The 141,358-nt window shown below is 54.4% G+C and overlaps 1 protein-coding gene and 2 long non-coding RNA genes across 5 annotated transcripts in view; 2 read left to right on the forward strand and 1 right to left on the reverse strand.

Annotated features, from left to right (window-relative positions):
- Nucleotides 1-7,226: 7,226 nt before the first annotated feature.
- Nucleotides 7,227-94,325, reverse strand: LMX1B (LIM homeobox transcription factor 1 beta). 2 transcript variants are annotated; one of them, XM_086323479.1, is made up of 8 exons: nt 93,898-94,184; nt 92,867-93,053; nt 16,105-16,337; nt 13,800-13,981; nt 13,555-13,632; nt 13,355-13,421; nt 11,005-11,148; nt 7,227-10,698 (listed from the first exon to the last, which is right to left on the reverse strand). In XM_086323479.1, exons 1-8 carry the CDS (start codon nt 94,034-94,036, stop codon nt 10,541-10,543), a joined length of 1,188 nt encoding a protein of 395 aa, XP_086179605.1. In that variant the 5' UTR covers nt 94,037-94,184; the 3' UTR covers nt 7,227-10,540. The 2 variants fall into 2 exon arrangements, with proteins under 2 accessions (XP_086179605.1, XP_086179606.1); XM_086323480.1 differs by having other exon boundaries at nt 10,270-10,698; nt 10,984-11,148; nt 93,898-94,325.
- Nucleotides 94,326-95,064: 739 nt separating this feature from the next.
- Nucleotides 95,065-120,305, forward strand: LOC147362522 (uncharacterized). Of its 2 annotated transcripts, XR_015135734.1 has the most exons (3): nt 95,077-95,202; nt 119,633-119,898; nt 120,116-120,305. It is a non-coding gene; the product is annotated as an uncharacterized LOC147362522 (long non-coding RNA). The 2 variants fall into 2 exon arrangements; XR_015135733.1 differs by lacking the exons at nt 119,633-119,898; nt 120,116-120,305 and adding an exon at nt 97,167-100,352 and having other exon boundaries at nt 95,065-95,202.
- Nucleotides 120,306-134,630: 14,325 nt separating this feature from the next.
- LOC147362523 (uncharacterized) overlaps nt 134,631-141,358 on the forward strand; it is an 8,087-nt gene continuing 1,359 nt past the window's right edge. The window contains exon 1 of the long non-coding RNA XR_015135681.1: nt 134,631-135,179. This is a non-coding gene — a long non-coding RNA (uncharacterized LOC147362523). The remainder of the gene's footprint in view (nt 135,180-141,358) is intronic.

Raw genomic sequence — 141,358 nt, forward strand, 5'->3', positions numbered from 1 at the left:
GGGAAAGATAATCATAAACTTTATTGTATCAAGCAACACAGCGGCCAACTAATATAAAGTAAAAACTGCAGGGGAAAAACCTCAGTAGTTTGTCTTAATGGTCTTCCTGCTCAGTGGGAGGAGAGTCCGCCCTGCCATGGTGCTGCCGGCCAGGCCCACTCCTGAGCAGGCGGCTTTGAGGAGTCACCACAGGTGCCCACCTTCCCAAGGGATTTGCAAAGGGTTCAGGGAGTATGGCCAGGCTCCCAGGGATCCCCGTCCAGCCTCCAGCTCAGCTCCTGTATCTGCTTCTCTACTGGCCTCCCCAGTGGATGACCCCTACTTCTTCCTGCTTCTTCTCCTGACCTGCCTGATGTTCATCAACTTTCTAGGTTCCTAGTCTAGACTGGCTGTGTGAATTTAGTAAGTGGCTGCACCACTCTGAGCTCTGCCGTTCCGTTCTGGACAGCATGAGGCAATGATGCACAGGCAGAAGTCCTGTCTGTGATAGACGGGGCCAGCCATGAGAGGGAGGGTGGCTTCTGGCTGGCAGTCTCCCTTTCTCCCTGCTTCTCTTGTTCTGGCCTGTCTGAGCCAACCTGCTGGCCAGCACCTGGGAGGCAGCTTAGGACCGGCCATACCTCACAGCCCTGCTGTTGAGTCCTCACACCTGTTGTCCTGGGATGCAGCTTCCACCGCTGTCTCTCTGGCCATTCCATTGCACTCCTTGGCTTGGAGCCTGGTCTGGTGAAGTCTGCCCCACCCCCCTCAGAAGGCAGAGTTGCATAATCTTTGGGGCTTTTCCTGTCTGTCCTGGTCTTCCTTGTAGGCAGAGTTGCTTGTTTACACTGGTGAGTTGCTCTCAGGATCTGCCACTCACCAGCTTTGTGAGGTTGAACAGGCTCCACCTGTCATAGCCTCAGCATGTTCATCTGTAAAATGGGGATGATAATACTTTGAGTGAAAAGGCAATGAGATCATATCTAGAGGCATTGGCCTATGATAACTACTCAGGACTCAGCAGCTATCATTATTCTGGTTATCATCACTGTTAGCATTATGACTTATTGTTGGCAGAGTATTTTTATAAGCAAAAAAGACCTGACGCAGTAAGTTGCTTTTTTCCAGAGTTGCAGCTTCACTTTGCTTTGCAGAGCAGGTTTCTGCTCATGTCACAGTCACTCTGTTTGTGGACATTTTTCTGATGGGTATAACTTGATTATTTGCTCATTAGTAACTCGGCACCAGTAATTCACTTTTTCAGTTGAACGCTGTTGCTTATGAAGTACCCCCACTGCCTGGCCCTGCGGCACAGCCTCCCAGTTCCAGCTGTGGGTGAACCAGAGAGGATTCCCTTCCGTGTGTGTGGGACCAGAGGGGACCAGGCAGGTACTTGTGGCCAAGACCTCAGATGACATAGCTACCAACATCCCTGTAACTTGTGCCTTGAGGCTCAGGCCTGGCTGACTGGCAGGGACAAGCTCCCACTGACTGTGCCCCAATGCCTCTTCTGGAATGGCCCTGGAGGCCCAGGTGTCTGTTAGTCTCAGAGCATGGGGGAAGGAAGGCTGGTATCACAGGAAGCCCAGCTCCTGGAAGCTTCCCTGTCATGCCAGGCCCCATGCGAGAGCTTTACACTGAAGCTTTAATGGGTAGGTGGGGCCTTGCCAGTGTCAGTGCCAAAGACCACCCCATATCCACCTCTTTCAACGGCTTCCCTGGTGGTTCAGATGGTAAAGAATCTGCCTGCAATGTAGGAGACTGAAGTTTGATCCCTGGGTTGGGAAGATCCCCTGGAGAAGGGAATGGCAACCCACTCCAGTATTCTGGCCTGGAGAATGCCATGGACAGAGGAGCCTGGTGGACAGTCCTTGGGGTCACAAAGAGTTGGGCTTAGCTGAGCAACAAACACTTTGACTTTTCAAGGCCCTTAGGCCCCTCTTGGTTCAGTGTTCTGGGCTGAGTTAGCTTCCGGGCTAGGCAGAGGGAGGGGTATCCATGAATAGTCAGCCCCACTGTTTGAACTCCTGGTTCACTTGCTCATGTGACCCTCACGATGGCTCTGTGCTCATCCTTCGGTTCACAAAGGAACCAAGGCTGGGGGGTGGTTAAGTGACTTGCCCAAGGTCACGTGGCCAGCGAGTGGCAGAGCTAGGACTGGAACTTGACAACATTGCTCTCACTTCCCATTCTCTGAAGCTGGACAGGGTGGGGTCCCCTCAGACACCACAGCCCCAGGCACCCACCAGAACAGTTGCCCCCTCATTGGTAGACCACAGGGACTGAAATGATCAGAATGAGATACTGACCCTCACATCCGGGGCCCCCAACCGTGACCTGCATCCTATGTTCTGGAAGCACACAAGGGTCACTGCACACTGAGGGTGGAGCTGGATCTTGCCCTGGTGAGGGGGTCCCCTTCGTGTGCCTGGAAACGAGGCTTTCCTGGGTCCTGAAGGAGGGGTGCAGGGGAAGGGGCCCAGCGGGGCAGCGGGGTGCTTGCCAGTCCTCCCCTCTCCCCTGTGCGCCTCCCTCTGGGCTCAGGGAGGGCTGATTCCCCAGGAGCCAGGGCGCGGAGGATAGCAGCTCCCTGAGCCTTAGTTTCCTTATCAACAAAATGGGGGTAGTGCCAGAAGGTGCCTCGCAGGTGAGTGTGAAGAGTCAGACAGACAAGGCTGGGAATCTCTGAAGCAAGAAGATGCTGCTCTTCCCCCTCCCTTTCCCCTCATTTTCCTCCTCCTCTGTCTCTGTCACTGCCCCAGCTCTGGTTCAAATCCCAGTTCTGCCATTTCCGAGCTGTGCTGGCCTCAGGAGTGTTCCTTAACATCTCTTAGCCTACTTTCTTGTTCTATAAAATTAGAATGCTGAAGAATGTGTGGTATCGTCCATGTAAAGCTCTCGCATGGGGCTTGGCATGCAGAAACGTCCCAGAAGGAGAGTTCCTTCCCTCCTCCCTTCTCTGGCCATGATCTGAAGCTGCATCATCTCTTGAGCCTAACCCATGTTTCAGCTCTCACCTGCCTGACTCCCGGTCGCCACCTCGTGGCCTGATGGATGACTGCAGGTTCAGAAGAAAAACTCAAATGAGCTTCCAGTATGTTTTGGGGATTTCCTATTCAATAGCAAAGTACCCCTAAGGGACGTAAGAAATGAAAGCAGGGTGCTGCCCACAGAAAGGCGCCTGGATATTCTGTGCAGACAGGAGGGACAGGATCTGCGTGAGGGATTCCTGCCCTTTCTTGCTGTTAATAGATTCTGTGCTAGGAACTTCCTAAGCTTCATTCCATGGTTGATTGGGCTTCGATTGGGATGAGAGTTTTTCAAATGAAGCGATAGGGGTTTCTGGAACCATGGCAGGGCACATCATGGTCTCCAAGGAATTAAAAGTTATATCTTCTTTATCGAAGGAATGGGTCCAGAGGTTTTTCGTTTTTATGATTCCTCTTTAGGCCACAAATAGGCTACTCTGGTGGCTCAGTGGTAAAGAATCTGCCTGCAATGCAGGAGACATGGGTTCGATCCCTGAGTGATGCAGATCCCCTGGAGGAGGGCATGGCAACCCACTCCAATATTCTTACCTGGAAAATCCCACAGACAGAGGAGCCTTGCAGGCTACAGTCCATGGGGTCGCAAAAGAGTCAGACACGACTGAAGTGACTGAGCACACATGCCACATATAGGTACTTCACATATGCCCTCTCTATTATTCAAACATACTCGCTTTATTCTCAGCTAAATCAAGAGCGTGGGATGTGTCAGGCATCCTCCCGCTGCCAAGGGCCTGACTGCCCCTGGCATGCCCAGCGAGGGCATCTCACCTCCTGCCATCTCTGGCCTTAGGACCCTGGGTGTGCCCTGTCTCAGTGGTCCCTCTGCAGTTCCCACCTCTGAGCACTTGTGCTGTCCCCTCCTCCAGGAGGCTTCCCCTGATTCCCCAGGCACAGCCCATGAGCCCCCCTCCCCCAGCTTTGAGGCCTCGATGCTTCTCTCCGAGCTCCTTCTTATCTTCTTCCCAGATGGGCATGGGTCCTGGGAGGGTCTGCCATGCAAAGGATGAAGACCAAAAGGGATGAGCAATCTGGGGGCTGTCTCCAAGCCCCAGGGGCTGCCCTGCAGTCAAAGCCATACATAGAGTTCCCTGTCCATCCATCAGTGCCCAGGGTCAAGGTCTGTCTGGCATGGGGTCTGGAACACTCAGAGGCCAAAGAGAGCATCTGAGGAGAGCAGCGTTGGCCTGGCAGAGTGAGAGGAACTGCAGAGAGCAGAGACTTCACTGTCAAGTGGACATGGCGATTGTTCCCGCCCCATGGGGCTTCGAGGGGAAAGCGGAACAAGACATGTGAGGCTCAGCACAATGTGGGGTTCATGGCGAACACCCCCAGTGGCTGCACCCAGAGCAGTGAGTGGAGCCCCTTGGTCACCTAATTCTCTGCTTCAGTGCCCGTCGAACCTTTTAGCAGGTCAGCCATGGGCAGGCTGGGCAACTGCATTGCCCGAGCCCGGGGGGTGCCCCTCTCATCCTGCTGGGGGACTGCGGCCGCTCTCCTTCAGACCACCCTCCTAATGCCTGTTGGACCATGCGTCTCACCACCACCTGTCCCAGTAGATTCGCATTCCACCTAGCTGTTGCCCAGACCTCACCCACTCTAGTCCAGGCCTCACACCCAAAGGTTTTTCAGGGAAGGCGGCAGTGGTGAGCTCCAGAGGTAGGACCTGGCTGGGCCTCACACCCTTCAGGACCAGCTTTGTAAGGTGGGCTTAGAATCATATTCCTCTCCTGGGACCACCCCTCTCCTCGACTCTAGACCCTCTCCAACCCCAGGTTCCTGGGAAGAATCACCCTGGAGCAAGTTACTGCTCTCCAAGCCTCAGTTTTCTCATCTGTATAATGGGATAAGAGTTGTTCTGGATTGTGAGGGTCGGTAGGCTGAAGTCTATCTCTGGCAGTGGCACGGACTTGGCTAGAATCGGTCCTCTGAAAGAGGGGCCTGGAGAAAGACCTTGTCTCACACGCTCTTGTCTCCAGATCAGGCCTACATTTCCTCCATCTCCCCTGACTTCACGTTCTGGGCTGGGGGGAGAAGACAGGCAGGAGAGAGGGGAGCAGTGGATTAGCACAGCCCACTGTCCACCCCCCACCCAAACATGTTTTAGTGACAGGATTTTAAATGATTGCTGTCGGCGAGAGAGCTGTCAGCTCACTGCTGGGGGGTGGGATGGGGGAGGGGTCTGGGAGGTGCCTCTCGCAGAAGCCCAGGCCTGGGATGTGGATGGAAGACCCAAGTTAGTCCTGCCTCCATGCTGCTGCAGTCTGGACCAAGTGACTCAATTTCTCTGAGCCTCAGTGAGGCCATTCGGAAGGGAAGAGTTTCCTGGGTCCCTGGGCCTGACCTTGGAGGACCAGGTTGCAGGACCAGAGTGCGGGCTTGGGGAGGCAGCCGGGGTGATGTTCAGGCCATGGGTTTGCAGCTGAACCTGGTTTTGAGCCATGCTTTTGCTGCCCCTTTTTAGCTTTGTCATACCAAGCTGGTCATGTCCTCCTTCTGAGCCTTGGGTTTCCCTTCTGAAAGTGGAACCTTGGGGGAGGAAATGAACAAGCCCAGAAGCCCCTGGGGCTGCGAGTCACCCAAGGCTGCAGGAGAAGGTGGGGTGCGGCCTTCCCCAGGGGGTGCTGTGCCCGTGGGCAGAGAAAGAGGGGCTCCAGATGCTCTCAGGTGCTCCTGGCTGTGGGAACGGGGAAAGGGCTGAGAAGGAGCAGCCAGACAAGGTGGGGAGGAGGACTTCAGGTCTGCGGGCTTGGGGCCTCCTGGATACACAGCCAGGCAGAGATGTACAATGATACACCCAGGAGTGGATGCGCAAACGTCTTCACCTATGCACAGACACAAGTCTGAGACTCTGGACTCCATAGGCAGATCTAGACAGCCAGCCGCACACCAGACACTGATCACCTGCAGACACCCAGCTTCCTGCACAACCTACCCAGGCAAACCAACCCACGGAGCCATCATCAACACGTGCTTGCACGTGTACACACACTGGTATTCCCCAAGGTACTCTAGGGAACCTCAAGACCTCAAGGAATATACTTTGAGAACCAAATTCCTTGAGTCTTTGCCATCTCCACACACCACCCGACCCCACCCTAACCACCATCTCCCCTGGATCCCAGGGCCACCATCTCCCCTGGATCCAGCCTCGAGCCATTGTGATTCCTCAGGATTTGGCCTCAGCTTCATTCTCCCTGTCGCAGTCCCCCGAGTGATCTCACCCACCTTGTGTCTCAGTGACCAGCTACTGGTTGTTGAACACCTGGGTACTCAGGTCTGGCCCCTTTGAGGCTCAGCCCTGCCCCTGACAGCTCATGGATGCCCCAGAGACCGTCAGCTCCCTGTGCCCCAGATCAGAGTGCTCCAGGGACCCCCATCCCGGCTATCCAGTAACTTCGATGTTGCCTTCACTCCCCTCTCTCACAGAATCTCCAGGATTTCCTTCCTTCTTTCTCCTGTTACCACCCTAGTCAGAGCCGTCATCATCTGTCGCCTAGGTGACCCATTGACTCCCATCTTTGTCCAGTCCACCTGACCTACTTGGATCCATTCTCCACGCAGCAGCAAGACCATGGACGGTCTGGCTTTGCCTCTGGCCTCATGCTTCTCCCCCAGCCCCAAACTTAGCTATTCTTGCAGTTTAGGAGAGTCACAAGATTCTGCCTGCACCTGAGGTGTTTGCATAAGCTTCAAGAACTTGCAGACACTCCTCCTCCTCCTCACCCAGTCCCCCTGCACCAGCTAACTTCCCATCTCAGCTTAATATGCAGATTCTTCCAGGAAGCCTTCCATGATGCTCCGTCCTTCCAGATGAGGTTGGGTACCCCTGAAACAAGGCTGAGCTCACATCACACTGTCTACCTCCGTGAGGCAGAGACCAATCCCAGTTCTCAGCCTAGTGGCTGGCACTTAAGGGCCCCCTGTAGTGCTTGGTTGAGTGTGTTGGGGAAAGGGATGATTGAAACGGGAGGGAGGCATTTGTTTCAAGGATGGTGATGGGTCGGGGTTGGGACAGGATGAGGATGGGGAGGTGACGATTATAGGATGGAACAAGGGAATGTGTTGGGCAAGACCAGGGACCCCAGGCTCTCCCTTCCTGACCTGCTGACCCTGGCGCCCACTGAGAAATCTGCTGGCATCTCAGGCAGGACTGGCTCAGGCCCTGCACAGCCCCTCCCCCCAAGGAGAGGCACCACAGGCGTGTACAGGTTGGTTTATTTACAAATATACTGATGTCTCGTCTTTTTCTGTTGTTTCCATTTTCTGCTTTCATGGGAAGAGGCAGAAGGTGAGAGTGGAGGGCAGGGTGGGGGTGGTGATGTGGTAAACGCTAATAAATAATTTAACAATGACAAGTTATTAAATAAAATGTGTCTGGGGATGGCGGGTGGACAGTGAGAGTCTGTACAAGAACAGGAATGGCCGGCGGCCGGGGCCCCACACCTGGCTGGGCTGGGCTCCCGTGGGACCCCGGTGGGGCAGCCATGGCAGAGAGGCCCACAGGCAGTGGCGCCGTCCAAGGGCCAAAGGTTCGAGGGTCCCTTCTGCTTCCCCAGCCCCCAGGCGGCGTGTCTGTGAATGTGGGTCTGTGGGCCTTCGTGTGTGTGTGGCTGTGTGTGTGGCTGTGTGCGCGTCTGTGAGCATGGCCCTCCCCCTTGCCCGCAGGGCAGAGTGAGCCCCAGAGCTGCAGGTTCTCAAAGACGGGAGGTGAGAGTCTCACCCCAGGTGGTGCCCAGAGTTCAGGCTTGGGCCGGGCAGAGGTCAGCCAATTCTCCTTCCCCCGAACCTCACTGCCAGGGCCTGCTCATCTGGACATGGTGGACTCCCCACGTCACCGCCTCCAGGAAGCCTCCCGAGACGCCCAGCCCACTGGCACTGGCCACTTCTCTATAGGCTCTGCTGGGCCCGTGGTCTGACCTTTAGAACCAGTGTCCCTCTGTGTGGCCTCCCTGGAGGGCTCCACAGCGGAGGTGGTAACACTCCCTGTGTTACCAGGGGCAGCTCCCTTCCTCCCTCTGAGCCTCAGCTTTCCGAAAGGGAAGCAGAACTCCACTTTCCTCTGACACTTCCCCCCCCCAACCCCTCACTTTCTCCCTCTTCCTCCAGAGAATAGTCTGTCACGTCCCCCTCCCCTGGCTTCCCACCCAGGCACCATGTGATGGTGGTCCCACATCACAGCAGGGGTGGGGGTGGTCCTGGCCACTCACCTCCCCCGCCCCAGGTCAAGGCTCTGCTTTCCTACATGAAGTGGACAGAACCCAGTCATCTCAACTCACCCCAACCCCAGCAAGCCTGACTGGTCCCGTGTGCTTCTGCTGGGCAGCCTTCTCTGAGCCTCAGGTTCCTCATCTGAGAAATGGGTCCCCAACAATGTCTGGAAAGGCTTGGGACAGAATGTGTATGTCTCTCCTCCCAGGAGAGAGGTCCTCAAACGGGGCCCTACATCTTGCTTAGCTGTGTCCCGACACCCAGCCCAGGGTTGGGCAGCGTGGTTATCAGAGCCTGGGGGAAGCCGCAGTAGCACGAAGGAGTTAACCTAAACCAGCTGACGGGGTGTCTCTGGCACAGGGAGCTGAGGACCCTCTGGCTTTGACAACCTGCAGTTCATCAGCATGTGTGCCCTGTACCAGCTCCTGGCAGGGGGCAGTGTCATGGCAGAGGCAGAGCGCAGGTTGGACTTGGGGTTTATGAGGCCCGGGGGGGGGGGCAAGTCTACTAAGAGGAGTCATGTCCCCCAACCCGGAGGCCGTTCACCAGGCACAGAGGATGAGGAGCTGGCGTGGTGCCCCTTTTCTGTGCTCCGGCTCTCTTCCTGACTAGCTGAGAGGCCTGTCCCTGCCCCTCTCCTGGCCCAGTTTTCCAGCCGCGCAATAACGGGCAGACTAGTTGATCCATTCCTGAGGTTTCTTTCAACATAAAGAGTCTGGGAGAGAAGGGCCAGGTCTACTGGGCAGGGAGCATCTACCCCAGACCTGCTCCAAGTGCCCCCAGCGTGACTTGACTATATGGGCCCAAGAGGAGAGAGGGGACCAACCCTCCAAAGGACAGAGTGGCTGCTTTAAGGGACCAGTGGAGACCCAGGACCAAGAGATGGCACAGAACCTGGGCTGGCTGAGGCTGCAGGAGGACGCGGGACGACTGAGACTCTGTGGAAGTTTGTGGAAGAAGAAAAGCCCAGAAGGGCCAGGCTGGCTGATGACAGTGGGCACACTGGGTTATATCTGTTCTACACGTTTAGACGGAAAGCTGGAGCCAGCCTGGGGGGGTGGGGGTGGGGGCGGGGGAGGTCCAATTTTAAAAGGAAGAGCTGGAAAAGGAAGGGCTTTTAAAAGGAAGCTGGAAAAGCCTGGCTTTAAGAAGCGAGGACAAAGGCTGAAAAGGGACAGAGGTGAGATCAGCAGAAAAGGCAGCTGAACTTGGGGCCCCATGAAGTAGTGAGCTCCTCGTCACTGGAGGTGTGCAAGGAGAGGCAGCAGCAGTTTGGGTGAGAGCCCAGCATCAGATGGAGTGCCAAGGGGTGCTTCCGAGACGCCTTCCCACCTGGAGGCTCCGCCATGTGGCCTGATTCTGCCTGGTTCTGGGGCCTCTGACTGCCCAGGCAGCCCCATCCTGGCGGAGGCGAAGCTACATCTGCATCCATGTGCTCTGAGCTCACCTCCTCTGCCCTTCCTCTCGCCCCTCCTATTGCTGTCAGAGGGGCTCCCCTGTCCCCGTCTGGCCTCCTTCCCCTTCCTGACGGGGCAGGGCTGACCCGCAGGGGCCTCTCCGTCTCTCTCAGCGTGTCTAGGTACCCGTGTGCACATCCGCATGGGTGTGCCTTGAAGCGTGTGTGTATGCATGTATGTCTCCATCCCTTTGAGTCCGCCTGGGCTCAACCTTCCCGCCCCTGGCGCCCCCGTGACGCCCCCTTCCCCAGGGGAGAGCTGTGGTGGGCTTGGCCCACCTGCCAGGCTCATCCCCACTCCCGCCCCAGGCTCCAGGTAGAAAGGGTGATCCTAGGCTGGTGGGCCTGCCCCAGAGGTGGGAGGAGGTGGGCACAGTGCAGGGCACAGGGTACACAGGCTTCTCACGCCATCGTCTGGGGCATGCACGGCGGCGGGGGGCCTGCCTTGATCTAGGCCTGCACCATGGAGGTGGCCTGGACACAGAGGGGACGTTTAAAAAAATAGAGAGAATTTAAGCTTCCCATAAAAGAGACTGGGAGGGGGAGGGAGGCGATGGAGGCCAAGGTGGGGCTGGGAGGTGAGTGGCTGTCGAGAGTTCTGGGTCCCTGGGGGTGACACGGTCTCTGGGGGCAGGACACAGTCCCTGCCCAGGCTCCGCCCATCTGCCTGTCTGGCTGTGCCCGGTGGGCACGTTAGCCAGGCCCGGTTGGCCGAGGGGAGGGCACCGTATGGCTGTCTGCAGAGTCTGTGCGGGCGGGGGGGCTGGGGGTGGTGAGGCAGCATCTGTGGCCAGCAGTCCTCCCCTCCAGGACCCTTGCCCAAGCGTCCGTGCCGCCCGGCTGGCTCTCAGGAGGCAAAGTAGGAACTCTGCATGGAGTAGAGCCTGTCGATGGGGTTCCCCACGCGGGCCTGCAGGGAGCCCACGTCCGAGGAGCCGAGGAAGCAGTCGCTGAGGCTGGTTAAGGAGGTATCGCTGTCGATGTCGTGGAAGATGGAGTCGTTGCCTGGAAGTGGGGGAGGGGCGGCAGGCAGAGGGGGTGGGCGTCAGCACCGGGGGTTCCAGGCAGGGGGCTTCTGGGGGCCCCACTGGCCCTACAGGCCGTGTGGCTGGAGGTAAGGGAGGGAAAGGATGACTGCCAGCTGGCGGGGGTTTGGGGGGCTGCGGGTGGGGGTTTCCAGGGTACCCCCTTCCTGACAGGAGGAGGCAGGTGGGCTGATTTGGAAGGGCCTGCCAGGTCAGGCTGGGGGGGCAGGGGCGGTGCTGGGCCATGAGGGGTGGGGCAGCTTACCATAGGGGTTCATGTGGTCACCTGGCATTTGGGGTGGCGTGAGGCCCTGCTGGAAGGGGTCGCTGCTGCCGTAGGGACTCTGCTCCATGGCCACGATCTGCTGCTGTGGCGGGGCCAGCGGCGTGTAGGAGGCCATCATGCCCTCCATGCGACTGGACAGGACCTCTGGGGAGAGACGGCGCCCTCACTAACCGCCCGGGGCTGTCCTGGCCTAGAGGGGACCTCACAGATGTATCCCAGGAGTCCCCCATGGCTTCCCATCCCACACGACCCCCACCCTACTACCCAGTCCAGGCTGCCCGCTGCCGTCCCTTTGACCTCCTCCTTCCCAGCCCCTCCCCCTGCTGAGGTTGCCCATGAGCTTCCAGGGTCGCTGAGCCTCCATATCTGACCTGACTTCACCAACCTGCCCCAGACACACACACTCCAGCGCCTCTAGAAGAACTAGTTTATCCAAAGTCAGAGGCTTCCGGCAACAGCCAGTAATGACTCATGACATGGGGGTGCACTGAGTGCCCTGCACCCGCAGCACCAAGGTGGAGCCTGCACCTGGGCCAGCAAGGCTCAGGGAAGGAGGGCTTCCTGGAGGAAGGGGCCTTCCACCTCCATGTAACTTCAAGAACCAGCAGAGAGTTCAACCAGCCTAGCCAGGGGCAGGATGCCAGGCTGAAGGGTAGCAAAGGCAGAGAAGGGAGAAACTGCCCGGTGGGAGCAGGGAGCCCAGTCCACAGGGCTGGACATGAGGGCAAGAGAAGGTCATGCCTGGGGAGAGAGATGGTTCCCTGGGGACCCGAGCTGAGTGGGGGGCAGGGTGTCCCCTGAGGCTGTAGGAAGCCAGTGGAGGGTCTTGGCTGTGGAGGGACTGTGGAGAAAGGCTGAGAGGGTGGAGGACAGAGGCAGGGCCCATCAAGAGGAGACAGGTGGGGTGAGGGGCTTGGGTCCCCATTAAGGTAAATGCAGGAAAGTCTGAGAGGGGCATGAGGGACCTGGGAGAAGAAATCACCGACTGACTGGGTGACTTAGCAGATGCAGTGCTCGTGGAACAGGACAGGTCAGAGGTGACGCCCAGGTTTCCGGTGTGGGTACTGGGTGGGTGGAGGGGGGCGTTGGGGAGCAGCAGGGGGTGTTGTATGCGTGTGGCCCGGGGACAATGGCATGAAGTACAGTGTGGGCTATGATGAGCTCAAGGGGACCTGGAAAGTTCTTGGGGAGACTGTGTCCAGGGGGCAGCTGGGAACCCCGGAGAGCAAGACAGAGCGTAGGGGCGGGCTGAGATGCCCGTGGCCATGGCAGCAGCCCCAGAAGGCTGGGCTGTCTCAGGAGAGGGGGCAGGGGACAGGACAGGAAGAGCTGGGCTCTGAGGCCACACACAGCCCGAAGCCCCGGGTCCAACCTGGGACACTGGTCTGGCCTCAGAGTCCTGAGCTGCCCATCAGTGCCTTGGCATCTGCCTCAGGGCACTCGTCTCCCATGGGAGCGGACAGCGGCAGCCCCCACCCCAGTCCAGCAGTCTCGGGAAACACTTGGGCCCCCCTCCAAGGCCTAGAAGGCTCCAATGGGGTCCCGCTGGGGTCCGGGAGGCCAGCCCCAGTCCAAGACGTGGAAACAGCATTTGGGCAAAGCTTAGTCCACCCTGGACTCTCAATACCCTGAAGACTTTCTCTGGAAATTTCTCTGGAGACTTCTGCTGAATTCTACATGGGCAAGAGGGTGTGTGGTCGTGTTAAAAGCACAGGTTTAGGAGCCCAACAGGAACTTCCCTGGTGGTCCAGTGGTGAAGAAACTGCCTGCCAATGCAGGGGACAGTAAGAGACTCAGGTTCGATCCCTGGGTTGGGAAGATCCCCTGGAGGAGGGCATGGCAACCCACTCCAGTATTCTTGTCTGGAGAATCCCATGGATAGAGGAGTCTGGAGAGCTACAGTCCATGCAGTTGCTGAGTCAGACACGACTGAGCAACTGAGCACGTACGCAGGAGCCCTACACTCAGGGCCAAAGCCTAGCTTTGCCCCTTACTAGCTGAGTGATCCCCGCAAGTCCCTTAGTCTTCTGAGCCTCAGTCTCCTCATCTGTGAGATGGGCGATAACAATGCCCCTCCTCTTAGGGATCTGTGAGTTAAGTGAGACGGAAGCTGTTGAATGGTGAGGACCGTGCCTGGCACAGAGAGAGGGTGAATGTGGAAATTCTGTCCCCGCTCCGGGCTGCCTCCCCTGCCATTTCTCCTCCTCCTGTGTCCCGTGGTCCCCACTGCCTGTCCGTGGATCTCAGCAGGTTCCCAGGCACTGGCTCCCTGAGATCTGACCCCCGGGGCGGGAGAAATTTCCTGGGAGTCTCGTGACAGACTGAGCCCCGCGCTGGGCCCTTGGCTCACCTTGGCCCAGCCGCTGGGAGTTCTGCTGCTCCTGTTGCTGCTGATGCCGCCGTGCCAACTTCTTCATCTGCAGGAGATACGGTGCATGCCAGCCCCGCCTCGGCCCCCAGGCACTCCTGCCCCACCCTCATCAGGCCCCCAGTCTCCCGCCTGCCCACCCTCTCCCTTGCCCAGCAGGGTGGCTGGTGGCCGGTGCTCACCTTTGCTCTTTGGTTCTGAAACCAGACCTGGACCACACGCACGCTGAGGCCCGTCTCCGCCGCCAGCGTCTCTCGGACCTGCCCAGAGAGGGAGAAGGGTCAGGCCCGGGGGTGGGCAGGCGCCGAAGGTGGCAGGTCCAGGGGGTTGGGCGGGGAGGTGCAGGGATGCCCAGGTCCCCGCAGGAGTCTGGAAAGGCAGCGGGTGTGGGGGTGTCAGCCCCCGCCCCACCCCGGCCGCCCCTCACCTTCCGGCAGGGCTTGGAGGAGACCTCGAAGGAGGCCTTGAAGGCTCTGCGCTGCTGCGTCGTGAGGATGGTCCGGGGCCGCTTAGGCCTCCGCGGGTCCTTCCCGTCGTCCCCACTGCCCTTGCTCTGGCTGCCCTGTCCCTTGGCCGGCTTCATGTCCCCATCCTCATCCTCGCTCTTCACTGTGGGGGACGCGATGCAGCGGATCAGCCCGTATCCTCAGGAACCCGCTGCTGCTGGGGTCCCGTCACCTCCTGCCATCACCCAGCACGACTCCCCAGGGCCCTCAGGGTAGAGACTGCCCCCTTCCCTGGGCCACAGGCCCCGCCTCGTCTCACCTCTCACCTCCTGTCCACCCACTGCCCCACCCAGCCCGGTGTGTTCCCTTCCTCAGCAAACGGTCCTCGCGCCCTTATCTCAGCCCCCTGGGGAGACCTGAACCGAAGCCACCAGACCTGCCCTGCTGACCAGACAGGCAGAGGAGGGCACCCTGGTGAGCAGGCACGGACACACGCTGCCCACTCAGATGCACTCGCGTTCAGAAGGGCAGAGAGACAGGCCCACATGGGGACAGGTTCGGGCACTGCAGAAATGTGCAGGTGCACACGTATGGCACACACATGTGTGGCTGGCACACGGAAGGGAGCACAGCTACGCTGACGCTCACAGGCAGCCGATCTGCCATCAGGCCCACAGCCCTCCTGATGAGAGGAGCTGGCAGCTGTGCTCAGTCTGGCCCTGGGGTTCCCCTGACCCAACCTGCCTGGGCCCCACCTTGGCCTGTGGCCTCCGGGCCCTGGGGGACCCCAGCCCAAAATGCTGGCTTTCAGGAAAACCAGTTCCCATGGCACTAGCCCAGCATCAGCCGGGCATCAGGGCCCAGAGAGGAGGCTCTAAGGAGCTTCCAGGGACTAAGGATTGACAAGCAAAACATGCACTCACACACACGTACACACAGGTGCATGCTCTGAAGCAGGGACATACAGGCATGCACACGTCTGGACACACACACACACACACCCTTGAATGCAGAAGCATGCGTCTTCACCCAGCAACCCCACACCCACTTGCATGCCCGAGTTATGGGTCTCAGAGATGCGGGCCCCAAACAGACAGCAGAGCCTCCCCCACCCCCATGCCTCCTGCTGCCCCCAGCCCATCTTCCTCCGAGCATGAGTCCCTGCGGAGGAGGGCCTCCCTCTGAGACCCCCTTCCTAGGCCTGGCAGGAATGTGCCAATGGCATCTGGCTGGCCCCTGCTCTCCCTCAGGAGCCCAGGCAGCCTGGCCACCATGGTGCCCTGCCCAGGGGTGGGCAGAGGGACAGATGCATGGGCAGCTCATGCCCCCCTTCAAGGGCTCTGGCAGGGACACGGCTCCTTTGTGTGGGCAGGTCCTCTGACCATGGGCTCCAGGTTCCCCACAAGGGCCTGGCAGACCAGGGCACCTCTTCCCCACGCCCCCTGCTCCAGGCTGTCTGTGCCGCCCCCAGGAATGACCAGGTGCCAGCCTGCTTCCTGACTTTCTCCTCCTTAAGAACTTGTCCCTGGTTGGCCCTGCCCCTCCTGCCAGGAGCGCTCCAAACTGGCAGTCTTTGGGAGGCTGGAGCAGGGTGGAGAGGAGCCTTCACCCCAGGAAATGGAGGCTTTCCCTCCACTACCGAGGACCCCAGTCCGCCCACTGCTGAAGACTTGGGGGGGCGTGATGGAGACAGGATGCGTCATATAAGATGCCTGTAGACTCGATGCTGGGAGAGACCCCTGTGAGGTGGGGCTGCGGTGGGGTCACAGCAAGGGAAAGGGGGACTGCTGGGCCAGAGAGCAGGGGGCATGCATTCATGTGTGTGCCAAGTACAGTACCTGTGAGCACATGGATAAACGTGTAGCCAGACTTACTGCACGAGTGTGCTAGGGCATGTGTACACATGTGTGTTTACATGGGTGTGGGCTTTGGCGTGCTTGGGCATGTGAGCACATGTCTAGTGGACACGTGTCCATGTTTTTACATTCCTGGGCATAGGTATCCACACACACATCTTATGTGCTTGTGTGTGTGCACGTACAACCACATGCACCTATCCCTGTGCGTGATCGTGTCCAGGTGCGTTTGTGGGCCTGTGGGGCCATGCACACGTGTCTGTGTGCACCCCGCATGTGAACACCTCCGTGCATGTGTGCACTGGCTGTGGGTGTGGGTGCAGTGTCTGTGTGGGGTACGGGTCCCAGGGTCAGAAGCGGGTTTCTCCTGCAGGGCGACCCTCTGCGGCATGGGTGCCAAGCCCCACACCCGGCTCCAGCCGCAGCTCACCGGAGTCGGATTCGTCGGGGCTCACGGAGCTGAGCAGATCCTTCTCCTTCTCGTAGTCACCCTTGCACAGCAGCTGGCCCTCCTTGAGCACAAACTCGTCGCCCTTGCGTAGCTGCCGTTCACACACGCAGCAGCAGAAACAGCCCAGGTGGTACACGCACTCCAGCGCCCGCATCACGAACTCAGTGGGGGCGATCTTCTCCATGCAGCCGCTGCACTTGGCCGCAAAGAGCCTGTGGGTGCACAGAGGCGGGGCATATTGGCTGGGCTCAGGGGTCCCTCCCAGAGGCACTGCCCACAGAGCACCTCTTCCTCCTGCCACCCGGAGCCACCCGGCCCAAGTGGGAGAGGCCCTCCCTGGGCACAGAGCCAGACAGTGGGAGCCCTACCCCTTGGCTGGCAGGGCCCCTGACGACCCCAAGATGGGCACTGGGCATGCTGCCCAGAGATGTCAGCTCAAGAGCCTGCCTGCTCAGAGGCACAGCGACCACTAGAGGGCAGAGTGCAGGGCCAGTCTCCACCTTCCCTGAGAGCCAGGTGGGCCCTGCCCTGAGCGGAAGGACTGGCACCCCATAGGTCCCATCCCCCGGCCCTCCAGCATCTGTGCTCCTCCTCCCTGGCCCTGCCTCTCCCCCACATCCAAGTGATCCCCATCCTTGCCCAACCCATCACCCAGCCTGGCTCCCTCCCCTCCTGCCGGAGGGGCTGCCCCAGCGTCCTCGCTGGTTTACTGCCTCTCCAACCCTTGATTCACCCTCCAGGATGAGAAACAGAGGGGTCTGTCCAAAGCACACACGTGATCACGCTGCCTCCCTGCCCCAGACTCATCCACGGCTCCCTCGTGCCCTCAGGAGAACCTCCAAGTTTCTGAGTTTGGCCTTCAGGCCCTTCACAGTCCTGCCTCCCCTCTTACCCCTCTACTCCCGGAGGCTGCTGCCTGAAGCCCTCCAGGGCACCATCACCATGGCCCTCTGGCATGCTCTTCCTCTGGCCCTTGCCTCGGCCACACCTGTTTATTTCTCATTTTAGCCTAGGAATCTCCCCCGTGAACACATAGTCACAGAACACGTGTGCAGTATCAGCCGCTCTTCCAAGCACTCTGTGTACAGAAGTGCATTTCATCCTTGCAACAACCCTACGAGGCAGGAAATATTAATCCCATTTTAGAGATAAGAAAACTGAGGTGCTGGGAGGCAGGCATGTGCTCAGGGTCACGTGGGGAGTAAATGTCCGGGGTCTGATACTGTCCCTCCGTGACAAAGAGGATCCATCTTTCATCTCGGGAGACAATGCTTGGGGTGGGGTGGGTGGGTCTTCGCAACTCTGGTGAGTGAGCACAAGGGTCTGAGCAGGGCCCTGCCCTGGCCTGCACCTACTGACCGCTCCTCTCGGCTCCCCATCCCTGTCACGTGCCCTGCTCTGTGGGAACTCAGCCTCAACAACACTTTGATGGAAAAATTTATGAAGAATCAAATTATTGCTGCTGGGAGGGAATTAAAACCATTTTTCATTCCCCGCGTCCCCGGGCCACGTCTGCGGGTGCCACCTTGGGAGCACTGCGCGCATCCCATCCCTCTTTATGGCCCGCCATCACAGGCACAGATTACAGCTGCAATTCTCTACTAATCTGTTCTGGAACAGAAACGGCCATAAACGCAAGGCTCTCGGCCTGCCTCCCTTCCCGGGGCTGCCATCCACACCACCCACGGTGAGCGGGTGGGACACAGTGGGCAAGGCCAATCCCAGCTCTGCCTGCTGCCCTGGCACTGGCCAGGGCACTCAAACTGGGGAGGCCCCAGCAACCCCTGCCAGCCACCTCTAGTCTATCCAGCAGGCTCCTACTCATCCTGCAATGCCCAACTCCAACACCACCTCCTCTGGGAAGCCTTCTTTGATGCCCCAGTCTGGGGGAGGTGGCCTCCTCTATGCTCACCTCAGGCCTTAGTTCCCTCTACTGTGCAACAGGGATGTCAACAGGACTTTCCTCAAAGGCTGCTGTTGTCAGGACTCAAGGGGACTGAGCATTTAACTCAATGAATGAGTCCCGCATCAGAGTGATGGCACGTGACCCTGTCAGCTCCTAGTTCCACGGAGGTCCACCTGATCCACCAGGAGGCCTCAGTGTCTGCAAAGTCTGAAAGTAAAGGCTTGGCTCAGGCAGGCAGGACCCTACTGGCCCACACAGCACAGGGCTTCACCAGGGGAGTGTGAGCCGAAGTCAGCTCCAATTTGGCCCTCTGGCTGGAGACCTTTGTTCAGGGTGCAACCCACCCAACTGCCCATGGCGCCCTAAGCAGAGGCCCCTAGGAACCGGGCTGGCCCTCCAGTTCTGCCAAGGGGCTAGGGAAGAAGCCAGGTTCGCAGAACCTGCTGCTGACATGGGGGACACTTCTGCCTTGCCCCTCTCACTGCCTGTCTGTCCTCCTCCCCACGCTCCACCTCCTGACCTAGAGGCCCCATGAAGGGCTGCAGCCTGGTCCCTGTGGCCCATGGGCAGATAAGTGCTGGGGCATCTCTGGGTCCACCTGGCAGGGCTGGGGCCCCGGGCCAGGTTGGCACGCCTTTGGTGGTTCCCAGAGAAGAAGCCCTCTGAGTCTAGGGGAGGGGGTGGCGGCGGTGGTGGGGGGTGACCTGCATTTGCAGGCGCTGCCACCATGCAGGCTTCGTTCAGAACAGCCGCGCTAATGCCTTGGCAGCAGGGGGTCGATTGCTACTTTCTCCAAACTCATCAACACAATCTATTATTAATACTTCTCCAAAGGCTCGGTGCCGCCATTACGGAGGCAGCGCCAGCCACTCGGGGCATCATCTGTTATCTAGATTGCAAAAACTCGGGAAATAAAACAAACCGTGCACACTTTATAAACAGAATGGGCCATCCGTTTGGTCTCCAAGCATCTTTCCACCCAATAAAACATCGGGGGGGATGCATGAAATACTTGCTCCCAATTATGGGGCTGCCTTTGTCTACCACGCCAGGGTGAGAGCTACAAACAGCGTGTGTGGAAGGGGCTCAGGCTCCAGTGGGAGCCCCTCCTTTCTGTGAGCCCCTACTCCCTCCCTGAATCCCTCCCACCACACAGGACCGGTGGAACCAGCCATTGAGAAGCAGCCCCAAGCAGAGGCGGGTGGCAATGGAATCAGATGGACTCAGGTTCAATGCCTGTTTCTGCCGCTTGCTGGCTTGTAAGTAATTTCTTCCCTCTAAGCTCGCTTATCTGTATAATGGGCTCAACAATGCTGCTGGGTTCTCAGTGTGAAAATGCACTGAGTTGTCAGGTTAAAGCTGTGAGCACAAAGGGAGTGAAGCGGGGGCTGGGGAAGCCTCTCTGTGAACACTGCCTGGAAGTTGCAAATATTGACTGGAGATGCAGAATGGCTAGGGCTGAAAAGCTTGGTGCCTCCCCGCCTCCCTTCCCCTCCCGCCCCAAAGCCTGGCATGAGGGCCCGGGAAAGCAACAAGGGCCCTGGGTTTGGAGCCCTGGACTCGCTCTCCGTCCCTCCCAGCTCTGGGACCTTGGGCGAGTCTGAACCTCACTCACTTCCCTCCTCTGTAAGAGCACTGGGCTGGGGGCTCCAGATGGGTGTGCTTCTGCTTCTCACACTGGGGCTGGGAAACCTGGATGCAGCAGGTCCTGGGGTCAGGGATGGAGGGCGCTGTGGGGTGGCTCCGAAGCTCTGGCCAAGGCAGAGTTACCTGTGGCTTCCCCTCTAACGGTTGTGCCCTCTTGGTGCCAATCTGCCTGCCCTGGCCCCTTCCCCAATCCAGAAGCTCCAAAGCTAGACAAAGACTCGTGAAAAACTTGTGGCCACATCACTTGCTACCAACCCACACAACCCTCTTCCCCGTTTTCCACATAAAGCACCTATCCTTTCCACACGCTGTCCCCACAACCGAGAAGGCCATTCCCCCCACTCCCAACCTTTGCCTGGCAAACACCTGCTAATTTGGAAGGATTTAGCTTGGGCATCCCTTCCTCCCAAAGCCCCCTCCTCCTTTCCAGTTGCAGACACACTTTATGTATTTCCAGGTACACCTTCCCAGGGCCACCTGTGTCTTAAGCACTGAGCCCAAGTCCCCACACACACTAAAGGTGAGTAGTGAATGTTTGCTGAATGACTGCTGAACCAGCCAATAGAGTGCCGTTTAGCCTGTGAGGCAGGGCAAGCTGGTCTGTGGGAGCCCCACCCACCTGCCCTGTAGAGACAGGGTCCCCTGGGAGGGGACCTGTGTGGGGAGGTGCGGGTGCTGAACCGGGCAGCTTGGTGTTCCCTCCTGTCTCCATAACTTTTCCCTGTGTGACTTTAGTCAAGACACTTTAACCTCTTTGAGCCTCAGTTTCTTCATCTGTAAAATGGGAATGATGGTACCCACCCATGGGGTTGCTGGGAGGGCTAAACCCATGTAAAGTTCTCAGCCCTCTGCTGGCATTAAAAGGCATTTCACAACTGCTGGTGTCTGCCTTTCTCCTGTTCTGTGCGAGTCCAACATGCTCTCCTGGATTATCCTTGCTGGGATCTCCCAGGAGTTCCTGGGCACAGGCTTCCTGACACAGATGCTAACCATGCTCCCTCTCATCTCCATCCTGGGCTCTGGATCCATCCTTCCAGCTTCTGTCTGGAGGCTGGAGAGAGCGCTCCTGGCTCATTCTCTGGCTGTCTCATTAGTATCATTGATCTGAATTAACATCTAGCTGCATCACCCCGTTAAGTCTTCACAGAACCCTAAAAGGAAGACACTGTTTCCATCTCTGTTTCACAGATGAGCACAGGAAGGTGCAGAGGGCAGGTTCAAAGTCACATGGCAGCATTGCCATATACTCCCTCTTTGCTCTGTGTATCCAAATGTTTCCGTTCATCAATTACCCTGGCCCTTTGCCATGCCCATGTCTGTCTGCCCTCAAGGCTCGGAACACTCCAAGTTTTTATCACTTGACATAAGCCCAGCACCTAGTAGGTGTGGCTGGGTGTGTGCACGTGTGTATGCTAAGTCGCTTCAGTTGTGTCTGACCCTGTGCTACCATATAGACTGTAGCCCTCCAGGCTTTTCTGTCCATGAGATTGTCCAGGCAAGGTGGCTGGGTGGGTTTTCCTTGAACCAAACTGAATATCTCCCCCTGCAGCAAATACACCCCCTTCCCCCAGGATCATCTGTAATTGCAGAGTAAGAAATTCCTCTTTTCAGGATATCCTTCCCTTAAAGTGTCCCAGGCTAGGACAACACATCTCCATCTCCTCTGAGCTTTCATGGGTTTATTTGTTTAATTTTCAATGTATTAAAGTCATAAAGCTAATAAACAAAACTCAAAAAACCATTTTTTTTCGGGAGCATGTGAACACAGGTTACAAATCTGATTTGTTAATTTCTCTTAAACCATTGAGATGGCTTAGACGGTAAAGAATCTGCCTGCAATGCAGGAGACTGGGGTTTGATCCCTGGGTCAGGAAGATCCCCTGGAGAAGGGAACGACAACCCACTTCAATATTCTTGCCTAGAGAATCTCATGGACAGAGGAGCCTGACAGGCTATGGTCCCTAGAGTCACAAAGAATCAGACACAACTGAGCGACGAACACTTTCAAACCACTGATACCTGCAGAGATGCATGCAACACAGGTGATTCTTTTACCTCTCATAAAACTGGTTTCCTAATGTCCCAGGGCCCCTCCAGCCTCTCCTCATGGGTCTTCATCCCCAGCTCTTGGAGGCCACACAGCATGTACTAGGCTAGGAATCCTGGTTCTGTCATTTCCTCACACTGGAATCCCACACAAGTCCCTTCTCCTCTCTGAGCCTCAGTGACCCCATTTGTCCAGTGGGGTCACAGCTGGGCAGAGAAAGGCTTGAAGAGTGCAGATCACGATCACTGTCATCGTCTATCCAAGCCTTTCCAGCACAGTTCACTCTCCTCTGCCTCCTCACCGTGTGGCCATTCCCGGACTTGTGTCACTGCACTTTACAGTTTATGTAGCTCTTCACTGGGTTCTCAGTCCAAGAGCTCCCAACACAGTTTTAGGAGAAGTGCAAAGATCTAACCATGGCATTCAAGGCCCCACTCTACCCTGCCACACCTGGCCTTCGGCGCTCTGCTCTAGCTGCCACGCTTCTCATTGTTCCCTGAACCCAAGTCCCTTCTGGCCTCCTTAGCACCTAAAATTCCATCTGACTCTACGACCTGTTTTCTCAAACCCTTCCCTTTTTTTCTTGTTGAACTTATCTTCAGCCTTCAAGACACAATTCAAAGCATCACCTCCTCTCTGAAGCCTTCCCTGATGCCTCCAGATCCAGATATCTGTGTGTCTGAACTCCCCACTGTCTTAGAAAGAAGGAATTAATTCAATCCCCTACCCTTTGCTCTGGCATTGAGTTGGTGGTTAGTGACTATTTATCGAATGAATGAATAACCCTGGGAGAAATGAAATGGGCAGTCATTTCAAGGGAATAACAGAAGGACAAGAGAATATTGGACACTCTGCTTTTGGGGGAGTCTGAGAACACTACCAGCTAACAAGAGAAGTTGAACTTGCCCTCGTGTGCCCCCTTCACAACCACACACCGTGGAGTTCAGTGTCCCAATTTTTTATTAACAAAGTTCTCCACGTGCCTCCCGTTAGGCTGGGAGTCTTGCAGTAACACCTCCTACGCTGCATGGCACCTTCACGCATGGTACACAGGGAGAGCCCTATTGGTATAAAATGACTTCTCTGACCTTCAAGTGACTGGGCCAGGCCTGGACACCTGACTCAAGCTGGGCCAACTGGACCCTCTGTCCTGTGTCTCATCCTTCTCCTGCTCATTCAAGGGTCCTTTTAACCCCTCACCCCCAATCCTCAGCCTTGTCCTCAGAGGTGTGGATTCCCATGACTCCAACACCAGTTATGTGGCCTTGAGTCATTTACGTTCCATCTTTGAGCCTCAGTTTCCTCTTCTGTAAAATGGGGGTGTTAATCCCTCCATTACCTGGTGATGTGAGAGGGCTAAGCCTAGGGGGTGTCTCAGGAGGTGTGTGCCCCCTCTCTCTCCCCAGTCTATGTCTCATGTGGTGCCCAAGGCAGCTCTGGAACCTCTTCTGCCCTTCAACTTCAGTCTGAAGCCCCTATCACATGGTTGGGTCTGAGTTCTCCTTGAGGTATGTGCTTCTATGAGATCCTCACCCAGGGTCACACTGGGGATCAGGCAGCTTTTGAACCTGGTTTCCCTTACAGCAGGGGTCCCCAGCCTCCGGGATCTAGTGCCTGATGATCTCAGGTGGAGCTGATGTAGTAATACTACAAATAAAGCACACAATACATGTAGAGCACTTTAGTCATCCTGAGACCTCCCCCCGCCAACCCCTGCCTCAATCTGCGGAAGATCTGTCTTCCATGAAACCGGTTTCTGCTGCCAAAAAGGTCAGAGACCACTGCCTTAGGGCCTCTTCAGGCCCAAGTCCTACAGTCCCTGGAAGCAGTCCCTCCCCAGGGACCACAAGGCTTGGCGCTTGGAACTGAAGCCCCTCTGTCCCCACCTTCACGGATTCACCCAGCACACACCCAAGCAGGCTGACTGTGCCAGGCTTGTGCAAGACGCTTGGGGAACAGAGTCAGACCAAATCTCCATCAGTGGGAGCTGGTAGGATGCGACATGTGCTTTGATGAGGTACACTCAGCAGGCTGGGAGCAGGGCATAGAAAGGCACGCTAGCCAAGCCGGAGGAGAGCTGGGGACTTCCGGGAAAAGGTGAAATGACAGTTAAAAGAACCCGGTCCTACAGGCAGAAGGAACCGTCTGAAGAGTCTCAGTCCCAGTTCTGCCTGACCTTGGGGCTCGTCACCTCTCCTGTCTCAACCTGTTTTCCAGTTTGAAAACTGGGATCACAGCCCCTGCCTCACAGGTCATCATGACCCCGTGTTGACTTCTCTGTGCCACACCTCTACAGGCTGGTGGAGGACCCCAGGTTGGACCCGCCACAGAGCACCAGGACAGGCCCCAGGTGCTGAGTGCTCAGTAGGTGACTCCTGTCAGAATGGCTCCTGGGACTGTGGTGTCCGTCAGGGGTGAGCTGGTGTTCATAGGAGCAGAGGGGACAAGACCCTGGACACTCTCGGGGGCCGGGCTGCAGCTGCTGGCGGCTGCCTGGCCCTCGGAGGAGCTGATGGGGTGAGAGCAGGCAGAAGGAGTTGCCTGACCGCCTCCCTCCCCGACTTGTTGACATCTCCCCCACGTGCCTGCTGCGTCCTTATCATTCCGGGCGTAGCTGTTTTTTATTTTGAGACAAAAAGGGGCCTGTTGATGGGGATCCAACTCAAACCAGCTGCAAACATCTGCTTTGATGCGGCGGCGGCGGCGGCGGGCCAGGCGGGCGGCGGCGGGAGCCGCAGGCGGGGGCCCCGGTGCGCGCGTCAATCACGCGGCTGGAATGCTTGGCGGGGCCGGGAGCTGGGACCGGCGGCGGCGGCGGCGGCGGCGGCGCGCGGGCCTCTCCGCAGCCTCGCCGTGCCGGGGCCGGGCCTGCCGAGAGGGCTGCCCCGGCGCTTCCTGCGGGCGCACAGACCCAGCTGTGCGGGGCCGCCGGCTCCACGGCCCTTTGATCCCGGCCCGGGGCGCTGTTGGGAGCCCGCAGCCCGGGGCTGGGGGTCAGGGGCCAGGGGCAGGGAGGGATGGGTCCAGCTGGGAGCCTGGGGTACCATCTGAGGGCCAGCCAGGCCGGGCCGGCACACATTCGGTGGCTCCACACACATTCGTTTGGCACCTACTACGTGCCAGGCACTGTCTGGAGGCTGGGGTAGTGCAGTGAGTCAAAGTGATGGTCTCTCCCAACCATCCACCTCCCCCACCCCGCCCCCAGCTTCCAATTTAAAGAGTGAGCGGACAGACAGGAGATACATCTCTAGCACAGTATAACAAATAGTGACAATGATGAATCACGATGAAGCAAAGAAAAGCGAAAGCAGTGGCCAGCGGGGTTAGCAAGAACAGTCTCAGGCCTTCCTGACATATCTGGGGGAATTCCCAGCAGAGGGAACAGCAAGTGCAAAGGTCCTGAGGCCTGAGTGTTATACCTGTACCTGAGGTGTTGGAGAGAAGGCAAGGAGATGATGTGGCTGGACAGGTGATCAACAGGGCAAGAGTTAGGAGGTGCAGAAGCACTGGCGGGGTTGGGGGGGGGCGGGGAGGGCAAGTCACCTGGTGTTTTGGAGAGAGGGTCTTGAGCAGAGAGGGGTTGTGATCTGATTTGCATTTTAACCAGGTTCCTCAGACAGCTGTGTGGGGGCCCAGAGATGCTTTGGGAGTTCATCGCAATAATCCAGGCAAAAGATGGTGTTGGCTGAGACCAGGGAAGTTTCTGAGAAATTGCCCTTGCTGGGATGCATTTTGAAGGGAGACAGGGACACGAGAGGATGTGAGAGAAAGGATAGAGGTGTCGGTGAGTCCAAGATCAGGGGGCCTGAGCAACCAGAAGGATTGAGTTGCCACTAAATGAAATGGAGACTGAGGCAGGGTAGGGGAGGGCAGCATCAGGAGTGCGGTTCTGGACCTGTTACCCCCGAGCTGCCTTCTGATCGTCATGTGGACGTGTCCAGAGGGCAGCAGCCCATATGAATCTAGACTTCAGACAGAGATCCGGGCTGGAGGTGCCATGTGGGAGCTCCCAGTAGAGACACACACATACACTCTCAGCACCTGATGACTAGTTTCTCACTTCTGGGGCTCTGACCCCTGGGGGACTAGGGGCAAGCCCCAGGAATTGTTTTCCATTTGGGGACACTGGGGCTTCTCTGGGGACCAGACCTGTCGATGGTACAGGGCAGGTGGAAGGTGAAGCATCGTGTCCTTCTGACCATGCCCCTCCACCCCCCACGTGCTTGCCCTCCAGCCAGCGCCTAGTGAGCCAGAGGTCTGCGCGCTCCAGGCCAGGCCTTTGGCTTGATGCTCTTTCCTCCCTTGTCTGCCCTTCACTGGCAAGTCCCATTCATCTGATGGCTCATTTATTTACCCATCCACCTAACATTCACTGAGTACCTACTATGAACCAGGCCAAATGGCTTACCCTCCACCTGCTCATCAACCCCTCTGAACTGATCCCATATTGCCTTACCCCATTCTCACTGAGTCACCAGCTCCTGGCTGTCAAATCCAGCAGCCATTATTGTTATTATTTCTTGCTAAGATTTATTAAGTGTTTTCCTACATCCTAGGCCCTGGGCCTTATTTGCACGCAGACTCCTCCCCCATAAGACCCCTTAGACACAGGCTCTGCCACTCTTTTCACAAGAGAGGAAAGTGGTGCTTGGAGAGGGTACCACCACCTCTCAGAACTGGCAGAACTGGGTTCAAAGCTGGGACAATGGGCTCCCTGCTTGATGCCTGGACCTCCCTGTGCTCAAGGCCCTCTCTTGCCTCAGCCTCATCCTCCCTGCCCGCCACTGCACTTGCTCCATCAGCTCAGAGCTGTGGGCCTGTGACCTAGGCTGGGCCTGGGGGAGCCGAAGGTCCAGAGGGCCACCAACACAGGTGCAAGATGAGAAAGCCCACCCCATGGGATGGAGAGGCCTTTGGATTTCTCTCCAGGGTCCCGTGTGGCCAGAACAGGCCGGGCTCAAGGCTGCGTGCCTGGGAAGGGCTGAGTGATCCAGGACAGGGCCTGAGGAGGTGTAAGGTCAGCGGGGTGGGGGACAGGACCGGGGGGGTTGTCTTCCTGGAAAAGGGCGTTACAAAGAGTGCAAAAGACTGAATGGGGCAAGTGCAGGCTGGGATGGCAACAGGACTGTGTCTAATTCCAGAGTCTGGGCTCTGTGTAGGCAGTGGCAGAGGAGCAGAGAGGCCATTCTGAGATGGAGCGGTTGAATATAAGCAAAGGCAAGAAGAACATGGAGACCGTTTTCAAGGTTAGGGAGACAGTGGGTCAGAAAGGTTGCAGCGTAGGTGAAAAAGGAGAAGGCTCAAACCAGAGGCCTTAAATGCTGGGCTAAAGAAGAGAGAGGTCAGGTTTCTTTTGTTTCCATCTACTCGTCCTTGTATCTAGCCATCCACCCACCCACTCACATAGCCTCTCAGCCAGTTATCCATCTATCCACCCATCCCCGACCCAACCACCCTCTCAACCATCCATCCATCCATCCATCCGTCTGTCCACCCACACACATCCGTGCACCCATGCGTACATGCACCCATCCATCCACCTGCTGGGCTATCTGCCCATTTCCCATCCATCCAACTATACACACACATCCATCCATCCAACACATACTCAGGCACTCACTCTGTGCCAAATCCTATGTCACGATTCCTCCTCTTGAAAGCAGAAACTGCCTTTTAAGGCTTTACTGTAAAGCTTGTTGATTCTGTAGTTAAAGTCTCTCAATTGTGTCTGACTCTTTGCAACCCCATGGACTATACAGTCCATGGAATTCTCCAGGCCAGAATACTGGAGTGGGTAGCCGTTCCCTTCTCCAGGGGATCTTCCCAACCCAGGGATTGAACCCAGGCCTCCCACATTGCAGGCGGATTCTTTACCAGCTGAGCCACAAGGGAAGCCAGTTGATTCTGTAAGCATTTACCAAATACCCACCACGACCAAGCACCATGCTAGGGGATGAGAAATCCATGGGGATTTCACTTCCTCTCAGTGAGCTCCTGGTGTAATGGGGGACAGGGTATTCCAGGGGAAAAGAGGTCTCGGAAGGAGAAATCCCGGATACCAGTGGAGAGCCTCACAGCTGGCCGCGCTGACAGTCTGGCCCCATCGTTCGGACCCCAAGGATTTGGACTCTCTATACACAGACCACAGCATTTTAATTAGGGTTATAACAACATTGATAAACTTCCTTTGAGCAAGTGTTTTCTGGAACAAACTCCATTAAGGCAATTTAATTTTTTGAACAATTTTCTTTCTAGTGCAGTTAAATAATTTACAACTTTTTCCATTTCCATTTTTATTTTACTAAAATTATTTTCATTGAGATAAATTATTTCCCATGAAAAAATTTCAATAATGGTTTGCTCCATTGTCAGCTTTGTGCTTGTATAATACCCTACTGAGTATCAGGGTTAGACTCTTCAGTTAATTTGTAGCCAGTGACATATTTTTAGCACGGGTTGTTTCACTGCCGTCAGTTGTATTTTGTACTGCTTAATTTACCAAGTTAAATTTCCCCCCAGGCTCAGGTAGGATGGTTTTTAATGTTAGCAACAAAATTTACAAAGTTTATGACCACAGATTTTACCAGGCGGCCAATGAAAACCCGCTCAGGGTCAAAACCATGGGTCAAGACAGCCTTGTGTTGTCCTACGAGGGGGTGCGAATGTCCAGCTTCAGCTGAGATCCCACGGTTCTCCTTCTCTCTCAAAGACTATGACCCCTCCCCTGACACCTCCCTCTCCCACTTAAACTCCCAGGCTCTGATGGCACTTTCTATACTCTGGACATAAGTCTGAGTTTATCAAAACAGCCCTTAATCAAGCTGGTACCCAGTAGCCCAATCCTCAGCACAGGCCTCCAGGGGCAAGAAGAGCCATCTCCTCCCCTTTTCCCTACCCTATACTCCTCTTGATGCAGCCAGAGAGAACACTGTTGTTAGTTCAGTCACGGAGAGCCTCACTGCCCAGTCTCCTGAGGTCTGGGCCGAGTCCCCTCCTACTCCTCTCTGTCTCACACACACACCTGTGCGCTCCTGCTGTCGTTTCCGAACCACACCCTGGCATCTGTTCCCACTGTCGCTTTCAGGAACCAGGGCACCCTGTGCTCAGAGCTGCTTGCGTAGGGGCCTCCCAGTGCCTCCGGACCCCCCTCGGGGCGGGAGTCCCTTTCTTAGGTTGACCCAGCTGGTTGTGTAGAGCGAGGGCTCCATGCCAGGTGAGCCTGGCTAGTAACCACCCCTGCCCTCCTGGGAGCTAAGGCCTCAGCGTTTGGGAGCCAGAGACCTGCTCTCAGCCAACGGCCCGGCTGGACTCTGCAGGGCCTGGACACGGCCACAGGGCGTGGGCAGAACCGGTCCGGGGCTGAAGGGTTTGAGTGACCTGAGAAGTGGGTGGAAGGAGCGACCGGGAAGGGGGCATCGGAAGGAGGTCGGAGGGGATTTTTACTGGGGGAGGCGGCCCTCGGGGGTGTGGGTGGCGTTCATCCCCTCCGCTCAGCCCGGGCCTCTCGCTAGGGAGGAAGAAGAGGCTCCGGGAGGCCGCCTCCGCTCCCGGGGCTCCGCGCTCGCTCGGGCGCCGCGGGCTGGTCAGGGCCCCGGTCCCCGCCGCGCACCGCGCACCGCGCTCCGGCTCCGCCGCCCGGCCGCCCGTTTAGCGGGTAACTGATCGCCCCGCGCCCCGCCCCGGCCGCGCGCCGCCCGCCCCAGCCGCTTAATCACCGCCTGCCCGGCCGCATTAGCATAGTAATGGCCTTTAAATTGAACCTCTTTGTTTTTTAATTAAGCTCCCAGCAGGTACAGAGAAGAGCGATTATTGAGGAAGCTGCCAGCGCTAATCGCCCGCAGTCATTTGACAATTAAAAAGCACCGGGCTTTAACCCTTTCCCCGCGCCCTCAGCCGTTCCCTCGGCAATTATCGAGCGCCGACTGTGTGCACGCCTTCCCCTTGGGGGTCCGCAGGCCCCGCCCCTAGAACTGCAGACGGACCCCCGCCCGCGTCTGGATGTAGCTAAGGGCTAGTAAACTGAGGCGCAGAGAGGGCAGGTTATCTGGGCCAACACACACAGCTCAGCCTGGGAACTGGCAAATCGGGTGCGGGAGAGAGAAATTCGGCTGCCTGGGCTTTGCGCCCAGCAATGAATGCCCTCTGCTTGGTGCACAGGCACCTTGTCAGTCGGGCGGAAATCCTCCTGCTTTAAGGCCCAGGTGGGGCACCTACCAACTCCATGGCAACAGCCCTCGCTTTGGCAATTTATTTTTCTGTTGGAGTATACTTGCTTTACAATGTTGTGTTAGTTTCTGCTGTACAAGGAAGGAAATCAGCTATGTGTTAGTTGCTCAGTCGCGTCCGACTCTTCGCGACCCCAGGGACTGCCAGGGCTCCTCTGTCCATGGGATTCTCCAGGCAAGAATACTGGAGTGGGTGGCCATTCCCTTCTCCAGGGAATCTTCCTGATCCAGGGATCGAATCTAGGTCTCCCGCATTGCAGGCAGATTCTTTACTGTCTGAGCTATCAGGGAAGCCCAAATCAGCTAACCCTATACTTATACCCTCTCCCTCCTAGATCTCCCTCTCACCCACCCACCCACCTACCTCTCTGGAATTCCGAGAACACCCTCTCCCCCTGCTATTTCACCCATTCCCCAAATACCGATGTGGTGCCTACTGGTGTAAGATGCAGTGGTGGGTGCTGTGGTCAGCTGTGGACAAGCCAGAAGTGGGTTCTGCCCCACACGGACCTACAAGCCAAGAAGCGAGGCAAGTGAATAGGAAGACTGCACGATGGTCCAAGAGCCAGCCCAGGCTGGGGGCGCGTCAGAGAAGGCCACTCTCTGGAAGACAGAGGTGTGAGCCAGGGAGGAAGGAGACTCGGCCAGGTGAGGACGGGAAGTGATGAACAATCCTGGCGGCAGAGGAAACTGCATGCAAAGGCCCAGAGACAGACCAGCATCAACCAGAAATAAAAGTCGCGGAGATGCAGACGGGGCAGGAGGCTTCAGAGTAGCAGGAGCCAGTGAACAGGGTCTTGGAGCCCATCGACTTTTAAAATTGGGGCTATTTTTTAAATAGTTGGATGTATTTTCGAATAGGTAGTGCAGTGCCTGTTTCACGTTCAAATGTAAAAAGAGTGTTCACTGCAGTCTCCGCCACTCTGTCCCTAGTCCCTAGCAGTGCAGGTCCCCTCCCCAGAGACCAGCCCAGTCTTCTAGTCAAGCCCCCTTCCCAAGACATCCCACACAAGGAATACACGCGCCCCTGTAGGCCCATCATTCCCCTCCTTCCATTTTTTTTTAAAGGAGGACTTTTCCTTTTTTTTTAAAGGAGTTTGGTTCAAATTTGTATTTTTTACACAAACACTACACACTGTACTCCTGATATCCGTGCCCCCCCCCCCCCCCCCGCCATCTGCTGGAGAGAACGTCCAAGTCTTGGCCCGGAGTACCTCCTTTTACAGCTGCTGGATACTCTATTGTACGAGCAAACCCTGATTTATTTAACCCATGCCCCGTTGATGGCCTTGTGGGCCATTTAAAGGATTTTTGTCTTAATCTCAAGAGCCACGGGAAGCCATTGAAATGTGCTAAGTGGGGAGTGGCTGGAGCGATCTACATTTTTAAAAGATCATTTTGGCCCCTGAGCAGGGACCCAGGGTCGGGGGAGTTGTGGGGGGGAGCACAGAGCGGGAGCAGGGAGACCAGCTAAGAGGATCATTGTGGGTCCCTGCCAGTGAGAGGCGCAGGGGGTCTCGGCCAGGGGGCGCAGGAGTGTGAGAAGGGAGCGGATTATTCTGAGAGAGTGATGTAGGGCAGGAGACCGACTGGGCTCTGGGCTGGTGGGAGGGGCCCGGGGTGGCCTCCTTGCCCGGATCCTGCCAGATGGATCCTGCCAGATGGTGGATGCAAGAGATGGGGTTGGGGACACACAGTGGTGGATGGGGCACAGCATGAAGACGCCAGGTCTAAAGGCACCCTGGTCTCGCAGTACCAACAGCCAGCGTGTCTGATTCATCATGGGGACTGGGATCTCCCTCCACGGCAGGCTTTGAGGACCCCCACAGCCAGCCTCGCGTCCCATCTCTGCCTGCTCTCACTTTAGACAGGCCTGCTGCTGCTGGAGCCCCGAACCCCTCTTGCTCTGAGCCAGGCTAAGGCTGTGTTTGTAGAGAGAAGGCAGCCCTGAGAACCCCGGCAGCTGGCCCCTAGAGCATGGGTGTGAGGCGGAGGGTTCTGGACAGTTTCTGCCCCCGGTCACCAACGGGGAGGGGGAACACCCTTTTCCTCTGCCCGTGGCTCCCTGGTGGGAGTGAGGGGGAAGACTCCATGTCCTGGAGCCCGCTAAACTTTTCCATGACTCAGAAGACACTCTCCCAGAGGAGCTGGGGTCAGGGCAGCCAGAGCCACCCTCTACCCCGCTTGAACCCCATGGAAGGAGGCAGTGAGCACTGCAGACAGCTAGGGGTTAACAGTTGGCCCACCCCCATCTATCAGCCAGCATCTCCCAAACAGACAGACAGACAAGGCAGCTGTCCAAACAGGCCTGTGTACCTGGCCACAGTCGCAGAGAGGGCAGGGCAATGGCTGTTTACTCTGCTTCCCTCCCCCAACACAGTCACACTCACACACACACACACACACACACACAGACGGCCCTCCACCCCTGCTCCTCCCACCACCCCGGAGAAGATTCCTAAATGCAACTGACCAGGAGAAAAAGATGTCCTTGATCTGGGTGGAGGGGCTCCAGAGTTGGTGGCTGAAATGGTAGCCCGAGGCCCCACAGATGCCCGAGGCCCCACAGAACTCGGTCCCGGGCGCCCACTCTGTCCGGGAGGCTCCTGGTGATGCTGCCCAATGCCTACTTTCTGGCCCAGAGTGTTTCTCAGGATCCGGAGACTTGGAGAAGCTGGTGTGTCTGGGGAATCGCCTCCTCAGATCGCCTACCTGGGGACATGTCTGCCCAGGGTGGGCTCCACAGGGCGGGCTCTCCAGGCATCTGGGCCCCACATCAGCCCACCCTCTGCCCTGCTCCTCACAGCTCCCAGGCAGCCCCAGCCCAGCGTCCCAACCCTGACTCCTCAGAGGCCTCAAGAGAAGCTGACCTCTCTAACTGGCCTCCAGACAGGCGTCTCCAGCTCCCCGAGGCCGCCCCCAGCCAGCCTGCCCCTCCGCCTCAGCGACCCCTGGGTCCTCCCCCTCCCCTCACACCTGTCACTACTTCTGATTCGTCATCAGGCTCAGTGTGGCTCTTGAGCTAACCCTCCCGATGGGGGGGTGAGTTGTTTAGTGGACTTGGTGTGGCAGGTCCCCAGGGGGCCTGGCCACCAGCATGCCACACCCTCCCCTTACTCTGCTGGTGGCCCTACTCACTCCCTCAGGTCCCCTCAAATGCCCTTTCTTTTAGGAGGTGCCCCCGCAGGGCCAGGCTCTCCCCCTGCCTCGGGACCAAGAGCACTGTGTGCTGAGCACCTGTGTGCATGCCTGGCCCTGGGCTGCGTCCACACGTTCTCTCTCACTTCCCCTCAATCCTGTAAGGCAGGGGAAATGACGACCCATTTCACAGATGAGGACTGAGGCCCAGAGAAGCCAATGTGCCTTGTGGCAAGCCTTGCAGCTACAAAGTTGCAGAGCCCCAAATAAGAGAGAAGGTCTGTGTGTGACTTGGCAAAGGACAAGAAGAGCCGCTGGCTTGGTAAGTGAGCAGAGCTCCTGGCGCTGCGCCTGGCAGAGGCGGGCAGTAAGAAGTGCTCGACTCTGACAAGTCCCTGTTGCGAGGTGCCCCCGGGAGAGGGGTCTGTGGATCTCATCACATCAGGTCATCACTTGACACACAGCTGGCATTACTGGGGTGGAGGGGCGATTGATAAAAGCACACACTCCGGCTTACCCTGAGTGTCCTGTGCCCTGCTTGACTGAGAGCTCAGAGAGGAAGCTCTTGTCCGGGCTCATCTTGCCAAACACGGTGCCGCAGGGACTCTGTCCTAGGCTGCGTACCCCCCACCCTACCCTCGGAGGCCAGGCCCCGGATCCCTCCTCGGCACCCCCACCCAATGTGACATCTTTACGGCACATGCCGGGCCTGTGAAGGCCTGGATGGGGTGAGGGGGGAAGGCAGGACACCTCTCAAGTAACGGATTGTAAATTCCTGGGCCCCGGCTTCCATCTCTAACAACCTCCTCCCGGGGCTCACAGCGCCTGTCCCTTCGCAGCCAATTTAAATGAGGGGTCCCAGACCTGGGCGTAAAGCATTCCAGACTCGGGAGAGGGGGCAACTATTGTTTCTCTAAGGGAAAAAATAAAATAAAATAAAATAAACTGGGTCTCTGCAGCTTCTAATGACTCTCACATGTGTTCCCGCCGAGGACAGCCCTCTACAGTGTGGGAGCCCCTCAGGGGCACAAACCCTGCTTCTCCCCAGAGTCTGGGAAGGAAGGGCCCTGATCCCCATTATAGGGTGGAAGAGACTGAAGCTGGGGGAGGCACAGAGATCCACTGGGCCCTGGCCACCACTCACAGAGGGGACCAGGAGACAGCTCGCTCAAGGTCACCAGCTGGTGCACGGACGAGCCAGGCCCCCCTCAGGCCGACAGGCTCCCCTGGGATTTGAACCACCACCCTTCCGACTCCAGAGCTGGAGACCTTTGCCCTGCTTAGCGTGGCATCCCCCCAAGGCCAGGAGCATCCACTGCCCCCTTGGAAGGGGCCTGGTCCCCACAGCCCTGCCCCAGGTAGGTCCCCTTGCAGCCTACAGCTGGGGCCTGAGAGCATCAAGGCTGGTTTTTAATGAGGAAGATGAATTTTCTTGGAAGCCCGGGTTTGGAAGGCGGGGGCAGCAGAGGCTGCGACCGAGGCTGTCCCTGCTCTTCTGGCGGGAGGGCAGTGGAGGCCTGGCCCACTGGGGGCTTTGGCTGTGGGGGGCCACTGCCCTGGGCCTGGAGGGAGCTGGCGCTGAGCGGCCTGAGCTCTCTCCTTGCGTAAGCTCACAGGATATTACACTGCCTTTGTGTGCCTGGTGACCCAGCTGCTGGTTATTGAAAAATTCCACTGCTCGGCGCAGGGCAGGCCCGCTGACCCCTCATCCCGGGACGCGCCTATCTTTCAAAAGATACGGGATTAGAGGAGCAGACCCGACCTGGAGCAAAGCCCCGTCTGGGGTGTCTGTGTTTTCGTGGCCTCTCGGGATACTGACTGGAGTGGGCTCTTGGCGCAGGATTTAATTAGTTGGAATCAGCCTGCGATTACTGCGGCGACTATTTACCCAGCCACTCTGCAGTCTGAGCCCTGCTCGGAACAAAGATGGGCCCCTCGGCCCCACTGGCCCGGCCAGGGGCCCCAGCTGAGCCCCGGCCCAGCTGCTGGGAGGGGAGGGCGGTGGGCCTGGCCAGGCCTTCCGCTGGCGCACCTCATTTAGCCAGTATTTGTGGGTTTTCGCAATGCAAAGCATCTACGTGGGGCTTTTAAAAAATTAAAGCATCTTGAGAAATTTATGGTCGATTTCCGCACGTGGCCCCCTCCCCCAGCTCATGGCTTGGTGGCAGTGGTGTAGCAGAGCTGGGTTTACCAGGGTGGGGCTGAATCCTGCCAATTCGAGGGTGAGCTGGGCAGGGACGTGGGCCCGGGATGTCTGGCTCTGGGATTGCTGGGGAGGTGTCCTCAGCCTGAGCCTCCCTCACCCCCACCTCTGCCATTGGGATGCCCCCCTGGTTATGTGTCTGTCTGTCTGTCCTGCACTCCGCACCAGACAACCACCTGGCAGCAGTGAACTTGGTAAGGGAGAAGAGATCTAAGTGCATACAAGTCTCCTGTGAGCTCAGCTTCCACCATGGAACACAGGACTCCACACGTAGACACCCCTTCCTGTACACACGCTCGTGTGCATGCCTGGGTTGCATATGCCAATAGTCTACAGCACCCCGCCATATCCACCTCCCTAAGCCTGACAACATGGATGTGTATGTTGGCACTACATGGGCACATATCCGTACACATGCACACACAGCCACTCACAGCCACCGGAACATCTGTATCCGCCCCACTCTGCCCTTCACACACGACTTCACACACACACATGAGCGTCTGCACCCCTGTGTACACACATACTGTCCACACAAATTCACATGCACACTAATCCATGCCTCCTTTTAGGCCTGCACACCACTGCATCTACAGGCTGGTCTCTGAGCATGTTCACACATTCCATTCTTATGTACAGACGCGGATGCATGTACGTTCCCACCGGGGGGGGGAGACATCGTGTAGGCGTGCCTAGCTGCGGGAGGCGGTTGGGGCTGTTCCAGGAGCCCGTCCTTAGCGGGCTGTCACCAGATCGAGGGCCAGTTCTGCTGGCCTCCGTTCCGGGAGGTTGAGGCACAGGCCAGAGGTACTCTTGGGAATTCAGATCCGGGAGACCTCCCAGTGGCCAGTACCGGGAAGAGCCAGCAGGCTGGGGTCCCTGTCAGTTGGGTGGGTCCTGCGTGCTGCTCAGCAGTCTCGTGCCCAGGAGCCTGGCCCTCAGCCTCCTCTGCTGGCATCCTCCCCCTCACCGGCCTCCCTCACCTCTGCCAACGTCTAGGAGGCCTTGGGGACAGTCATCCTGGGGGCAGGAAAGTGGGCTACCCGGTTTCCAAGGGACTCTGGGCTCCCTTTCTGCCCTGCTCTACATATAGCTGAGCCCCAGCTCCAGCGCCACATGGCTTCACAAGTACATAGACACACACAGAGAGAGACACACTCATAACCCACCTACATACCTACAGATACACACATGTGGACACACAGTCACACCTAAGGAGACTGAAATGCCATCTACTTGCACAGGGAACCCTGCATGAACATACAAAGGCATGCACAGGCGTCTGAAGACACAGAGTTTGCACAGACACACACAGAGGACACAAAAACCCAGGCACACACGAACACACAAGAATACAAGAGATGCTAAACAAACAAGGACACAAACAGACACGTGAAAAAGACACACCGGCCCACACAGGTGCCCAGGGACACACTAGACATACTGGTACACACACATGCACACACACATAAATACACACTGTAGGCCCAAGTGAAGCTCTTTTTCAGGAGAAAATGTCTAGGAAGCTTTGGCTCTCCTGAAAGTAGCTACATGGTTAATGCTGGGTGGGACGTGGTCCCAACAGAGAGGGGCGTGGCCGGCCCACAAGCCAAGCTGGTGGTGGGTCCAGCCCCCCAGCTTGCTGACTGCCTCCTCTCTGCCCGGGGTTCCAACCTTCCCCATCCTCATCCCCTTGCGATTTCTGCCATCATCCCCATTTCTGCCCTCTCAGTCCAGCACTGTTTAGGCCTCCCTGCCCTCCATCTGTCACCCCTTGGCCCAGCCCCATCTCAGGCACAGGAGGTCTCAGCCCTCACAGGGACTCTGCTGTGCTTTTCTGCTGCTCCTTGCACACGTGGTCACCTCTCCACCCTTCACTCCTGCCCGTCTGCTCCCTGGGGTGCCTGCCCATCTTCTCTGCTGTGCGAGCCACACTCTTCCTCCCCATCCCTGCCCTCAGCCTGCGGGGCCAGGGCTGCCCAGTGCTCGAGGTGTCTAGAGAGCCCCTTGGCTGGACTGGACCCCAGGCCTGTCACCATCTCTGACTCCATTTCTAAATGGCAAACAAGATAAACTACATCTCGGTTTTTCATCCAACGAAGCATCCATGGTGGTTTAAGAAAGGAAGAAAAATGCAAACTCGCTCTGTGGGTACAGGGAACTGGCTCCCCAAGGGCTCCTGGCTCCCACTGGGGTATCACTCCTTGCTAAGCATCACCCAAGGAGGGCCAGGGCCCTGAGAGTTGGGGGCACAGAGGTGGGGGCTTCTTTGGAGTCTGTGGGTTGTGGATTCATCTTAGCTTTGTGAGTGGGGGCTCATGACTTCACCTCCAGAGACTCAGTTTCCTCCTCTGTAAAATGGGAGGTTGTAACCTGCCTTTGCAGGGTTCTGGTGAAGATACAAGGAGAGTGTGAGTGCTGAGAGCCCAGTGCTCAGGAAGGGACTACCACACCCAGTCTAAGACCCAAGCACCCCTAATACTGAGGTTCCTGTGGGCCCCTGGCCCCAAGAAGAGCCCTGTCCCTGAGCCCCAAACTTCTTTGGCATCTCTTCCTCTCCCTCCCCATCCTAACCTGCCAGGACACTCAGCCCCACCCCTCCGCCACCTCCTCAACCTGCCACCTCTCCCCATCCCTGGCCAGCCAGGCTCCAAGGAGACTGTCCACGCCCACTGTGTCTTTCCCCACATAGCCTGGTTTCAGCTGTATCCACTTGCACCAAATACCACTCAGATAAAAACACACAACACCTTCTAGACTTAAGGGCCTCACTCATTCACGCGCGCATTCATTCCTTTAACCAGCCAGTGTTTCGTGAGCAGCTTCTATGTGCCAGGACCATGCAAGGAGCTAGACACCCTCCTCTGCCTTTTACGCTTAGCCATCCCTTTTTCCTGGTAACTATGATGGCGCATGGTCTTGGTCCCCATCCCCCCACCCACATCTGCAGGTTTCTGGTTCTCCACCTGCTTTCTAAGGCCAGGACCCCCAGGGCTCTGTCCCTTTCTGATTTCTACTGTCACTGATGCCAAATGCCCTCAAGCCACCACCTCCAGTTCTGTAGCACTGACCCCTCCTTCAGGCCCCCCTCGTCCTCCCCTGGGCTCCAGATCCCTTCACCCACCTGCTTCCTGGGCTGCTTGGAGTAGGTGCCCCCAGGGCAGCACCGCCCAGTGTGTTTACACCCCAGTTCCCTCATGTGGCACATGTGCACAAAGATCTATGAACCAGGATGTTTGCTGATGTATTGTGCATGTGACAGCAAAGCACTGGCTGCAGCCCAAGGGGCTGTCAGTGGGGGAGATGGGTTAATAAATCAAGGCTCACCCATTCCCTGGACTGTTAGGTCGTGGTTACAAAGACAGAGGTAAACCCACATGCACTGACACGGCAGATGTCCTCAGCGTGCCGCCAAGTGGAGCCGGCAAAGTGCGGAGCCAGGCAGAGAAAATATGGATCCCGTAAAAAGGAAAGCCAGCCGCATGTGCACGGGACATGCTCGCGCACATGTAGGAAAGGTCTGGCATGTTCCCCATCAGTCGCTGACCTCCTCTGAGAAAGGGATGGAGGAAGGGGTGAGGACCGTCCCACTTTGCTTGGCTTACCTCTGCTTGGTTGGGATTTATTGATCAAGCAAGAAAAACTTTTATAATATAAAAAAGAAAAACAAATGCCCCAACTCCATGTGTCTTTCCCCCAAAGCTCAGTTCATCTGACCAGCTCTCCCGGAGGTGACTACTGTGTTCCCAGGGCTGAGGTCCAGAACCGCAGGCCCTTGGTCCACTCCTCTTCCTATGCTGCCCCCGTGGCACCGCTGGGGGCCCTTGTCCCCGTATGCCCTCCGTGCCAGGCCTTACACTGGCCTCCTGGCCCTCTCCGCCTCCTCTTGGCTCTTTGGGAATGAAAGTCAAAGGGTGTCAAGATGCTCAGAAGCCCACAGTCTGAGCGAGCCGCTGATGTCCTCCTCGGCCAGCCCAAGCTCTCTGTCCATGTTTTTCTTTTTTTTTTTAATGTTTATTTATTTGGCTGCATTGGGTCTTAGTTGCAGCATGTGGGATCTAGTTCCCCAATCAGAGATCGAACCTACGCCCACCGCCTGCGGAGTCCTAGCCACTGCACTACCAGGAAAGTCGCTGCCTATGTTTTTAATACATGAAGCACCCAGAGTGGTGCCAGCTTGGCGAAAAGGCCAGACACCTGAGCTAAGGTCCTCATGATCGCGGCCACTTCAGCGATTTCTCTTTTCCATTTCCGATTGTCCTTTTGTCCTTTCTTCCTTTGCCCTCAGCCTTCTGCCCTCTCTCTCCCTCTCCTCTCTTTCTCAAAGTGGACCTGAGGCTCCAGCCACACAAAGGCAAGCTCTCGCTGATCTGGCCCCGTTCACTTGATTGGCTTCACTCTCACAGCTACTCCACGCTCTGAAATCCCTGCCAGTCCAGCTCACTCACCGCCTATGCTCCCCACATTCCTCCTCTTGGCCTGCCCGGGGCCCCTCCAGGACTGTCAGTTGAATGCTTTCTGTCCTTCAGGACTATTCAATGGGCACTTCCTCTAGGGAGCCCACCCATGTCCCTGGCATCCTCCTGTGGGCTGTCATAACAGAGGTGGGGAGCTGAGCAGCCCGACCAGGGTTCAGATCTGGTCTCGCAAACCTCAGTTTTCCCATCTGTAAAATAGGACAACTCTAGTAGCTACCTCACAGGCTGTCAGGAGGGTTCGTGAGCTCTGATGCAAACGCTGCCTCTCCTCCCATCTCTGTTTCACCAGCATGCTGCAGCCTCTCAATGCACGGCTCCCTCTGGGCTTTGGTCAATGCTTGCATTAACCCTGGAGACAGTGGTGCCGCCCTCAGGGAGGGCCCACGCCCCTCTCATTGGGCATGTGGGGGTCTCTGTGTGGGCACACAGCTGAGATGCCCCAGGCTGGCATGAGCTGGCCCCGAGAGGAGGCAGGCTGCCCAGGGGCAGGTAGGGGGCAGCTGGTGCCTGATCTGTTCAAAGGCCAGCGATTCTCCACGCTGGTGATGGGTGGTGGGGGGTGTCGGGCAGGCCCACTCCTGCTGAACACACACCACCTGGGGAGGGGGTGGTGGGGATCAGAGACTTGGCGACCCCGCCCCTGCAGCCCAGCATGGGGGTGGGGGCGGGGGGGGGGTGCACCGAAGGGGCCTTTGTTTCTCTGGAAAAGAGGGGCCGCCTCCCTTCTCCAGACAGCCCTCCTGGAGCAGCCCCATTGCTGGCTGCCGCACCACCCCAAGCTGGGTGAGCCTTTTTTTTTGCCAACACTCAGTAAATACTCAATACTGCATTAAAGCAATAAATAGTCATTTTAAGGAAACCGAGACTCAATTTAGCCACCAGAGTCAGGAGCAGCGGTTAGGAGGGCTGCGGAATGTCACCACACAGCTGGCAGCCCCGCCCCCGCCAACCCCCCACCCCCCCCCCCGCCCCAGGTTGAGGGGGACACTGAACAATGGGCTGTGCCAGGCTGTGCTACCCCTCCCCCATCAGGTTATGGGGGGAGGGGTAACAGGGGCGGTAGTGGGGGGCGGTGGTGGTGGATGTGAGTAGGTGGGTAGGTGGGCTGGGCTCAGGCAGCCCCTGAGCTGGAGGAAGACAGAGAGGCCAAAGGGCCTGGTGGGAACACGCCCTGCCCCCAACCTGGGGATGATAATAATAATGGCACAGGAGCACCACCTGCTTCAAGAAAGCATCCTCACAGACTGGGCCCTTGCTTGGTGACAAGCACCATGCTAAGCACTGAAGAGGCAACATTTTATGTCATGCTTCATCCCCTCTAATAAGATAGAGATCTTTATCCCCATCTTTATCCCCTATCTCCCCAAGTGGAGAAATTGAGGCTCAGAAAGGCAAATTGCTTTGGTCAAGGACTGGAACGATTCTGGACAACTTGTACATTTATTAAGCACCTAGTATAGATCCCCTGGAGAAGGGAATGGCAACCCATTCTACTAGTCTTGCCTGGAAAGTCCCATGGACAGGGAAGTCCGGCGGGATACAGTCCATGGGGTCACAAAGAGTTGGACACGACTGAGGGACTAACACCACAAGCCACGTCACGTGTTCTATCTTGTGACACATCCCCATTCTACAGACGAGGGACCTGAGCCTCCAAGTGCGGAAGGGACCGGGAAGTGATGCAGCTCAGCCCCCCGATCCACAGGAGGAAGAATGTGCTACCCCCCACTCCGAGCTGGTCCGTCTGATTGGGTCCGGGAGCGTGCTGGGCTGAGTGGGGGACTTGGGGGGGCTGGGGCCTGTGACATGGTCTCCAGAGTTATGCGGGCAAAACAAACAAGGCTCCTCTGTGCAGGGCTGGGGGATTTGTGTTCATTGCCGTGGAAACCACACAGAGCGTTGGGGGGAGGGGAGCCCGGCGGGCGCTGGAAGACCCCCACAGCCGCAGACCTGGGGCCAGCTGTGGGTGGCCTGGAGGCCGCTGGAGGCCAATGAGAGGTGGCTGGACAGGTGTCTCTTCCACCTGGTGTCTCCTGGGCTGGGTGGGAGCCAAGACCCTGGCACAGGATTCAGACCAGGTTCTGCGGGCGCTGCTGGCACAGGTGGGTGGAGGAGCCCCTTTGGTCAGGACGTGCCAAAAATACCAGGAGAGATAAGAGCAGCAACTTCTACCCACCAGGCTAAAAATAGGCCCATGCTGGGAGGCGGAGAGGCTGGGAGGGGAATTCCCCAGACAGCCTGGCCCGCTGCCCCTGCGATGTGGGTGGCCTGGTCAGGGATGAGCCCATTTCATAGGCAGGACAACCGAGGCCAAGGCGAGGATCAGGGCCCTAGTACGTAGTCTCAGAGAAGGCTCTCTCAACAGTGAGGCCTGGCTCTGTGCCAGGCACTGCCTGGCAAGTGATCTGCAGGTCTGCTTTCCTCCAAAACAAACCGGGGTGATGAGGATAACAACACTTCAGTCGTTGCCGTTTACTCCACGTTTATTATCTGCCAGGCACCCTTCTTAACATCTCATGTGTTTCATCCCATTCTAGAAATGAGGAAAAAATTATCCCCACTTTACAGATGAGGAAACTGAGGCTCACAAAGCTCCCTTGCCAAAGGCACACAGCTGTGGGAAGTAACAAAGCTGGGATTCGAACCCAGGTCTCTCTGACTTCAGAGCTGTTAAACCTTATGTTGTTCCCTTGAGGTCACTGAGTCTCAGAGAGGGGCATTCACCGGCCCCAGGTCACACAGCCACAAAGCCAGGATTGGAACCCAGGGCTTTCTGACTCCCAGGTCCAGGACCCTTCTTCAGGTCTCAAGTGGGTCACCACAGCCAGCACCGTCCTCCTTGCCAGCAGTGTGTGAACTGCGCCTGTTTGTTCTTCCCATGGGGCAGCCCTGCCCGCACCCCAGCCTCCTCCATCCGTGTCTCTGAGCTGAGGATGCCAGCCTCGCCTCCCGTCCCCTGTGACACAGCCCCGCCCAGAGGCAGGCCAGGCCAGGACCTGGGGCTGCCCCCGTCTAGACACTTCTCGAAACTCTCGAGGGCCTGGCCTGGCTGGGCCCAGCAACAATGGGCCCTCTGTGCCCAGCGCAGGGCCTGCTCTAACAGGCCACCCCCCGGCTCCCAGCCCAGCCCCAGCCCCAGCCCCACACACTTCCGCAGTACCTCCCCAGGCCCCGTGGTGCCCACCCTGGGAGCAGGCATCCTTCCCTCTGAGGGCAGGGCGTGGGAGTCGCACGGCAGCAAGACCAGGGAACTGGTTCTGCAGAATTCCCAGCGCCGTGCTCCCAGGCTGGGAGCCAGGAGGTCTCCAGGGACAGGAACCAGGCCAGACGCCATGTGCAGGCTGGGACATTTCAGTCCCTGCCGCGACGCCAAGCCAAGAGGCTCCTGGCCCCACTTTGCAGCTGGGGAAAGTGAGGCTGAAGGGAACTCTCTGGTGAGGTCACTGGTAACTATAAATAAATGCACATTTCCTGGGCAGGTATGTTGCTGTTTAGCGGCTCAGTCGTGTCTTTGTGACCCCCGTGGACTGTAGCCCTCCAGGCTTCTCTGTCCATGGGCAAGGATACTGGAGTGGGTTGCCATTTCTTCTTCCAGGGATCTTCCCAACCCAGGTAGAGTAATTATAATTATTATTAGGCTCCCATGCCCTGAGCAGTCACTCATGCCAGGCCCCCGCTAAGCCATATCTCTCAATCATCACAGTCTCCCAACACAAGATACTAAATGAACACCATTCACCAAAACACAAACTGAGAGAGATTAAGTGACTCTCGTAAGGCCATACAGCAGGCAAGTGATAGACTGGCGGTGGTACCCAAGTCTGCCTGACTCCAGACTTCTTTAACCCACAGGGTGCTGGGGGGAGGCGCCTGTGGGTGGGGGAGGGGTGCAGGGAGCCCGCAGGTACCCTCCGCATCCAGTGGGCCTAGTGCGGGGAGAGGCCTGTTTCCAGCCCTTCTGCCTCCACAATCCCCGCATTGTTGATTCATTAGGTAATTTCCCTGGAAGCACCAGCTGTTCGGAGGGTGGGGAGATGAGTGATTGAGGTGGCTGGGGGCTGCGGGGCCACCGGGCTGGGGGGCGCTGCAGGCCTGCCCGGGTGAGGGCAAAGGTCACGCCTGGCCAGGTGTCCTCCTCCCGTCTGGGACGGCCACACCTTGCAGGAACCCCTAGGAGGGATGGGCCAGCCCCTCTTACTGGGGCCTGGCTTTTCCAGGTGCCTGCTCAGGGCCGGGCCACAGCCCCACCGCAGGCTGGTGGGCAGGGAGGAGTGGGCAGGGACCCCAACAGAGCCCCAGGCTCTGGCAGCCCAGCTGAGTTGGGACAGGCAGGGCAGAGGGATGGGCATCCCAGGGCCGCCTCTCCACAGCCTGCGGGCTGGCCCATTAAACCAGCTCCGCTGCCCAATAAACAGACAGCAACCATGTGCTGCGGCTCAGCTTCAGCGCCTCCCACCTGCCAGCCCTCTGCCCACCCGCTGGAGCTGCTCCCCGGGAGATGACCGACTGCCGCATCCCTGGGCTGCCTTGCTCAAAACCTGCCCTGATGCTGCACGAGCTCCTGGCGAGAAGCCAACAGAACTACAAAGGGAGCCCAGCTTGGGATGTCCACAACCCCCAGAGGTCACCCTGCTTGGGGTGTCCACACTGGCCTCAGAACTCACTTTGGGTGGGGTGTCCACACTGGTTGCAGAAGCCACTTTGGGTCAGGGTGTCTACACTGGCCTCAGAGATTGTCCTGTATGGAGAAGTTTTTCGACTCTTGGTTCCCGGGGCTATCTCCTTCCGAGGCTAGATCTTAGATCTTAGGTTTTCAGGGACATCGGTGGGGTCCCTTGATTGGTTCGGCTGTCCTGCTTTGACTCCATAGCACCTGCCTATTCGTCCCCTGTGATGACACCCACCGAAGGTCCCGACACTGCCTGTTTCACTGCTTGTGTCCCCATCCCAACCCGAGAATCACAGTGGGCGTGGGCCACAGCTGGCTCGCTTGGTTACAGCTGCAGCCCCGGCCCACGTGAGATGCTCAGAGAAGATGAGCGTTAGATGAAGGAAGGAAGGGACAGGTAGATGGATCACCTGAATGCTCACATGAGCCAGGAGATCACTGTGACCTCTAGGATTTCAAGCCCTGCTATGGTGCTGTGTTCTAGACTTTGGTACATGCGCTTTACAAATTATGAACCCAGTTAACCCTCACAGTGCCCTGTGGAGCTGGGTCTTGCTACTACCTTGATTATAGACTTGATTATAGATAAGAAATCAAGGGCTTCCCTGATGGCTCAGACAGAAACAATCTGCCTGCAGTGCAGGAGACTCGGGTTCAATCCCTGGGTCAGGAAGATCCTCTGGAGAAGAGCATGGCAACCCACTCCAGTATTCTTGCCTGGAGAATCCTATGGACAGAGGAGCCTGGAGGGCTACAGTCCATAGGGTCACAAAGAGTCAGACACGACTGAGCGACCGACTAACACCGCTACGGTAGATGAGAAAACTGAGCCACAGAGAGGTTAAGTAACTTGCCAAAGTCTCACAGCAGTCAAGCTGGGGTTTGACCCAGGCTACCTGGCTCCGGAGTCCATGCTAATTGCTTTATTATTACACTGGCCTCAGAAATTCCTTCTTGGGCAGCTCCAAGAAGGTATACACCAACCAGATAAAGTTCATATTGCCTTGGCCACACCAAGACAACCTCTAAGGTTAGTGGAGACGTTCACAGAGAGGACAGCCTCTGAAGCCAGTGTAGACCACTCCACGTAAGACGACTTCTGAGGTCAGTGTAGACACCCACCCACTGGACCATCTCTGAAGTCAGGCCAGTATCTGTAGCCAGATGACTGAGCAGGCCCCTGCACTGACCTGAATGTGGAGGAGGCTGGATGGGCCAGGGCCCGCCCTGCTTGGGCGGGGAGGAGGGGCGGGTGCCCACAGGCCTGGCTGGTCCCTGGCCCAGCTGGGGTGCAGGAGGGCCTCCGGGGGTGGGGGGGTGTGGCATGAAATTACCATTCGTCACGGAGGGGCTGATGCTGGAGGGAGCCTTCCGGGCCCAGCTGGGAGGGGGTCAGTTGGCGCCCCTGGACATGTTCCGTCCGGGCCCAGGAACCTCCTCACCACCTGCCCAGCACTGGTGGCCAGGACAGGAACCAGACAGGCCTGGGGCACGAGTCGCCTGAAGCTGTCATGCTCTGTGGGGGCAGGGGGTCCATTCAGGCCTGTGACAAGGCCCTTCTGGGACCAGACAAAAGGCACCAACAAGCTCCCAGCAACAGAGAGGGAGGAGCATGTGTGTGTGTGTGAGAGAGAGAGAGAGAGAGAGAGACAGCATGTGTTTGCACTCATCTATGTGTATATCTGTGTATATTTGTGTGAGTTCTGTGTGTATAAGGGAGAGGAGGCCCCAACAGACCCGCCCTAACACCCTGGCTCCAGCCCCAGGAAGCACAGCCCCTTGGCCCCCTGAAAGGCTCCTGCCAGCCCCAGGTTGGGCCGGCCTGTCCATGGTGACACACCTCTAGGTGTCTCCAGCCCCAGAAGAGACTTCCCACCCCCACCAGGAAGCGCTTGCTCCCTATTCTCCAAACTAGGCTGGAGAGGGGCAGGGGTGCTCTCTGGATTGGGATGCCTGGCCTTTCCTGCTGCAATTAATGCAAATGACTTTCCAAGGTTTTGGCTTGATAATTTGATTATTTGTTCGGCATTTATCTTAAGCAAAGTGGATGACAAATAACTGCAAACTAATGTGATAAAAACCATTTATAAAGCTGCCTGGTTCGGGGGGCCTTCCCCTAACTATTTATGACAAGGTAATAACGCTGCCGCGTGCGTCCGCCTGGCTTTAAATTGGTTACTTAGAGGCATGATGGATGAGGGGCGAGGCCACCTTCTTCTGAGGAGAGCTCCTGATTTCTGATCTCATTTCTGGGGATAATGAATTATATCTAATTAGTCCTTCCCAAATCTAATCAGGAGGTGGGAACTTGGACCAGGGGGAGGGTGCTGGTGGGCAGCAGAGAGGGCAGAGGGTCAACAGGCAAGGTGCCCCCAGGCCCCTGGAGGCCTGGCTGCCGGTGGGAGGGGGGCAAGCCAAACTGGAGGCTGGCTTGCTTCCAGATCCCCCCCTCCCCGTCCCACCCCCACCCATGCCCCTGCCCAAAGGATCTCGAGCTGACAAGTTCCGCCCTGGCTGTAGACCCTTCCCCACTCTCCCCAGACTCCAAACCTGGCAGGTGGTGCCCTTTGCAGGCTCAAGGCTCCTGTCCCTTTGGCATCACCTCTCACCCCTCCCCCAACTCCTACAACCCGGCCACCCTCTCCGTAGAGACAGTCTCCTTATTCAGGCCTCCCTGACCTTTGCGCTCATGGGAGCTTTCCCTCTGTGCCTTCCGCATCTAGGACTCTGCAAGGAGGCTATCACGTCCATATCAGGTCCTGTAGCCCCCTCTTCTGAGAAGGCTTCTTCTATCCCACCATTCCTTCCCACAAGCGAAGCTCCAAGGCCCTTGTCCATCCCTCCTCTGGACTGCTGGCCCATGCTGGACCTTGACAGTAAATGAGAGTGGCACCCCTTCTGCTGGACCTGAACCAGGTAAAAAAGTGTGAGATTCGTTTCAGTCTCCCACTCACCCCTTGCAGCGAAAACAGCCTGTACTAACAGTTCATAAGCAGCCCTGGGTGCTCCCACAGTGCTCACCAAACAGCCTCAGGGGCTCCCTGGGCTGTCTTACATCTCTGTGTGTTCCACGCCTAACGCAGAGGCTGGCACACAGCGTGTCCTCACTGATTGCTTGCTGAATGAATGGATGCATTAAGATCCTCCCACTTCCAGAGTTCTGGCTCCAGGGCTGCAGGGTGTCCACGCCCCTGTGAAGTGACAAGGGCTCCACAAGGGGGACACTCTGCTGCTCTCCCTCGAGAGGCTTCTGGGATCCAAAGCCCATGGCTCGCTCTCTCTCCCATGCCCCCAGCCCTGCCCACTGCAGGCAGGCAGCCCCTGGCAACAGGTCCCCGCTGGGCAGCACAGATGAGCAGAGTTCTGTTTGCAGAGAACTGAAAGTATGGTCAGGTTTCCAAGCACGCTTTGCCTCTTCTGGGCCTTTTGTGTATCATCAAATACCTACCCAGTCTTTAAAAATGCCCTCCAGTGTTTCTTCGGCACTACCTACCGCATCTGTGTTCTTTAACGTTGTTATTTTCCTTCACAATCAGACAGTCTCTTTTTTGGCTGCACCACGTGGCTTGAGGGATCACCACGGACCTGGGATCGAACCTCGGCCCCAGGCAGTGAATGCACCAAGTCCTAACCACCAGACTGCCAGGGACTTCCCACAATCAGACAGTTTTTGGTCCACTTTGTCAAACTGGTCATGTCTACCTTTGTGAGAAGAAGCTTTCTTCTTACTGGTAGTAGTGCTTTCATTTTGACCACTTGTTTTACTTTGTATTTATTTATCTTTTGGCTGTGCTGAGTCTTCATTGCTGTGGGGGCTGCTCTCTAGTTGTGGTGCGTGGGCTTCTCATTGCAGTGGCTTCTCGGTGCAGAGCACGAGCTCTAGAGCATGGGCTCAGTAGCTGTGGGGCAAGGGCTCAGTTGCTCTGCGGCATGTGGGATCTCCCTGGATCAGGGATCGAACCCATGTCTCCTGCATTGGCAGGTGGATTCTTTACCACTGAGGTGTCAGGGAAGTGCTTGTTTTACATTTTTTTTTTAAAAGCTCAAAACAAAGTGTAATAAAGTAGTCCCTCCAAAATGCATACAAGTTATTTAAAAGCTGACAATGGGGCCAGGTGAGTGGCTGGGAAGTGGCCAATGCCACTTCACAAGAGTGTGACTCTTTCTTCCATCAGGTGGTGGGCAAGAGTTGGATCAAGGACAGAGGGCAGTTTTGGGTACCAGCACACCACATCTCCAAATGGGGCCACAGCACAGGGGAAGGTCAGAAAGTCTGGCGTCCCTCCGTCTCAGTGGTCCACCCCATCAGCCAGGGGCGATTTTACCTCCCCAGGGGACTGCAGCAATGTCTGGAGGTGTCTTGGATTGTCATGGCTGGGGAGTGGTGATATTGGCATCTCGTGGGTAGAGGCTAGGATGCTGCTGAACTTCCAGGACCATCCCCCACAACACAGAGCAACAGTGCCCAGTCCGGTGGCCTGACCAGCGGAGGGCATGGAGGCCTCCACCCTCCTGTTGGGCACCCAAGCCCTACCTGCCCCATGTCCCTCGAGTTCCCTGAAGTGTCACATCCCTTCCTTCCCTGGCATATGACCCTCAGAAAGGCCTTCTCCAAGCAGTTTCCTTGCCGTTCGTCCTTGTCTGTTTGACACTGTGTGATGGGGAGTAGACTGCCTCCTCTGGAGGTCTTGGTCAGTATTTCACTTCATCGAAGGAGCCTCTGATGGGCAGGTACCAGGCAAGGGCTGAGGGCTTGACACCTGCCCATTTTTCATTCCTCATACAGTTCAGTTCAGTTCAGTTGCTTAGTTGTGTCTGACTCTTTGTGACCCCATGAATCGCAGCATGCCAGGCCTCCCTGTCCATCACCATCTCCCGGGGTTCACTCAAACTCACGTCCATCGAGTCGGTGATGCCATCCGGCCATCTCATCCTCTGTCGTCCCCTTTTCCTCCTGCCCCCAGTCCCTCCCAGCATCAGAGACTTTTCCAATGAGTCAACTCTTTGCATGAGGTGGCCAAAGGCACCTGTAAAAACCGAGTTTGTTAACAGGAAGAGGAAAAAAAAAAATCTCTCCCAATGAACTTATCAGCCTCTTGTGGTCAGACCTCAGGGATTCTCTACTCCATCCTGTTTCCCCTTCTGTCTCAGCTGCCAGGATGCTCAGAGCTCAGTGGAATTCTCTTCTAGGGAAAGTATCAGCTTGGGTGCTTAACTGACTTCCCTTGCATTCTCCAGGGAGCCGAGCCACTGCTTTTAAGAAGCTGGACGCCTTTGAGGAAGTAGCAGGGAAGCATCGTAAACAAAGAGGCACAGCCCTGTCCCTGAGCAGCCAAGCCAGTCACTCTATGGATCGCTCGCCCCTCGGTATCACATTCAGTGACTGGAATGGCAGCATCCGATCTTTCGACTCTGCTAAAAACCCATGGATTGCACGCTTTGAAATGGTGGATTTTATGTGATGTGAATTATCTGTCAGACAAAACAGCAGCAAAACCATTTCCCACTGAGGCTTAGAGAAGTGACACGATTTGCCCAAAGGTTGATTCAGTCATTGAACAAATAGTTTCTGAGCAGCTCCTGTTCTGAGAATTAGGGAACAGTGAACAAAACAGCCAAACCCAGGCTTTCCTGGTGGCTCAGTGGTGAAGGGTCTGCCTGCAAATGCAGGAGACACAGGTTTGATCCCTGGTCCGAGAAGATCCCACGTGCTGCCGGGGCAGCTAAGGCCGTGCGTCACGACTACTAAGCCCGAGTTCGGGAGCCCATACACCACAACTACTGAAGCTCGCTCAGCTAGAGCCCGCGCTCCCCAACAAGAGAACCCACCCCAGCGAGAGGTCTGCACGCCGCCGCTAGAGAGCAACCCCACTCGCCACAACTAAGGGAGACACCGCGCAGCAACCAAGACTCAGCACAGCCAGAAATAAATGAATGAATGTTTGTTGTTGTTCAGTCTCTAAGTTGTGTCCGACTCTTTGCGACCCCATGGACTGCAGCGTGCCAAGCTACCCCGTGCGTCACTATCTCCCAGAGTTTGCTCAAACTCACGTCCATTGAGTCGGTGATGCCATCCAACCATCTCATCGTCTGCTGTCCCCTTCTCCTTCTGCCGTCAATCATTCCCCCCAAAACAAATAATTTAAAAAAACCCAACACATAGCAAACCCCCTCTTTCTGTGCTGCTTCTGCTGTGCAGAGCTTCTCAGCTAGTCCAAGGCAAAGCCAGGATTCCTGTCTGGGATGCCAGTCATCCCTGCCTGGAAGCCCCCTTCCATCTGCCGGTCTTCTCTCCCAGGATGGAATTCCCTTGCACTGGGGAGGGGACCCACAATGTCTGGCACCCTTGGCAGCCCCCTCAGCCCCACCCATCAGTGTTCCACCTTGCTCTTCAAGAGAACCAGCTGGGTGTCCGGGGCAGTGAGGGCACTTAGACCTTCCCATCAACGGGGGCCACATGCGAGCACTAGAGGGCAGGTCTGGCGAGGTCCTCAGGGCTGAGCTGGGGACACCCTCCTGGCTCTGACTCCAGGCCAGGGCATCTTTGGGAGCCCCCCAAAAGTTAACTATTCCACTACGAAAGCACAGCTTTATTCCAGTCGTGCCCACTGCTTCCCTGGCTCCTCCTGGGCCCTGCTCACAAGGTATCGTAACCCACCGTTTCACAGGGTGAAGGGACTTGTCCACGGTCACCCAGCAGGCAAAAACAGACCCAGGACTGTGTGTCACAACTGATCCTACTCTTCCACTGGCCTGCTTCGTTTCCCGGGGCATGCTCCCTGCTCGGCATCCAGAAGGCACTCAATAATTTATTAATCTGTATTTCCTTCTCCAGAGACAGCTGCTCAGGCCTTGGCACTCAGGTCCCAGGTGAGAGTGGTCATGGGGGAAGGCCTGCTTCTGGGACATGTGGCTACAGTTTGGCAAGAGCAACTCTCTCCCTCCACTGGCTACCATCCCCGGCTGTCTATCCCCACCTGGGCACCTACGACCACCCATCCACCCGTCCACTGATCATTCACACAAGCTCGATTTGGGGGCCTGCTTCCAGCCATGTAGACACCAGGCTCTCGGCACCAACAGACACCAGCTCTGCCTTCAAATTATTTGCCGTCTCTGGGGAAGACCAGTGAGTAAACAGATTGTGACAATACGAAGGATGGGGGCTGCAGTACCCCAGCCGAGGGGCAGCAAACCCAGGCGGAGTGCCGGGGAAGGCCCCTGGTTGTGGCCCTCCAGCCAAAACCTGCAGGAGGGACGGGGTTACCCAAGAGAAGGAGGCAGCAGTGGGCACGGGGTCCCAGCAGAGGGGAGGGCTTGGGAGGGTGGCATTTCGGGGGCCTGGCCAGTAGCTCAGAATGAGCACAGAGTGCAAGAGAGTGGCAGCCGGGAGGTGGGCAGGGCAGAGCCAGAGTGTTTCATGTTTTTATCCTAACAATGGAGCTGCGGGACCTCTGGGGTACGTGGTGATGGAGCTGACATTGTGGTGGAGAAGGAGGGCCCAGTTACAGCTGCCACTGTGGGTGGGTGGGTAGGCAGGGCCCAGCCCGGAGCAGGAGAGCCCAGGTACAATGGAGAGACGAGGCAGTGATGGGAGAGTGATGGGAGGTTGGAGAGAAGCGGTGTGTGTCAATCTCTCAGTCATGTCTGACTCCTTGAGACCCCATGGACTGTAGCCCACAGGGCTCCACTGCCCATGGGATTCTCCAGGCAAGAATACTGGAGTGGGTTGCCATGCCCTCCTCCAGGGGATCTTCCCGACCTAGGGAATGGACCCAGGTCTCCCACATTGCAGGCAGATTCTTTACTGTTGGAGCTACCCCAGAGAGAGAGTTCTAGAAACGACTGGGGTCAGGTGAATGTCCAGGCCTTGATGACTGGACGCACAGGATGAGGAGTGGAGATGAGGGGTACCAAGACAATATGCTGATTTTTCAGTGTGGGAGCCTGGTGGACAGAGGGGCCATTTTTTTTAAGACAAAACAATGAACCCTGGGGGGTTAGGGGTAGGGGTAGGAGGGAGACCGATTTGGCTACAGAAGGACAGTGGGAGGCATCCTTGTGATAGAATCGGTCTGTACTTCATCCGGGGTGGTGGATTCGGAATCCGAACTAGTGATCAGACTGCCTTGAACTCACTCGAACGCAGGTAACACCGGGGAAATCGGAATGGTACTGGTGTCCATCTCCGAGTCGAGAGGCTGTACTTCAGACGTCACCACTGGGGGAAACTGAGTAAAGGGTACGAGGGATCGCTCTGTGTTATTTCTTACAACTGCCCGTGATTCTACAATTATCTCAAAATAAAAAATTAATTTAAAAATATCTACTTTAAAGAAATAAAACCCAAACCAGGGGATCAGGGGCTTGGGATGGGGGATGGGTCTCAAGCGAACTCAACTCCTAGCACAAAAGGACCCAGGCCCCATGACACCCTTGGGCCCCCTGCTCTGTTCCTGCCTTTAGGCACCCTGGCCCTGCAGCTGGTTTCGCTCTTCAGTCTTCCCTGGCCCCAGGCTGGACCGTCTCCCTCACCTGATTTGGCCTCTCCCTGGGGTTCTTTCTTCTCCATAAGCGTGTCCAGGGCCACACCTCGGCATCGTGTGCCTCCTCACTCCCCTTGTCCTTGTTGTATCCATGTGACCTGGGGTGCCACTTACCTACCCACCCCCTGGTTCCCACGGGAGGGTATGGACGGGCAAGGACCAGAATCACTGGGGAAGCCCGGTCCCAGGTACAGACCTGAGCCCCTTCTTTTTGTGGTCTGTGCAGAGCAGGTCCGCACCGTGCCCACCCGCATGCACAAAGTCACACACGGGCGGGAGACGTGCACAGAACCCAGCACAGCCGTGTGGTGCACACACAGAGACAGGGAGACGCACAGGGCACGCCGACCTGCGCACGCAGAGACAGTCGGTGCGGAAAGATGCGTGCACACTCACAGAGGAGCAATGGGGACCCTCCCAGGCTGCCTGCCCGTCCCCCTCCCACCTGCAGGATGGCTTCCCTGCCAGGTGCAGTTATCACGCCACAAACAAATCCCAGCTGATAAGGACACTGCCTTTGAACCGGAGCCCTCCCCTGGGCTGTGATCAGATAAGCGCAAGGGGAAGAAAGAGAAAACCCCCTGCTCTTTCCTCAGACTCCTGCTGCGCCGCTGCTCCCCGCAGAGGAGCTGCCTGCGGGCCTGCAGCCCCTGCCCCCCCCTCTCAATCATGCGAGGATCACAGGCAGGTGACAGGCCGCTCCTCCGGTTTGGGTTTCAATCCGGGGGAGCTGCAGCCTCGGGCAGCCTAGCTGGGGCCCCTTACACCTGGGTCTGATGGGCCACTGGGAGGGGGGGCTCTGTGGTGAGGACCCTGCCTCAAGGGTCTTGGCTCTCGGGGACCCCCAAGCTTCAGGCACCCTGGCTTATGGCTTTTTTTTTTTTCCTCAAGGGCCCTGGTTTATAGGATTCCCCTATTTTGTGGGGTCCCCTAAGCTCCCGCCTTGGCTTCTGCAGTTTCCCGTTCAAACTACATTGCGGGATCCATCTAAGACCCTGGCTTGTAGGTCCCTGCCCCACCCCTAAGGGGCTGGGCTTGTTAAACCCTTAGCTCAGGGCCTGGCTTTGTGGGTCCTCATCTCAGAGACCTGGGGAACTAGGTCCTGTTCTCTGAGGCTCTAATCTCTGAGCCTTCATCCTTCAGAAGCTGGGTCTTCAGGATCCCGTCCCCAACTCCCGCCCTGCCCCGCCCCACACAGCCAGGCACTGAGACCCAGGAGGGGCCTGGGGGAGAGGGGTCAGGCGAGCAGGTTAAAGGGGCAGCGTTCCCACGGCCTGCCCCAGGGCTGCGGCATAATTAGAGGTCTCAGGTGTGTGTGTGTTGCAGGGCGGGGCTGGGCTGGAAGGGCCTTCATTTTGTTTATCTTTCACAAAGACCCCCACCAGGGAGCCACTGTCCCCCTTGAGACAGCTCTGCCGCTCAGCTCCGGGTTGCCCCCAGTTCCCTGCACGCTCTCTGCACACCTGCCAGCTGCCGGCAGGACAGTAGCCCTCAGGGGTCCAGGGACCTGCATGGGGTCTGTGGCCAACAGGCTGGGGCTGCCCTGGAGCCCAGGGCGGGTCCGAAGCCTCTCCTGATCCTCCCAGCCTTCCCTCCAGGTGCCTCCCCGCTCAGCTGACTCGACAGAAAACCCCATGATTTATTTCTGCCCAGGAGCAGCCTCTGCCCAGGATACAGATGGAGGAGGATCCATCCATTCAGGCCCCAGAGGTGATGGAGAAAGGAGAGCAGAGAAGGGGAGACAGAGAGACACGCACAGATACGAGGAGAGGGGAGCAGGCCTGTCTCCGCCCTGGAGCCCCATCCCGGCCCCTGTCCCCACATCTGAGTGCATCCTCCCCACCCCCGCCTCATCTGGGCCTTAGCAGACCCAATTACTTATAATAAACAATTCCGTTTATCTTTATCAGAATCATTATCTAAATTGGCTACATGACACATACTGTTCTCTAAGTGCGCCCCGGGGAGGAGGGGCCATAAAAGCCGGGTTCTGCACTCCGTAATTATCCCTCGATGGGCCATAAACCATCACACTAGTGTTTAAAATAGGTATGGTGAGCAGTTTCCCTGCCCGCGGAGGGCCGCCCAGGGCACCCATGGAAAAGGATGCGCTGGAAGTTTTGCTGCAGCCACAACTTCCAACTGCATGGTGGCTCCCAACGGGGCCCCCTCAAGAAGCCAGCGGCCACACTGCCCTGGGGACCCCCCGGGCGCGCCAGGCCAGGCCCGAGCGCTGGGCAGCCGAGCAGTCAGCCAGGAGGCCGCGCCGCAGAGCCGTGTCGGGGCTTTCCCGCTGCCTTCCTGGCGTAAGAAATGTTCTCTTTCCAGGACCGCTGGCCCTCTCTCCCCCGCCGATGCTGACTTGGGTTTTCCTCACTGTTTGCAGAAGTGCCTCCACGGCTGGCAGGGCTGGTCTCCCCCTCACTGTCCCCCGGGGAGGCGCACGTCAGCATCTCGTTCGTGATTAAAACAAAACACTGGGCTGTCCCCCAGAGCCCTGCCTGCCTCTCAGCTGACGGGTCCGCGTTGCGGCTCTGGCCTTGTCTTCCCAGAGGCCTCTGTGCCCTGTGGGTTCCAGGAGGGCTGACCAGGGTCCGCGTCCCCCACACACAGCCTGTCCCCATGGAAGCCAGGTTCTGTGCTTGACCTGCTAGCACAAGCTGCTCTGACGCTTGAGCAGGGCAGAAAGCCCATTATCTGAGGCCTGGCCCTTCTGGAGACTCAGAGGTAATCAGACAAGAGCTCCTGCTGTGCAGACCAACAGGGATAAAGGCCGCTGTGAAAGAGGGGCTCCTGGTGGACCTCTGCCTGGGGACACGGAGAGAAGATGGACTGGGGCTCACCAGGCTGAGAAGAGGAAGAAAGAACACTCTCACTGGCAGACACGGCAGGTGCAGACCTTTGGAGTCGAGAATGAACCTGATGTTTGAGAACAACTGAAAAAAAAAAATGTGCCTAGAACAGTGGTTCTCAGGGTGAAGTTTCCAGAACAGTGACCACAGCCTGGAGGCCTGGAACCTTATTAGAAATGCAAAATCCTCAGGCCCCACCCCCAATGTATTGGATCGGAAACCCTGGGGAAGTGTTTTAACACACTAGCTTGCTGGTAGTTTGTACAAACTATGGTTTGCGGTTATTTTAACAAGTCCTAGGCAGGGTAGCGGGGGGTGGAGGGGTGGTTCTGACACCTCATCTGGTTTGAGAACCCTGGTGCCAGAGTATACACAGGAGGGGAGTTGGCGGGGGACACAGGGAGGTATAGCAGGTGAATGCCTGTAGGGGATTCCCAGAAGGTCTCTGGAAGGGTCTTGGGTTTTAAGCGAGGGAGTGATAAAGTCAGATGACATTTTAAAAAGCATGCTTCGGGGCAGAGGGGAGCAGCTGGCAGGCAGAGGGCTGAGGCAGCTGTCCGGGGAAGGAAGAAAGAAGGAAGGCCTGGGCTGGGGGTGGCCAAGGGGACAGGGAGAAGGGCAGAGGTCTGAGTGACAGTCAGGAGGGCAGACGGCAGGGATGTAGGAGGTGAGGGAGAAGGAGGCATCAAGGAGTCTGACCTGAGCACCAGGACAAGACGACGGTTGCCTCTCATCAAAGCAGTAAAGAGGGGTCGATGGGTCAGGGTGGGGACCACGACTTCAGGGTCAGTGGTGTCTCAGGGCCCTGAAGACCCTCATGTGAGGAAGTCAAGAAGTCTGACGCTCTGTCTTGGCAGGGAGCTCCAGATTGGGAAGTTGCTGATGTGTAGAGGGGGCTAGAAGTCACGGCCCCCCTCCACCCAATTTCTCCCCATCACTATGGTCGCAGCTGCCTCACGGTCCTGTGCAGCCTGGTGGCTCCCTCCCAGGGCCTCCACTGGCCACTCAGCATCTCTCCACTGAGTCCAGCATCATCTTTATCTGGACAGTCATCCCCTTCCGCATCTGAGCCCCTGGCTGGCTGAGCCACCGCCCTGCCCGTCCCTGAGCTCCTGGCTTCAAATTCATTATTTTCCCCACATTCCCTAAGCGAGGGATGATGAACATCATTTTACGGGTGAGAAGAAACTAAGACTGAGAGAGGTCAAGTCAGCGGCCCAAGGTAACACAGCAAACAAGCGAGAGGCGTTCGGATCTGAACCCAAGCCCAGCCCCCACCACCCCACCCAGACGGCACCTGTGTTCCTCCTCAAGGAGTCGCAGACCTGTCCGGTCTTCCCAGGGGAGAAAGGAGCTAGTGCCCACGGTGGTGGGCAGAATCGAGGGGGGCTGGGACCTGCCTCCAAGGGAGGCATGGGAGCCTCGAGGCCTCCTTAATGTGCCCATAACTCATTCCCTGGGTTTGCTAATGTTCCTGGCTATTAGTGCTGAGCACAGCTAAGCAAACTACAAAATATTCCTCTGACTCAACAATCAATTTCCATATTGTTACAAATGGAGTCCATGCCTGCCACGGTTCATTTTTCTTCAAGGGCCTTTTTCTATTCCCCCCTCCCCCTTTCCTTCTCTTTACCCAGTACAGTGAGGAAGTCATTACCGGGCGTTATGAATTTCACAACATGTGGAAAAAACAGAAATGCATACAGCATCGCGTCAGGGCCACGTGCTGGAAAGCTGCCTTTCCCATCACCCAAGGAGCTGTCAGGGTCAGGAGAGCAGGCAGGGGAGGATGGGGATGACAGCTCCCTGGAGACAGCAGGATGGAGGGGGAGGCAGCTACTGGCTCTCTGGGGAGAGAAGTCTGTGTCCCCAGGAACTTTCCAAGTCCATTCCCAAGACTGCCCTGGACTGGCCGCTCCAAAGGACAGAGCATGGGCTTGTGAGGCTAGGCCTGAGGCTGCATGAGATCTCTGGACTTCCCTGAGAACCTGGCATCCCCATGCAGGGCCAGAAGCTGGAGAGTCCCGAGCAGGCGCCCCAAGCTCTGCCTCCTCCCAATGCGGCTTCCTGAGCCAGTCAGATCAGGGAACCTCCCCTACCAGGCACCTCCCCGGAGACACTGACCAGTTCTTGGACCAGGCAGAAGCCTCTCCACATCTATGGGTGTTTGCTTTTCCCCTCCAGTCCACCTGGTGGTCCCCTACTCTCCCAACTCACAGCCAAATTCACTCGTGCAACTGTGCAAAGCTGTTGTGCAGGGATGCTCACCGTGGCAGTGTCTGTAATAGTGAAAACCGGATACAAACCACTTGTTAATCATTAGGGGCTGGTTAAAGGGACTCTAGGAGCTTTCCCAATGTCTAAGTGGGTAAAGAATCTACCTGGAATGCAGGAGACACAGGAGACGTAGGTTTGATCCCTGAGTAAGGAAGATCCCCACCCCCAGAGGAGGAAATGGCAACCCACTCCAGTATTCTTGCCTGAAAAATCCCATGGACAGAGGAGCCTGGCGGGCTACAGTCCATGGGGTCACAAGAGTCAGACACGGCTGAGTGACTAAGCATGCATGCACGCAAAGGGACTCTGGGCCAGCGCACAGTGACGAGGGGGCATCAACAGGAAAGGAACTGCCCAGTAAGTGACAAATGCAAGCTGCCAAAGAGTGTGTGCAGCACGATTCCACCCTGTCCCAGTCTTGCATACAGAACTGAATGTAACTGTGGAGCAGTGTCCGGAGGAACTGGTCCCACCTCTAAATGAGTTGATCTCCAAGGGAAGGGGGCAGAGGGTGGGGAGAGGGCTTACACTTCTTTGTTTAGACAGTCTATATTTGACTTTTTCCTAGCATGTATCACTTTGGTGATGATAGTAATACTTTGATGATGATGATAATAATAAAGCTAAAAGGATATTTGTTCAATAGAGTAAGTTAATTTGTTCCCTCTTACCTAGACCCTCTGTGATCCAGCAAAGTAAAACGTGCTTGCCCTCTTAGCAAACCCCAAACCTTGATTTGGAGCTCTCAGGGCTGTCAGTCTGTCTGTGTCCCCCCGTAGCCCGTGACTTTGTTCAGTTCACCTTAGCAACTGCAGAACCAGCACAAGGTGTGAGCATGTGCCCCGCACCCCCTGCTCCAAGGGCAGGGACCTTGCCTGCAGTGTCCTGGCACTAGGGCAAGGTCTGGCATAGGGGAAGAGCTCAAGAATTATGTGTGGACTGGACCAAGAGTTTGATTCTGGGGACGCCAGCTCTAAGGGCTGGACTCTGCTCATCTCCCCAAAATGGAACCCAGCAGCCAAGAGACTTGTCTTAACAGATGTCCATACTGGCCCTGGCCTCATGGGACTGGATACTGCTGCACCTAGTCACCTGACGACTTGTCTGTGTCCCCCACTGGACTGAGTCCACGAGGGCAGACTATGCATGTAGACTGCACTCCCATGTCTTTGTCTAACATGGAATCTGGTGTAGAGTGGACTCTCAGTAAATAATATATGGATGGATAGGTGAGTGGGTGCATGGATGGATGGATGGAAGAATGGACAGAGGACAAACAGATGGACAGATGGGTAGATGGATAGGTAGGTGGTTGAGTGATTGGATGGATGGATGAACAGATGGATGGATACATAAATGGATGGATGGGCAGATGGGTAGATGGACAGGTGGGTGAGTGGGTGGGAGAATGGACAAATGAGATAAGAGGGGTCAGTATACCTTTATGCTTTTCTAGGCACTCAGACATTCCTCTCAACACCCACATTCGACTCTGGGGCCTCACCCCACATCACAGGGGAGCAAACTGAGGGTCTCTTCTTCTATTCAAAAGGAGACGAGAATTCAGCCCCATGGTTTGCCCTGGTAGTACTCCCAAGAAGCCAGGAATCTTTGGCCTCAAATGACAAGAACTGAGCCAAGATTCTAAAGCTCTCTTCTGGGTCAAAAATTCTCTCAGGAGAAGTGCCTATTGGGCTCCAAGGACAGTATTACGTGCAGAACAAGCCAGGGCAAACCCTGCCTTCATGGGACTCCCATCCCAGGACTAGTGTTTCCCTAACTCTCCTCCCTCATCAGCACACCCTCCTTGAAGCAGCTGGGCACTACTGCTCCCTTCTCAAAACCCCCTCTGGACTCTGGAGTCAAATCCAATGCTTCACCATGGAATCTGAGGATTCCAAGGACAAGCCCACTTCCCCTCCAGGTCCCCTTGGAGCCGTTCTCCACCAACACCATCCCCTGCCTCCCCTCTGCGGATTCAAGGGGTCTGGGAAGCACAACCCTTCCACCTTTCAGCCTTGGGAGTGCCATCTCTGACTCAAAGAGAGGAACTGCCTCGCCTGTGGACTTTGCCTCCATGGATCACCCAGGCTCTCTGTATGCTTGTGCAGGTTGTTCACTGAACAAGATGCTCCTGAGAGGGGTGAGTGGGTTGAAATTCAGTCTGTGTGTACCTGTGTGGAAGGGCTGGGTTAGAAGGGGTTCTGCCCCCTGCAGGGCCTCAGGACATCCCTCAAGCACAGCAGGGACCACCCCGGGTTTGGTGTCACCAGTATCCATCCCTCTCCCCAGTCAGACAAGGGCTCCCCAAGGACAGCATCCAGGTCCAGGGTCCTCCCTGTGTTCCTCCACAAGGCCAACGGGGCCCAGAGGTGGTGCCAGGGAGGGGTCTGCCCAGGGTCAGGTGCTAGTTCTGGAGAAAGGTGCCAGCTCGTTGTGGCAGGGGGAGGTCTGTTTGACAGGTGGCCTCCCTGATCTGAGGAAGGCTCTTCAGCAGGACCTCCAGGGGGGTGGGGGGCAACCCAACCACATGAACACAAATCAGGAGCAAGTCAGAAGAATGCAACGAGGGCGGATGCCTGCTGCCACCGGCAGCAGGTGGGAGAGGGGGACAGTGCCTCTTTGGGGGGTGACTGACAGCAGGTGGGCCGGGGGTGCAGGAGAACCCTCCAGCCCCCATCCTTGTCAGCTCTTGGCAGGGATCCGAGGAACTCAGCTGCTGAAAGGGCCTCTCTTGATCCAGAGAATCCCAAGTGAAACCCCCTACCCGTTCTCCACCTGACTCAGGAAGATGTGCCTGGAACCGTTCGCCCTCCACACTGAGCCCAGCTGAGCACGCATCTAAGTCACCCAGTGCCCTGCATGGTGGGTCGTGGTCCCATTTTACAGAAAGGGAATCTGAGGCCTGGGGAGGGGCACAATAGGATTCTCATTCAGTTCAGCTGAAGGGCAAAGCCACTCTCTCTCCTGCCCTGTCTCAGCGAGGGCCCTACCCCTGCCCAGGTCAAGCACCATCCCGTGATGTAGGCCGTGGAAGCAGGAAGCCTCCTGTGTAGGGAACAACTGATCCCCAAAGACAGCTGTCCTAAGGCTGCAGGGGCATCCCTACGCCAGGGAATCCAAGCAAGTTATTCTGGGGAGGGGACTAGGCTGGGGCAGGGGGAAATTACCACCTCCCTCCCCGTCCTCTGCGCCTGACCTGGTTGACCCACCATCCTCTGTAGCCCGTTAGGTTTAAATGGTGACTTGGGAGGAGGCTTCCTTCCAGTCAATCAATAGCTCGCCCAACAAACAGGTTTTTCAAAACCGCAGTTTATAGATTTCTCTCCCCATCTCATTCTTTAATCCTGACAGCTGCTGAGCTGATGGGGGAGACCCTCCAGCCGGGAAACCAGCTCTGCAGATGCCCTGCTGGCAGGACACCGAGGGCCTGGGGAGGCCCGTGCAGGCCCAAGAGCTGGCAGCCCAGTTACCTGGCAGGGCGAGATGGCTCCCACCTGGCCTCCAGATGGCCTTTTATCAGCCCAACCTCCTCTCCCCTCGGCTGCCTGGGCAGACCTGGTGGGATCACGGGCAGTGCAGTCCACTGGTCACATTTTCACCTTGGGAGTCAACCAGACCTCCTTGCGGGCCCTGGTCCTGCTCCTTCCTGGCCGTGAGACCTTGGCAAGTCACATGACCCCTCTGAGCCTTAGTTTCCTCATCTGTAAAGTGGACATAAAAGTGGTACCGATCTCTTCAGGTTATTGTGACAATCCCATGAGACAGCATGGTGACTAGCATGCATTAAGTGCTCCATCATTGTTACAGAGTATTGTTTTCAGCTAATCCCAGGAGCCCTTTGCTAATAAGCACTAGGGAATGATATGGGAGCCTAATGGCATACTTTGAGATACCATGGCCCTGATCCCTGAAAAGTGCTTTACTGATGTTGTGCTTAGTCGTTCAGTTGTGTCCAACTCTTGGTGACCCCATGGACTATATGTAGCTCGCCAGGCTTCTTGGTCCATGGGGATTTTCCAGGCAAGAATACTGGAGTGGGTTGTCATGGCTTCCTCCAGAAGATATCCCCAACCCAGGGATTGAACCCAGGTCTCCTGCATTGCGGGTGGATTCTTTACCATCTGAGCTACGAGGGAAACGCAAGAATACTGGAGTGGGTAGCCTATCCCTTCTTGAGGGGACCTTTCCGACCCAGGAAGTGAACTGGGGTCTCCTGCATTGCAGGCAGATTCTTTACCAGCTGAGCTACCAGGAAAGCCCATTTTACTGACAGGTGACCATATATCCCAGGATTCCTGGGAGGGTCCTGGTGTATACCTGTGGTTCCAACACAATTATTAATAACCTCCCCTTTCACTCTGAAAGTGGCCTGATTTGGCCAATGAGTGGCTTGGTCACCTACATTTTGTTTAGCTGTGTCAGGGTTAAACAAGATGTCACTAAGTCTGGTCCACAACCCAGGAGTAGGAATTGTACTCCCCAGTTACAGAGTAGCAACTGCAGTTCAGAAAGGGTATGTGATTTTCTCAAGGGCATACTGCTGGTGAGTGACTAAGCTAGGCTCACACTGACCCCACCGAACCGCACTGTGGGCATTCACCCCTTCTCTTGGGCTCTGTTATGAGATGCAGTTGAAGGCTCAAGGATCAAAAGCTGGTGCTTCTGGGGGCAGACAGAACCCTCGGGACCCAGTTTCTCTTGCAGCTGTCTCCACATGTACACACAGCCCCTGCAGCCCTCCTCAGGTGGGTTATGTACAGAGCAGATCCAGCTACCTGGAGAGCTCCCCCAAGCCAAGCACACAAGGCAGCCTGACCCAGGATAACAAGCTGTGAAGATCTTATCAGGCCCCTGATGGCTGACGCTGATGCTAGCAGGCTGTCCTCCACTGCCCACCAGGCCTCAGGCTCCTCCCCACCTGGGGAATCCTGTTTTCTTTCCTAAGTGGAACATCAGATTACTCAGGTCTGATTTCACTACTGATTGGGGCTGGGAAGGGAGGAGCTCACTTAACACTCAGCTCTAAGGACAGGGTGAGGCCAAAGCGGGGCTGCTTATCCATCACTGACTGATAGTGTCCTGTCCACACTGGAGGCCAACAGAGTTTCAATCCATTTTCCCTTCCATCCCAGGGCAGGAGTTTTTAGGCGAGCAGGGGGCCAATGTGTTGTCAACCTCCAGCCTGGGCAGGGGAGTTGCCTGAGACGACCCACAGAAGAAGCGCTCCTTCTCCTTGTTTTCCCTGTTTTATTCATTCATTCAGCAGACCCTCCCCTGTGCCTGTGCGGTTGTGGGAGACTCTCTCTCCAAGCGACGCGAGGGCAGCAGGGGACACTGGCAGAGCCATGTGATGAGGGCTGGGGCAGCAGGGGTGCAGGCAGGGCAGCCTTGCAGGGCACTGCAGAGACCGCCAGGTTGGGGGGCGGGTGCTGACCCCGGAGCTGGGTGGTGCAGGATGAGGATGAGTGAAGTCTGCCTGGTGAGGGGAGGCGAAGCTCTTTGATGGAGAGGACGGTGTGGACCCGGGCACAGAGGCACATGGAGAGATGAGTATCTGGGGAAAGTGAGGCTTGGAGGTGAAAACTGGGCATCTGGAGTGGGGCTGAGGGGCTGGCAGTGGGACCTAAGGGGTAGGGAAACCGTGGCACCTGGTACCCAGACTTGGATCTCTCCTGAGGGTGCCAGGAGATCTTAGAAAGCCTGTAAGGAGAAGTCAGGAGTACGGGCTCTGGGCCTTTACTAGTTCATTCGTGCATTTGTTCAACAAGCTTTCTGGTGTCTGGGGGTTGCCAGGCCCTGTTATAGCAACAGACAGACTATGAATAGGACTGACCCTGCCCCAGCCTGTTGGGCCTCCCAGGCTGGCTGGAGACACACGCATGCTAAGGCACTTTGGTCGTGTCCAACTCTTTGAGATCCCACAGACCAAGCCCACCAGGTTCCTCTGTCCATGGGATTTCCCAGGCAAGAATACTGGAGTGGGCTGCCATGCCCTCCTCCAGGGGATTGTCCAGACCTAGGGATTAAACCCGTGTCTCTTCTGTCTCCTGCACTGGCAGGGGGGTTCTTTACCACTAGCACCACGTGAACACAAATTGCCATGGCATTAGGTGGCATGAGACACACAAGAAAGCAATGGAGTAATATAATTAATTGTTCTAATTGTGGGGGGTGTTGGAGAGGGAAGCTTTGAGTTATACTAGTCCCCTAACAGGAATGTGTCCTCTCTAATCCTCAGTTTCCTCATCTGTAAAATGGAAATAACCATGGTCCCTGCCTCATGGAGTTGTGCGACAATGTGTGAGAAGTGCTCACCCAGGGCCTGGTCCGGAGTAGGGGTTCATGAGTGTGAGCTCTTACTGCGATGGCTTACATTTAAGAGGCCAAGAGGCTGGCAGGGCTAGCACTGTGAACAGCAGCTGTGCAGAAGATGGACTGGACACAGCAGAAACCTGGGGGAGGTGGGGGGTTAGAATCCCCCAGGAGGGAAGGACAGCCATTCCTTTCCAGAAGGTACAAAACTTCCCAAGACAGAACCCACCCACTGGGCCTGAGCCAGCAGCCCTGTGGGTTATGGGGGTAGCCTGGCACAGGGACAGAAACTAGGGTCAGCTCTGCTGAGGAGGACGAGCAGGAGGAGGAGGTGAGGAAGAAGTGGACCCCAGCTAGGAGGTGACATCTCTCCCTACGCAGGCACGCTCAGCCTGGCCCTGGGAAGAATGTAATACAGGGGTCTCCAACCTCTGGGCGCAGACCGGCACCTCCTGGCAGATCAGCAGTTGTGTTCGATTAGAAATAAAAGAGCACAATAAATGCGATGCTCTTATGAGCGCATGCGTGCTTCGTTGCTTCAGTCGTGTTTCTTTGAGACCCTGCATATGGACTGCAGCCCACCAGGCTCCTCTGTCCATGGGACTTCCCAGGCAAGAATACTGGAGTGGGTTGCCATGCTCTTCTCCAGACAATCTTTCTGACCCATGGATTGAACCTGCGTCTCCTGTGTTTCCTGCATTGCAAGAGGATTCTTTACTGCTAAGCCACCGGGAAAGCCCGTTATGGTCTTGAATCATCCCTAAACATCTCCCCCCACCACTCCTGGTCCATGGAAAAAATTGTCTCCCATGAAACTGGTCCCTGGTGCCCAAATGATTGGGGACCACTGTACTATGAGACACGTGGTCAAGAGCAGCACCTCTGAAGCTACTCACATTTCGCTTCCTGTTCTGGCCCCGCCATTACTATGGTCTCAGGCAGGTGTTGTGAAATTCCTAGAGCCTCAGTCTATGTCTCTGTGAAATGGGGATAACAATGGTACCTGCATTTCCTGGGGCTGTGACAAGATGACGTATGCCAAGTGCTCAGCACTCTGCTCGGCACACAGTGGGTGTCTGGTAAAAGGTGGCCAGATTCACTCTGCATCCCCAGCAACTGGACTCCAGGCCCACTTGTGCCAGGAAAGGGCATCTTCCAAACCAGAACATGGGGTCTGCAGGCCGCAGGAATACCAGACAGACCCTCCTGGAAGGCCTGAGGCTGAGTTCCTTCACTGCTCCCCAGGCCAGGCTGCCCGAGACACAGGAACTCAGTTCACCTGCCGTGGACCATTTCCTCGCTCACTTCCCGGCAGGCTACTTGGAAGAAATTCCTGAGCCTTTCTGGACCCTTTCCCCAGAAGGTGTCTTAGAAAATCAAGAGCAACTGCTGGTGGACTGGCCCGAGCTGTCCTCCATGGGCGGGGCCACAGAGACCCAGTGTCCTCCACAGGCACACCCCACTAATCAAGGGCAGAAGGTCCCTCGTGGCCAGAGCCTGGCCGATGGACTCACTGTCAGGAAATAAAGTGGCTCTGCTTAGGGAGGCTGCCCCAAGGAGGCGGGGGTCCTCCACCCAGCTCTGTGGACCTTGGCTTCCTCTCTGTTCCAGTCCAGCCTAGGAAAGACCAGCACGGCCTCTAGGAACCCAGGTCTGGGACACGGAGCAGCCAGGGCCCATCCTAGCCACACCCCCACACTTAGCCTTCCCGAGCAGGCCAGGAAGGAGAGGTGCATGGGGGGCAGAAGTGGGGACCGCCCTGACCCGGGACTTGGAAGTGGACACACTTGGTGAATGTGACTGAGGCCCCATGAGGACGTGTCACACCGATGACAGGCAGGTCACAAAATCACCCCTGGTCTCAAAGGCCCAGGACTGGGTGTAGCCCCTGCCCTCAGATGCAGGCCACAAAAACTGGTGGCAGTGGGAGGGCTGGCCTCTCTGACTCTGCAGCTGCTCAGAACTGAGCAGGGCAATGACCTGAAAGCCACTTGCAGAGGTCTCGGGACAAGGCCAGCAGACCATGGGGCTCAGAGGGAGCAAGAAACTGCGTGTAGGAGCAAGGAGTCACACTAGCTTCCCTGCAACTCAGTCCCAGCTCCCTACACCAGCCAACAGAGGTCTCCACCCCAAGGCAGGTAGGCACCTGGGCCCTACTCCTCAAAGGGAGCACATCCTTCAGTGGACACATCCTTAAGTGTATACAGGGTGTGATCTTTTTTTCTCTCTTCTTTCTATACATTGGGCTGTAAAAATCTGGGCCAACCCGCCACCCGCATTAACTGCGTTAAGGAGGAATTATAAAAAGAAATCAAATTTCCCATAGCATTTGAACGCCATTAAAATGCCAAACAATAAACTACCAGGCTGCAAATTAGATCAGTGGAAATATCAAACACATTGAGGTATAAAATCCATAATTGCATTTAGTGGCAGCCGTCCCTGGAGAGGCCCTGCTAAAGATCATTACAGCCCCACATATGAGAAGCTATTGACAGAAGAATAAAAATCGACAGGCCAACCAAATAAACCGCGCTGGGCTTCATTAAATATTCAGCAATGGAAATTTGACTATCTCAGGCCTCTCCCCTTGGTCCCATCCTGAGCCCTTCCCTGCCCAGCTGGGGGCTCAGCCCCTAGCCGGCCCCCAGACACCACCAGCTTGCGCAGGCAGGACCAGAGGAGGAGGGGAGTCAGGTGGGGGTGGTGGAAAGGGGGGCTGAGGCTGCAGCAATAACGGGGTGGGGGGAGGACGCTCCACCAGGATTATTATTGTTGGGAGGGTGTTATTAGCTTTCACCCTGGAGTAGGTGGCCCTGAAGTCTTTAATTAGGTCATTACAGGGGTAATTTCCAGGGAGGTTTTTAACTCCTTAGGAGCTGAAGAGCCTCCAGCTTGAGCCCAGATGCCCAGCAGGGTTTAGGGCTTGGCCCTCCCGGTGGGTAAGGAAGTGGGGAATGGTCCCCGAATCGGGGGACAGGCTTTGTTGGGGACCCCTGGGGGGGATCGGGTCCACCTTCCCTCCCTCCCCCAACCCCGACACAACAGAGGAGCCTCGCCTGCCCGACTCTGGCGGGAGGGCTCCGGATTCAGTGGGACCCTCATCAGGCAAGGCGGGACCCTAGCCCCACGGGGCTCCAGCCCACCGGGACCCCGCCCCCTGCAGGGTGTGGCTTATGGCTCTGGCCCCCGCCCCGCCCAGCCGGTCCCCGGCTCTCCTGCTGGTTCCCTGCCTTCCACTTCTTTCCCAAGGCTCTCGCCCTTCCCCTCCTCTCCTCCCGGCCCCTCCCAGTCCCTTCCTCTCCTCTCCGACGACCCTCCCTCCTCTCTCTCCCCTCCCCTCCGCACCTAGGGGCCCCCCTGCCATGTATAATGCATGCAGTGGAAGCACCCAATAGGATTAGGCACCTCCGCCCGTCTTCGCGGAGAGAAAGTTTATGTAAATGACTGATGACAGCGCTATTGTGTGAGGAATATCAATGGAGTAATTACAGTTACATCGGGCGCCCGCGCCGCCGGCCCGTGTTAATTTTTCACCGGCTCCCCCGGGAGAGATCGGAGCGCGCTCCGAAGAGCACAGCTAATAATGGGAGCTCGGAGCCGCCGCTGCGCCACGCGCCCCGAGGTCTTTCTGAGCAGACTGCTAAGCACTGGCTGTCTCCCCGGAGAGCCGAGAACAGAGATAAAATGATTAAAAACTGCCAAGCGGGCCTGGCAATCACTCGCTCCGCTGTCAGCCCCAGACAAGACAAATCTCTGCGATTTTTCTCTTCTCTTCTCTCCCTTTGTGAGCCCCCGAGCTGGGATGTGGGGGGCCGGGTGGGGTCGGGGTCAGCTCCCTGGGGTGGCCAGGCCGCCGGGGGCGGGGGGCAGCAGCGGCGGGAGGGTCCTGGCCTCCCCGCAGGAGGGGGTAGGGAGGGGGTGATACCGGGAGCCCTGGAGGCTCAGCCACTCTTGCAGGCCCAGCAGCCGGCCCCCCTGGCTCCTCCCAGGGAAACTGGGGGCAGGGCACACCTGTCAGGGCACACCTGTTGGGGAACCACGGGCTGGGACACACTTGTGAGGACACACCCACCGGGACACATCCGCTGGTGCACACCTGCCGTGCTCCGCCTGCCAGGGACGCCCGCAGAGGCCCGCCTGCCCCCTGCCTGGGCACAGGCCGTGTGACCCCTTCTCTGTATGCTTCCAGGCCCTGCGGCGCCAGCCTGGGCACCCTGGTGAAAGTCCTTGACCACAGACCCAAAGCAGACCCCTGGTCAGGGCCATGGGAGAGGAGCCAGGAGCGTCTGTCTCCTCCCAGGGTCTGGGTCTGACCTCTCCCGGTATCCACACCTTTTGGCCTGGAGCTAAGCCTGGGCTCAGCACCTGAGAAGAGAGAGGAGGGAGATGAGAGGAGGAGGGAGCAGGGGAGGAGGAAGGGGAGGAGCTGCTGACTGTTCCCACCTGGGAAGGGAGTGGGGAGTGCGCTTGCCTGCCGCTGCTGCCCGCGGCCCCAGAGTCTCATCCTTCATCACACCCCGCCCTCCACCCTCTTGACCATGATGAAGGTGAGAATAAATTCTTGCCCACACCTGGGCTGGGCTCTCTGACCGTGGCCATGGACGTCACAGACCAGGAGGGGCCATCTGCTTCTCCACCCATCACACCCATTCCCTGTGTCCAGACACACGTGCACACAGGCGTGCACACACCAGTGCCCTCACTGACACGTGTGTCCACCCTCCCCACGCCCTGCCGTATCAGCCTACTGGGGCCAGCACTCACACCCACACATGACCTCCCCACACGCAACATGTGCACACACCCTTCCGTCATGGAAGTACTGGTGTCCACACACACTTGAAGCAGCACACCCTCCCACGCTGACACACACAGACACAGGCAGACAGGTAAAAACGTGCGTGTGCATCCTGACACCTGCGCTCACTGACATGGTGACAGGCAGGCACGCTCGGTTGCGGGCACAGAGGATTGATGTCAGGCGCACACACACCTGCAGCGCGGCACACCCAGGCACACAGCAGCCCAGGCAGGGACACACATGTGCACACACACTGACACACACACCGACACAGGCACTGTCCCTCCCTGCTGCCCGCCCTCCATATGCACTGGCATTCAGATGTGGGAGAATCAGCCAGGGTCCCCAAGGAGGCTCGGGGCTTGCCTCTCCAGATGCTGTCTGTTCCAGAGCGCTGCGCCTGCCACCCGCCACCCGCCAGCCATCAGCTCAGCTGCAGGGAGCCAGGCAGGTACTTCGGTGGTGATTAAACTATTCGGGGGATGATTTACAGCAGCGATAACCCCCTCAGATGACAAGGCACTAAAGCTCAGCGGAGGAGGAGCTGATAGCCTCCGGCCAGGGTGTTGAGACTGGGTGGTATCCACGTGGGCTGGGCCGGCCCAAGGCTGGATGGGCCTCTCCTGGACAGTATGGTTGGACAGAGCTGCCACCTCACAACCTGCCATGTGTGCACACACACAAACACCCTTGGAAACACACAGGGACACACCACCGTCATTGATGGACTCACACAGATGGATGCCAGGTACGTGCACACACACGTGGGTGTGTCCGGTGCCTGCTGACATACTGAGTCCCCACCGCGGGCCAGGAGGAGCTCAAGTCCCGTGACACGGACACAGATGCCAGCACCCACCTGTGCTTACAGCCATGTGCATTCAGGTGTGCACACGTGAACAACGCCTTGCAGGGCCCCCTCTCCATGTGTACAACTTCCTCTCTGCCCTCCCTCTGCTTCCCCTGCAATCCACAGTATCAGAGTGAATTTCATCACTCAAATACGACCAGGACACCGCCCTGCCTTGAATGCTTCCAAGGCTTCCAGTGGCCCCCAGAGTAAAGGCCAGACTCCCAGCATGGCCTTCCAAACCCTGTGTGATCTGACCTCTCTCTGCACCCCCACCACGGCCCGCCTCCAGATGCCCCAAAGCTGTTCCCCTCCTCACTTTAGCTTGATAATCCCTCAGCTCTCAGTGTGGACAGCTCTTCCTCCAGGAAGTCCTCCTCCACGCCCCCTAGTCTTGGAGAAGAGCCCTTTCCCCAGGGTCCACAATGTCCCACGCTTCTTCCATCAGAGTCTTTTCCAAACTCCTCATCTCCTGCACCTGTTCCTGGGCCGTAGGAGTGAAATGCCTCTCTCTGTCCACCACCGAGAGCCTGGCAGCCCACAGGGCAGGTACTGGCTCAGACTGCCTGGGTTCAAATCAGGCCTTGGCTCACCTCCCCTCCCTTCCCTAGGGAAGCAGCAGCCCACAGCACCAAGAGGTACAGCCCTCAGACCTGAGTCCAAACCACCCACTTCCTTAGCTGGGTGACCTCAGAGCAGCTACTTAACCTCTCTGAGCTCCAATTTCCTCAGCTGTAATGTTCTGAGACTTTCATTACTATTATTATCATTATTGTTATTACTGTTATTATTACTACTTTAAAAATAGCAGCTACCATTTCTTCATTTGCTGAAAATCCTGATTTGGGGTTTTACATTTGCCCCATTCATAGGCAAAGGAACTTGAGTTAAATGGCAGAAAGGGATGAGACCAAGATAAGGAGCACCAGGCTCTGAAACACACTCACTCCTTTGAACCTCCAAGGTCTGGGTGCTTGGGTCGTGTCATCAGCCACGTGCACAGAATTATTGGTATGGCCGGGGCTTGCCGGCCTCTGCCTCTGCCCAAGTAGTCCCCTCACCCTGGAGTGCCCTTACTCCAGCATCTCTTCTGCCTCCAAGTGGGTTTTCAGACACACACTTCCTGTGTGTCCACTTCCGCCATACCTGCTCCCAATCTCCCCAGTCCCAAGAGTTCATACCCTGTGTGTGTGAGCCCCAGGTGACATGAGGGTGTGGGCAATGAGCAAGTGGATGACAAGCTGTTCACTAAAAGGGGAGTGGGAGGGGTGATGGAGGGGCAGGGGCTGCAGTCAGATCTGGTTGTGATGCAGCTGTGTGGCCTTGGGCAAGTTGCCTACCACATCGGAGCCTCAATCTCTTTATCTGTAAAATGGGCATGATAATCACACCGACCTGGCAGGTGTGTCAGAGGGCTTTACAGGTGTATGTGACAAGCTCAGCCAGAGCCTGGCATGTAGTGGGTGCTAGACCTTGAATCGAATTGGCCAGACCACACTGATCTAAGGGAAGGACAGCCTGGGACAGAGCAGGAAGGGAAGCGGAAGGAGGGGACACTGCTTCTCCTAACAGGCCACAGTCTTCCACGTATCCAGGCCTTGGCTCTCTCACCATTCCCTGGGCCTGGAAAGCACCCCCTCCTGCCTCTCCCAGTTCTGTCCAAATGTTCCCCGCTTAGTAAAGCTTCCCACCTCCCCGGGCAGCATTCCCTACCCCTTCCTCCAGATGCCCTTTCCCTAAGGACCCTCCCCTTGTCACAGCCCTCCATCCACAGGATTAAATGATGCCCACCATCCCCCCCGTTCCTCCACCCCCAACTCTGTCCCTGAGAGGCTGGAGTACAAGCAAGGTGGGGCCAGCTGAGTCACCTCTGCTCCTGTGCAGGGGTGGGGATAGGGGTGGAGGCAGAAATGGGGGACCAGGCTGGCCCTGAGGAGGTGCGGGAGAGGGGAGAAAGGGAGCTAAGTCAGTCCCTGGAGGGTTCAGAGGGTGTGGACTGGCCTTCCTGTGGTTTATTTTATTAGAATTCTTATTAATAACAAAAATAACAATGACCACCACAATAGTTGTAAAAGAAACATTTCTTTGTTCTTCTTTTTTTTTTTAACGTTTATACCTTGGTCTTTTTTTTTTTTTTTTAATATTTATTTATTTGGCCGTGCCAGGTCTTAGCTGTGGCACCTGGGGTCTTCGATCTTTGCTGCGGCAGCAGGATCTTTAGTTACAGCATGTGAACTCTTAGTTGTGGCTTGTGGGATCTAGTTCCCTGATCAGGAATTGAACCTGGGCCCCCTGCACGGGGAGCTCAAAGTCTTAGCCACTGGACCACCAAGGAAGTCCCTCTATTTTTGAGTGATGAGCTTTGTGCTAAGAGCTTCACATCCTCCTATGGTTAATCTTTCCAGTGACCTGGAGGGGAGGAATAGTTGTACCCATTTTACAGTTAAGGAAACTGAGGTTCAGAAAGATCAAAGGACTCATTCAAGACAGCAGCTCATAGTCATGGCTTTAGGGAGGGCCTGGAGCCTTGTCCTCTGGGGTATCAATTAAGGGGGCTGTTGCAGTAGGTGGACAACTGAGAAATGTCATGGGGAAGGTCCCTGAGCACCTATTATGTGCCAGGCCTGCTCCTGGCACCTGTCTTCTCTTGGCTGGAACCCACCCAACTTAGTTCCTCAGGGCCCGTCTAGCTGGGTCTCCTCCATGCTGTCTGCCTCCTGGATCATGATCCCCACCCCCCAGCCGCCCAAGGGCAAGACTTGCATCTGTCTTGCTCCTCAGACCTTCCCAACCCTACATGGGCCTGGCATCAAGGGGGCTCCACTCAAGATTCTGGGATGCCATTTTTGTTTTTTTCCAAACTTTTGATTTTGTATTGGGGTACAGCTGATTAACAATGTTGTGATAGTTTCAAGTAGAAAGCAAAGGGACTCAGCCATGTGTATACATATACCCATTCTCCCCCAAATTCCCCTCCCATCCAGGCTGCTACATAACATTGAGCAAAACTCCATGTGCTACACAGCTGGTCCTTGTTGGGGGACTAAGGGGACTCCTGTCCCCCTTGCTCTCCTTGGTTTTTCCTTTTAACACATTTATTTGCATTTTCCATCAGAATATGAACTCAATGGAAACAGGGACTTGAAAGCTTTAGTTCCTGCCACCTCTCCATTGATCCATTTTAAATATAGCAGTGTATACACATCCATCCTGAACTCCCTAACTATCTCTTCAGACTATCCTTCCCCCGGCAACCTGTAAGTTTGTTCTCTAAGTCTGTGAGACTGCTCCTATTTTGTAAGTAAGTTCATTTGCATCATTTCTTTTTAGATTTCATATATAAGGGATATCATACCATATTTCTCCTTCTCTGTCTGACTTACTTCACTCCGTATGGCAATCTCTAGGTCCATCCATGTTGTGGCAAATGGCATTTCCTTCCTTTTTAATGGCTGAGTAATATTACATTATTACTATATTATATACCTATATCCGGAGAAGGCAATGGCACCCCACTCCAGTACTCTTGCTTGGAAAATCCCATGAATGGAGGAGCCTGGTAGGCTGCAATCCATGGGGTCGCTAAGAGTCAGACACGACTGAAGCAACTTAGCAGCAGCAGCAGCAGCATACCTATATCCATGGTATAAAGGTACCGCACCTTCTTTATCCATAGAATGCCATCTTTGGAACAGATTCACCCGGGCCTCTTGGCAGAGCCCTGGCACCACTGGGCAAAGAGGCTTGCCTGGCCTTGGTCCTCCAGCACAGAGCTTTCTGAATGTACCCGCACAACCTGTCCTGCCTGCCAGCTGCTCTCCTCTGAGCTCCTCATGCTCTCCATCCCTAGACGCACAGGGCTGCGACGCTTCAGCTCAGCCTGGGTTCCAGCCCTGCCTGGAGCAGGAGTCCTTCCAGTTAGATAGGGGCAGGGAGGCTAGGCTGGGCTTCCTTCTACTCTCCCTCCCTTCCCCAAATACTCACTGAACACTTGCTCTCCTGGGACATCATGGACAGGAGCCACAGGGAGATCAGATGTCTCAGAGACCAAATGGTGGAAAGGCTGAGCTACGCTGTATGGCCTTGGACAGCTGACGTTCCCTTTCTGTGCCTCAGTTTCTGAAATGGGAATAATAACAGACCCTGCTTCGTGCACTTGTATGGGTTTAATGAAATAGCGTGAGTCCCTAACTCAGTGCCTATGCAGTATAAAGAAACAAAGTGATTACGCACATAGGGGACCACACCGGGAACAGACAGCCCTCTAGGAGGAGCGGGAGGGGAAGGGTCCTGCCTACCTTCTGTCTCCTAGAGGGCATACCCGACACCCAGAAGGCTTCAGGGAGAAGGGAAGAACCCTGGCCCAGCCACAGTCCCCAGGATGGGTCATGTGTTCTGTCAACCCTCCGCAGACCCACACTTGCTCCATCCCACCACCACCTAGAGCCACCCACTAATGCCATTCCACGCAGGCCCCAGGGAGGCTGCGTACATCAAGAGGATGAGACAACCACAGCTCATTCACTCAGTACACAGAGCACCTAGCCAGGACCAGGCCCTGTGCTGGGCTTGGGGTTACCTGGGGCAGAGGTTCTCACCCCAGTGTGTACAGGCAGCCCTGGGGACCAGCTGGGAATGCAGATTCACAGGCTTCACCCTGAGGGTTAGAGCAGGAATCTGCATGTTTATGAAGCACTGCAAGACTGACCCAAGCCTCAGTGGGGAGGAGGGAGGGGTGGAGAGCCAGGGGCACTGTGTGGCACTGATGACTCCTATGCCAGGCCTTCAGAGGACTTTTCCTGGAGAAGACAGAACGATAGAAGCCAGGGGACAGAGCCTGAAGCCACCAGTACAGACTGAGTAAGACCTGGATGTGGACAAGGGTCTGTGTGGGGAACAGCAGGTGAGCTGGTGGCTGAGCTCAGAGGATACCAGAAGAGGTAGGGTGATGGCAGAGCATTAAACTGACCTAGGAAGGCTCTGAAGGCCAAGCCAGGAGGAAGAAGCCACCTGAGGACAAGCCTCGGCTCTGTGGTAGAGAGGCAGGTCTCTTTAATTCCTGCAGGCCTGGTTCCAGCTTGAGCTCTCCCAGGCCTCCATTCCAAGAGCCCAGAGCCCGAGACTCAGGGACTGGAATCAGCTACATAATTTTGCAGGGCCCAGCACAAAATGCAAATACAGGGCACTTGTTCAAAACACATTAAGAATTTCAAGAGGGTGATGGCAGAGCATTAAACTGAGTACAAGAGCTCTTCTAAGGGGAGGGCCCAGTGTGATTGAACAGTCAACGTGCCCATGAAGCTGGATCTGGCCAGCACCCAGCCAAGTGGTTCATTCTTGCTGTGTCCAGCCCAGAATGCTCAGAATCTGGGGTTTCCAGTCACCCCAGCTCCAAGCCCCAGGCCCCCTTGACTCTCCCTTTGCCCTACCCCCTCCCCTTGGCCCTCAGTGCTGCCTCAAGTTGGCATGAACCTGTCCTGTCTCTAGTCCCTGCCACTGCCCTCGCCTCCTCCTGCCTGTCTCCAGTTTCCAATCCTGTGCAGACGCCACCAATGTCATCTCCATAAAGTGCCTCTCCAGCCCTGTCACTCCCCCATCCAATAACCTTCAATGGCTCCCTCCTGCCTGCAGGATAAATCCACACCCCATTGCATAGCTACTGGCCCCCACCTCCCTCTGCAGCCCCATGTCCCAGCAGTCCCCAGGCAGTCCCTCCAGCCAGACTCACTGTCTCAGCCCACTCTTCTCGGCCCACCACTTTAACCCCTACTGTTCCTGCTGTTAGTGCCCCTACCTGGAATGCCCTCTACAAACTCTCCAGGATAACCCTGCACACAGACTCTGTCTTGAGTGATTAACCAGACCCCTGCTCATGGCCCGTTCTCAACAACAAAAAAAGCTCACATCTACCAGTATGGTTCTCTGTATGCATCATCTCATTTAACACAACAACCTGAGAAGCTAGGCTTTTTTATTATCCCTGTTTTAGCAACAAGGGAACAGAGGCTCAGAGTAGCTGAGGAACTCACCAAAGGTCACACAGCTAGAAAGAGGCTGAGCCTGGAATCCAGGTGAGTCAGCCTAGCCATAAACTATCGCTTCATACATTCTTTCAGTACTAACTGGACACCTACTATATGCACCATGCCTTGTTCTAGCCGAGGCACAATGCACACAAAGAAGTCTGGCAAAGAGCCTGCCTGACACACATAACCAGAGCCAGGTGCCTGCTCAGACCCAACGCAAAGGACTATGGGAGCATCAGTAACAATATCAGCAAAAGCCATACACATAACCTTGACCCTTTCACCAGCTTTTGCCTTTGAATTTCATTATTACCCTGAGGCAGGTGTTTGGGTCTCAATAGACTTTGAGGGAACTGAGGCCTGAGTGCCTGCGTGCTAAGTCACTTCAGTCATGTCTGAATCTTTGCAATCCCGTGGACTGTAGCCTTCCAGGCTCCTCTGTCCATAGAATTCTCCAGGAAAGAATACTGGAGTGGGTTGCCATTTCCTCCTCCAGGGGAATCTTCCCAACCCAGGGATCGAACCCAGGTCTCCTGCATGAGTAGACAAGTTCTTTACCACTAGTGCCACCTGGGAAGCCCTGGGGGAACTGAGGCACAGACAGGTAAAGCACCTAACCCAAGGTCACAAAGCCAGGAAGTGGCAGAGCCTAGGTCAAACTCCAAACCCTGCAGCTCCAAAGCACTGGCATCTTTTCTCTCTCTACCTAAGAATCTGGAGAAGTTCTTGGCCTCCCGAGGAATCAGTTCTGGGGTCACAAAATCAGAGAAAAGGCCAGCATTCCCAGGCATAAGGACTGTGCGAGCATGATTTCTGCTGAACTCCGTCCCACCCCCAGCATACCAATTTACCCAGGAGCTCTGAGAGGGTGGGGTGGTTCTGCCCCATCCTGGCCCAGTTTAGCCAGGACCTGGCTGAACAACTAAAAGGCCCCCAGCTGTGTTCCTGGTAACAAGCTGCCCAAGTGCACCCGTCTCTTACCTACCAGCCCTCCTGACTTCCTGCCGCTGAGCAGTCTCCAAACAGAGCACGTGGCTGAAGCCATGATGCTCCCTGTGCCCCAGGGTGAGAGGTTTCCTTTTATAAGTTATCATTACTATTACGGTCATTACTGTTATTTTAATTTAAATCTTTGATGTTTGGGGAGATGTTTCTCTGCAGTCACCAGGGCCTGTCTGTGGAGGATGCCACCTCGGTGACCGGCTTGAACTCTCACCACGTGGGACAGTTGGACCAGTGGGCGGCCTGCTCCATCTTCCTCCAGGGGTCTGCCGCTACTCACTTATCAGGCTGACATCCCACAGGGGGGCTGTCGCCCTGCCCGCCCCTCCGGCTCCAGGCCTGCCGACTGGAACCAGACCTGGAGGGGTGGGCGGGTGGGGGCACGTGGGAGGGGGCCGGGCCCTCACCGCAGGCTCCTCTGCAGTTCAAAGTGACAGGCTCAGGAGGCTGTCCCCCTTCAAAGGGCAGACAGAGCCTGCCCGGAGCTGCTGTACCGGCAGCCGGAGCCCGGAAGGCAGGGCAGGAGTCAAGGCAGCCCTGGGAGAGCTGGCAGGGCTCCCATCCACCTCTCATCCGCCAGGGAGTGGCTGGCCCCTGCTCCCCTGTCCCCTGCCCCTGAGTAGGCGGGCACACCCTGGCCGGCTGTATCTTGCAGGGCGACACTGGGAAAGCACCCTCCCTCTGGGAACCACCCTGCTGTCACTGTGTGTTTGCGAAGCACTCAGAAGGCACTCAGGATGGTCACGCATGATGTCAATGACAGTAACGATGAGTTAGAATGTCTGAGAAACACCGCCCCAAAGCCAGGACACTGGAGCGGGGATCTCATTAGCTGCTCACTAGCTGTGTGACCCAGGGCGAGTCACTTAACTTCTCTGTGCCCTGCCTTCCCCATCTGCAAGGGGAGGCTAGGATGGGATGATGCTGTGACCACTCTGCACAAGGCTGGACACAGACATGCTCCTCCGGTCAGTTCCAAGATACGTCCTGCCTCCTGCCAGGACAGTTATTCATCCCAAGTGAGACCCACCATGAAGGCTGGTCCCAGTGCTCCCCCAACCCCAAGCCCCTCGAGGCTGAGGAATGGTCCAGTCTTGGCACCTACAGATGCTGGTGCAGCTCCATGCTGGCTGTGTGACTCTGCGGATGTGTCTTCATCTCTCTGAGCCCCAGGTCTGTCACCTGGAAATCTGGGTCAACAACTGAGCTTTTCAGAACTCTTGCTAAGATGTGGGGTGCCAAGGGCTTAGCCCTGAGCCTGGACATAACGGATGCTGCGTGGGAAAACACCGTACCTCTCAGGTCAAAGTTGCAAAATGGGAGATGACAATACCTGCCCCAGGGTGGTGAGAAGATTCGATGAGCGAATCCCCATGAAACCCTTACCACAGGCAGCACACAGTGAACACTGGCCTTTAATTACAAAGTGTTCATTCAACGAATAATGTGAAGTTGGGTGCCAGGCCACCACTTGGGTACAGAACCCAAGGGGCTGGAATTTGCCTCCTATGGGATGGCTGAAAGTTTTCTCCTGCCAGAATGCCTGGGCTCCAATCCCAGTTCCACTTACTATCTGTGTGATCTTGGGTAAGTCACTCAGCTCCTCGGTGCCTCTTGCCTTATCTGAAAGTGAGATAAATAATGAGAGCACCCCTTAGAGTGCGTTCACACTCAGTCGTTCAGGTGTCTGACTCTTTGTGGCCCTGTGGACTGCAGCCCACCAGGCTCCTCTGTCCAAGGGCTTGTCCATGGGCTTCCAGGCAGGAATATTGGAGTGGGCTGCCATTTCCTCCCTGAGGTGATCTTCATGACCCAGGGATCGAACTTGCAGCTCCTGCATCTGCAGGCAGATTCTTTACCACTAGCCACCTGGGACACCCACCCTTTAGAGCAGCACCTGACAAACCACGGCCCCTCAACAAGCATCGGCTGTGATGAGTACTGTTGCTGCTGAGGCTGTGTGCTGCTGGCCTGGGTCTGCCCATCAGCCAGCCCCCTGCAGCCAGACCCCCTTCTGCAGCTCCCAAACTTGGGAAGTGTTCGCCCCTGAGAGGCACAACGAGTACCCTGCAGAACAGAGGCTTCTGTGGGCTTCCTCCCTGTCTGTTTCCCCAGCAGCTGGAACACTTAGGGAAAAAAAGCTCCAAGCCCACTGGGCTTGTCAAAGCGGGGCCAGATTTACTAAAACCAGGTTTGGACGGTAATTTTGCGGTCATAACAACTATTTTCTTTGCATACTGCTATAGAAAGGAGAACCCCCGGCTTAAAAAAAAAAATCCTAATTGAAGACACCATTGAGCGTAAATATGCTGGAGTTTTTAATAAAAACATGATGGAGGAAAACATTCAAAGCTCAATAATCAGAAGCAATTTGCGTTGTGAGCGGAGATGTGTCATTCCCACTCCCCACCCCTTTGGCTGGGCTCAGTGCGGGACCGGCAACTTTAGACCTATGGCAGAAATAATGAACAGCAGCGAGGCTCAGAGATAGCCTGAAAAATATCCTGGAAAAGAAAAACATATGCCAAAGAGTGTGGTGCAAAAGTCATATTTCATGCCTGACTTTAGAGAATGTTAATAAGGATTAGAACCATACTCCAACAGAACAACTATCAGTCAAGGCGGGTAATTAATTTTGCTTCAGATCTTTGCTTGGGAAAATGAAAGCGGGAAGTGTTACTTCACAGCACAGAGATCCCACCACACTAGAACAACTGAGAGAACTTCCAAAGCTGTGTCCTCAGCCCAGCTGAAAGAAACCTGGCTGACGCTGGCGGGATCCCCTGATCTGTTGCCATGTAGATTCAGGGATCTTTTCCGAATCGTAACAATATCAAACATTTTTACATTTCAGGATTGGTTAATAAATATGATTAAGATAACACGTCCCAAACCACATGTCCTCTGCTCGGCCTCCAACATGTGGAAGACAGATGTGTCTTCTGTGCACAGATGACCCAGCCGGCTGCTCCCCGGAGGCAGGGACCTTGGGAGACAGAGGCCCGAGAGGTCCTGGCAGCCCAGTGGCCCTCTGTGGCCTTGGCCAGGCGGCTGGCCTCCCTGTGACCTGCTGTAGAGAGGAAGGGCCAAGCCCAGGGGGTCTGGGAGTCTGACACTTGGGGGACAGAGAGATAATGGGATGTGGCACTGTGCCACCTGGCTCTTGTCCTTTGGTGTCCCAATTTAGAAGATAAAATTCCCAAGCCCACACAACCCCATGCTATCCAGAAAGCTTGCAAAATTGTAGGACCTCTAGGAACTGGAATTGTAGGACCTTTTCTCAGTGGTCTGTCTGAGGTCAACATCTGCCCACCACCTCAGTGGCCTCAGCCCAGGGGAACTGACAAGATCACTGATAAAGCCAGAGCCTAGCCCAGGGGAACTGACAAGGTCACTGATAAAGCCAGAGCCTAGAAGAGGGTTCTAGAAAGAACTGTGGAGTTGGCACATAGACCCCTAACTAGGCAGCGGAATGAGGTTCTTGACTCTGTTTTGCTACCACTGAGATGCTGGGCTACACCTGGGCCTCATTTTCCCATTTCTACAAGGATCTTAAAGAGGCCCTCAGCTGGGATACTCTAAACCAGCCCAAGGTCCCAGTGGCAGGTGTGATCCTGTCCTCTGAGGTCCTTGGAGGCCAAGGAGAAAGCCAGGTCCTGGAGACCAGGGCAGGGAGGCCTGGGCATGCCACTGCCTACTGCAGGACTCCAGTTTTGGGGTGGGGGTGCAGCAGGCTCAGAGCCAAGGCTGGTGTGGGTAAGGACCTCTCGTACCCTGACCACCCAAGGCCCAGCCCCCAAAGCTAGTTTCTGGGCTAACCTGAGAGAGAGCCTCTGTCTTAGGTTTCCCTAAGAGCTAGGAGGGAGGAAGGAGTTTGCCCAGATCAGGCAGAAGGGTTAGGGTCCGCAGAGAGAGGAAGGGCAGTCTACCTTAGTGGTAGAATGAATGAATGAATGAGTGAATGAATGTCAGCGGAGAGGGCTTTCTGAACCCATTACAGCAGGCAGGCTGAGGATAGGGCACCTCCTGGAGAGGAAAAAGGCCACTCATGGTCCCCGGAGAAGGGGCACTATGACCTGGATGAGTCCAGCTGCCATAGGGCAGCAGTGGGAGGGTCTCCTTTGGGCATCACTCAGTTCTCGGAGACTACCCTGGAAGTCAGGCCCCACCTTAGCTGGATGTGGTCAGGACTGGCTGGTGGAAGAACCCTGTCACTGGCTGCCTCGCCTTCTTTCAGCTGTGACCCGCTGGTCAATGACTGCTCCGTTGCTGGCCACCTATCACCAGCTGAGGCCTTGGCCTCCCTGGAAGACCCCAGGCCTCTCCCCTGCCAGAGGAGCCCAGGCTAGCGGGCAGACGCTGCGAGCCCAAGCCTGGCCCGGCTGGGCTGATATGAACCATCTGCGTTGTCTTAGGCCGCCCCTTTGCCCACTGTCCCTCTGAACTCGGCCGGTTCCCGCGGGCCGTTTGATGCCTCGCAGGGTCACAGACCCCCGCGCACAAATCACCGCCGCGGGGCTGGGGGTGGGGCGGAGGCGCTGAAACCTAATCCGCAAAGTTTGCTCTGCCGCCGGCGGCTCGCTCCTTCCCCCCGCTCGCTCGACCACCAACCCCCCTTTCCAAACAAGGCTTATTTTTCTTGCCAAAAAAACAAAGTTGGTATCAAGTGTTTCGAGGGAGAAAGTCTCTCCCCCACCCTCGGCCTGGGAGGAAGGGCCGGGGCTGGCTGCTGGCTGCAGCAGGCACTGCAGAGGGGGCTGCGGCGGAGCACCGGCGGGAGGTGAGCTCCGAATTCCCAGGCCCGCTGGTCCCCTTCCCAGCTCTGGCCGGTCCCCATGCCCTTCTTCACAGCCGCAGCCCTGGCTGTTTTTTGACCCTGCCCGGGTTCCCTGGTTGTCCCCTGCTCAGATGGGGCTCCCTCCTTGGGGCTCTCTGTCCTAGAGTGACCAGAGATGGAAGCATCACTTCCTGCCCCTTCTCCCTCCCCATAAAACAGCCCTTGCCTGTCGCTTTTACGAGGTGACACCCTGCTCTCAGCCCGATCCTCCCCACGCCCCGGAGCCTGGGCTCGAGAGGGAGGAGACTGCGTGCAGTCAGGCGTCTTCAGAGTGCTCCCAGGGCGCAATGGGATCCCCGGGAGGCTGCCCCGGAGCACAGCCTAAGAGCTTTAAAAGGAGACCAAGGAGCTGGGTATACGAGAGACAAATTCCGCCGAAGTACCCCCCCCACCCCCCACCCCACACACACACCAGTTCCGTTGACTCTGGGGCTTTGGGTCTGAGATCCTAGAAGCCAGGCGGGAGGTCGCCGGCATGGTCCCCTGGAGGGGCGCTGAGCGAAGCCCTGGGGGCGCGGGGGTTTCATTTGCTGGGTGTTGGTTTTGCTTTTGGTGTTTTTCAGCCTGTGCAGCGACCCGGAGCCGTGCGCCGCGACTTCTCGTAAGCCCGCGGCTTCCCACTGCGCCCCGAGGCGAACGCCAGCGGCTGAAGTGTGCAGCCGCGCCCCCGCTGTTGGGCTGGAGATCTAGCTGGTTGCCAGAGCTCAGGCAGGGCAGCGACGTCGAGGATCCGGGGTCGGTGGACCTGGCTGGGTATGGGCGGCCCGAGCTCCTCTGAAAAGATCTGCATACTGTGGGACAGGGGTGGAGGCGGCGGTGGCGAGGATAAAGGCGCCACTGGCCCAGCGGAGAAGCAGGTTTCCGCAGGGGTTGAACAAAGGAATTCGCCCTCAGAAGAAAGGGGCCCAGCGAGTAGGCTGCGAACGGTCAACCCTGAGACTCTCAGGGGTACCAGCTTGGCGACGTCAGTCCCAGGGATCTCAACGAAATCCGCACCGCGGAGGGCCCCAGCCTGGTTATCTCCCTCCGGCCTCTCCCGGCTTCTCAATCCTGCTTTACAGGGGATGATGGGCGTGCACTGCCCAATGCCACTTCTCCTGGAGAAAGGGAACAACAGACAGGACCTGTGTCCTCTGTCAACGGAGGCAAAAAAAAAAAAAAAGGCCCACCAATTTGAATCCTCTGGTCCTGGGGCCTTTGCCCCCATTTTCCAGAAGCTGACAATTGAGGCTCCCGAAAAGCATCCCCTTCCCCCACCTTTGCTGGAATGCCTGGCGGGCTCCCGAGACCCAAGCGCAACGGGAAACGAAAGGCGCCTGGGGGTGGGGTGGGGGGCACAGGGCTGGAGCCCTCCTCCTCTCTCCGCCCTCGGAAGGGGTGGAGGGGACACGGTTGTAAGGTGCTCGGCTTCTTTTCTCTGCCTGACATGAATAAGGGGATTAGGACGGCAAGTTTCCGTCGTTCACTCCGTGGGACAAAGGGCCCCGCAGTTTGAGCGGCGCAGCCTCTGATTAAACGACAGAGCCCTGTCACTCAGCACCATCCTAGGTACTTGTGTTCGTGACATAATCTTATTAGAAGATAAAACCGGCGAAAGCCTTTTCATAATGAAAAGTTACATTTAATGGCTGGACTCGCCCCCCACTCCCTCCCCGGACCCTGCTCGCCTCCCCCCCGTTGCTGTTGGATATGGCTCGCCTGTAATTGGCATTTAAAGTACCAAGTCCGGGAGAAAAACGGGGTTTAGGGTTTTTGTAATCCCCCTAAACTGTCTTTGTTAGAAATCTCCACAGATACAAGTCTGTTAAGAGTAAATATTTGTGGATTGATACAACCCCATTTCCCCCCTGCAAACCAAATCTGAAAAAAAATCCGCTCTCCCGCCGTGCTTCGGCCAGGGGCGCAGGAGGGAGGGCGCTGGGTCGGCCCCGCGTGGGCGCGCGGGGAACTCGGCTATCGGGGCGCCACGCCGCCTCCAGGAGCTGAGGGACTTTGCATGTTTCTGCGGCGGGGAAAAAAGGTCTTGGACGCTTCCCCCCACCCCACCCCTCAATTTTCTATTCCCTCGATAAACAAACCTCCCGATCTCGCCGCTTTAGGGCCTGCCCGAGGGGGTCGATCGCAGGGCTTGGGGAGGGGCGAGGGCTTTGCTCAATTCCAAATGAAAACGCGAACTCTCTCCACCCTCCTCGCTCCCTTCCAGGGGGTTCAAGTGGCTCGGAGGGAAGTCCTGGGCCGCGGGAGGCCCCGCCCGGCAGAGCTCTTCGAGTCCAGCCCAGGAGAACGCCCGGAGCCGCCAAGGGCCCCCGCAACGAGAAGGAGCCCGAAGGCTGCCGCGCGGGCCCCGGGCTCCCGGCTCCAGTCCAGCCCGTCCCGGGATCGGGTTCCTTCATAAATCAGCGGCTGGGTGAAAGGGCTGCGCTTTAGAAAGGGCAGGACCGTGTGCGCGTATTAGAGCGCTCGGTTCCCAAATCCGGGCTAAACCCCTGGTGACACCGAAATTCATCAACCGCCGCTGGCGCCCCGTGGCTCGGCCAAGGATCCCGGGAGCCGAGGAGCCGGAGAACCGAGGAGCTCGTGCACCTCGCTGCCCCCACTCGGGGGTAAAATAGAACGAGGAGCAGGAACTCTCCGAGAGGGGGGCCTGGAGGAGAAGGCGGGTGGAGACCACTGAGAGCCGCCCCACCTGAGCGCCGAAGGGGGGCGCTGAAGGCAGCTCTCCCGCCCCGAGAAAGGCAGTTATTCTAACCTTTTTCCTTCTCTGGCCGGGACTGGCCTTACTGGGGCATTCCGGTGGAAGACAGCAGTGATCCACACAACTCCACCCCTTCCAAACCTCCGGCGGTGACACTGCTCCCCCACCTCCCTCTGGGTGCTCCAGGGAGGGTCACAACGGTCCAAGATGGGAACGTAGAGCTTCCAGAACGTCAGGAGTGAAGGGGTGCAGGGTCCCTACCGCTTTGGGAGTTAGCCCCATCTGGGGAAGAATCTGCTACAGAGTCACTCTGGACTTGGGGGAAGTTATTAACTCTCCCAGCCTGGGTTTTCTCACCAATACACAGAGCTGCAGCAAAAAAGGTGAGTGTCCATCTAGACACTCAAAAAACACCCGTTGCTTTCCTTCCAGATGCACTTCTGTGGCCTGATGCTCTGGGGTTAGTACAGCTAACCTACCTTATTAGGTGTTAGTAACACCTACCCTGGCAACTGCCAGGGTCTGCTGGGAAAAACTGGGAACTTATGTGCCTTACCCACAGTAATGGGGGTCCATCCACAGGCTGCTGACTGCCTGCCTCCAAGGACCAGCTTCTGATAGCCAGCCCTGTGCCGGCTTTGGGGTTCTGCAATGGGAAAACCCCCAAACACCAGTCCAGACCCGGGTGAGAAGTAAGAGGGTGGGCATGGCTGTTCTAGGAGGTCGGTTTAGGAAGCTGCGCTCCTTGGGCCTCCCACTCAGGCAGACAATGCATTCCTGCCGGGCAGGGCGCCTCAGGCTTCCATCCCAGGCAGGCAGGCAGGAAACATACATTGACTGGATGCCGAAGGTAGGCTGGCATCTTTGGGTTTGTTTCACTTTTCCTCTGAGCAACCCAGTGAGATTGGAAAGATCATCCCTATTACACAGAGAAAGAAAACTGAAGCTCCGGAAGAGGCATCAGCTTTCCTAAATGCCCTTGGCCTGCATTACTGGGAGCCAAAGACATTCTCGAGCCCCCGTCTTAACTGCCGTCTTGCTCTTTCCTTTGAGAAACTGTGTCCCCCTCGGAGGGTCCGCCCTTTGGAGGAGGTGGCCCCAGAGCACCCTGGTCCTCTCCGTCTGCATGGGCTTGGGCAACTCCAGGCCCGGGCGGGTGCCCACACCCCGGCAGCCCAGTAACTATGGCAATCCAGGAGTCACATGACAAACAGTCACGGAGTCCCCCTTGAAAGCCAGAGGTGGGAGAGGGGAAGGGCGGTCACACCCAGCTCCTTGCCATCAGAGGTGGGCAGCATCAGCAGAGGCATTTGGGGTTGGGGGGGCGCCCTGGCAGCTCGGTATTCCAGCATGCTCACTCATCTTCCTGCACCTAGCGTGCGCTGCTCTGCGGGCTCCTCACCCCGGCCCCGGTGGGCACCTCTGTTGCTCTGGACAGCCTTCAGCACCCTCCCCGGCTGGCACCCACCTCACAGTTCCTGAGGAAACCTCTGACAGCATGGCTGGCCAGGAAGCAAACATCTTTGTTTCTCCTGGAACCCGATTCCAGGAACCGGGTCCCCACCCACCTCCATCACCGCCCCCAGGTCACCAAGCGCCAGGCCAGCCAGGTGCTCTGCCATCAGCCGGCACACTTGGTCCTGGTCTGGGCCTGGCTCCCGACTGAGACAAAGCCCCCTCCCTCCCCAGTGTGCGCACACACGTCTCCTGGACCCTGAGACTCCCCTACCTCTTTTCAGGGTCCAGGGTCTACCAGGCAGATCCAGCGGCTGCCAATCAAAAAGCTGAACAGAAATGGATACAATATTGCCCTGGGAATTACAAAGGAAGGGCCTCTGCAGAAATTTATTTGTACTGATCAGGCGACCCAAAGGTAAAGGGCATCGAGGAAGTGCTGTCAGCCAGGGCTGAAACTCAAGAAAGTTGCCATTCGGAGCACAGTGGCCCGTTATACCCCTCCACTCCCAACACCGCAGTAGTTAAAGCAAACACAGGCCCTTCACTGCCCTGTCAGTTACACCTTCCCCTCAAAATTACACAAACTTTGAAAGATTTTTCTGAGAGGAGATGGATGCTTCAGGAGACTTGAGGTCAAGGCTAGGCTGTTTAAAGTATATCATTAACAAATAAACATTTACTGCAAAAAAAAGAAAATGGAGAAAAACCCTATAGGCCACCAGGGAACCAAGTCATGTTGCTTTTGGCTTCAAATGACAGGAGACATTTATGACATGAATGGAGAACACCAGCCGGCCGATGAAATGGCAAACGTCTGCCACTTTGCTTCCTCTGCCTTCGTGAATCAACTTTTTCAAATATGGTTTTCAGCCTTGCCCTCCCCTCCGTACCACCGCCTCCCCACTTCTGACTGCAGTGGCAATAAATACATATAATTTTGGTTTTGCTCTCTGCTGCCATCAGCACAGAATCTGGAGGTTGGAGAGGGCTGGGTCAGCCAGAGAGCCAAGGGCCTTGGGTCCTCCAGCACCCTCCGTTGACTGACAGCTCACAGGAACTCCTTGGATGAGTGGACCATCCCTCCTTCTTCCCTCCCCTAAAGCTGAGGCCTGATTGTGGTGTCCAACAAATTGGAAGTTATAACTCATGTCACTGAGAGTATCTTCCATCCCTCCGCCTAACTAATGCCAAAGTAGGACTGGGTGGTTGTGTGTGTATGTGTGTGTTTTCCCTTTTCTGTTTTAAAAACCTCACAGCTGCAGGATAGAGGAAGTTCCCTGGGGAAGCACTGCCAGCTCTTATGGACCAAAAAACCTCCCTGGGCTGGAAGAGCCTTCTGACTGCCTGCGCTGGTGTTTCTCACCTGAAAAACACACAGATCCCTGGATCTCTCCCACACATACCATCTCTTCGGAATCCCCCCTGCAGCCTGGGAGATGTCGGTTGAGCTTTATTTTCTGTCATTTGAATCACAAGAGCAAATGAACATGAACAGCTCTCCAAATACTAAATTATATTATTGAGTGTGCTTTTCCAAGTTATATGTAGACCCTGGAGATTCCAATGGAAAGATCTTTGATTTAGCCCAACCTCCACGCGCTGCTCCCCCACCCCGCCCGCCCTGCCACAAGAAGGAATAGGCCAGGCCCACCCTGCTGCCCGCTGCCCTTCTTGACAATGCACAGTTGGCATTTGTTTTCACTCATGTAATCAGAAGCTTTTCTGCCTCTATGGAGGTTCAGGAGAGGATACTGGATCCCATGAAGTATGGAACATTTACTGAAGCTTCCTCACCCCTACTCAGGTACCCGGTGTAATCCTCACAACCTCCCTGAGAAATTATATCGTCACTTCCATTCTGTGGATGGAGAACCTCTGACTCAGAGATGGGCAGCCGCTTGGCTAAGATCACACAGCTGCTGAGTGCTGAGGCCGGGAGGTAAACCCGGGTCTGCCTCAGTGTCCCACTCAGGCAAAGGGAATGGTTTTCCCAGGGGTGTCCCTCATCCTTCCTTATGGCAAGCCTAGCATACCAGCTGCCCTCTCTTTGGCATGGAATCCATGGGTGGTATGGTGTGTGGCCTCGGAGACAAGGCATTCCTTGCCATGCTGATGGTGATAAAGCAACAATAACAATTTCCAGAGTATTAACAATGTGCCAGGCAAGATGCCAGGTCCTTTGGGGCACATTATCTCCAATCCTCATAAAAATACTTCTCCCTTCCCAGGTAGGTATGTCCCCCATTTTACAGAAGAGGCTCAGGTAGGTGTTGGGGCTCTGTGGTCCTAAGCCTGGCTCCAAAGGACACACAGGAGGGAGCCTCACATACTCCAGAGGAGATTCTCACAGCCTGCTTCCCCCACTCGGGAAAAACCCAGCAAACAAATTAGGCTACACCAGCCCGGGGCCTGGGGAATACAGGGTGAGCCAGGAGTCAGCTGTGAATAATGCATCCGTTCAGCAGCAGAGAACTGCAGCCTCAGGAAGGCCCTTGCTTACCCTTCCGCCTGCAGCCAAGTTGCTGGGGTTAATCAAGGAGGTGCCCTCCCGGGGGCCAGAGGGTCCCTAGATTTGGGCTGGTAGAGGGAGCCCCTCAGCCCTTCCATGTCCAGGGAGAGCATTTGAGAAGTCTCTTAAGTAAGGCAAAGCGCTGGCTCTTCCTTCTAAGGAAATTCGTTTCCAGGACAGACCCACTACTCTACCCCAGGCTGTAGGTAGGGATGTCATAGCTCAAAACTAGTCTGCTGGGAGCAATGCCAGCTGGGGTACCCACTGGTGGAGGGGATGCTGCTGGTGTAACTGGCGCCCTCCTAAAGGAGGCCTCCCAAGCAGGGAGAAGCAGCCGCCAGCAAAGGCTGGGGCCTGACTTTGCTCTCCCCATGCGCCACACCCGGTGCTGGGAGGTGAGGTGAATCTCCCAGGAAGGCCCTTCCCGGTGTAAACATTTCCCAGGAAAGGAATGCGCTGGGGAAGACTGGGGTTGGGGCACTGGAGCCACAATCAGCTGGGGTAAATTTAAAAAAAAAAAAAAAGAAAGAAAAGAAAATCACCCCAGGATTCAGACAGCTTTTTTGGTGAAACTCAAGCAAAGCCTCGCTGCCCCACTCTCGCCGCTGTGGGGGCATCCTACCTGGGCAGGCAAGGCCCAGGGCACCGCGTGGGCTCCACGGTGGAGAGGTGAGGCCGCCCGGGCCGGCCCGGCAGCCAAAAGGCGCCGCCAGCCCTAGACGCAGAGGTGGGCGCTCAGCGCACGCAGGCTCCCGCGGGCCGCACACCGACGAGGCTCGGGTGGCCAGATCTGGGAGCTGTCTTCCAAGCGATTAGGCTCCATTTTGTGACAGATTTTTGGACTCTGCCAACGACCCTCCCCCCTTCCGGAGCCTCCTCCCGGAATTCGCCATCTCCTCGGGATAGAATGATAGAAACCCTTTCCAGACGAGCGACAGACGGCAGGAAAAGAGAGTTACATAATTCTATTTGGCTAAGCGGCAAAAGAGAAAAAAAAAAACAAAAACAAAACCGAGGAGGTTGGTAATGTCATTTTTTAAATGTGTTCTGGGGGTGGAGGAAGGAGAGGGTGTTTGTGTTTGGAGGTTGTGGGTCTTCCCGGTTTCTAACCCGATTTTCTACCCGAAACGGAGCTCGGGCTGCCGAGGGGCCAAAGTCTGGGGCACAGCTGAACGATCCGATGCTTTTTTTCTCCCCTGAAGGAGACACCCCTCCCACACACAAAAACACGAAACTGAGAAAAAGAAGACTTCGAGTGACGCGTGAAAACGCCCAAATGTCCGTGGCCCGCTCTCCACTTCGCAGGATCATGATGTGCGGGTGGATTTTTATCAAACGTTATTAAATGCGCCCGAACGTCAATTAATCACCCCCGTGGTGCGTAAAATAACGTTGTGCCTCTGAGTGTCCCGGATCTTTAAAATAAATCGGAAGGAGGAAGAGACGCTTAATAAAAATAGGAACCTCTTTCCAAGGATCGAGCCCTTTAGCTCCTCTCAAGGCGAAGAAACAGTTTTCAAAAGTTGTTTTTTTTTTTTGGCGGGGGGGTGGGGGGGTGGTGTGTGTTAATTTCCCTATACCACTGACGCAGACTCTACAAAATCGAGAAGGCACATTTCTGCGCCCACTTGCCTGCATTCTCGTCTGAAAAGCATTTCGGCACAGATGCAATAAATATGCATCTGCAATCCTCAAAGAAAAAAATAAATCTTGAAATACATTTTTATTGTGCAAAGAACATCGCTTCTCAGTGAGCCCCTGCTTGCCTCTCTGCCCTTGCTCTCCCAGAGAAAAGCTGATGCGAGATCCACCGGAGGATTTGTCCCCAGAATTGTCTTGATAACAACCCCTACTTCTGCCCCCTCCTCCACCGGCCAGCCTAGTGCAGATACCTGCTTGGCATTATTGGAAGAAAGAGGCGACAGGAGAGGGAGGAGGACACCATGAGAGGCATGAATAATGCCCGCCTGCTGCCCACAGGACCTAGACTCTGCGCTGGAGATTCACCCGGACCCAAAATTCACTTGCAAACACACCCCTGCTGCACTGAGGGAGAAAGCTCTTAGGTACCTTTTTTTCTATTTTAAACAAATATACTTTCAGCAAAGCAATAGTTGTCTAATGCTTAATTGTTTTGTAAAATCAGGGAGTTGGCCTTTCAGCTTTAAAGGATCATCCAGCTCAAATTGTGTGACTTTATAATTCCCTGCTCTGAAGAACCAGGGGAGCACCCTCTCCTTGTTTTAAAGAAAATTGCCATGAATGACTGGAGTGTGGGGAGGAGAGGATGGGCAGATGGGTACAAGTGGCTGGAAAGAGTCTTTACAAAACATAAAAAAAAAAAAAAAAAAAAAAAATTTTTTTCCCAAAAACTTGCACAAATGATTTGGAGGCTCATTTCCAGTTTTCTGGGCCTCCGGCCCCCATGTGTTGAGTTGTCCAGGCTGAGCTGCCCTGGGCAGTGGCACCACCAGAGCTGAGCTTGGGCAGGCAGAGCCAGAGGAGGGGTGCAGGACAGCAGGATATGTGGACTGGAGGCTGGTGAGCCCCGCTGAGGGGCCAGTCCCTGGGGCCAGCCCAAAGCCTCTGACTGCACCTAGCTCCAACTACTTTCCTCCTTTTCTTTATACTGCTCTATGCCTGCCTGTGGCTGAGCTGACTGGTGGCCTCACCTTCTTCTGGAACTAGAACCATATCAGTCCGGGGCACAGCACAAACCCCATGAATGGTAGTGTGCCTAACCCGGGATGCTCCAGAGACAGGGGCAGTCTTTGGGGACCACAGAAGAGCCGGCTCAGGACAGGGCCCCAGTTCCTGCCTGCAGATCCCCCCGGCTGGCAGGAAGAACGAGGCACAGAAAGCAGCTCCTGCTGGGCCCCTGGACCAGGGGAGCACAGAGTAGGTGCTAGTGGAGGGCTCAGCTGGGGTCTTTTGAAGTAGAACCCGATGCCCTCTCCAGGGCTCTGGCCTGCAGCTCCCCCTATTTCCAGGTCTCAGTCAAGCTGCTCCCCTTCCCATCAGGGCGTGGATTTCGGGACAGTCTCTGAGCAGAGCAGGTAGGCTGCCCTTGCTATCGATACCAAGCACTGGCCGCCCAGTCTTTTCTCAGAAGCTTGGGCACACACAGCCCCTTCTGAGCGCCACACCACCTGAGCAGCCTACCCACCCCACAGCCCTATCAGAAATGGTTTTCTGGGCGTCACTGCAAAGTTCTCACAGGCACCCAGTAGTCGCTGCCCTGGGCATCCCCACACCTCTCTTCCTGCTGTTGCTCCCTTCCGCCTCCCTCTTAATCACACCACCAGGCAAAAAACCCAGAGGGTCAAAAGAAACAAAACAAAAACCTGGATCTACTTTTATCTACCCCACGCCCCCTGCCAGACAAATCCATAGTCTCAGCTAAAAACAAAAGCCAAGCAGGTAGGGCTCAGCTCACTCTCTGGCCCCAACCCTGAGAGGCTTGGGCTGCAGAAGGCCAAAGCAGGCCAGCCCTCCCCAACATACACACATTGCAAGAAAGAGGGCCTGCTGGGGAAGGCTGACTTGGTCAGCTCCTCACCCCATGGGGAGCCCAGATTGTGGTTTGCCACCTCTTAAGGTCCTCTTCCTAGACAGCGTCTCCAGCCAACAATAATTATGTGTGCAGGATTCCCGCATGGAACGGTCTGGGGAGGGTGCACACCCTTTTCTCTCCATCGGGGACTGAAACGGCAGCAGGGAGTCTGGCAGAAAGGGGGCATGCCCGAGGGCTCCCGCGCTTTAGCACCCTGGCACTCCACCCTCTTGCTTCAGCAATCCCCAATCGACACAAACCCTGCCTTGGGGCTGGGGAAGCACACCGCTCGGGCCCGGCTCCCTACAGCACTGCTTTCGTTTGAAAAGCAATTCTCGGTCCCCAGTGCAGGCCTCCGTGAAGCTAGGCCCTGGTCCCACGACCGCAGCATCGTATCCCCCGCTCCGCTCAGGGCCCTTGTCCCACGCACTCCAACGGGAGCAGCCCAGCGCAGGTTTCCCGAACAAAAAAGATGGCAACTAGGGGCTGCCGGAGGGTCCCGGCCACCCCACCGGGGTTAGCCGGGCCGGGATGGTTCTGCCCTGGAGGGAGACGCGCAACCCGCGGAGTTCTCTCTGGAGTTGACGGGCCCAGCTGCGCGCGGGGCCGGCTGCAGGGCGTACGCGGGCCACGGCCTGGCAGAGGGGCGGCCGGGCTCGAGTGCCGGGCGGCGGCGGGGAAGGAGGAGGACGCGAGGCGCTTACTGTTGGTAGTCTTGTTTGCAGTACAGTTTCCGATCCCGGAAGTAGCAGCTGGTGGTGAGGGCTTGCTGACACGCCGCGCACTGCAAACATTCCTCGTGCCAGGACGACTCGTTGACTCGCATCAGGAAGCGGTCGGAGATGGGCCGCTGGCAGCCCTCGCACACGGCGGGATGCGGGCAGTCGGAGCCTGCAGCGCACAGGGCGAGAGCCGGGCCGTCAGCGCCGACCAGCCCGGCCCAGCGTCCCGATTGCGCTGTGCCCGCGGCCCCCGGCCCCAAAGACGAGGGCAGCCCGGGAGCGCCGCCCGCATGCTTGCGCCTCCCCGGCCGCCGCGCCAGGGGCCGGGCAGACTCAGTGAGTTCATCCCGGTCGGCGGACTCCGGCGCCGAGAGGCCGCGCGGGCCTGGAGCCTCGGCTCGGCGCTGAGCGCTCCCCTTCTCCGGAGATCCAGCGCTCGGTGGTAATACAAGAGAGGAGGAACGAGCACGGCGCGGGGCAGCCGGCCGGGACCGAGACAGGCGAGGTGAGGGCTTAGGCGCACGCCCAATGGTGGCGTTCGCTGTCTTCTCTCCCACATCTCCCCCCAAATCTGTAATGTAGGTGACCCGGGGAACATTTCTCTCTTAGACACGGCCCTTCCCCAAGTGACCCGGCACCACTCCCAAGCTTGCCAAGGTGACTTCTTGTCTTCTCCATCATCCCTGCCACCGCCTCCTACCTCTCGCCTCCCGAGTGGCAGCTCTAGAACTGCGGCCCAGTGAGGATGGGAGGTGGCGGCTAGAGCTGTGCCTGTCCTCGCTCCTCCTAGGGGGTGTCCCTGCGTACCTCTGTCCCCTCAGGATGCCTGTCTAGGCGTGCCTCTCGTCCCTCTGGTGATCACTCCAGGAGTCTTCTCTGTGTCCCCGACACCCCCACGTTCTGCAACACCATTGCCTTTATCCGTTGGCCTGGACCCCCGTGTCCACCTCCAGGGGCCGAGGCCCCTGTCCCCTGCCAGTAGACCACTCGGGGCGTCCCGACCTCGCACTCACCCAGCAGCACCCCCAGAGTGGCGGGCCCGGGGCGCAGGGCGTGCTCCTCCATCTTGATGCCGTCCAACATCTTCGAGCAGTCCGTCTGCCCACGGGGGAAGCACCTCTCCAGCGACTCGGGACCTGTTGCTATATCCATGGGACGCGGGGCGCGCTGCGGGCCCCGCCGGCCAGGGTGTTTGCCTCCCCGCCTGCCGGCCCGCTCGCCTCCCGCCGCCGCCGCCGCCGCCGGGGAGCTGGGGAGCCGGGGAGGCCCGGCCCCCGCGGGGTTGGAGCTGCGGCTGGGGCCGCCGGCTGCCCCCGGCGAGTGCGGAGCGGCCACTCGCTGGCCCCGGGCCCCGGCGTCGTGCGGGCGGGCCGGGGCGGCTGCAGCCCGCGCCGCGCTCTCTCCCGGGGCGCTCGTGGGCACGCGCGCCGGCTCCTCTGTCAGTCACCTGCCTGTCAGCCCCGCAGCCGGGCTGCAGCGGCGGCGAGGCGGCGGCGGACGGAGCCGCGCGGGGAGGAGGAGACGGCGGCGGCGGTGCTGGTGGTGGTGGTGGTGGTGGCTGCGGCGGCGGCGGCGGCGGCGGGCGGGCGGGGGAGGGGGTGGGGGTGCAGGGGCGGCCCCGCAGGCTGAGGGGGGGCGCGCGGGCGGCGCAGCGGGGTCCCGGGCGGGGCGCAGCGGGCCGCGGGCTTCCAGGCGCGCTCCCCGCGCTACCCCAGTGCCATGGTGCGCCCGAGGAGCCGCTCGGTTTAGAGCTGTGGGGCCGGCGGCGGAGGGATACCCCGGCCGGGAGCCGCCTCACCGCTCCTCAAACTTCCTGACATTTGAACTCATTGGTGCGCCTCGTATCCCTGCGCCGGGATGAGCCGGCGACTCCACGTCAAATAGTGCCGTCGCTGCCCACCCCCCCACCTCTCCAACCCTCCCGCCCCCCGGCGGGAGGGCTCCCCGCGGCCCCCCGGCTTGAGCTCCCTGCGCTGCGCTGGGCCCCCGAGTGCGGACCCGGGCGCCCCCGGCCAGGCCGAGCGCCCCGCGGGTCCCTCGCAGAAGTTTGGGTCGCCTTCGAAACAAATCCTTCTGCCCCACCCCCTTGAAAAATTGATTTGGGAGTTGGGGAATGAAAGCTTTTCTTTCTTTCTTTCTTTTTTTATTCCCTCTTCTTGCCTTCTTTATTATTAATATTTTGTAAAGCTTCAGTGCTAAGAGGAGTGGCCCTGAGAGAGGACAGACTCTTCACGGACGGCGGGGAGAGCAGCGGCTCCACCAGGAGACGGCGCCGACCCGCAGTGGCCGCCCGAGGGAGACCCCGACCGTCGGCCGAGGTAGGTCGCACCGGGCTGAGTTGGCGTCCCCCCGCACCCGCCCCCCGCCCCCAGCCACCCCCGGTGCCGGCGCCTTCCCGGATCTGGTGTGCTCCGTGGAGAGGGCTGGCTGCGGGGATCGAAGCTCAGGGACCGGCGGGCAAGAGGGAAGGGCTGCTGGCCCAGGACTTGCCAAAGCCCTGACCCGGGGTGGGGGGAGTGGGATTTGGCTCCAGATTTGGGGGTGGGGGTCCGGGAAAGCTTCAGACGTGGCAGAGAGTGGGTGGACGGGTGAGCGAAGATCTGAGAAGGGCCCCCGGGATGAAGAATGGGAACACGGGCGGGCCAGAAAGGTGAGGCCGGGCTGCAGGCGACATAGAGTTTAGAAGATGGTTAGGAGTGAGAAAGCGATAGTGCCTAGGGGTGGGGACAATTCCTGGCCTCGCAGGATTGACAATGAGTGGCAGGGGTAGAAGGTGGTGGCCCCAGGGTCGCGGAGGACGTGAGTTGGAGAGCGCGAAGGAAACCGGATTGATCGCTGGAATATAAGCTACCTTGGGTGGCTGAGGGACCCTGCTGGGGGTCAGTAGGCCATACCCGGCAGGGACAGGGCCCTGGCCAGTCTGGGCAGAGTGGGCCTCGGCACCGGGAAAGGAGAGGCCGCCGAGAATGAGCGGCCGACTCGGGCGCCCGCCCGGCCTGGCTCCCACGGGTCTGGCACCCGCACTCCGCACGCAGGCCGCTGCGTCCGGCTGCGGCGCACCGCTCCCGGGCCGGCTGTGTCTTCGGCTCCCGGGGTCCCCACGGAGGCACGGCTCGCCCGGGAGCAGGGGGGCCGACGCGGCCCGGGGGCAGGCGCAGGTTGACCCTGCGCGCCGCTGGGGGCAGCCCGGGCCCCTCCCGGAGCGGAGCAGCGGCGCGGAGCGGGGCGGGGGCGGAGGGCAAGGGAGGCGGGTCCCCTGACCCCGCTGGAGGCGAGAGGGCGGATCGGATTTGAAGCCTGCGGGAGGCTTGGTAAGAAGTGGCCCCCTGTGCCGCGGGGCCCCGCGGAGGAGCCCGGCTTTGTGGAGGATTAGAAAGCTCCCTCCCTATCCCAATACCTGCGTGTATGTCGGTGGGTATCTGCGTGTGTGTGTGTGTCTGTGCGTTTCGATGCTCCCGTCTCTGAGGTTCTGCCATGCTTGTACACCCGTGTCTCTGTGCACATACGATTTCTCTGCGTCCCTACAAATGTCTGGGCTCCGAGTATGTGATTCTGAATCCGTGTCTGATATCCCCGCATCCGTGTGTGTTTGGATGTGAGTCTGCTGGGCCTTCTGTGTCTCCATATAGTTAGCGTTTTTGTAGGTCTTTGTGTGTGCCCCTGCGCCTGTCACGCTATGCGGGTCCCAAGGTCTTTGTATGACTCTCACCCTCCGTATTGTGTATGGGATCCTTTTCTGTTGGTGTCTTGGTGTCACCTTTGTGTGTCTGTGTGTACCTCCGAGTTTCCGAACGATTCATTGTGCTCGCGAGTCTCCGAGTTGTGTATGTCTTTGTGTCTCCGTGTTTTTCTTGATTTCTTGGCGTCTTTGTATGTCTGTATCCAGGACAGCGGATAAGTGGGTATGGAGTTTCTCCCACAAGCCCTTGGTGCCCTGTCCTTGGGCAACCTGGAAACCCCAGGCCTTGAGCTCCCGAAGCCGGGCCTGGGCCTGGGCCTGGACCGTCCTTGCAGGGTGACTGGGACTGGGGGCGAGGCAGCGGCGGGTGAAGCCGGGTGGACTAGGCTCGGGCGCGCAGAGCCCTGGGCGCAGAGCCGGGCTCAGGGCTGGCGGACCGATCGGGCACATTCTGCCCTCTGCTGGCAGCGCTGCATTCTTGCACCCTCTGTCGGGGGACTGCTTGTAGGAGAGAGGGTCCTTGTTCCAGGCTCAGACCCTCTCCTCCTTCAGAGCGCACTTAGGAATTCTCTTCCATCACTTAGGAATCCTCTTCCATCACAGGTCCTGCAGGCCCACCCCAGACTCCAAATTCCGGGAACAGCAGGTCATCCCCTTCTTCCTGTTTCCCACTCCCGCCTTCCCTGTGCCGAGCCTCTTCTCCACATCTCTCTTATCCCCTTTGTCGGAATGGAGACCTCTGAGCTTCTGGGACTCTATGGCTGCTGTACAGAGTTGAGTCGGAACTGTGCCCAGGGTTGCATTCCCGGGGCGGCTCAAAGGCCGCATCTCCAAGCAGAAGGGTGAGCCGGCAACCCACCTTCAGGTACATGGCTCACCTGGCCCCCGGGCCGCACAGAATCTTGGCCCATCACCCTGTGCTCCTGCTGGCTTCGCAGCCCACACCACCAGGGCCAAGGTGGGTGCCCAGAGCTGTCGGCAGCCGCTGAGATTCGGGCTTGGACCCAGGCCGCAGTCTGCTGTCTCTGATCTGGGAGCGGGGTTGCTTAGGCCACAAACCTGGTTTCCCATCTCCTTCTCCTCCTCCTCCCGGTTTGCTGCGCATTAATTCCCCACCCCACCCCACCGTCTGGATCAACCCGTGGATCCTGTCCTTGCCTTTTGTCTCTGCTCCCCCTCTCCCTTAGCTGAGTCGGCGGCGTCCCGGCTCCTTCGCGCTGTGCGCAGAGGCCCCAGGTCTCTTTCAAGCCCAGTTGTGGCTCCTGCGTCTCCCGACGGGCTTCCCCTGCTGAAAACTTGGCGGACTGTACTGTAGAAACGGGGCCTCGGCCCGAAGTTGGATACTGCCGGTAGCTGGCGAGTGCTGTCTTGCTCGGACCGGCCGGCCGACAGAAGCCGCCAATTCCTCCCCAGGGCGACCCCGGGCCCTCTGGCGATCCGGGATTCTCTTGGGCTTGGACTAAGGTGTCAGAAACAGCTTCAGGTTTTCTCCACCTAAGGGAAGACCCAGTCGACGGTGCAGAATCGCTTGGGAAGAAGCAAGAACTGAGATGGAAGCTGTAGGGCGGGAGTCTTAGCTCCCCAATTCTATGGACACCTCATTTCCCCTGAGCCTTTCTCTCTACCTCCTTGCTCCTTTCCTTAGGGCTTAGTGCTCCCGCCGCCTGCCTGCGCGCTACCAGCGGCCCACAAGCAGGGTCCTAGGACCCCTACCCTCTGGGCAGTGGAGCCCTGTCTGTTCTCCCCCAGCCGTGCTTCTGACCAGAGCCAGCCGTGAGTCCCCTCCCAGTTTACAGCCCCAGCTGGAAGCCAGAATCCTGGGCAGGAGTGGAGGACAGGGCGCGGCCCAGCCTGGTGCTGCACAGCTTGGAGGCGCGGGCGCCGGGCTGTGCGGATCTGAGATTCCACCCTGCCAGCCAGGGGTAGAGTCAGGGCTGCCAGAGCACGCAGACCCCATCCTGCCTTGCTTGCTGGCCACTGGCCCCTGAGATCCTCAGATGCGTGCATGTAGGAATGTGGGGGGAGCCAGCCTGGACCAGAGCTGAGGCCCCCAGCCAAGACCTAGGCTGGGGGCTGCTCCTCCCAGGACCTAGCCTGGGCTCTGAAGACCTGGGTGCTCAGGAAGTGAAGCAGGCAGGCACTGAAGGGGTTGAGTGTACCGGCCTCTGGAGCCAGATGTGATCACCCTTGACTCCTTGGATCACCGGCTGTACTTGACCCCCAGGACACAGGGGTCAAAGGCTCAGGTCTCTTCTCAGCTAGCAGAGAGATGCATGTGTGTGATAAGTAATCTGGTCACCTTCCCGCAGCCCAGGGAAGAGGGTCTGTGGTCTTCCCATGTCTGCGGAGAGCTCAGAGACCCTGAGTCCCGTGGAGGTGCCCAGAGGGATGACTGGGGAGGGGGGTGCGGTTTCCAAGTGTGTGGGGGGTCCCTCTGACTCAGGACTGGGAGCAGGCCTCACTCTCCCATCTGGGGTTTTCTAGACTGAGGCGGCAGGGGACAAGACTTTAGTTAGAACTTGCTGGTGAGGCACAGTGTGTGTGGCTCCGAGGCTGTGTGCGGGTGTGTATCCGTGTGCAATGTGGGGTCTATCCAGCCCCAGCACCATCCTCAACCAGCTGGTGGGGGGTCTCTGGCCACGGACTCATGACTTTTCAGCACAAGGTCTGGGTTACTAGTCATGAGATTTCTCCTTGGTGGGTCAGGAGATCCTGACTCAGGATTGCAGATCGAAAGGCTGCTTTGAGCCCTCAGGGCTGGAGAGGGACAGTGCCCCAGTCAGGTGGCCCAGGGCTGAGATCTCTCACTGGCCAAGCAGTGGGTTAGAACTGGGGTGAAGAGCAGGTCTCAGGAAGTCCCCCCAGATCTGGTTTAGGACCTCCAGAAGGCCCTCCCCTCACTCTGTACTGCAACTTCCTCATCTGTAAAGTGGGCGTAATAGCCTGAATTCCCGCAGGGCCGTTGGGAGAATGGACTACAAGTGCTCACCACAGTGCCTGGCACATAGTGCGTCTCCACTCAGATATCTGGAGGAAAGAGAGTCCCCAGGACTTAGGGGAGACTGCAGCTGCCTCCTTCCTGCCCAAACGCATGCTGAGCTCAACAATCTATCTTCCTTTAGGGGAGGTGAAACTCAGGTCCAGGCAGCTGTGGGCTGGGTCCAGGAGACCCCCTGCCTCCCGCCCAGGCAGTGCCCAGACAGCCCAGCACAGTCTCAGCCTTCACTCCTTGCTTTGGCTGTGGAGCCCAGGCTGAGGGGTTTTTCAGACGGCAACAAAATTAGGGGCTTCAGCCCAATGCATCGAAGCTGTCCGTCTGGGACTCCCAAGGTGCCATTTATGTTTATTTCCTAAAAGGCACTTTCCTCAAGAATCTTTGCATTTCTTGCCAAATGGACAGCCTGGGGTATTTCAGCGGCTCCTATAGAACCGGGGCTTCCCTGATGGAGGACCTGAGCCAGAACAAAGAAAAGGCCCAGGACCATATTTCGAGCCATAAAACCCCCATTAGGACACTTACGAATAACTCGCAGAAAGACATTTTATATGAATTGGACCCAAATTCACAAAAGCAAGAAAGTTCATTGGTCTCCACCCCGAGGGTCCGTGACTGGGGAAGGGGGGCTGGGTGTGATGCAGGGGCCAGCGCCCAGCCTATTTGATCTTTATCTTAAATCCACTTCAAAAGCGGGGAATCGGCAGAGCTGGAGGTTTGCCTCTTCCTGTAATTATTTGGTGTCTAGTAAAGTTTTTATGAGTGTCTGTGCAAATAAATGCATTTGATGTGCATTTGTTTTGGCTAGTGCCATTTTATATAGGAGGCGTGTGCGTCTTCTGTTGGCCCTCAGAAAAGAACGAGAGTGAAAATAAAAATAAAACCAAGATATCCGGCCCAGGCAGAGGGGCGGAGCCGAGGCCGTCCCCCTGCAGACCACCACCCTCTGCTGAGGGCTCATAGGAACCGGGGATGCCACCAAATAAGTTTTGTGGCATTTGGGTTTGCTGCATGGAGTTGCCCTGGGTTAGGAGGCGGGTTGGGTGAAGCACAGATTTTAGGAAGGCTTTTTTTGGAAACAGAACTCTGCCTGCCTTTTGATTACTGTCCTTTGGATATTCTTGGTGAAGAAAAATGAATAAAAAATAAGGGTGAGTTTTGCACGTGTCATGTTATCATCCAAGTGGCAGGGTAGACCTACTTCTCTGGAATTTGAGCTCAGCGGAATCTGGTGGAGAGGCAGGTCGAATGGGCATGTGGCTCCCCAGCCTTCTCAGCACAAGGTGACCAGGGTGACGCAGAATGGGCATTCCTCCTGTGTGGCCCGGGGAAGCAGGGGAGCTCCCTAAAGGCCAGGAGCCAGGTCAGGGGGTCAGGGGCTAGGAGCATCTGTGTCCCTGTCTCAGGTGTCCACCTGGTGCCTGAGAGGCCTGCAGGTGTGCTCAGGTTCGGTTCATGCTGGCTGTCTCTCCTCCCAGCCCTGTCGTCTTGATTTATTTGTTCTCAAATTATTTTAGCATTTTTATTGAAGTATGATATGGCTCAGGGGTGAAGAATCTGCCAGCCAAGCAGGAGATTTGGGTTTGATCTGTGGGTCAGGAAGATCCACTGGAGAAGGAAGTGACAAACCCACTCCAGTACTCTTGCCTGGGAAATCCTGTGTATAGAGGAGCCTGGTGGGCTACAGTCCATGGGGTCTCAAGAGTCAGACACAACTTAGTGACTAAACAACAACAACAAAAACATGCAGAGAAGTGCACAATGCATAAAATTATGAAGGGGACACACTTATGCCCCCAAGACCCTAATCAAGAGAGGAAATGTTCTGGCTATGCAGAATGTCTCCGCAGCCCTACTCCCAGGCACTGCCCACCCCCTTCATGAAGGAAACTGCTATCTGGTTTCTATCACCATACATGAGTTTTGTCTGGTTTTGAATTTTATATGTGCAGAGTCATAGAGTATGTACATCTTAACCATATTTTAATCATGGGGTTTTGCATGAAAATAGGGATTTTTCTCCTGAAAATCCAGAGGTTTGCTTATCTTGGATCCTTATTCCAGTGGGGTGTTGATAATCTGGAGCTGAATTGTGCCCTCCCCCAGCCCCTAATTAACCCCTACACACCCATCCCCTTCAGTTTGTCAGGGAGTGTATGAATTGGTGACTCCTGCTATAAAACCTGTGGCTTCTCCCCTGCTCTTCAGCCCCTTCCCCCAAAGGAATTACTGTATGTACACTGGGGAAGTGGATTCAGAGTCTTATCCTAGTCCCTCCATCCATATCCAATATCCTCTGAGGTAGAAATCATGAGACCTTTTAACAGGTGAGGAAATCAGCACCTCAGAGAGGTGAGGTCACTTGCCCGGGGTCACACAGCATTCTAAGTGTCAGATCTTGGATTCAAACCTGGATTGGCCAGACCCCAAACCTCAGGCTCTTGTCGCCTCCCCACATGGCTCCCCTGGGCATCCCGGCCCAGGCGTGAACAATCCCCCTCTGCCTCCTTCCAGCAGGGAGGAAGCTGGATTTTTTCCAAAGGAAACGCTGGGAAACACAAAACCCAAAACAGAAAACAGGGCAGGGATGGTTCCCAGGCCCCAGCAGCCTAACCTCGAGGGATGCAAGTCTAGTCTGGGAAGGGCTGGTCTGGACGGGTGCAGCCTCCCAGATGCAGCCAGGGAGGGCAGCATTGTGCCAGTCACTGAGTATCCAGCACACACCAGGCGCTTCCTGTATGTTGTTCCCGAAGATTCACAAGGTGCCTATGAGGTATGTGATGTTATTTAGCCCCACTTTACAGATGAGAAAACTGAGGTTCAGCGAGGTCACATTTCTTGCCTTGAACTACGAATGTGTGAGTGGTATGCCTTTGTGCCACACTGGCTCAACCCTCTTATCTGGTCCCCCTCCAGTCTCCTGTTACGATGGAGGTGCACCCAGGTATGTCCTCTTGGGTGCACAAAGGTTTCTGGAGTTTGCCTGACTTGGTCTGAGGCTTAGTTTCAGGAGCAATGTGATACTTCATTGGACCTCGGTTTCTTCATCTAGGAAATGGGGATAGTATTACTATTCATTACTATTTGGAGGTTCAACAAGACCTATGGGCTTTTGAGTCTGGAAGAATTGGAGGTGGCCTGTTGGAGGCGGGGGCAAGAGTGTCACTGGATATGCAAAGGTCCTGAGGTGGGAAAGAACTCGATCCATTGGACGCCCGAATGGCTGGGTCAGAGGAAGGCCATGGCTGCAGGTGTGGACAGGAGTCTGACCGCAGGACATCCTAGGTCACGACGAGGAGTGTGGACTTGAACCCAAGGGCAGCAGGGAGCCATGGGAGGGCTTGAACAACATCATGCCACAGTCAAGTTTGTTTTTTAGGAAGATCTTTCTGGCTGTGATGAAGGGTGAGACCATAGGCGAGAGGCCAAGTGACGAGGCCTTTGGGTTTCAATATCCCTTTTGTATGGAATGAGGTTGGGCGGTCCGCAGAGCAGACCTTATCCTCTAATTTCCCATAGAGGTTGTGTTTCCAGATTCAGGGTTTCATGTTACACAGAGTTATTCTTTCTGGAATGTGTCCCCCGAGCAACCCCGCTGGACCCTTTGTGGAAGGAGGGGCTCTTCTGAATGCAAAATGCACTTTTATGCAAAAAAGTAGAGCATTGCAGTGCTGGGCCTTGGCGGTGTCTGTCCCTGAAACCATCCAGCAACCAACAGATGAAACAGTGTTTTAGGAGCTGGGACAGGCTGCAAACACCAATAATAACAGTAATAGTAATGATGATAGCAACTAACCTGTATTGATGACCATTCCAGGCTTTTGTGAAGTCTCTAACATCTGTGATCTTGTGCATGCCTGCGTGCATGCTAAATCGCTTCAGTCATATCTGACTCTTTACAACCCTATGGACTGTAGCTCACCAGGCTCCTCTGTCCATGGGATGCTCCAGGCAAGAATACTGAAATGGGTTGCCATGCCCTCCTTCAGGGGATCTTCCCGACCCAGGGATCAAACCCACGTCTCCTATGTCTCCTGCATTGCCAGGCAGGTTCTTTACCACTAGTGCCACCTGGGAAGGCCCTGTGATCTCATGACATCCTAAAATAAGCCTGTGAGGTAGCGGCACTGATACCCATTATACAGATGAGGAAAGCGAGGCCCAGAGTAGGGAAATGCCTGCTCGTGGTTACTGAGTGGTAGAACCAGGGCAGTAGCCACTGCCCTTACGCTGCCACTTGTGGGTGCTGGGCCGCCCCAGAAGGGTGGCAAGCTGGTGTGTTGTTGAACTCTGTGGCATCCAGACAGCCCTGCAGCTGTTCCCAGTGCACAGAAAAGCCAGAGAATTGCAACCTGGCACCCTGGCCTCCACCTTCACTTCAGCCCACATAATCTGCCCGGCAGTTATTCTCCCTGGAAGAGCTTGGCAATTCAGGCTTTCCAAACCTAGGAAAAGCCTCCAAGTCTACAATCCTCCCAATGGGCTCTAAGGCTTCTTGGCCTGTGTCCACCCCCTGGCCTCAGCCCTACCTCCTTCCCCTCCACTCTGCATTACTCTCTAAAACTGTTGGCCTTATTTCAGCTTCTCAGACAGCTCTACTCTCTCCTGCCTGCAGGCTCTGAACAGGCTGTTCCCTTTGCCTGGCAGGCTTTCTCCATTCCGTTTTCCTAGCTTACTCCTATTCATCCTTTTGGACTCAGTGTAAATGTCACCACCTCCCAGAAGCCTTCCTTCACTTCTTGGACTAGCTTAGGTCTTCCTCTTATGTGTTTTCAGCAATGTGTATTTCTTCATCATGGGGCGATGGGTTATCTGTCTTCCCCACTCTTCAACAGTCCCGCGGTCTCAGGAAGGAGAGATGGGGAGGACTTCCTCGATGGATGGGGGTGGAAGGGGATCTGTAAGATGGGGAGGGGACAAGGGCTCTTGAAATATAACATGGGCCATATTGTGCTTGCTCAGTGGTTGAAGATGCATGTTTCCCACATAGACCAGCTGACGACTCAAGGCAAGAAATCACTTCTCATGGCATGAGATGAGGCTGATTGCACTGAATAATTGCCCCAGTTTGTCCCTTTTCACTGCCCTTCCCTCTGCCAGGGAGCCCTAAGGATGTGGGAGAAGAAAACCTGGACTCACAGCCCAGGCTGGAAAACATGCGAATGGAGACCTGGGCTTGCTAGATTCTAGGGGACGGTGGAATGGTCTGGGGAAACTGCAGCAGCAGAGTTGGGGGTGGGGAGGAGCCTAAAGGCCTAAGGATGGGGGTGAAAGATGGTGAGGTAAGGAGAGGCTGTTCTTTGTTTATAGAATTCTTTTTTTCTTTTTTAAATTAAAAAGTATTTTTAAGATTGAGGTATAGTTGATATGGGGCTTCCCTCATAGCTCAGTTGGTAAAGAGTCCACCTGTGATGCAGGAGACCCCGATTCGATTCCTGGGTTGAGAAGATCCACCGGAGAAGGGATAGTCTACCCGCTCCAGTATTCTTGGGCTTCCCTTGTGGCTCAGCTGGTAAAGAACCCACCTGCAATGTGGGAGACCTGGGTTCTATTCCTGGGTGGGGAAGATCCCCTGGAGAAAGGAAAGGCTACCCACTCCAGTATTCTGGCCTGGAGAATTCCATGGACTAAGTCCATGGGATCGCAAAGAGTTGGACATGACTGAGCTACTTGAACTTCACTATAGTTGATTCCCTGGTAGCTCGGACGGTAAAGCGTCTGCCCGCAATGCGGGAGACCCGGGTTCGATCCCTGGGTCGGGAAGATCCCCTGGAGAGGGAAATGGCAACCCACTCCAGTACTCTTGCCTAGAAAATTCCATGGATGGAGGAGCCTGGTGGGCTACAGTCTGTGGGGTCTCAAAGAGTCGGACACGACTGAGCGACTTCACTTCACTTCACTTCATAGTTGATATGGGCTTCCTAGGTGGTGCTAGTGGTAAAGAACCCGCCTGCCACTGCAGGAAACATAAGAGACGAGTTTGATCCTTGGACGGGGAAGATTACCTGAAGGAGGGCTTGGCCACCCACTCCAGTATTCTTGCCTGGAGAATCCCATGGACAGAGGAGCCCGACGGGCCACAGTCCATGGGGTCCCAAAGACTCGGACACGACCGAAGCACCTTAGCACACATAGTTGATATACCTGGGGACTCTTTTATTTTTATTTTTCCAAGTGGGGTTTGTTTAATGAGATCTTTTGGTTACATAGGTTAGATATTGGTTTTGTTTTTGTTCTCTGGCCGAATAGCATGCAGGATCTTCATTCCACAACCTGAGATCGAATCCATCACCCCTGCAGTGGAAGCATGGAGTCCTAACCACTGAACCGTCAGGGAATGTCCCTACCTAAGGCTTCTTGATGGCAACCACAGAGGCAACTCCTAGGGGTGTGGTGGTGCCTCACACAGTGCAAGGGGACGAGAAGAGATAGCCAGGAGCCTGGTCCCTTCATAAGCACCCCGTGCATGGTGATGACCATCGGATTTCACCCGTGGGGCCTCAGGCCTTTGTCTGCCACTGCTGAGCAGAGGCCAGATTCCCATGGAAGGAGCTCATTGTGGGGGCAATTGGAGGGTGACAGCCCAGAGGGGACCCCCCAAAAGGAAAACTGTATTTTCAGGGTGTTAGGGCACAACAGCAATTTAAAAAATCTGTTTCCAACCATTTCTTTCAGAAACTCATTTCTTTTTAATAAAGGAACATTAAGAAGCATAACACAAACACAAGCATTTTAGACAATAAATGTTTTCTGTGTTTAGGAAGCTCCCCACGAGGGAGACAGAGGCTTTGTGGGAGTTTTGGGGCCCTGAGCTCCAGGTTCTAGTCTATATGGGAGCCCAGAACAGTCCTGGCTGCCCAAGGAGAGCCAGGATGAGGGAACGGCAGTGACGGGAGATGGTTCCACTGTGTCCTGAACACGTGAGGAGGAAGGGTGAGCACCCTTGTTGTGGTCCAGTTGCTCATTCATGTCCGACTCTTTGCAGCCCCATGGACTGCAGCACACCAGGCTTTCCTGTCCTTCGCTATCTCCCTGAGTTTGCTTAGATTTATGTTCATTGAGTCGGTGATGCTATGTAACCGTCTCATCCTCTGTCATCCCCTTCTCCTCCTGCCTTCAATCTTTCCCAGCATCAGGGTCTTTTCTAATGAGTCAGCCCTTTGCCTCAGATGGCCAAAGTATTGGAACTTCAGCTTTAGCATCAGTCCTTCCAATGAATATTCAGGGTTGATTTCCTTTAGGAGTGACTCTCAGTCACTCGCAGTCCAAGGGACTGTCAAGGATCTTCTCCAATACCACATTCGAAAGCATCAGTTCTTCAGTGCTCAACTTCCTTTAAGGTCCAACTCTCACATCCATACATGACTACTGGAAAAGTCATAGGCTTCACTATATGGACTTTTGTTGACAAAGTAATGTCTCTGCTTTTTAAAATGCTGTCTATGTTTGTCATAGATTTTCTTCCAAGGAGCAAGCATCTTTTAATTTCATGGCTGCAGTCACTGTCTGCAGTGATTTTGGAGCCCAAGAAAATAAAATTCATCACTGCTTCCACTTCTTCCACATTTGCCTAATGAGAAGATTACCCTCCAATGTTTTTGGCCAATTTAAGTATAGGAGCTCAAGACAATGAAACTTTCAAATGGCTACTTAAAATATTAATATTACGAGTCGGGTATTATCTGTAAAATTGTAATCAAAAATTTTATTATAATTTTGGATGTTTATAGCAGTAACCTAGTAAATGGGTTAAGAAGCGATAGTAAATATAAATATTGCTTTTTCTTACAGTTTGTGACATAGTGTAATTTTAGACTCTTCACTTGACTTTCTTCCTTTTTTAAATTATTTTTTAATTGTGTGAAAATTTACCATTTAACTATTTTTGTGTACAATGGCCTTAAGTATATTCACATTGGTTGTGGAGCCATCACCCTTTTCCAGAACTCTTGTCATTGCAGCACTGAAACTCTGTCCACATCAAACAATAATTTCTTCTTCTCTCCTTCTCTGACTCCCTTGGCAACCACCATTCAACATTCTGTCTTTTATGAATTTGACTCCTCTAGGTATCTCATTCGGAGAAGGCAATGGCACCCCACTCCAGTACTTTTGCCTGGAAAATCCCATGGACGGAGGAGCCTGGTAGGCTGCAGTCCACGGGGTCGCTAAGAGTCAGACATGACTGAGCGACTTCACTTTCACTTTTTCACTTTCATGCATTGGAGAAGGAAATGGCAACCCACTCCAGTGTTCTTGCCTGGAGAATCCCAGGGACAGGGGAGCCTGGTGGGCTGCCGTCTATGGGGTCGCGTAGAGTCGGACACGACTGAAGTGACTTAGCAGCAGTAGCAGCAGTAGGTATCTCATTAGGTGGAATCATACATATTTGTCCATTTACAAATGGCTTATTCCACTTAACATAATGCCCTTGAGGCTCATCTGTGTTATAGCATGTGTCAGAAATCCCTTCCTAAGACTGAATGATATTCCATTGTGCATATATACGCCACATTTTGTTTATCCATTTCTCATTTGTCTTGAGTTGCTTCCACCTCTTTGCTAAGGTGAATAATGTGGCTATGAACATGAGTATACAAATATCTCTTCAAATTCCCACTTTCAATTCTTTTGAGTATGGACCCAGAATTGGAACTGCTGTATCATATGGTGATTCTATTATTATTATTTTTAGGAACCGCCATCCTGGTTTCCACAGTGGCTGCACCGTTTGGCATTCCCACCAGCAGTGCACCAGGGTTCCAATTTCTCCATGTCGTCCGTTTTTGATAGTAGTATCCTAATGGATGTGAGGTGGTATCATGGTACTTTTGATTTACGTGTCCCTAATAAATAGTGCGACTGAACAGTGATAACAACGAATAGCCATGCTAAGCGTTTTTTCATGAGCTCATTGGTCATTTGTATATCTGCTTTGGAGAAATGTCTATCAAGTCTTTTCCTCATGTTTGGTAGGGATCTTGGTTGTTGTGGAGTTGTTGTGCAGTTGCTCAGTTGTGTCTGAGTTTTCGTGACCCCACGGACTGCAGCACACCAGGCTCTTCTGTCCTCCACTATATCCTTGAGCTTGCTGTCTGTTGAGTCAGTGATGCCGTCCAACCATCTCATCCTCTGTCTCCTCCTTCTCCTCCTAATACATTCTGGATATTAACCCCTTATCAAATATATGATTTGCAAATATTTCTCACATCCAGTGGGTTGCATTTTTACTCTGTTGATTCAAGTCCTTCCATACACAGAAATTTTCAATTTTGAGGTTCAGTTTACCTATTTTTGCTTTTGTTGCCTGTGCTACACCTGCATTTTTGAGTCTGTGACCTTTGTCATTACAAAGCCACCTTTCAAAATGTCCAGCATCACTTTCCAGAGCACCTCTCTTTACTTCTCTAAGTTGCTTGACAGACAAATTCATGCTTGGTGTAGTAACTATGCCAGCCACAAATACTGATTGGCCACATATTATGGCACTAGGTTATACTTACTCTCCTTGTAGGTGCAAGTTCATAATCTGCAGAGCTGCTATATTGCATCGTAAAGTGAATTGTAAAAGGCTTGTTTGCAACAGTATCCAACCCCTATGTATGCCAGGCCACACTCCCGGGAGAAATTCTAAAGCTACACGAAATTACTTTATCTCCTTTAACCCATTTGTCAATTAACATCCAAAATGAGCACCCAGTGAGGTCATTTCAGGCCAGTGTGTCTTCCCCAAACAACACACTATTGGTCAAACGAAATACTTGAGAGAATGACCCATAACACACCATGCTTTGGAAAGAGGCAAATATAAGGAATTGGGTGGGGGGAAAGCCTTACTTTATATTCTACCTATAAAATAATTAATATAAAATACTGACAATAATAGTAGCAGCAGAAATAACCACCATTTGTTACTCCAGCCTGGCACTGAGTTCATTGCTTCACACACATTCTCACGTGGAATCCACCCACCAGCCTTACGAGGAAGGAGCTCATATTGTTCCCCTTCTACAGATGGAGAAATTGAGGCTCAGGCAGGTGAAGACACATGCTGGGAGAGCTGGGATTTGAACCTGTGTCTTTCAGAACCTGAGCTCTTAAAAACTACATGATTCTGCTTTTATCCATCCCGTGCCAGGCTGTGAGTGCCCAGCACTGTAGGTGACCCAGAGGGGAGCCCATTCAGAGTTGGCTGCCGGGCTGGGACCCACACTTGGCTTGGTTCCTTCTGCCTGCTGGTTGGTGGTCTGCCCCCAGGGTGCAGGCTGATACGGGAAGGGGGGATCACAGGAGGTTCTTCCTCACTTCTGCTCAGGCAGGTTAGAACCAACTCACCATCAGACACTTGGAAGATAAAAGAGAAGAAAGTTACCATTCAGGTGAGTTTCACACAAAGAGATGACAACATAAAAACATCAGAGGCACGGGAGACTCTGGGTTACCTCTTATTTTGTTAGAAGGAGCTAATATTTTTATTTTTGGTAAGCTTGTTTTTTTATTATGGAAAATTTCAAGCATACATAAAAGTCGAGAGAATAATATACCTATCACCCAGCTTCAACAATTATAACTCATGCCCAGTCTTGTTTTATCCATATTCTACCCCAGTTCCTCTATCCCAGTGGGCTATTTTGAAGCAATTCCAAGACCCTTTAACATCTCAACCATAGCAATTTGGCTATATCCTTCTAAAAGATAAGAAAATTTTTCTTTGACAGAGGAATGGATAAGGAAGATGTTGTTCTTACATACAACAGAATATTACTCAGCCATTAAAAAGAATGAAATAATACCATTTACAGCAACATGGATGTACCTAGAACACTGTCATGCTGAGTGAAATAAATCAGACAGAGAAAGAGATATCCTATGATATCCCTTATATGCAGAATCTAAAAAGAAATGATACAAATGAACTTATTTACAATACAGAAACAGACTCACCGACTCAGAGAATGAACTCATTGTTATGGGGGGAAGGGTGGTGGGTAGAGATAGGGAGTTTGGGATGGACGTGTATACACTGCTGCATTTAAAAGGATAACCATCAGGGACCTACCAGATAGCACATGGACCTACTGTATAGCACAGGAAACTCTGCTCCATATTATGTGGCAGCCTGGATGGGAGGGGGGTTTGGAGGAGAATGGTTACATGTATATGTATGGCTGAGTCCCTTCGCTGTTCACCTGAAACTGTCACAACATCACAGCATTGTTTTTTATTTATTTTAATTGGAGCTAATTACTTTACAATATGGTGGTGGTTTTTGCCATACAGTGACATGAGTCAGCCATGGGTGTACACATTGGGTATGTGTGCATGCATGCGTGCATGCTCAGTCATGCCTGACTCTTTGCGACCCTATGGACTGTAGCCCACCAGGCTCCTCTCTCCATGAGATTCTCCTGGCAAGAATACTGGAGTGGGTGTCCATGCCCTCCTCCAGGGGATCTTCCCGACCCAAGGATCGAACCTGGATCTCTTGCATCTCCTGCATTCAGGCAGGTTCTTTACCACTGAGCCAGCAGGGAAGCCCGCTAATCAGCTATCCTCCTCCTCCTAAGTCGCTTCAGTCATGTCCGACTCTGTGCGACCCCATAGATGGCAGCCCACCAGGCTCCCCCGTCCCTGGCATTCTCCAGGCAAGAACACCCAAGACAAAATAAAAAGTTAAAAAAAATGGATAACCAACAAGGACCTACTGTATAGCACAGGAAACTCTGCTGCATATTATGTGGCAGCCTGGATGGGAGAGGAGTATGGGGGAGAATGGATACGTGTATGTTTGTGTGTGCAACACACGTGTATGTTATGCACTCTGCTGTGCGTCTGAAGCTATCACAACATTGTTAGTCAGCTATACTCCATAAAACAAAATGTCTAAAAATAAAAAAATCTTTTTTTAAAAAAGAGATTATAGCCATAATACCACTATCACAGCTAGAGAAATTATCATCATCACGCATATCTAGCCATTGTTTACATTTCCTGGACTGTCTCATAAATGTTTTTTTGCACCTTGTAAAAAAGACCACATCTGTCTCTCAAGTCCCTTTTAATCTGTAGTCCCCTCCGCATCCCCCTTCCCTCCCTCTCTGCCCTTGTCATTTATTTGTTGAAGGAACCTGGTTGTTTGTCCTGTAGACTTTCCTTCAATCTGGATTGTATTCCTGTGGGGTCCTTTAACGTGTTCCTCTGTCCTCTGTATTTCCTGTAATTAGATCTAAGGCTTGGTCAGATTCAGGTTCGATTTTTGGCCACAATACTTCACAGGAGCTATTGCATATTCTTGTGATCTCTGTTTCTGTGAAGTTAGCAGTTCATGGAGGTTCACTGCCCAAGTTCATTCTTTAATTAGGAATTGCCAAAGGATGATATTCTAATTATGTCTTCCTTCTTCATTTATTAGCTTGAAGGCTTGTAAAAGAGAAACTTTCTTCTTCAACTCTTTAGTTACCCCAAGGTACAATACAATATCCTTCATACATATAATGCAGATAGTACAAAATACTTGACTCTTTAACAGTGTTCAAATAATAAGTTGGCTTCCTGACGTCCTTGAAGTTATTTTTTAATGGAGTTTTTTGTTTTAGAATCATTACGAACATAGAAATTTAATGTTACTTGGTGTGTTTTAATCCCCTGCAATGATTATTCTTAAGATACTCAAATGATTCCCCCTCAGCCAGAGTGAAGCTCTGCAGGTTTGCTCCTGCAGCCTTTTGACCTTAGTAGACTCTGATACTTTCTTGCTTTCTGGAACAGCAAGATACCCTAGTTTCCCGGATTTGCCTTGGACATTTTCTGCCCAGACCAGAAATCAACCATTTCTCCAAGGAACCCTGGTTTCTTTGAGTGGGGAGTGGCATTTAGAGACTACAGTCAAGGTTTAAGTAATGCTTAGCACCACTGGGCTAGTCATTGTTTCTGGGCATTTTCAGTAGACAGAGCTAGGAAATACATTTGTTTTTTACAGGTAGAATACATTGTGAGTCATAACTGCCAAAACTTGGAAACAACAAAGGTGTCCTTTAGAAGGTGAATGGATAAACAAACTGTAGTACATCCACACAATGGAATGCTATTCAGTGCTAAAAAAAAAAAAAATAAGGTATCAAGCCGTGGAAAGACATAAAGGAGCCTTAAATGCACATTGCTAGGTGAAAGAAGTCAATCTGAAAAGGCTACACACCGTATGATCCCAACACTCTGATATTTTGGAAAAGGCAAAACTGGAGACAACTAGATATGTGGTTGCCAGGAACTGGTGGGAAGAGGGATGAATAGGCAGAACACAGGGCATTTTTAGGGCATTGAAACTATTCTGAATGATTCTACAATGATGGATATGTGTCATTATACATTTGTCAAAATCCTTCAAATGTGCAGCGCCTGGGACTTCCCTGGTGGTCCGATGGTTAAGAACCTACCTGCCAATGCAGGAGACACAGGTTTGATCTCCGGTCCAGGAAGATCCCACATGCCTTGGGGCAACTAAACCCATATGCTGCAACTACTGAGCCCACGCACGGCAGCAAGAGAAGCCGCTGCAGTGAGAAGCCCATGGACCACAACTGGAGAAAAGCCTGCATGGCAACAAAGACTCAACATAGCCATAAATAAGTAAATAAAACATTCCTGATTAAAAAACAATAAATGATTCTTTAAAAAATAGTGCAGCACCTAGAGTGAGCCCTAATATCAACTATGGACCTTGAGTCATAATTATGTATCAATATTGGCTCATCAACTGTAGCAAGTATACCCCACTCATGTTAATAATGGAGGACATTGGGAGGAGGAGAGATGCAGCGGTATATGGGAACTCTTGTATTTTTTGCTCAATTTTTCTGTAAACCTAAAATTGCTAAAAAAAAAAATCAGTTCAGTTCAGTTCAGTCGCTCAATTGTGTCCGACTCTTTGCGACCCCATGAATCACAGCACATCAGGCCTCCCTGTCCATCACCAACTCCCGGAGTTCACTCAAACTCACGTCCATCGAGTCGGTGATGCCATTCAGCCATCTCATCCTCTGTTGTCCCCTTCTCCTCCTGCCCCCAATTCCTCCCAGCATCAGAGTCTTTTCCAATGAGGCAACTCTTCGCATGAGGTGGCCAAAGTACTGGAGTTTCAGCTTTAGCATCATTCCTTCCAAAGAAATCCCAGGGCTGATCTCCTTTAGAATGGACTGGTTGGATCTCCTTGCAGTCCAAGGGACTCTCAAGAGTCTTCTCCAACACCACAGTTCAAAAGCATCAATTCTTTGGCACTCAGCCTTCTTCACAGTCCAACTCTCACATCCATACATGACCACTGGAAAAAGCATAGCCTTGACTAGATGGACCTTTGTTGGCAAAGTAATGTCTCTGCTTTTCGATGTGCTATCTAGGTTGGTCATAACTTTCCTTCCAAGGAGTAAGTGTCTTTTAATTTCATGGCTGCAGTCACCATCTGCAGTAATTTTGGAGCCCCCCCAAAAAAAACTCTGACACTGTTTCCACTGTTCCCCCATCTATTTCCCATGAAGTGATGGGACCAGATGCCATGATCTTCGTTTTCTGAATGTTGAGCTTTAAGCCGACTTTTTCACTCTCCTCTTTCACTTTCCTCAAGAGGCTTTTTAGTTCCTCTTCACTCTCTGCCATAAGGGTAGTGTCATCTGCATAGCTGAGGTTATTGATATTTCTCCCAGCAATCTTGATTCCAGTTTGTGCTTCTTCCAGCCCAGTGTTTCTCATGATGTACTCTGCATATAAGTTAAATAAGATCCATTAATTTATTTTCAAAATATGAATTCATATTGACACTCCTTATTCAAAGTCAGGGCTGCAGTGTTTTTACTTAGCCTCATTCATTTTACATCTGCATATCCTTTTCCCCATGCTGCGTGTCCTTTCTCCCCAGTTCCCAGTGAAAGATGCACTCGTTTGCTGAATCCTATTCCGCATAATGGACTTTCCTGGTGGCTCTAGTGGTAAAGAGTCTGCCTGCCAATGCAGGAGAAACAAGAGAGTGTAGGTTCGATCCCTGGGTCAGGAAGATCCCCTGGAGTAGGAAACGGCAGCCCACTCCAGTATTCTTGCCTGGAAAGTTCCATGGACAGAGGGGCCTGGTGGGCTACAGTCCATGGGGTCTCAAACAGTCAGACACAAGTGAGCACACATGAGCATTCCAGATGACACTCTCAGATGAGAATACAGTACCACCCACAGTGCAATTACTGTGTTTTTGTCTTTTGCAGTTTATTTTTGCTTTGCCTTCAGGGAATATCTTATTAGGGATGGACAGTCCAAAGTACTGTGTTTTAGTTATTTGGAAGAATTCCTCTCCATGGCTTCATCACCAACTTGCCATAAGTTAGCTTTTTGTTTCTTTGCTTTGCTTTTGTTATTTGGAATTCCTTTTCCAAACATTTAACACATGATTATGTAAAATATTTGCCTGGTTTCCAAGTCAGGTCCACAAATCATGCAATGTGACACGTAGTCTACCCTTCCGTCTCTGCTTCTCTATGCTGTTCCTCTCCTGTTCGGTAACTTTTGCTGCTTCAAGGTTTTAGTTTATCCTTTCATTTAAAAATACAATGCCTCCTCTTTTCTCAGATAAATAAGAGTATAGTCTACACACTCTTCTCCAAATTTTAAACCCAATTTCTTCCTAGTCAAGTTCCAGATACTTGCTGACCCCGGACTTCGTGTTGTTGGTGGTGGTGTTCAGTCACCAAGTTGTGTCCGACTCTTCAGTATCCCGTGAACTGCGGCACGCTAGTTCCCTGTTCCTCCCTGTCTCCTGGAGTTTGCCCAAGTTCAGGTCCCTTGAATTGGTGATGCCATCCGACCATCTCACCCTTTGTTGCCCTCTTCTCCTCCTGCCCTCAGTCTTTCGCAGCATCAGGGTCTTCTCCAGTGAGTCGGCTGTTTGCAGAATTTGTACACTGTCAGAATCCACCCAACTAGAAATTCATTATTTCTGTTCTTTGTTGAGGGCCCACTGTTATTTCCAGTTTTGTATAAAAAGATGCCTGCATGTTAGTGGAGCCCTCAAACAATCCCAGGAGGTAGTTGTTATCCCCCTATTTTGCAGAAATGGAAACTGGAACTTAATGAACTAGGATTTGAACTCTTGTCTCCCTGACTTCCCCCATTTGTTTGTAAGAATTTCCAAAGCTCCTAACTCTGTTTCAGACTCCATCCCAGGTGCTGAGATGCAGAGATGAACTAGGCAGGCTCCTGTCCTCACGAGGCTCACACCTAGGGCATCATTTGTGTCTGAGCATTTGTCTGTCATTCCACCCACTGCACAGGGAGTGCCTCAAGGGACTCTGTCTGCTCCACTCGAAGCGAGAACCCCACACAGCAGGAACCAGTGGTGTTTGTTGAATGAATAAATAAATAAAGGAGGTTGAAAGAACAAAGCTTGAGGTTGTTATGGAAGTCTTATGTCACTTATACTCAGAAAACTTTGTTAAAAATTTAATAACTTTTAAATTATGGGTATAATATACTTTATTACTATTAGAAAATTATAGAAAATTTAGAAACTATAGAGAGCATAAATGAGAATATAAAAATAATCCGTAATACTAGCCCCTGGAGTTAGTCTTTCTGTTTATTCCTTTGGTCTTTTTTATGTATGGATATCTTTGTTTAAGAAACAACATTTGGATCTTTTCTATATATGTAAATAGCTCTGTAGTTTGCATTAAAAAAATCACTAACAGTGTATCATGAACATTTTCTTAATTGAACATCTTTTCAGACTTAAGGGTCTACTTAGAGGTTGGATTTATTTTCACCAGTGACGATTTCCTTTACCACATAAAATAACTATAAACTCAAGACTAAGGTGGATATCATAATGGGAAGACTATTAAGCAGGTTTCTAAGCAGGGTACCGGGCCTCAGCCTTGACTGTACAACCTTTCCCCCACAAAGGCCCAGGGAAATGCCTCAAGAAATCAGGTGGAGACATCAGCCTTACTTGGCTCCTATATGACTCAGTGTTATGTTATCAGCACATTCACTCTCTACAGTTCTGATCTCTGCAGGTACCACTAAAATTCTTTCCTGGCTGGTGAGGAGCCGTGATGCTGGCATCAGAGAGTGTGATTAGGGGCTGGCTCTGGAGTCAGACTCACTCTCAGCTGGGTCCTCCTGAGATGGCTGTGTGATCTCAGTAAGGAGCTTCACCTCTCTGTGCTTCAGTTCCCGCATCTGTAACCCAGGGCAGCACCTGCTCCTGCGTCCACTAGGGGTCACGAGGACACAAGAGCACATGCCTGGCCCAGGATAAGCCATCAATAAATATCAGATATTATTATTATAACTTGTGTTTGGAGGGTCTTCTCTTTTTTCCCAACCTGCACTGGCCATTCTCTGGTGTCAGTGTTGCTCTGACAGCTCGTCTTGATGGAAGGATGTGAAGCAACTGGATGATTGCCATCTTGGAAGGAAGCATTGGGCACATATATCTCAGCTGTGCCCTGACCCCACCCTGACCTTAAGCAGCCAGGCACCCTAAACCCACTGATGGGGGAATTATGACTTTCTTTTGTTTCTAAATTCACCAAAATACTACCCAAGTAATCCTGGAAGGCAATATTGCATAGTAACTAAGTTTCCAGTCTTTGGAACTAGACAATGAGTCCCTGCCTCCTTACTTACTATCTGTATCATTTTGAGATTTTTTTTATTTTTGCCATGTGGGTGGCTTGTGGGATTGGGGTATCTTAGTGTCTAGACCTGTGCCTCCTGCAGTGGAAGTGTAGAGTCCTAACCAGACCACCAGAGAATTCCCCTATCTGTACCATTTTGAACAAACTAGTTCCCAGCTCTGAGCTGCAGTTTCTTCTTTAGTAAGTTGGAGATGATGGTTGCAGTGGAAAGCTTTTCCCCCTCCCATCCACCTGCTACTCTGTTTGTGCTTTTGCTTTGAGAGAACCAATTCTGTTCTACCCTGAACTATGATTTCACTCTCTCGGGCATGTGACCTAGGCTTAAGCCACTCAGTGCACCCATCACCTGGCCACAGAGATGGGTTGGTGGGTGGTCATGTGGACCCATGCCATTCCAATGGAGTATTCCTTAGGGCTTTGGTCAACCACTTCTTTTCCATAAAGCCTTGCAGTTGTGAGGGTGTGACAGGTCCCTGCTACAAAGCCATCTTGCTCCCAAATGGGAGTGTGCTTCAGGGGAGCAGAGCCAAGAGAAACCAGTTGTGGGAAACGTTTGAGTCCCTGCTTGAAGTCAATCATGATTTTTCCATTGACACTTGACACTTCCAAGTGAATTGACCCTCTTTCTTGGCTTAAACCAGTTTGAGTTGTGTGTACATATGTGCTCAGTTACTCAGTTGTGTCCTACTTTTTTTGACCCTAGGAACTATAGCTTGCCAGGCTCCTCTGTCCATGGGATTTTCCAGGCAGGAATACTGGAGTGGGTTGCCATTTCCTGCTCCAGGGGATCTTCCTGACCCAGGGATAGAACCCACATCTCCTGTGTCTCCTGCGTGGGCAGGTGGACTCTTTGCCCACTGAGCCACCTGGGAAGCCCTTTTGAGTTGGGTATTTTGTCACTTTCAATTGAAAGAACCCTTCCTAGTAAAGATTAGTACCTGTCTCTCAGAATTGTTGTAAGGATTAAGTAAGGAAACATATAGAAAGCCCTCAGTGCAGTGTGGAACAAAGTACATGCTCAATAAATGGTAGTTATTTATATTGTTGTCATTATAATTTTGTAGAAAAGCAAGAAAATTCAGAAAAAGCAAAAAATACCAGAGGAAAAAAGTGTACATTATTCCATTATTCCTAATTTTATCTCTTAGGAATAACCAGCTAAATATTTTTCTTCCGGACATTTCATATATATGTGTGTATATGCATGTACATATATAAAGTACATGGGGTTGCAAAGAGTCAGATACGACTGAGTGACTGAACTGAGACTGCTGCTACTGCTGCTGCTAAGTCGCTTCAGTCGTGTCCGACTCTGTGTGACCCCATAGACGGCAGCCCACCAGGCTCCCCCGTCCCTGGGATTCTCCAGGCAAGAACACTGGAGTGGGTTGCCATTTCCTTCTCAATGCATGAAAGTGAAAAGTGAAAGTGAAGTCACTCAGTTGTGTCTGAGTCTTAGCGACATATATAAAGTCTTCCCAGGTGGCACTAGTGGTAAAGAATCCGCCTGCCAATGCAGGAGACAGAAGAGACACGGGTTTGATCCCTGGGTCGGGAAGATCCCCTGGAGAAGTGACTACCCACTCCAGTTTTCCTGCCTGGAGAATCCCATGGACAGAGTAGCCTGGCAGGCTATGGTCCATAGCATCACAAAGAGTTGGACACAATTGAAGCGACTTAGCATGCACATGTATAAAGCAAAATGAGATTTTTCTCTAATACTGTATTGTAACCTATTGCACTCAGAAATAAAACGCATCACAAAGGTATATCTGAGCAGCACAGCTGCATAGCATTCTATATTGTTGTTGAATATTCAGATTATCTCCAAATCATTTTTGTAGAAATTGATGCTGTGATAGCATTTTCCATCATCTGTCAATTAATTAACCTGTATTTTTGTGCATTTCATAATTTTCTTATAATCAGTTTCTAAGACTAAGATCTCAGAATCAAAAATTTTGCAGATTTAAAAACCTACCTTGTAATTTTTATTGGAATGTTTAGTTTTTGATTAAAACATGTCTTAGTGTTTTGGGGCTGCTATAACAGAGTCTGGGTGGCTTATAAACAACAGAAATTTATTTCTTACAGTTCTGTAGGCTGAGAAGTCCAAGATCAGTGGATTTGGTGTCTGGGGATGGGATTCTCTTTCTGATTTATAGCCACCTGTGTCCTCACGTGGGGGCAGGGGTGAAGGAGCTCTCTGGGGTCTCTCTTTTGTGGACACTAATCCCATTTGGAAGGGTGGAACCCTCATGATCTAATCACCTCCTCACAAAGTCCCAACTCCAAATACCATCATGTTGGGGATTGGGCTTTAACATAGAATCTGGGTGGGGATACAAACACTGAGCCCACAGTAATGTTATCAAACACATGACTTTCTTTTCCAGATGGCAAGGATCCCAGTTCTGTGGGCTCCCAGTCTTCTCTGCATCAGACGCTTTTACAGTTCTGACATCATGAGTTCTCATGATACCCCTAGAGGGCAGAGACTGTGATCTCGGAAACTGATTTCATCAGCCTAGGATGACACTAACCAGGATCTTGCTAGTTCTCAGCATCAGTCTCTTCACTCAGGAGACCTTGTACCTTGCAGGGCCCTATCCTTCGAGGTGTTTCAGGGAGACCCTGAGGGGTGTGGAACGTGCACCCACAGGTAAGTCCTGGTTGTCATTTTATTTTGAAAAGAAAACATAGCATTGATTTACTTGCAGATGACATGATCATCTATGTAGAAAAATCCAGTGTCATCTACAAAAAATGCTGCTATAACTAATAAGTGAGTTTAGTAAGGTTGCAAGATACTACGTCAAAATACAAAAATCAGGACTTCCCTGGTGGGCCAGTGGTTAAGAATCCACCTGCCATTGCAGGGCACAGGGGTTCGATCCCTGGTCCCAGAAGATCCCACATGCCGAGGGGCAACTAAGACCATGAGCTACGACTACTGAGCCTACGCTCTGCGACAACTGAAGGCCATGCACTGCAACTAGAGAAAGCCCACTCGGATCAACGAAGACCCAGTGCAGTCAAAAATAAATAAATAAATATATATTTTACAAAACCCAAATCACTTGTCTTTCTATAAACTAGGAATGAGCAATCACAATCATGTTTTCTTCAACAGCATTATTGAGATACAATTCCTGCAAGTCCTGGTTGTCATTTGACATCTCCTCCCCCTTCCTCACCTCAGTCATAGCCCTGCTGAGCAGAGTTCTCCCCCATGGCCCCTGGCCACGCAGAGTGCTGCTCCCTGTGGACTTCTCGCGCCCTGATGACCTTAGAAGGGAAGGGGAGGTTGTTCCTCCGGCTTTTGTTTGGCTAGGGGACCCTGCAGCAGCGCTGCCTGGGCCCAGGAAGGAGCAGAGTGAAGTGAAGCTTCCTTCCACACAGTTCTTCCCCCGCCTCAGGGAGCAATCCCATTGTTAGGAGAGCTGTGTCCACGTGGGTGTTAGGATTGCCGCTTGGACACTGACAGCAGCCATATCCTGTCCAAGTCACCCTCTGCTCCTCTGGCCCTGGGTTGAGTCTGGCTCTTTTCCCTCTCTCCGGGGCCCTCTGCTCCTCCCGGCACCCCGCTCCCATGTTCTCCCAGGCTGTCGCATGTCACACGTCTGACCCCCAGGTGGGTGAGCTCCAGGTCCACCCAACGACGCTGCCTGGTCCCCGGTGGGCACAACAGCTGCTGAGCAGAGGCGTGTCGCTGCACTTGGATGCGGCTGCCGCTCGGCCCCAGTCCATTCTGTGATGCAGAGGCAGAGACGGTGGTTCAGAGAGTGCCTTCCGGGCCCAAGGTCTCACTGCAGGTGATGATGGAGCCAGAATCTGTGCCATTTCTCTCTGATGCCAAGTTCTGTGCTGGTTCGGCCGAGTCCTCCAGAACTGGCCATTTCCCCCTGGTTGGGAGAGGCTCTGAGCTGAGAGGCTGGGGTAGGGGGTAAAGGGCTGTAAGAGGCATGGACCGGATGGCGCTCGGTGCAAGAGTAACCGGGCAGCTTCTCCCACCCGCATCCCTGGACTCTATAGTGTCACATATTCCGTACCTAGGACCACCCCTGGGAACCTTCTCTTCCTCAAATCCTTAACCAGACTCAGCTCTCTGCCCCTAGGACTCCTGAGTTTGGGGGCCCTTCACCTACCTGAGCCCTGCCCCCGGTGGGTGGGGGTGTGTGTTGGGATGGGCTTGGGCGGGGGAGGGAGACTGGGTTTTGACAGGCAGCTGGGCTCTTGGGCTGCTCTTGGCTGGGCCCCCTCCCCCCGCCCGTCCTCCCATCCCAGCTGGCTCCAGAAGGGAAGCGGGGGTGGGGGCAACTTCACAGGGAAACTTTTGTTCTTGCCCAGAACAGACACAGGCTGGGGACCCAGCTTCCCCTTGGCTGCCACGGAGACCGGGGCCACTTGAGTTCATGTTTATTTTCACAGTGTGGATTCCATGGACATAATCGGCCCTGACAGGGAAGCCCTGGAAGAGGGCTCGGGCCTCTGTGGAGTGCCTACTATGTGCTAGGCCCAAGGCACGCGGGAGCCAGTGAGACCTCCAACCCCCCGACCCCCACCAAGACTGGACGCTGAGTCACATGACTGAGGAGGAGGCCGTCAAGGTTCAGAGAGGGAAGGCACTTGCCCAAGGTCACACAGCAGGCTAGCAGAGTGCTGGAAGGGGAGGCCACCTGCTCCCCTGGGCTCTCTCTACTTTGTGCCTGAGTGACTGGCAGAGAAAAAACAGCCTCCCTGGGGCTCCATGGGGGAGGCCCCGCGAAGGGCTCCACACAGGCCGGGGTCCCTGGAGTAGGATGGAAAAGCAGGTGGGCGTCTCCTCCAAAGGGCTCAAATCCAGGCCCAGGCCTCTGGCAAACAGCATTCCCCGAGCCCCTTCTCCTCGGTGTCATGGGACAGATAACAGCGTCCGTCTCATCAGAGAGCCGTGCGGCCAGATGACCACTGAGAACGCAATACAGCCACCGTGAGTGCTGTTATCACTGCTGCGTCTCACCCAGTTCTAACCCCCCGGGGCTCAGCCCCCAGGAGTCTCCTACAAGATGGGTCCATGCTGTTCCTAAATGGAAGCTTTCCCTGATGAGGCCATGAGGGGTGTGAGGGCAGCTGACCCGTGTGAATCCCAGTGGCAGGTCATCCCTGGATGCCGACCAGGAAATCTCACGAGGACTCAGTTTCCCGGCCCCTTCCTGGTTCGGCCAGCAACCCTCGCCCTGCTGCAGCATCCTTTGAACAGGGTGGGGCGGGGGCGCCACCAGGCCACACCTTCCCCTCCCCCAAACCCCCCCTCCCCGTTATTTATTTATTTTTCTGTATTTTCTTTTCCTGCCCCTTCATTTCATCCCTAAAATACACCTCAGACCCCAGATAGACCCAACTCAGCAGCTCCGTCAGTAAGACCGGCATCCGACGTGTGAGGACCCGAGGAAGCAGCCGAATCAAAAACCAAACATGGAACCAATAAAATCCTTAACCTGACACTACAAACTTCCCACAGACTTCAGAGAAATACCTCGAGAAGTGCACGACCTTTTAGTTTCTCCCCAAGGCTACTCCTCCTCCAGCGGGGTCTTTCTAAAATACAGATTTGACCTTGTCACTTCCCGGCTTCAAAACCCCTCGATGGCTCCGCATTATTTATTATTCTTATTCGCTCACATTTATCCAGGTCCTCCGCTCTCCAGTCCTGTGGCTGAATGCCTTTTGTGCATGTGTTCCCGTGGGGCAGGGACTGCTGCTACCTGGGTCTCAGGGAAGAAGGAGCAGCAGTGTGTGCTGGGGGGGTTGCCGTGGGGTTGCATTGCTGGTGGGTGACGGGGCTGGGACGCAAACCCAGATAAGGCTGCGTCCAGAAGCCCCGGCCACTTCAGCCCTGCTGGAGTCCTCGGCCTGCCCTTGATGAGCGCCCCCAGCGTTCTCCCTCTGCCTGCTCCAGGTTGACCCTCCAGCTCATCACTTCTGTCCCTCAGTCTCAAGGCAAGACCCCTCTCCCCTACCATGGCCTCCAGACCTCAACCCTGGTCTTCTCCGCAGGACCCCCTTGCCTCTAGTAACCTGTCAGCTCCCATGACTCAAGCTCCAGCAGCTCAACTGGCCCAGTGTGAAATCGGAGCACCCTGTGGATCCTTCTGTCTTCTCTTCTAGTCACTCCTGCTCTGCGTTGGGTACCAGGCCCTGTCATTTCTACCTCCTGTGCATCCTCTATTCCCCTTCTTCCTTCACACCCCTGGCCCTCCGCCCTCGTTCAGGCTGCCGTATTTCCTTACCTCCTCACTGCTCTCCCATCTCCAGCCCTGCTCCTCCGAACTCGTTTCCCCACTGTTGCTGTTGTTTAGTCACTGAGTTGTGTCTGACTCTTTGAGACTCCACGGACTGTAGCCCACCAGGCTCCTCTGTCCATGGGATTCCCCAGGCAAGCATACTAAAGTGGGTTGCCATTTCCTTCTCCAGGGGATCTTCCTGACCCAGGGATCGAACCTACATGTCCTGCATTGGCAGGTAGATTCTTTACCACTGAGCCACCAGGGAAGCCCTCTCCCTACTGTACACAGAGACATTTTTCTCTAATGCAAATTTGATCTGGTTACGTCCCTTCAATGGCCTCCTGTTGTTCTTGAAATAAAACCCACCTCAGTAAAACTTCCCATGATGTGGCCCCTGAGAGCCTCTCCACCCTGCTTTCTCATTGGGGCATCTCGGGTCAGCTCGCTACCCTTTCTTGCCAGTCTCCACGCTTGGTATCAACACGGACTGCGTGCCAATCCCCATCACTTGAGGCTTTGCTGTCCCCACAATTTTACATGCGCTATTCTCTCTGTCTTGAACACTCTTCCTCTCTGATCCTCCAGGCAAACTACTGTTCCTTTTCAAATCTTCTCTCAGATGCCGCTTCCCTTTGACTCTTCTGGATGTCTCAGGTGCCCCTTCACTAAGGTCCTATTAAGGGTTATACAGTCACCATGAAAGTGAGTACTTAGTATATACTGTAATAGTCTTGTTACATCTGTCCGTCTCCCTCACCCCACCCCACCCCTACTGGATGGGGAGATTCTCAAGAGTTGGGCTCAGGGAGAATTTAACTCTGGGTCCCTAGTGCTCAGCCCAGGGTCTGGCATAGAGAAGGAGCTCAATGAATATTTGTCAGATTGCTTCCAATTCAGAAAAGCAAATAAAAAGAAAAGCTAGACTGAAGTTTAGAAGATCACCTGGGTGGGGCTTGGAGGACCAGTAGGCTCAGGCTGGTGAATTGAGGTTTCAATCCAGAACCAAACTTAGCAGGGGAGGGTCTCTTGGGCAGGATAATCCAACACCCCACAACATACATCCTGGGCTGCAGAGAGTTCCACAAACTCTGGGGCTAGAACTGGGCCTTTCAGCTTCATGGTTGAGCCCTGCCTGGGTTCTTGGAGCCAAGCGGATCTGGCTTGAAATTTCAACGCTGCTTCCCAGCTGTGTGACCTTGGTTAAGTCCCTTCACCTCTCCAAACCTGTTCTGCCTCTTGCAACTCGATGGTCATCTCCACATGGAGATTACTGCATGGATTCAATGAGTAATTGCCATAGGGCTGCTTCAGTAGTGCTGGCACCTAGTAGGTAGTCAGAACATGGTTTTTTATGCCCCCTTGGGGTTCTCCCTGGTGACAACCCCAGGGGACACTTGGCCTGCTAGAGGGTAATGATCATAAAGTGCCATGCTTGGTGCCCTACTGCATGATCCCATGCCATCCTCTCCATTTGCCAAAGATGAACCTCAGGTTCAGAGAGGTCAGGCTACTTGCCCAAGATCACACAGCCAGCGAGCGACACCGGGACTTGGAATCAGGATGACTTCTTAATGGGTCTGGTCTGTGTGTCCCCTCAGGCCAGGCTTGCCCAGACGGCTCCTGGTCCGGGAGAGACCCTGTTTCCCTCGCAGCTCCCAGCCAGGCAGGCTCTCCCCCACCTCCCCTCTGCCCACCGCTAGATCTGTTTAAACTAGCTGAGCAGGGTGAGGTGGGGAGGCCGCGGAGAAGGTACAGAGATGTTTGTTTTCCTTGGGGGTTTATATCAACATTGGTCTTGACATTTCGCCTGTTATTATGTGTGGTTCTTTAGAGGGTGAAATAATATTTTCTTTTGCTTGAGAAAAGGACAAAGTTCAGACAGAGCTCTTGGCCCCAAACGGATTTTCCTCCTTCTCTGCTTTCCATGTGTCATAGCTACTCCGAGTTTCTCGGAGCCATCTCCGCGGGCAGACATCCTCCCAGGCCGCGGGTAGCCACGGTGGGCTGCGCATGCGCCCGGGTGCCGCAGACCCGCCCTGTGTCCTCCAGATGGTCGGTGGGCTGGGGACACAGTGGGTGGGCCACACCTGGTGTTCCCACCGTGTGCGCACACGAGTGTGCCACGGGCTCTGTCTGCATCCTCCAAATTTGTCCGCCTTTCCTTGGGCACATGTGGCGAGCTGTGTTGATATACACATCACCCCAGGCGCCAGCCATCACCACCTTGGACGTACCCCTACCCTCCCCCCAGGTTGGTGCACGCAGGTGGCACCGATGGTATACATTGCGGACCGCCAGTGACTCCCAGACACGACTAGATGTCTGGAGATACACTCTCCCCATCCGTGGAGAAAACCTTCCCACTCCAGACTCAGCCTGGGCTTTCCCATTGCATGCAGGTGCCCTCAGTGGGGTGAGACATCTGTGTGCCCTGGAGCTGTTCCCTCCAGGTAACGTCGGTCACAGCCACAGGATGGCTGCAGCCCCGGATTAGCTTTCTGGAGCTTCTGTAAAATAGAGCCACACACTTAGGGGCTTAAGATAGCCAAAATTTATTCTCTCACAGTTTCAGGAAGCCCGAGGTCTGAAGTCAAGATGCAGGTGGGGTTGGTTCCTCCCACAGCCCCGGGGAGACCTGCTCCACGCTCTCTCCTGGAGTGAGGGGTGGCCACGACTCTCGGTGCTCCGTGGCTTGTAACTGCATCATTCCGGTCTCTGCCTCTGTCTCCATCTGGTCTCTCCCCGAAGGGGTCTCCCTAGTGCCCGCCTGTCTGAATGTGTCCTCCATTCTTCTACAAGGATATGAGTCATTGGATTCTGGCCCCACCCTAATTCAGCGTGACCTCATCATAGTTTAACTAATTACATCTGCAAAAACCTTTGCAGTCACTGCTCAGTCGTGTGGAACTCTTTGTGAGCCCACGGACTATAATCCAAGAGGCTCCTCTGTCCTTGGGATTTCCCAGTCCAGAATACTGGAGTGGGTTGCCATTTCCTTCTCCAGGGGAATCTTCCTGATTCAGGGATCGAACATGAGTCTCTTGAGTCTGCTGCATTGGCAGGCAGGTTCTTTACTACTGTGCCACTTGGGAAGCCTTATTTCCAAATAAAGTCACGGGTTGAGATTCTGGTTGGACATGAATGGTGGTGAGGTGGGGACTATTCAACCCAGCATGGTCCCCATTCCATGAGCTCTTTCCGCAAAGAACTGAGTTGACCCCTTCTAAATATTATCTCATTTAATCCTCCTGCAACTTATAGCGATGGGTATAGTCTTTCCCATTTTATAGTTGAGGTGGCTGAGGCTCAGAGGGGGAACTTCACTTGCCTGAGGATGCACAGACACTCAGAGAGGATCCAGGCCTCAGACCCAGTCGGCTGGGGTCCTGTTGCCACACTGTCCCATGCAGCAGGAGGCTCAGGGCACATTCCATACGCACCCTGCATCCTCCAACTCAGGGGTTCTCAACTGAGCTCTACTGACATTTGGGACTGACATACGAGGGGCTGTCCATGCGCTGGAGGATCAAGCTTCCTGGCTTCTACCCACTAGCTGCCAGTCACATCCTCCCTCCAGCTCTGACCACCCAAAATGCCTCTGGACATGGCCAACATGCCCTGGGGGTGGGGGTGGCTAACACTGCCCTTGTAGAGGACCCCTGCTCTAGACATACTTCCTTGGAATGGACATGGTCTGTGTGAGAGGAACAGGGCTTGTGTCTTAGGTCTGACAATGAGGGTTCAGTATCATAAGCGGAAAGAATAAAGAACATGAAGACAATGCATATGTCAGGCGCTCCTCACTTGTTCCCCATCCCAACCCCTGAGGAAGCCCCTTCCCACCCCACTCCCTGCGAGGTTGGTGAGTGAGAAAGGACCTTTGCCACTTGCCAAAGGAAGTCCTTGTCATCAGCTCCCCTGGGCTGCTCTCTGGACCTTGGAGAAACTTCCTAATATCCCAGGTGACTTAAAAGCTCAAGGCCATCCAGTCTCCAAGGGAGGATTATGTGTCCCCAGAAATGTTCCAAATGCTGTCTGACTGGTGGATTTCAACATGTGCTTCTTTGTTGACTGCCATCACCTTCAAGGGCAAGGGCCCCTCTGGGTGGATCCAGAAGGTAAGATCCTGTTTCTCAGAGGAGCAGCATCATCTGTCCCCAGGAAGAAGACCTACCAGCTTACTAGGTGGTCTGTTCTCAACATGCCTGACCCATCGGATACACGCAGAGTCTGGGCTTCACAGTCTAACGAGCTCTAAGAGGACAGTCAGGCTTGGTTGGGGCCATTCCTTTCAATCAAGCACCCAGTATGCCCTTGGTCCAGTTTCAGGTGTTGGGGATGGCACCCCCATGGAGCCTGCAGTCTAGTTGGGCAGAGAGGGAAACACAAGTCAAGCAAATGAAATGAATACGATCATCAGGAGCATAAAAGATGTGATTTGGGGGTACTGGGGGCTGGGAACAGGCAGCCGGGGCGGGGCCTCTGTCTTAGCCTGGGCTCCCCAGCAAGCTGGGACTGAGACAAAGTTATCAGTGCAAGTACTGTGTTGGCCAAAAAGTTCTTTTGGGTTTTTAAGCTCCTTTGGAAAAAGCCAAACAAAGTTTTTGGCCAACCCAATACTTTACGGGGAGTGCAATCCCAGGGAGGGCTGAGGGTTGGAGAGTGAGTCAGGGAGGAGGGGGAGCCAGTGTGAAAGTTTGTCATCAAGCTGACCTCTGCCATCTAGGGACAATGTCTGCTCAGTCCTGTAGGACCCGTGGCAAGAAGGGGAAAGGCTTGTCCACCACACCAGTCCCCCATTGCTCAAAGGTTTACCCCATTCGCTGGTTAGTGGTTCACCCCACTGGGCATTATCTCTTCCTGAATGTTTGGGTTGCAAATATGTGGGCTCTGAGTGGATTTCCACTGTGTAGTGTGCAGAGAGAAACCCCACGGCAGGTGAGCCGAGGTTTGCCCAACCTTAGTGAGGCATTGTTCTACTGGCCCTGGGCATCCAAAGTTCTCAAGGGTGTCCAGACAGCATCTCCGAGGAGGTGACATTGGGGCTGTGGCCTGGGATGAGAATGAATCAGCCTTGAACCTGACCCTCTGGGTTTCCTGTGAGGGAACCTTGCAGAAAGAATGTGTGGTTGTGGCTTTTATGGGTCATATCTTGACTTTTGGGGAGACCTTGGGTCAAGCCTCCAAGCCTAGCTGGTTTCTGATGCCTACACAGAACCGACTCTGGGTCCTGCACAGTTAGAGCCAGTGGGGAGTGCCCCCTGGGAAGTCAGAAAAGACGTCCAGAGATGTAAACAAGGGCTTGGAACTTTCATGATTTGATGATAATTGTGGATACTTTGGTTGGTCTGGAGCAGTGCTGTCCACTAGAAATAAATAAAATACATGCAGCAATTTTTTCTAGGAGTTGTATTAAAACAGAAATAGGTGAAATTAACTTTAATAAAATATTATTTAGGTACTTCCTTGGTGGTCCAGTAGTTAAGAAGCCGCCTTCCAATGCAGGAGACACGGGTTTGATCCCTGGTTGGGGAACTAAGATCCCACATGCTATTGGGCAACTGAGCCCGAGTGCTGCAATTTCTGAGCCCACGCGCTCTGGAGCCTGGGTACCACAGCTAGAGAGAGAGAAGCCCACCCACAGCAACAAAGCCTGTGTGCCACAGAGAAGACCTGATGGAGCCAAAAATAAACAAATATTAAAGAAATTATTTAATATGATATATCCAAAATGTTATTTCAGCATACAATCAATATAAAAATTAATGAGCTGGTTTATGTATTTCATTCATCTATGTATTTGCAATCTGGTGTGTATTTTATGCTGGTCACTTGTGTCATTGGCCCTGGCTGGATGTCAAGTGCTCAGTGGCTATACGCGGCTATTGGCTAGTGCTGGGCAGCATAGCTCTGGAGGTTAGAAGTATAGTTTTTGTGTGTATTCTGATGATGTTTCTATTATCACAAACTAGAAGAGTCTGAGTGGCCAACTGGCCCATTGGCAATCACTGGCCCAGGAGTCAACTGGCAAAGGTTAAGGTTAGGAGAGAGATTAAATTAAACCAGATAATTCGTGGAGCGTTGTTTAGCAGAATGACCGACGAGGAATATATGCCTGACAGACATTAGCCAAGATAAAGTTATTTACAAAAGTGAATTTGGATTTGCTCTAATGCACAGAAAGGGGAGGATGTAAACCTCCAAATTCAATATCACTGAGAGATTTTTACCCAGAGATGTCTCCAACTGGGTTGCCCACTGGGAAGTCGAAGGGCTGGATTCAAACTTGGACCTGCCTGGTTCCAAGTTCCTGGTGTTGCTCCATGTGCCCTGGTGTCAGAGGCTGCAGACAGACCACCCACACTGGCTTGAGGGGTCCCAGGACTTTTAAGGGAGCACTCGGAGCCCATTCCTTGGTTCCTCCCCATCCCCACGCCTACCTGCTGGCATGCCCACCTGGCCCAACCTTGGCTTTGCACCTTCCACTCCTGCCCCTCTGGGCGATCAGATCCCAACCCCTGTGGTGCAGGGCTGTTCTCCACAACCTGTGCAGGAGCTAAGGGGGTGACAGACCCTCTGTGATGAGACCCCCGAGCTGTCCTCATTTCTGCAGCCACTGTAGATTGCCATCCACCGCACAGCCCCATCCCTCGCTGCGCCTGCCTGCTGTCCTCAGTGCAAGAAGCCAAAGGCCAGCCTCCACCCACCCAGCCCCGTCTCTGCACAGGAGATTCCCTCCTGCCTCTTGTTTTCTCATTGCCTCCCAATCTACTCCATCAGGAAACCTTCTTGGCGCCCCCTTCCGCCCTGGGTTCTGACACTGCCTCCTGCTCCTGGGCAATGCCTCTGGGATGCCCCCAGGTCTTACCCTCCAATTGGGTCCTTCAGATGCCATCACTCCCATTAGAGTCATGGAGATGGCAGGGCATCATATGCCAATGCAGCGAGGTCCTACTGTGTGCCACACCCTCCCTGGCTCCTAACACTGACCGTGGGATGCAGGTCCCTCCACTGACCCATCCACACCTGAGAGCCGAATACTTGCCGAGGGCCCCCAGCAGGGCCAGGTGGAGCTGGGTGTCGACCTGGCTGCCTGGTGCCAACACCCATGGTGTGGAGTGGTTGAGGGGGACACTTTGAGCTGATGTCTGCAGGTCAGGGGCTACTGTAGGATCTCCATGCCTCTGTGTCCCCAGAGCCACCTGTAGGGCACCTAGGCTGAGGTGTAAACAGGAGGCAGGAGGAGGGGCAAGGGGTGGAGATATGTTCAGCTCATCCAGGTTCTTCTAGATGCTCCAGGGACACAGCTCTGTACAGGTTTCTCCCGTGCTCTTTCAACCCCCCACTTTGGGGTCCATCTGATTCTGAAATGTGGGGGCTGCAGAAGTCCCCACACTGTGGGCTGCCCAGTGAGTCTGGGGCCTGGATTTGTCCTCCTACCACACAGGGACCCACCTTGAGCTTGGGTGCTGTCCCCAGGCAAGGGCGTGGCCAGAGCTACGGGAACTCTGACAGGGACGGGGTTGGGATCACACTGTGGCTGGAGATGCTGGCAACAGTGGGTACCAAGCTCACCCCTGAACAGCGTGTGTGTCACATAGACAGTCTGGGACACAGCGGATAGTGGTGGAGACACAGGGGATGGTCCTGGGAGACACAGCGGTGTGGACAGGGCTCCAGGGAGCCTAGTCCTCCGTTCCCCCCCTCGGGTCCGTCAGCCCTCCCTGCCCGCCTCACCCCAGCCCTCCCGGGTCCAGGCACTGCTGCTTATATTCCGCCCCTGCCACTGTCTGACGCGCCTTTGAAATCTTATCTCTCATCTTGTTCTCCGCTTCCTCCCTGTCCAGGCCTCATCTGTCTCCTGCCTCCCACCCGCCGCCCCCCACCTGCTTCCCATCTGTGGTCCCTTCCCCCTTCCAGCCTGGGGGCCTCCGTCCTGTCCTGACAGCCCGTCTCTGCCCCTCCAGAAGGGGAATTTCAGTATTGTGGGTCGGGCTCCTCAGGCTTTCTGGTCAACCCTTCCAGCTCCCTGTCCCCCAGTTCCCAGGGTTCCCTCACTCCTCTGAGTTTTTCTTTTTTTGATATTTATTTGGCTGCACTGGGGACCTTCGATCATTGTTTCGGCATTTGGGATCTAGTTTCTTGACCAGGGATCGAACCCTGGCCCCCTTATTGGGAGCTTGGAGTCTTAGCCACTGGACCACTGGGGAAGTCCCTCCTCTGAGCTTTGCCTGGATCCCATGGGTCAGAGCTGCCTGGAGTTCTGCTTCACTTTAGTTTCTGGAAGGGCAGCAGCAGCTCTACCCCTCATCCTTTACGGATGGGGAAACTGAGGCTGGCTTGACGAGCAGGTGTGCTGTCTCTGGAAGTCCTTCACAAGACTAGCCTGTTCCAACCTCCAGGACTCCGTACCAGTGTCACCTCTTCAGCAAGGTTGCTCTGGCGACTCTATCTTCCGTGGTTCCTTCCCCATTCCCACCCACCCATACTCCATCCCCGCACCCTGGTTTCATTTCCTCTGGGGCTTCACCTCCTATTTTACAGAGGAGACAGATTGGAATGAGGGCACGTAACAGTGGGCCAAACTGGGTGCCCACGGTGCGTGGGGCCCTGGCAGAGCTCTCTGGCTTCCTGCTACCCACCAAAGCCAGGCATCCCTGGCCCTGGCCCTGTCCAGGGGTCCCAGCTATCTCTGGGAGCCTCCATCCTGTGGAATCAAACTTGGAGTGTAGACCCTGTCTGCCTGGATTCAAAGCCCAGCCCCACCACCTAGCAGCAGAAGGTCCTTTGCTCTGGTCTGTGTTTCTGTACCTGTGAGCGGCTGAGGAGGAGGACGTGCCCATCTCAGGATTGTTGGACATTAGCCCCCTTTCCAGGTGATGTGGACACAGGAGAAAATTGTGTATTTGAACCCAAAGAGCCCCTTCACTGGAGATCAGTGATAACCACAACTATCAATCATTTCACTGCCATGATCTCAGTCCTTCCCGAGTGCCCTGCAAACCAAATCTTTCTGAGTCTTCTCAACATGCTAGGAGGTATGGACTCTTACTCCCAGCTTCCAGGTGAGCCAACCAGGACACAGAGGGCAGAGATACCCAGGGCATACAGGAGGTGGGACATGCAGGCCAACTTTGGGGCTTGGGGGGCTGTCGAATCCTGGGTGTGATCTGGCTCCAGCACTTCCCACTGGGTGACCTGGGGCAAGGCATCTCTCTCAGCCTTCACTTGTCCATCTGTAAAATGGGGATAATAACACAGCTAGAGTTCAGAGACTTCTACAGGCTTATTCAGTGACTACTCAGTAAATGGCAACTGACAATAGAACTCAGACCTGGGGTTTGCCCGGCTGTCAATCCTGAGCCCAAGCTTTCCCACTCCAAGGCCTGGCCTTCCAGTAACGCTCGCAGCCCCTTCTGCCCTGCCCGGGATCCTCAGGCGTCTGAAACCACGTGTACATGACAACGGGTTCTGGGAGATGAATCTTCAGGCCCATTTGGAAGCAATTGGGGCCCGAGTCTCTTGGGCCTGGAGTCCATGTTGAACTTATTTGAGGCATTTGTGTCTTCAAAGTCGAAACCTAAACATGGAAGGGAGGGTAACAGGGTATTTTGCTGTTCATTTAGATTGTCCTCCTCTGAAGTGTATCGCTGGCTGACATTTCAATGGCTGCATGGCCCAGACCTGTCTGGGTGGGCTGTGAGCTCTCAAGCATGTGCCTGCCACTGCCCTGAACCTTCCATGGTTCCCAGTGTCCACGAGGACCAGCCAGACACCTCAGCCAGAGGACAGCTCTGGAGCCCACCGATCTGGGCCCCTTTCTGGTTGTGGGACCCCAGGCTGCTGTGCTGTGCTTAGTCGCGTCTGACTCTTTGCGACCCCATGGACTGAAGCCCACCAGGCTCCTCTGTCCATGAGGATTCTCCAGGCCAGAATTCTGGAATGGGTTGTGCCAAGCCCTCCTCCAAGGGATCTTCCCAACCCAGGGATTGGACCCAGGTCTCCTACATAGCGAGCAGATTCTTTACCATCTGAGCCACAAGGTAAGCCTACTGGAGTAAGGTAGTAGGCAAGTAGTAAGTAGGTAGTATTCTCACAAGGTAAGAATATTGGAGTGCGTAGCCTATCCCTTCTCCAGGGGATCTTCCTGGCCCAGGCATTGAACCCGGGTCTCTTGCATTGCAGGTGGATTCTTTACCAGCTGAGCTACAGGGAAGCCCCAGGGCCCAGGACTCTGAGTTTCAGTTTCCTCCCCTGGAAAATGGAGACAATGTTCTCCACCTTACAGGTTTGCTCAAAACTGAGTGTTTCTTGGGATGCAGGACATTCAGTGCTCGAGCCTGGAAAACTCCAGGCAAACCGGGATGACGAGTTGGTCAGTTACTTACAGGGTTGTTGTGAGAATGAAAAGTGCTGAACATGGGGTCTTGGAGAAGAGCAGCGACGGCTGGGGCCCCGTGTGCACTGCACTTCACAGTTTACATAACACTTCCACTCTTATTTCATGAACCTCCCAATGATCCTACTTATTCTTCCTGCTATAACGGTGAGAAAACTAAGGCCAGAGAGAAATAGGCAGCATATCTGGGGTCAGACAGGACCTGCTGAGGGTGAACGACTAAGTTCCGTGGTTACAGGAACGCCTGTGTCTGCGTGGCATGGGAGACTTGTGGTCAATAGATAATGTTTTCCTGGACAGTGGAGCCCAGGGTTTGCTGGCCACGGCCGTGGCCGTGGTCATGAGAGAAGCCCTTCCCTCTACTCTTACCATCTCTCCCCATGGAGGTGAGAACTGGAAGGACGGATAGAGGTGACTTGGAGTGGGAGGGAGCAGTGAGTCTGGAAAAGAGCAAGACCCTTAGCCTTCTGCTGATACATGCTGGTCCCCAAACTTTCACTCATCCAAGCCCCTCAGCTGCCACCGTACTCTGTGTCTTTGGACAAGCCGCTTTATCTCCTGGGCCGCGATTTTCTCATCTGTAAGTGGGGAGTAATCACAGTATCTACCAAGCAGGGTTTTTCTAAGGATTCAAAGAGGCGATTTACGAAAGGGCTCTGAAAAATGCTGAGCAAATATTAACTAACAATAAGATTATAATGAAACAAAATAATACAGTTCAAACTGTATTTCCTCTCCAGGATCCCACTGACTCCTCACAACAGCACTATTTTGAGGTGTGCCTGTGATTCTCCCCATTTTCCAGATCGGTAAACTAGGGCCTGGGTCAAGGGCGGAAGTTGCCCAAAGTTAAACAGGAAGTGGGGGGACCAGACAAACAGCAGAGCCACGGGCTCTCCCCGCACCAGACAGTTTTTCAGCCTGCGGCTTTTCTGACCCAGCCTCCAAATGGACTTCGTTCTCCTGGCTCCGTGAGAGTGCACCGGCTCCATTCCCCGCCCTCGGTTTTTGTTTTTCCTTTTTGTTGTAATTCTCACTGGTGGAAATCAAATGATTGTTTTTCTTGCTTGTTATCCATCTCTCCCACAAGAATATCAGTTCCGGGAGGACAAGGTCCTTGTCTTTTATGTTCATCAGAAAATTTAAAGCAGGTCTTCAGTAAAGAGCTAGGGAAGGATTCGATTATCTTCCAATTATTAATGAAGCTTGGAGTCCAGCGGCGCCACCTGTGATGCAGTGCCCTATTCAAGCCAGCAGATGGCAGCAGAGAACAAGGTACCTGATGGGTGGAGCCCAGGTGAAACTCGGTTTGACCTTAGAGGGGAGCCTCTGGCTCTGTGTGTGTGTGTGTGTGTGTGTCCACATGTGTGTGCATGTGTGTGTGAAAAGCAGTTTGTGCCAGGTGCTGACTATGCAAGATCTCATTGAATTCTCATTTTTCTAATTATAGTCTTATTATTAACCTCATTCTCAGACAAAGAAACTGAGGCTCAATAACATGCCCCAGGTCATAGCCAGGGCTTTCCAGGACCGGAAGACTAGGAGCCTTTCCTCAGCAACAGTGATATAAGACCTCTGAATTTTAGCTGCCCCTCAGCAGACTCAGTGGGCCGCCCCATCAGGAGGAAGTGAGTTCCCCATCCCCGGAGGTGTGCAAGTTGTGCTGGGTAAGCACCCACCAGAGAGGGTGTGGGGCACCAGGTGCCCAAAGCTGCTCCTGGACAGGCAGGACCGGCTATATCATTTTCACGGCCTGCTGCAAAATGAAAATGTGGAACCCTTTGCTCAAAAATTAAGAATTTCAAAATAAAGCAGATCAGCAAGCCAAGTACAGGGCCCTTCTAAGTTCGAGGTTCTGTGTCACTGTACAAATTGAACGCCCAGGAAGCCCAGCCCTTTGGTCTGGGGAAAGCCTATGGGGGACATGTCTCAGGAGCCCCTGGGATGTCACCAGCCCAGCTCTGCAGGAGTCCAGGGAATAGTCCCCCTCTGCGTGTTTTTTCTCATAAGAAAAAACAGGGACCCTGCTATCCTGTACCTTTTATCTTCCTCCTCTGGCTGTGATTTATCTCCATGGGAAGGGCTGGGGCAGCCTGGGAGGCACAAGACCCGTTTGATGGTCCATGAATCTTTCCTGTGTGGATCCTCCGGCCACTCTCCGCACGGCTGGGTGGACCCACGACTTCCTTTCTGACAAGTGTGGATTAGGAAGCCATAAACAAGGAACCCAAACCTCTGACTGGGAGAGCACACACATGGGTCTCAGATGCGCCGGCCGGCTGGCAGGAGATGGATAGGGGCTATGGGACTCGAGCCCCAGAGGCCACCATTTCCAGTCCCCTGCCCCATGGGGATGGGACTTGCCAGCCATGCCTGGGGCCAGAGCTGGTCAGGGCCACCCCAGGGGAAGAGATGACCCTGGCTAAAGCCACAGTTAAGGTAGTAAGGTGAAGCAGGGAGTAAGGGAACCCAGGCTGAGCTCTGTTGGGAAGAGTTGAGCACCCACTCTGCACTGGGTACCTTGACACATGTTGTTCTCGCGTCTCACAAAGTTGCTGTCCTTTGAACAATGTGAACAAGGAGCCTGAGGTGCCAAGAGATGAGCTCACTTGCTAAGGTCACACAGCCAGGAAGTGATGGGGTTAGGATTCGAACCCAGGTAAATAGATAATACATTTCTAGCCCAAAGAGAAATTTAAAAACTGTAATATATGAAAGCTGTATTATTTATTTTTTGAATGTTATCTATTTTTCAGTTATGAAAGTCACCTGGAACAAAATCCAAATGTTGTATGAAATAGGATCATGCCTTTGTCTCCCCTCCATAGCCACCTCGCTTTAAACTCCTTTGAGTATTTACCCAAAAGTGGAATTGCTGAATCATTTGGTAATTCTACTTTTAATTTTTTGAGGAACTACCATACTATTTTCCACTGTGGCTGAACTGTTTTGTGTTCCCAACAGCAGTGCATATGGGTTCCGATTTTGTCACATACTCACCAACACCTATTATTTATTTTCATAATAGTCATCTTAATGATATGAAATGGTATCTCATTGTAGTTTTGATTTGCATTTCCCTAATGGTCAATGATGTTGAGTATCTTTTCATGTGCTTATTGACCATTTATACATCTTCTTTGGAGAAATTTCTATTTAAGTACTTTGCACATTTTTGAATTGGGTTGTTTGTTGAATTTTGTCATTATTAAGTTTTAGGAGTTTTCTATGTGTTCTGGATATTAATACTTTATTGGATATTTGATTTGCAAACATTTCTTCCCATTAAGTGGGTTGCATTTTTACTTTCTTTATGGTATCTTTTGATGCATAAAAAATTTATAATTTTGTTGGAGTCCAACTTGTCTATTCTCTTCCTTTTGTTGTCTTTGCTTTTGGTGTCATATCCGAGATATCACTGGCAATGTGGTAAAGCTTTTGTCCTGTGTTTTCTTCTAAGAGTTTTATAATTTTAGGCTGTACGTTTAGGTCACGGATCTATTTTGAGTTAATTTTTGTACATGGTGTTAGGTAAAGGTCCAGCTTCATTCTCTTGCATGTGGATATCTAATTTTTCCAGAACCATTTGTTGAAAAGATGGTCTCTTCTCCATTGATTAGTCTTGACATTCTTTTTTTTTTTTTAGTCTTGACATTCTTATAAAAAATTGTTTGACTATACATGTAAAGATTTATTTCTGAACTCTGTATTCTATTGTACTTGTCTGTATGTCTGTGTTTATGCCAGTACCACACTGTTTTCTCTCGTGTAACTTCGTATAATAGTGAGTTTTGAAATCAGGAAGTGTGACCTGAATTTTGTTCCTCTTTGTCAGAATTGTTTTGGCTTTTTGGGGTCCCTTGAGATTCCGTATAAATTTAGGGATGACTTTTTTTTTAATATTTACTTTTGCAAAAAATTATTGAGATAATAATTTTGGTAGGGATTGCATTAAGTATATAGATGATCTTGGGTAGCATTGATATCTCAGAAATGTTCATTCTTCCAACCCATGAACTTAGTGTGTCTCTTCATTTATTTGTCTTAATTTCTTTTCAGAAATGTTTTATAGTTTTTATTGTACAAATCGTTCACCTCCTTGGTTAAGTTACTTTCTAAGTATTTCATTTATTTTTTTGGATGCTGTTGTACATGGAATTGTTTTCTAATTTTCCTTTTAGATTGTTCATTGTTAGTGTACAGAATTGCAACTAATTTTTGTGTGTCTACTTTGTATCCTCCTACTTAGTTGAATTTGTTAGTTCTGCCCATGATTTTTGTGGAATTTTAGAGTTTTCTACATATAAGCTTATGTTGTCTGTGAGCAGATATAATTTTACTCCTTTATTTCCAACGAGATGCCTTCAATTTCCCTTTCTTCCCTAATTTCTCTGGTTAGGACTTTCAGTACTATGTTGCACAGAAGTGGAAAAGCAGACTTCTGTGCCTTGTTCCTGATTTTGGAGGAAAAGTCTTTTAATCTTGCACCATTAAGTATGACGTTTCTGTAGGTTTTTCGTATCTGGCTTTTATTTTGTTTAGGAGGTTACCTCCTGTTCCCAGTTTGTTATATGTATTTTCTTTAAAAAAATCACAAAGGGTATTGAATTTTGTCAAATGCTTTTTCTGCATTGGCTGAGATGATCATGGCCTTTTTTTTATCACATGGGTTTTTTCCCCTTCCTTCTGTTAATGTGATATATTACACAGAACAATTTTCATATGTTGAACTATCCTTGCATTCCAGGAGTAAATCCCACTTGGTCATGGAGTATAATCCTCCTAATATTATGGTACAGCACATTTTGCACCTAAGGTTCACTATCATAGATGTGTTTCCCTATTTAATATAGGCTTCCTCCCATTATGTTGAACTCACTGAAGGCAGGGAGCGGGTTAGTCTGTTTCTCCATCACTGCACACAGGGCTTGGCACAGAGTAGGAGCTCACCAAATACTTACTCAACGAATGAATAAGCAAACAGGAAAACGTCAGAAAGAAATTACCCCAAATAGATAACAGTATTGAATTACAGGGGATTTTAATTTTCTTTTTATACTCTTTTGAACACATGTTTATCCTGATTTTATACTCAAGTAAGAAAAATCAAATATACATTATTCTAACGATAGAATGAGAGATTGCTCTGGGTACAGGATTTGAAAGGCATGAAATCAGAGCAGGAACCCTGATAAGGAGGCCGTTGGCATGTCCAGGGGTGCAGTGATCTTGGGGTGGGTATACAGTGGGTGATGGGGGCCAAAGCCTCAGCTTTCTCGTGTGGATAATCAGGCTAATAGCCACTCTGGTACTTAAAATACAAAGTTCAAATAAAAACAGCCATCATTCGCTGAGACTTCATGCCCTTCACTGTCCTATCTTAAGCCCCCATTCCCAGTTGAGGATCACTGGCTTCACTTTCTAGGTGGGGAAACTCTCAGTGATCCATCCAAATCCTAGCTCAGTTGTAGTGACCCATAGTAAGTTGTTTCTGAGCCTCAGTTTCCCAGTCTGTATAAGAGGAATAACGATAGCCTTAGAAGCAGAGACGTTACTTTGCCAACAAAGGTCCATATAGTCAAAGCTGTGATTGTTCCAGTAGTCATGAATGAATGTGAGAGTTGGACCATAAAGAAGGCTGAGTGTTGAAGAATTGATGCTTTCAAACTGGTGCTATTAAACCAGTCAATCCTAAAGGAAATCAAATATTCATTGAAAGGACTGATACTGAAGCTGAAGCTTCAATACTTTGGCCACCTGATGCGAAGAGCCGACTCATTAGAAAAGACCCTGATGCTGGGAAAGGTTGAAAGCACGAGAAGGGGATGATGAAGGATGGGTGGCTGGATGGCATCACTGACTCAATGGACGTGAGTCTGAGCAAACTCTGGGAGATGGTGAGGGACAGGGAAGCCTGGCGTGCTGCTATCCATGGGGTCGCAGAGTCAAACGTAACTGAGTGACTGAACCACTACTACTTCTTGAGGTGCTGTGTGTGGTCAATAGGATTCTGCTCTTTTAAAAAAATTAATTAGTTTGTTTAATTTTGGCTGTACTGGGTTTTCATTGTTGCACTTGGGCTTTTCTCTAGTTGTGGCAAGTGGGGGCTACTCTTTGATGCAGTGCATGGGGCTTCTCATTTTGGGGGCTTCTCTTATGGAGTGTGGGCTCTAGGGTGAAAGGGTTTCAGTGGCTGCAGCACGTGGGCTTAGTAGTTATGGCATGTGAACTTACTTGCTCTGAAGCATGTGGAATCTTCCCGGACCAGGGATCGAACCTGTGTCCCCTGCGTTGGCAGGTGGGTTCTTTACCATTGAGCCAAAGGGAAGTCCAGGATTGTGCTAAGAGCCCATAGTTTCCCCTCTAGGATGGGCCAGTTTATGTGAACTGCCTGTCACCCCCAAGACCAAAGAGGTGAAGTTGCCCTCCTAGGATCACGCTGCAAAGCAGTGGCCCAGGTGTCTCTGACCCCAGAGCCCAGGTCCTTCCAGTTTCTGGCGTGAGGGGCTCGAGGCTTGTTGGCAAGAGCTCTGGATGGCAGTTGCCTTCTGGCGGGTAGTAGGGCTGAGTGTCAGGCGGCTTGTCCAGAGCTTCTCCATGGTGGCACAGTGCGGACAGGGGGAAAGGTCAGGGAATCTGGCCCCATCGGGGATTTCTCAGGGCCATGAGTCCAGTGCAGCGAGAGGTTTCCCAGCAGCCGATGCGCCGCTAATGGGCCTCCTTTCATCACAATCTGCCGTGATAACAGACAGATTTAATTAAAAAGAACACACATCCTCCTCTGCAGGGCGGCTGCAGCCAGGGTGTGGGGCCTGCAATTAAAACTTAGCTCTATAAACTCAGCACACAGGCGTGGGTGCTGGGAGCTGCTGGGTTTTCTAAAAAGAACACTCCCCTCCCCGCATGCCCATGTTATTTATCGAGTTAATTTTATCCTCTGGCCATGGCATGAACCAACTCCAAGCCCCTGAGCCCCGACCCTGACTTGCCTGCAGCTCCCAGGCTGTGCCAGGCACATGCTTGCCTCCTTGGGGGAGGAGCAAAACCAGGAACGCCAGCTAGAGATGTGAAAGAGCGGGCAGGACACCCCCGGCTTTCTGATGTCGGGCAAGTGACTCACTCCGCCCAGATGGTCAGTTTCTGCATTGAGAAGTGAGTTAGAAGTTGAAGCTGCCACCCCTGCCCCCCACCCATGAGACAGTGAGGAAGGGTGCTGGGTTCTCAGTGACCACTCAGCCAACATGGGCTGTGAACATTGTTGACATCCTGAGCCCTGGTGGTGGGGGCTTCTGCATGGAGCCCAGGAGGGCTTGGCGGGAGGGAGGCTAGGGTGGCTGGGGAAGCCCATGCTGGCTGCTCAAGCTCCTAGATACAACAATTAAGAGTGGAGACTTGAGAGTCAAAAGGATCTAGGTTCAAATCCTGCTTCTGCCACTTCCTAGCTGTGTGGACCT

This window comes from Bos grunniens, chromosome 11 (assembly GCF_055505025.1).
Source record: "Bos grunniens cultivar Pamir isolate PY7600 chromosome 11, Bosgru_T2T1.0, whole genome shotgun sequence".
NCBI classification, from domain to species: Eukaryota; Metazoa; Chordata; class Mammalia; order Artiodactyla; family Bovidae; genus Bos; species Bos grunniens.

Coding starts and splice junctions, on each gene's coding strand:
- LMX1B (XM_086323480.1), bottom strand. CDS start 94,036: ATGGATATAGCAACAGGTCCCGAGTCGCTGGAGAGGTGCTTCCCCCGT. Junction 13,633..13,799: donor CCTCCAAGCCCTGCCGGAAG/GTGAGGGGCGGC, acceptor CTCTCTGGGCAG/GTCCGAGAGACGCTGGCGGC. Junction 11,149..13,354: donor CTCCCAGCGGCTGGGCCAAG/GTGAGCCAAGGG, acceptor GTCTCTCCCCAG/AGGTCCTGTCCAGTCGCATG.